Source organism: Ornithorhynchus anatinus, chromosome 2 (assembly GCF_004115215.2).
Source record: "Ornithorhynchus anatinus isolate Pmale09 chromosome 2, mOrnAna1.pri.v4, whole genome shotgun sequence".
Taxonomy (NCBI): Eukaryota; Metazoa; Chordata; class Mammalia; order Monotremata; family Ornithorhynchidae; genus Ornithorhynchus; species Ornithorhynchus anatinus.
In genome coordinates this window covers 171,381,322-171,524,875 of record NC_041729.1, presented here as the reverse complement: position 1 = coordinate 171,524,875, position 143,554 = coordinate 171,381,322, and the positions used below count along the sequence as shown (strand labels likewise).

Below are 143,554 nucleotides of genomic sequence, written 5' to 3'. Positions count from 1 at the left end.
AGCAGCGTGGCTCAGTGGAAAGAGCACGGGCTTTGGAGTCAGGGCTCATGAGTTCGAATCCCAGCTCTGCCACTTGTCGGCTGTGTGACTGTGGGCAAGTCACTTAACTTCTCTGTGCCTCAGTTCCCTCATCTGTAAAATGGGGATTAAGACTGTGAGCCCCACGTGGGACAACCTGATTCCCCTGTGTCTACCCCAGCGCTTAGAACAGTGCTCGGCACATAGTAATCGCTTAACAAATACCAACATTATTACATTATTAAAATATATACAGTTGGGCGGATGAGTACAGTGCAGAGGGGAGGGGAAGGGAGAGGGGGAGGAGCAGAGGGAAGGGGGGAAAAGAGGGCTTAGCTGAGGAGAGGTGGGGGGAGTAGAGGGGGAGCAGAGAGAGCAGAGGGAAAAGGGGATCTCAGTCTGGGAAGCCCTCTTGGAGGAGGTGAGCTTTAAGTAAGGTTTTGAAGAGGGAAAGAGAATTAGTTTGGCAAAGGAACTAAGTCAAAGTCTCTCTTGGAAATGGCCTAGGAATAAATGGACAAATAAGTAATACTAGAGAATAAAAAATGATACAGCAAGTAATAATGAATAATACAGTATAAATAATAAAATAAATGAATGACACAATAGCAATAATTACTAGAACAGGTCAAATGGTAATATGACAAAATAAAGAATGATAAAATAACAATGAAATAACCCTCCACCCCTCACCCTACACTCCAGCCATACTCAGCTCAGGCCCATCCAACCCCCAGCCCACCCCTGTGCCAACCCCTCCACCCAAACCTCCCCCATAGCATTAGCCAAGTGCAGCCTGTGGAAACCCCATGCCATCGTGGAAAATCTTCCTTTTATTCTTGACCTGCTCCTGACCCAATCTCTGTTCCTCCTTGCCATCACCAAAATTTGGCTCTCCCCAGATGACACTGTCCCCCCGCCGCTCTCTCTAGAGGATGCATCAACCTCTCCCACTCCCTAAGACTTACGGAAGAAGGGGGAGGTGTGGGCTTCCTTTGCTCTTCCCAAAGCCACTTTCACACCATTCCACTTCCTCCATCCTTCTTTCCCTTCCTTTGAAGCCTATATAATCCACCTCTACCATTCATTCACTCGTTCATTCATTCATTCATTCACTTGTATTTATTAAGTACTTGCTGTGCAGAGCATTGTATTAAAGGCTTGGGAGAGCACAGTACAACAATAAACAGACACATTCCCTGCCCACAACGAGCTTACGGTCTCATTCCAATTACTAGTCAGGGTCATCTACCACCCACCATGGCCCCTCCTCCAATTTTCTGATCCATTTTGAGCCCTTTCTCACATTACTTCTCTTTTTCTCCATCCTTACATTGATCTCTGGGGACGTCAATAGCCACGTGAGTCCATGGCAACCCTTCTGCTGTCTACTCCCTTTCACTCCTCAACTCCAATGATCTCCTGCTCCACCTTGCAAAATTGAGTACATGTTTGATCTCATCATTTCTGGTTACTACACAATCTCTACCTTACTCTGAAATTCATCTTCCAAACTTTCACAGCTGCTCTCTTTCCCCTACACCTACTCTCCACAAATCTGGCCTGTTCTCCCACAGAAACCTCCTTTCTTTTGACCATCCCCATCCAATATTGTAAACACATATTATAAACTAAGAAGCACTGTGGCTTAGTGAAAATAGCCCAGGCCTGGGTTCTAATCCCGGTTCTACCACTTTTCTACTGTGTGACCTTGGGCAAGTCATTTAACTTCTCTGTGCCTCAGTTTCATATTCTGTGAAATTGTGATTAGGACTCCAGAGTTTAGTACAGTGCCTGGCACAAAGTAAGTGCTTAATAAATATGATTAAAAAGTTCCTTCATGTCCCATTTGGTCTCCATACCCAATTTACCTTCCCTTGATGCACAAATTGACACTCTCTCTACCACCCTCTCCACTCAACTGCACTTCCTTGCTCCCCTGTTCCTGTACTGATCTCATACCACTAACTCACAATCCAGGATCACCTCCATGGGATTCTTCCTCTGCTCTTATGCACGAACTGCAGAGAGCTGCTGGTAGAAATCCAGACAACTGACCTATCTTGTCTACCTCAATTTCAATCTCACCTATTTTAATTCTGCCCTCTCCTCCACCTGATAACATTTTTTTCTCCACCCTTATTCACTCCCATATCCATTGTCTTCACTACCTATTCTAGGTGTTTAACCCCCTCATCAAACAGCCTGCCTTCCCACCGACCCCATCTCTTAACTCATCTCTCTCATTCAACCCACATATTCAATCTGTCACCAAATTCTGTTGTTTTGACCTTCACAATATCACTAAAATCCGCTCTTTCCTCTCCATCCAAACTGCTACTCCACTGATTGACTGCCTTAAAACTGATGGTCAGGAGTTTCTTTTTGAAGTGGAGAATAATAGACAACCCCTGGAAGTTTTTAAAGAGTGGGGAGATATATGAAAAATGATGTTTTAGAAAGAGTATGTGGGCAGTGGAGTGAAATATCAAGTGGAGAAAGGAGAGTTTGGAGGCTGGGAGGTCAGTAAGGAGGCTGCTGCAGTAATTCACTTGGGATATAAAAGGTGTCATGGAAGTCTTTTAGATGGGCAGGAAGGGCCAAGTTCAGGAAATGTTATGGAGAAAGAACTACAGAATTTGGTGAATGAATATGTGCATCAAGAGAGAAGAGTTAAAGATAATTCCAGTGTTGCAGGGTTGAGCGACAGGGAGGATGATGATGTACACTGTCTTGGGAAAACAAGGAGAGAAAACATGAACATTCGACACCCAAGTAAGCATGGTCCTCATATTCAGAAAATTGGGAATTATTTTATTATTTGTTAATCAATCAATCAATCATATTTATTGAGTGCTTACTGTGTGCAGAGCACTGTACTAAGTGCTTGGAAAGTACAATTCGGCAACAGATAGAAAAAATCCCTACCCAACAATGGGCTCACAATCTATCTAAAAGGGGGAGACAGACAACAAAACAAGAATTAATCAATCAATCAGTGGTATTTATTGACAGTTTAATGTGTGAGGAGTACTGCACTAAGCACTTAGGAAGGTACAGTCCAAGAGAGGTGGTAGACCCAATCCCTGCCCTCAAAGACCTGAAAGGCTAGTGGGGGAGGCAGACCATAAAATAAATTACAAATAATTAAAATACACTGCAGGAACACAATTACAAGACTTTGCCTGGGAAAACCAGCTATGGGAGCAGGGGAGGGCTCAGTCAATCAATCAATCAAAGGGCAGTTCCACTGCAGGACCCTCGCACACCACAGAGACGCAACTGCTATGAGGAGGGGGTGCTGGAGTGAGGGTCAGGAGCAAAAAGGCTCTAGTCTCAGCCTCCCTGTGCCCCCAGGATCGGGTCTGGATCTGCACCCCTTCCCCCGGTGTCCTATCGGACATGTCCATTGGGTCTGGTGTGATCACTTGATCAACTATCAGTTTCTCAGAACAAACAGAAAGTCACAAGGCGGCCAGCAGCTCAGCCCCCAACCACCCATGCAGGCTTCCCAACTTTTGCTCCGGAACCCCTGGGGCCGGCAGAGGGGAACAGCTTCTTATCGTAATCTACCAACAGATGTCTGGGAGACAGGGCCCCAGAAACCCTGAGGACGCTGAGCCCTGAAGCCGGAGGTCCTGAGATGCAAAATCGAAACGCCAAAGTCGAGGGGAAGTCATAAACCCTGCTAAAGGCCCCAGAAACCATAGTCTAGGACTCTGACCCTGGGACCCAGGGATCGATTGCTTTCATTTGAGCTTCTTGGTGAATAGTTCCAGGTATGGATTCATGAGAGGTGCAGGGGAACAGAGTTTCTGAGACCAACTTGGGTTCCAAGCACTTATCACATCCTGCCTTGACAACAGCATCCTCCTCCTCCTCCAACCACTGGTAAATTGTACTTATTGAGCTCTTACGGTGAGCTTCCTGTCTTCTGTCTCTCTCCAATCCAGGCCTTAATTCACTCTCTGCCTGCATAATTTCCCTGGAAAACAGATCTCTTTTTTTTCTCAGTGGTATTTGTTAAGTGCTTACTATGTGCCAGGCACTGTACTAAGTACTGGGGTGGATACAAGCAAATCGAGTTTGACATAGTCCCTGTCCCATGTGGGGCTCACGGTCTCAATCCCCATTATACAGATGAGGTAACTGAGGCACAGAGAAGTGATGTGCCCAAGGTCCCACAGCAGACAAGTGTCAGAGGTGGGATTAGAACCCAGGTCCTTCTGACTGCCAGGACCATGTTCTATCCATTAGGTGATACTGCTTCTCCACATATCTGAACATATCTCACCACTCTTCAAAACCTTCCAGTGGATGCATATCTGATGGGCATCAAACAGAAACTTATTACCCTCAGCTTTAAGGGTCTTCCCCTCGTATCTTATCTCACCGATTTCCTACTACCCCTGGGAACAGGGTGGCCCAGTGGAAAGAGCCCAGGTCTGGGAATCTGAGGACTCGGGTTATAATTCTAGTTCCACCACTTGCCTGTTGGGTGACATTGTGCAAATCATTTCATTTCTCTGTGCCTCAGTTTCCTTATCTATAAAATGGGGATTAAGTCCTACTCCCTCCTACCTTAGACTGTGACCCTCATGAGGAACAAGAACTTTGCCCAAACCTGATTATCTTGCATCTATCCAGAACATAGTACAGTGCTTGCCAGATAGTAAGCACTTAACCAGTACACTGAAAAGGAACTCATTCACTCCCACAACTTCAACTATCAACTCTATGAGGATGATGCTCAAATCTATATTCCAGCCCTGATCATCCTCCTCTGCAGTCTCGTATTTCCTCCTGCCTTCAGGATAATACTACTTGGACGTTCCACTGTCACCTCAAACTTAACAAGTCCAAAACAGAACTCTTCATCTTCCCAATGAAGCCCTCTCCCCCTGCTGACCTTCTCATCACTATTGACACCACCATTAGTCTCCCTGTCTCACAACCCCACATCCTTGGCATTATCCTCAACTCATTTCTTTCATTCAACTGACATATTCAATCTATTACCAAATCCTGACAGTTCTACTTTCACAACATGGCTAAAATCCATTCTTTTCTTCCCATGCAAATTGCTACTGCAATGATTCAAGTATTTATACTATCCCTCCTTGATTACTGCATCAGCCTCTTTCCTGACCTCCCAGCCTCTCGTCTCTCTCTACCCTAGTCCATACTTCACTGTGCTGCCCAGATAATTTTTCTACAAAACCATTCAGTCCATGTTTCCCCACTCCTTAAGAACCTCCAGTTGTTGCCCATCCACCTCCACATCAAACAGAAATCTTTACCATTGGCTTTAAAGCACTCAGTTATTTTGTTCCTTTCTATTTTACCTTATTGATTTCCTTCTACAGCCCAGCCTTCACACTTCACTCCAGCCTACTCACTGAACCTCAATTTCATCCATCTCACCACTGTCCCCTCACCCACATCCTGCCTCTGGCTTGGACCTCCCTCCTCTTTTAGACCCGACAGACGATCACTCTCCCCACCTTCAAAGCATTTTTGAGGTCACATCTCCTCCAAGAATCCTCCCCGAACAAAGCCCTCCTTTCTTCTTCTCCCACTCCCTTCTGCATCATTCTGGCATTTGGATTTGCACCCTTTACTGACTCCACTCTCAGCCACTCAGCACTTTTGTACATATTGATCATGTATTTTAATGTCTGTCTCCCCCCAAGACCTTTAGAGCTCCTCGTGGGCAGGGAAAGTGTTTACCAACTCTGTTATATTTCACTCTCCCAAGTACTTAGTAAAGAGCCCTGCACACAGTAAATGCTGAATAAATATGATCAGTCTAATGATTGATTATCAATGGACCCGATTGATCCTTGACCCCTAGGGCCTGACCATCTAGACCAAGAGGCAGCTTCTAATATAAACTGCAAACCGATTTTTATGTATGGGGAGTGTGTGCAACATGGCCAGCAGTGCTCTGGGCGGCTGTGAGATGACCAGTGCTCGGGGGCTCAGAAGTGCAGAGGGGCCGTTGGAGTGCACCCCCACAAGTCAATTCCCATCCACTTTCAGGACTCCAGAGTCCAGACAAAGGGCTCCCTTCAGGAGTCATTCCAGATTCTTGCTAGTTGTATTGGGGTGCATCCCGCCTGGGTCTGGGTGGCAAGTGACTCCGGGAACAATCAGCTGGATTTCCTGAACTTCAAGGGATTATCTCCTCTCTCTCTGAATCAGTGTCCATCTCATCTCAGAGTCAGGATGTGGGAAGACTGTGAGGGATGGTGAGGGGTAGGAAAGCTGTGGGAGCAGGGGGTGTGTGGGAAGGCTGCAAGGTGCAGGGGGTAAGAGGGAAGACTATGGGGAGCGAGAGGTGGACAGAAGGAAGGGGGGAGAGGAAAGGAGGGAGGGAGAAAAAGGAGAGAGGCGAAGGAAGGGAGGTAGGAGGGAAGGGAAGGGAATGAAAGGGAAGGGTATGGAACGGAAGGGAAGGAATCTGAACCAATACATCCCTTGTCTGTGAATGACACAGTCCCTGTCCCACATGAGGCTCACAGTATAAACCAGGGGGCATAGCATTTAATCCCCATTTTACAGATGGGGAAATTGAGGGACATAGAAGTTCCCCGAGGTCACACAGCAGACAAGTGGCAGAGCTGGAATTAGAACCCAGGTCCTCTGAGTCCCAAGTGTGGGCTCTATTCACTAGACCTCACTGCTTCCCTAATGGCAGGACAAGCGAGAGGTGAGAGGGACGGACTGATGGACTGACTGACAAGGACTGCCTGGGTGGCAACGGGCAGTCTCCACCCCAGACTCCCCACGGTAATGATGCTTGGGAGCTGCAGCCGTCGACGGCGCAAGCTGCCAAGTTTCAACCCTAAGCAGCCAGCTGCCTGGCAGAGCCCCATCACTCTGCTTCCAGCTCCGGGACCAAGAGTGGTGGGGATCTCATCCTATCCGTTCTCAAGACCTGCCAGTTTCACCTTTACAATATCGCCAAGATCCGCCCTTTCTTTTCCACCCAAACGGCTACCTTACTGCTACGGGCTCTCGTTATATCCCGGCTAGACTACTGTGTCAGCCTTCTCTCTGACCTCCCTTCCTCCTCTCTCGCCCCGCTCCAGTCTATTCTTCACTCCGCTGCCCAGCTCATCTTCCTGCAGAAACGATCTGAGCATGTCACTCCCCTTCTTAAACAACTCCAGTGGTTGCCTATCAACCTCCGCTCCAAACAAAAACTCCTCACTCTAGGCTTCGAGGCTCTACATCACCTTGCCCCTTCCAACCTCTCCTCCCTTCTCTCTTTCTACCGCCCACCCCGCACGCTCCACTCCTCTGCCGCCCACCTCCTCACCGTCCCTCAGTCTCGCCTATCCCACCGTCGACCCCTGGGCCATGTCCTCCCGCGGTCCTGGAATGCCCTCCCTCCTCACCTCTGCCAAACTGATTCTCTTCCCCTCTTCAAAACCCTACTTAAAACTCACCTCCTCCAAGAGGCGTTCCCAGACTGAGCTCCTCTTCTCCCTCTACTCCCTCTACCACCCCCCCTTCACCTCTCCGCAGCTTAACCCTCTTTTCCCCCCATTTCCCTCTGCTCCTCCCCCTCTCCCTTCCCATCCCCTCAGCACTGTACTCGTCCGCTCAACTGTATATATTTATTACCCTATTTATTTTGTTAATGAAATGTACATCGCCTCGCTTCTATTTAGTTCCCATTGTTTTTACGAGATGTTCTTCCCCTTGACTCTATTTATTGCCATTGTTCTTGTCTGTCCGTCTCCCCCGATTAGACTGTAAGCCCGTCAAACGGCAGGGACTGTCTCTATCTGTTGCCGACTTGTTCATTCCAAGTGCTTAGTACAGTGCTCTGCACATAGTAAGCGCTCAATAAATACTATTGAATGAATGCTCAGGCATATCTTGCTGTGAAGATGTTTTCTGGGATGGAGCCCAAAAACAGTCACTTTGGCCCCACTCCCACCCCTCAAGCATGAGACATCCTGGACTCAGTTGCTGTGGGAAAAGTCCTGGGCTCTTCAACCAGGTAATGTGGGAGTGGTCAGTTATTGCCACAGGCCTGGGGCCACTACAGAGATTGATCGATCAATCAATCTTTTATTTATTGAAAGCTAGCTGTTCCTTTTTGTGTTGTCATTTCCAATATAGCTAGTGCCTGGTGCTGCTTTCTCTTTTGCCTCCTCGTCTCTTGTTCCCTGCGAAGCTTTTGGTTGAAGAGAGCAGCTCCCTGTTTAGTGGGGGTTTGCCATGCTGGTCTGTCCTCACCTATTCATTCAATAGTATTTACTGAGTGCTTAGTATGTGCAGAGCACTGTACTAAGCGCTTGGAATGCTAAGTACAGAGAAGCAGCGTGGCTCAGTGGAAAAAGCCGGGCCTTGGGAGTCAGAGGTCATGGATTCGAATCCCTGCTCTGCCACTTGTCAGCTGTGTGACTGTGGGCAAGTCACTTAACTTCTCTGTGCCTCAGTTACCTCATCTGTCAAATGGGGATTAACTGTGAGCGTCACGTAGGACAACCTGATTACCCTGTATCTACCCTAGTGCTTAGAACAGTGCTCTGCACATAGTAAGCGCTTAACAAATACCAATATTATTATTATTATTAATGTACAATTCGGCAACAGATAGAGACAATCCCTGCCCCTTGACGGGCTTACACTCTAATCAGGGGGGACAGATGGACAAAGCAAGACAACTTAATCACGATAAATAGAATCAAGGGGATGTACACCTCATTAAATAGGGTAAGAAAAATATATACAAATGAGCACAGTGCTGAGGGGAGGGGAACGGAGGGGGGAGGAGCAGAGGGAAAGGGGGGAAAGGGGGCTTAGCTGAGGGGAGGTGAAGGGGGAAAGGGGAAGGGAGCAGAGGGCAGAGAGGGAGCAGAGAGGGAGCAGAGGGAAAAGGGGAAGCTCAGTCTGGGAAGGCCTCTTAGAGAAGGTGAGCTCTCAGTAGGGCTTTGAAGAGGGGAAGAGAGTTAGTTTGGCGGAGGTGAGGAGGGAGGGCAATCCAAGACAGCGGTAGGATGTGGGCCAGAGGTAGATGGCGGGATAGGTGTGAATGGAGGATGATGAGGAGGTGAGTGGCAGAGGACCGGAGCATGCGGGGTGGGCAGTAGAAAGAGAGAAGGGAAGAGAGGTAGGAGGGGGCAAGGTGATGGAGAGCCTTGAAGCCCAGAGTGAGAAGTTTTTGTTTCATGAGGAGTTTGATAGGCAACCACTGGAGGATTTTAAGGAGGGGAGTGACATGCCCAGAGCGTTTCTGCAGGAAGATGATCCGGGCAGCAGAATGAAGAATAGACTGGAGCGGGGAGAGACCGGAGGAAGGGAGATCAGAGAGAAGGCTGACACAATAATCCAGTGGGGATATTATGAGAGCATGTACCAGTAAGATAGCCATTTGGATGGAGAGGAAAGGGCAGACCTTGGCGATATTGTAAAGGTGAGACCGGCAGACATTGGTGATGGATTGGATGTGTGGGGTGAATGAGAGAGCTGAGTCAAGGATGACACCAAGGTTGCGGGCTTGAGAGATGGGAAAGATGGTCGTGCCGTCCACAGTGACAGGGAAGTCAGGGAGAGGACAGCGTTTGTGAGGGAAGATAAGGATCTCAGCCTTGGACATGTTGAGTTTTAGGTGGCGGGCAGACATCCAGGTGGAGGGGGAGAGAACAGGGGAGGAGATGTAGATCTGTTTGTCATCTGCACAGAGATGATAGCTGAAGCGGTGGGAGCAAATGAGTTCACTACAGGAGTGAGTGTAGATGGAGAACAGAAGAGGGCCGTTGTGTCACTCGTACCTCTCTGGAGGTGAACGGGCACTCGGTCACCTTCCTCCCTTTTCTGATCTATCCAACACTGTCTCTGAGTGTTACTTTCCTTACTTGCGTCAGGAAGTAACACCTTGGGTTCGAATCCTCACTGCCTTTTAGTTCCATTCCCTTTTCGAGTACAGTTTCTTGGCGACCACGAAGGGACCCTCGTGCCGTGACCAACTTCAACGCAGAATGGATCAGAGAGGGGACGGTGAATCCACCTAGCGCGCAATCGTAAGTCTAAGGGATCCGCTTTTAGGGCCCGGATCCTCCCTCCCTCCTTTGACCTGGTTCTGCTTAATTAGGAGCGCCCATCAGAGAGCGGGTAAGCGATGTTTCTTTCCCGGAAATAGGGAAAGGGTTCTTCTCCCGGTGTAGGGTTGGAGGGTTTCTAGTGAAAGACGTTTCACTAGGGTCTGGGAGACGTCCCAGGGTCTGGGAGACGTCCCAGGGTAGGGTCTGGGAGACATCCCAGGATCCTAATCATTTAGGCGGGACTGTTGATCAGTATGGGGTCAGGTCACAGTAAGCCTAATGAGTATTTAACTAAATTGCAGAAGTTGTGGGATGAGGGTGTCCTTCCGGTACAAAAAGGAATGACGAGAAAAAAAAAATTCTTGCAGTGTCATAAGGTATGGACCCAGTTTCAAGATCAAACTGGCCATTATATCTGGCCTGAAGGAGGTTCGTTTGATCCTCAAATTCTCAAAAGACTCCTCGGGAGATCCTATGCGTCTCTCGTGCCGGGGATATGTGTTATTGGTATTTATGGGCTGAGGTGGGAACAAGAGAAAATCCTGGCAGTGTTCCCGAAGCACTAGCCACCCCTAAAACATCTATTCTTGGGTGCAGTTCTCCCCAGCCACCTGGACTATATCCTCAGTTGCCCAATGCCCCCTCACTTAGCCCTTCCCCACCGTCCTACCTCCCACCGGTGCATCCACCTCCGGCAGTCATGGCCCCGGTACAGGTATCTCATCAACCTGGAGAAGCAGCGTGGCTCAGTGGAAAGAGCATGGGCTTTGGAGTCAGGGCTCATGAGTTCGAATCCCAGCTCTGCCACTTGTCGGATGTGTGACTGTGGGCAAGTCACTTAGCTTCTCTGTGCCTCAGTTACCTCATCTGTGGAATGGGGATTAAGACTGTGAGCCCCACGTGGGACGTCCTGATTCCCCTGTGTCTACCCCAGCGCTTAGAACAGTGCTCGCACATAGTAAGCGCTTAGCAAATACCAACATTATTATTATTATTGCAGTTGAATTTGGATAATGATCGGGGCGTCAGGGCTCTGGCTACCGCTACCGCCTTTGTTAAACAAGGGAAATTTTCTAATTATTGTGATAAATTTATTCCCGGATGGAGTTCTAAGCCCCTTACCGAACTCAGAGGGATTGCTCACCATGTAGAGACTATGAAACAGGACAATGCAGCTAAGGTCCTGGTAGTCCAGGCACCAAGAAACTCCCCGAGAACCAATGAACTTGGAGAATTGCCCGATTCTCTTTGGAGCACAGGACCCTCAGCAATTTAATTGAGAATCCTGGAATTTGTGCCTTAGGAGTTATTGTGCCAGGACTGTCTGTACATCAAAACCTCTCTTTTTATGGATGGCATGCCTTTGCTCTTGGCCTTTTTCCCCACTGTGGGCATGGAAAGTCTCTCTCGCTCCCTTTTCAATCTCTCTGCTGAGCTCCGTCTGTTAGCCAGCTACACAGGAGACGTCATCACCGCCCTTCAGTCGGAGGTGAGTTCCCTGTCCCGTGTGTCCCTAAGAACCAAATGGCCTTAGACCTATTCCTCGCCAATCAGGGAGGGGTCTGCGTGGTCCTAAACCAGTCCTGTTGTTTCTACCGGGATGAGTCGAGTCGCATAGAGACTGACGTTCAGAAAATCACAACTCAAATGGGTCGCCTGCCTTCCCAGCGCGACTACACTTCCGGGCCCTGGTGGGATTGGTTGGGACTCTCGAACATGCCTGCTTGGCTGGGAAATTTGACCAGTGGACTAATAGCCTTTGTCCTCCCTATTATCTGTGCCCTTTTCCTGGTTTGCTGTGTCATTCATCTTCTAAAGCTGTGTTTCCAAAAGGCAGCCCAATCGATAATGCTGTTGCGCCCGTCAGGAGCACCCCTGACATGGGAAGACCTTCTCGAGATCACCCAGCGCTTGGACAAGACCTACAGCTCCCCATAGGCGCCGTTTCTCGCGGAAGACCTTTGTACCTCGAGGAGGGACATGTGATCTCCGCAGGGTCTGGGCCCTGCTGGGATCAAAAGGGGGGATTGTTAAAAACAGCATTCTGAGCATAGCAGCTTTTGATCTAAATGACTCTGTTTTTGTCTCAGGAAGTCCATCATTTCAGGTGGGATGTATATCACATCTGCAAATTCCAAATTCCGGGGGACAGGAGATTGCTTCTTTCCCAAAACAGATAAGGCCTGCTTGGACAGGAGATTGCTTCTTACCCAAAACAGATAAGGCCTGCTTGAAGAGTCTCTTTTGTCATTGAAGAGAACACATTGTCCGAGTTCTTTTGTGATTGGCTACTTCTATACGTTGCAAATAAAGGCACAGCCAAACAGGAGAGGGGGGCCGTTGTGTCACTCGTACCTCTCTGGAGGTGAACGGGCACTCGGTCACCTTCCTCCCTTTTCTGATCTATCCAACACTGTCTCTGAGTGTTACTGAGTTACTCAGTGTTACTGAGTGTCTCTGAGTGTTACTGAGTGTAACAAAAACTCCTCACTCTAGGCTTCCAAGGCTCTCCATCACCTTGCCCCTTCCTACCTCTCCTCCCTTCTCTCTTTCTACTGCCCACCCCGCACGCTCCGCTCCTCCGCTGTCCACCTCCTCACCGTCCCTCGGTCTCGCCTATCCCGCCGTCGACCCCTGGGTCACGTCCTCCCGCGGTCCTGGAACGCCCTCCCTCCTCACCTCCACCAAACTGATTCTCTTTCCCTCTTCAAAACCCTACTTAAAAATCACCTCCTCCAAGAGGCATTTCCAGACTGAGCTCCTCTTCCCCCTCTACTCCCTCTGCCATCCCCCCTTTACCTCTCCGCAGCTAAAGCCTCATTTTCCCCTTTTCCCTCTGCTCCTCCACCTCTCCCTTCCCATCCCCACAGCACTGTACTCGTCCGCTCAACTGTATATATTTTCATTACCCTATTTATTTTGTTAATGAATTGTACATCGCCTTGATTCTATTTAGTTGCCATTGTTTTTACGAGATGTTCTTCCCCTTGACGCTGTTTATTGCCATTGTTCTTGTCTGTCCGTCTCCCCCGATTAGACTGTAAGCCCGTCAAACGGCAGGGACTGTCTCTATCTGTTGCCGACTTGTTCATCCCAAGCTCTTAGTACAGTGCTCTGCACATAGTAAGCGCTCAATAAATACTATTGAATGAATGAATGAACTGACCCTTGAGGAACCCCTGCAGTTAGAGGATGGGAGGGGGAGGAGGAGCCTGTGAAGGAGACGAGAATGAGCAGCCATAAAGATAAGAGGAGAACCAGGAGAGGACGGAGTCCATGAAGCCAAGGTGAGATAAGGTGTGGAGGAGAAGGGGATGGTCGACAGTGCCAAAGGCAGCTGAGAGGTCGAGGAGGATAAGGATAGAGTAGGAGCCATTGGGTTTGGCAAGAAGGAGGTCATGGGTGACCTTTGAGAGAGCAGTCTCGGTAGAGTGGAGGGGACGGAAGCCAGATTGGAGGGGGTCCAGGAGAGAGTTGACCCATGTTCGGGTGGGACACAGCATTGTGTCTGAGGTTTTTCCCCATTTCAACTCTCCACCCAGCAGCTGTTTGGGTCTCCTGCAGTCGCTCCTTCTCCTCGGGTGTCCCACTCAGAGGAGCTGCAATGTTAAGAGTGGCCTTCCCTTCCCTTCCTTTACCTTCTCTTCCCTCCCACCTCCCTTCCTTCTCTCTCTTCTTCCTCTCCCTCCCTCCCTTCCCTCCCTTTCTTCCATCCACCTCTTGCTCCCCACAGTCTTCCCTCTTAACCCCTGGGTACCCAGAGTTAGGTACCCAGAGTCGGGCATATAGAGCCAGGCACCCAGGGATAAAGAGCTGCAGGCTTGGAGGTTTGGTAGGAGTCTCTGGGGCAGTGGGAGGAAAGCTGACGTACACTACTTAGACTCAGGTTCTCCACCAAAAGACCTTCCCCAACTAAGTACTCATTTCCTCTTCTCCCACTCTCTTCTGTGCCACCTTTGCATTTTGATTTGCACCCTTTATTCATCCTTCCCTCAGCCCCACACCACTTATGTATATATGGTATTTCTTCACAAATAGCACAATTATCATTATTATTGTTAAGCACTTAACTATGTGCCAAGCACTGTTTGAAGTGCTGAGGTAGATATAAGCTAATCAGTTGAGACACAGTCCATGTCCTGCATGGGCCTCACAATTTTCATCACCATTTTATAGATGAGGTAACTAAGGCACAGAAAAGTTAAGTGACTTGCCCAAAGTTACACAGCAGATAAGTGGCAGGGCTAGAATTAGAAACCAAGTCCTCTGACTCCCAGGCGATGCTCTATGCACTAGGCAACACTGCTAATTTACTTATATTAATGTCTGTATCAACCTCTAGATTGTAAGCTTACTGTGAGCGGGGAACATGTCTACCAACTCCGTTATATTGTATTCATCCAAGTGCTAAGTACAGTGCTCTGCACATAGTAAACACTCAATAAATACCATTGATGATGATGATGATGATGATAAGCACATTACTCTCATCCCCTTCATCCACAGGGAATGCTGCTCAGGATAAGAGAGGAGCAAGTCTCCCTGTTGATTTTCAAAAGTTGTCACACCAAGCATTCCACAGTGCTCCACTGACCATCCTCCTCTCACATGCCTTCCCCAATCCTTGTCCCAGCCCCCATCAACCATTACTTCCATTTCCCAAAACATTCCCAGAACAACAGGACCTGAGAAGCAGTGTTGCTAAATGGATAGAGCACGATCACAAGGACCTATATTTTCATCCTGGCTCCACCATGTATCTGCTGTATGACCTTGGAGAAGTCACTTCATTTCTCTGGGCCTCAGTTACCTCAACTGTAAAATGGGGATTAAGAATGTGAGCCCCATGGGGGTCAGGGACTCTGTCCTACCTAACTTGCATCTACCCCAGCGCTTAGAGCAGTGCTTAGCACATAGTAAGCATCTAACAAGTACAATAATAATTGTAATAATAATGATAATAATGTCAACAAGGAGCAGGGGGCTGCTCCTGGACCCTGCATCGTCCGCCTGCCTCTCTGGGTGTGTCTGGGTGTGTGGACCTGTGGGTGTTGAAACATTTATTCGCTCTGCTCCAAATAGCTGGTGAGACTGAAAGTGATGGAGGCAGGAGCCTGTTGGTGCCTGTGTCCTACCAACGGTCCTGGGATGAGTTTTTTAAGGCATTTATTAGGTGCTTCTTATGTGCCAGGCACTGTACCAAGCACTGGGGTAGAAACAAGCTAGTCAGAATGAACACAGTCCATGCAAGCTAGTCAGGTTGAGCACAGTCCATGCCCCCCATGGGGCTCACAGTTTTCATACCCATTTTATAGATGGAAGTGGAGTGACTTGCCCAAGATCACATAGCAGACAAGTTGCAGAGTTGGGATTAGTACCCTGGTTCTTCTGACTCCCAGACTCCTGGAGGAAGGCCTCCAGGAGACCTTCCCAGACTGAGTCCCCCCTTTCCCTCTGCTCCTCCTCCCTTCCCCATTACCCCCCTCCCACCCTCTGCTCTTCCCCCTTCCCCTCCCTTCAGCACTGTGCATATTTGTATATATTTTTTATAACCGCATTTAGTTTGGTAATGATGTGTATATCTCTGTGATTCTATTTATCTTGATGATGCCTGTGCTAGACTGCTTGCTTTTTGTTCTGTTCTGTTTTGCTTTGCTTTGCTGTCTGTCTCCCCCCATTAGACTGTGAGCCCGATATTGGGCAGGGATTGCCTCTATCTGTTGCCGAATCATACACTCCAAGTGCTTAGTACAGTGCTCTGCACATAGTAAGTGCTCAATAAATACTATTGAATGAATGAATGAATGAATTTACTAGGCATGCTTCTTTTGATGAAAGCTGACAGCCACAATCTCAACCAGAGCCTCATTGACCTTCTGGGGACTATAGTACCCTCTCGGGAACATCATCTTGGGAGCACCCCCTCGGAGGACCCCCTCAGGAGTGCACCCTAGTGCAATGAGAAGAGCAGAGACATGGGAATTAGAGGGTCATGGGTTCTAATCTCCGCTCTGCCATTTGTCTGGTCTGTGACCTTGGGCAAGTCACTTCACTTCTCTGTGCCTTAGTTGTCTCATCTGTAAAATGGGGATTGACACTGTGAGCCCCAAGTGGACAGGGACTGTGTCCAACTAGATTTGCTTGTAATAATAATAATAATGTTGGTATTTGTTAAGCACTTACTATGTGCCGAGCACTGTTCTAAGCGCTGGGGTAGACACAGGGGAATCAGGTTGTCCCACGTGGGGCTCACAGTCTTAATCCCCATTTTACAGATGAGGTAACTGAGGCACCGAGAAGTTAAGTGACTTGCCCAAAGTCACACAGCTGACAAATGGCCGAGCGGGGATTCGAACCCATGACCTCTGACTCCAAAGCCCGTGCTCTTTTCACTGAGCCATCCACCCCAGTATCTGGCACATAGTAAGCACTTAACAAATGCCATCATTATTATTATTATTATAGTATCCACCCCAGTGATTAGTATGGTGCCTGGCACATAGTAAATGTTTATCAAATACCACAATTATTATTATTGTTATTAATTGAGAAATTCCACCCAGGAGACAGCGATCCTCCACACGATTTACCTTTTCCCATGCACTGGGGGGCTGCAGAGAGAGAGCAGGGACTGGTGCTGGGGCTCCTGGCATAGCGGCCAGGTGTCTATGCCACTGCCCCGGGCCTGTTTGCTCCTCTGGCAACCTTAGGCACAGTGGGAGCCTCAAGACACAGTGCTCAGAGTTGGGGTAGGGTGGGGTGGTGGGTGGGAGATCAGAGGAAACCAGCTGGGAAACCATCCCCAGGGGCTGACAGACACCTCCAAAGAGCTGGGTGGGCAGGGGATTGTTAGTAGGAATGGATGGTGGGGGCTACACAAAATCATCGGATTAGACATAGCCCAGGCTTGGGAGTCAGAGGTTGTGGGTTCTAACCCCAGCTCCACCACTTATCAGCTCTGTGACTTTGGGCAAGTCACTAAACTTCTCTGTGCCTCAGTTAACTCATATGTAAAATGGGGATTAAGACTGTGAGCCCCACATGGGACAACATAATTACCTAGTATCTGCCCCAGCGCTTAGAACGGTGCTTGGCACATCATAAATGCTTAATGAATACTGTCATCGTCATCATCATCACACAGGGCTCACAGCCTAATGGCCCAGAGGCAGAGCCCTGAGGTCCAGAACAGTTAAATGACTTGCCCAAGGTCACACAGCTGGCAAGCAGTGCTGCTGGGATTAGAAGCTGGATCTCTTGACTTTGGTCAGTTGCTCTTTCCACTTGGCTGTGCTATCCAGTGGAATGGTGAGGGGGAATGGTCAGTTTGTGAATCGAGTGGACTCAAACTCAGTGGTAGTCTGCAAAGGAGGCAGGGGGATGGCCATCACCCAGAGCCTCCATCCTTCCAGCAGCCAGGCTGTGGGACATCAAGAGGCCACATGGGATAGGGGAGCTCCAGCCTATGTGGACACTCCCCTGAGGCTTGCTGGCTGGAGGATGGGGGCACCTACAGTGGAGCACTCTGGAAAAGTGCTGCCGGAGATGTGGCAGTCCTCTCTCTCCCAGGGTTGGAGGGCTTGATCTGAGTTGGGCAGCTGAGGGGGCCTGGAAAGTCAGTGCAAGTTGTTACAGCCACGTGAGAGGTTGGGGGAGGGGGGTTGGGGAGAAGAGGAGGGAAGCAGAGGATGGGGGGCAGAGAGCAGGGGGCAGGAGCCAGGCTAAGAAGAGTCTAGCTCCAGAATTGTCCGTGGTCTGCCATGGCTGAGTCCAGGCCGGAGCTGGTCTGGTGGCCCAGTGGGCAGGATATTCATGGCCCAGGCCAACCACCCTATCCAACACGTTCTCAGAAGTGTTGGGATCTCGATTCTGCAACATTACTGCCGCTACCGGAATCTGCTTTAAGATGGTCCCTGTGCTCCAGAGGATGACTGAGACTCTAGGAGACAAAACCAAGAGAGCTTGAGGTCAAGATCGGCCCCGACCACACAATGGGCCCGGTTCCAAAACTTCACCCTGCCCCAGGGCTCACCCCTTCCCCGGGCCCTGCCCCAAGCTCCACCCTGCCTTAGACCCTGACCTCACCTCAGGCCCCGGCCCCCAGCACCTCAGCCCCGACTTCACCCCCGGGAAGGACCTTGTCCCTCTCCCTAATCCAGACTCATTTCCAGGAAAACCAGGCCCAGTCAGCCTCAGGGTTGCTGGGAATTTGGTGCCCCACTGGACCAGAACCACCAAGGCCTGGGGTTGGGCTCTGGATCATGGCCTGCAGTAACAGCTGCCAGGAGAGGTCGGTTTGGGCCTCCACTCTTTCCTAGCCCATGGTGGATTTGTCCCCCAGGAGGATCCTCAACACTGGGGGGAGGGTGGGTTGAGAACCCATCTGCTCTGGGAACATGTCTCTCCCTGGGGCCCTCCCCGGGCCCTCCCCATATCCCCCCATCCATGCCCCTCCCCAGGACCTTCCCCGTGCCCCCCCAACTTCCACATCCCTCCCCATGTCCTCCCCCCTCCCTTTACCTTCCCTCCCTCCTTCTCCATCTCCTTCCCCTGCAGCTTCCCTTCTTTTCCCAAAGAGTCTCAGTGTTCCTGGCCAGGGTCCAGCCCTGTCGGTCAGCAATTATCTGTCAGTTCCTGGGATCTGGGCCCAGTCCCCACTCTGGAATCATGGGGAGAGCCAAATGGGGGAATCGGCCAGATGTTGTGGCCGTTCTGGGAGACAGGAGGCCAGTCAGTCAGTCAGTCCATCTGCCTCCTCCTCCCTGTGCTCTCTGGTCCTACCTCTCCACTGACCCACAAGTTACCTGTGGCGGCAGAGCTGAGCCTGGCCATTAGCTTTGGTGCCAGGATGGAGACCAACACGATGCCTGTGATCACCACGATAGAGACGGTGACCAGCAGGCCGATCTCCAGCCCACTGAGCCGCCTAGCCATCTGGATTACCAACGACAGTGCCTCAGGGGGTGCCGACCGTAGCGTCCAGACTGGGGTTGTCAGGCATCAACGGGCAAAAAGGAGGTACCGGAATCAATCAGTCAGTCAGTGGTACTTCCTGGGGTCTGCTGTTGGAAGAGCACAGTACTGAGCTCCCACTGGGGCACTCTCCAGGATGCCTGCAGAGGACAGAACACCGTACAGGGTGGCTGCAGTGGGCAGAGTGCTATAATGGGCACCCAACTATGGGCAGAGCACCATACTGGGTGCTGGGGAGAATCAGCAGAGCCAAATGGAAGTAGTAGGGGAGGACGATTTTTTCACAGTGGCTCCAGAGGCTCCGCCGACCCTGAAGGCTCCAGGACAAAGACAGGAGCTGCTTGGTGGATGCCTCTTTCTGAAAGAAAACCCTAGCTTCCTGAGTGGATGGACAAAACAAATCACAATCAATTTTTTTTTCCTTTTTTTTCCTCATGACATCCTGCCCTGGGAAAATGCATGATAATCCCATGAACCCCAGGCCGTTTTCCCTTTAGGGGAAGCAGCAGGGTGTAGTGGATAGAGTAGGGGCCTGGGAGTCAGAAGGTCATAGGTTCTAATCCCTGCTCCGCCACTTACCTGCTGTGTGACTTTGGGCAAGTCACTTCACTTCTCTGGGCCTCAGATACCTCATCTGTAAGATGGAAATTTGAGACTGTGAGCCTCACCTTGGACAGGGACTGTGTCCAACCCAATTTACTTGTATCCACCCCAGTGCTTAGTACAATACATAGCACATAGTAAGCACTTAACAAATACCGTAATTATTAGTTTTATTACTCCCTGTTCCTCATGGAGATAATGATTTAAGGAGGAACAGGAATAGGAACTGAATTCCCATGTTACTGCTTCACCTGAGAAGCAGAGAAGTCTAGTGAGTTAAGCCAGGTGACTCAGTGGGTTAGGGGTTGAACTGGGATAAGTTCATTCATTCATTCATTCATTCAATCGTATTTATTGAGCGCTTACTGTGTGCAGATCACTGTACTAAGCACTTGGAAAGTACAATTCAGCAATAGATGGAGACAATCCCTACCCAACAATGGGCTCACAGTCTAGAACGGGGAGACAAACAACAAAACAAAACAAGTAGACAGGCATCACTACCATCAAAATAAATAGAACCATAGATAAATGCACAACTTTAATAAAATGAATACAGCAATAAATATGTACAAATATATACAAGTGCTATGGGGAGGGGAAGGGGGTAGAGCAGAGGGAGGGAGTAGGGGCAATGGGAAGGGGAGAAGGAGCAGAGGGAAAGGGAGGAGGTGAGCTCTCAATAGGGCTTTGAAGAGGGCAAGAGAGTTAGTTTGGCAGATGTGAAGAGGGAGGGCATTCCAGGTCAGAGGTAGGACGTGGGCCAGGGGTCGATGATGGGACAGGGAATGAGTCACAGTGAGGAGGTTGGCAGCAGAGGAGCAGGGTATGTGGGCTGGGCTGTAGGAGGAGAGAAGGGTGGTGAGGTAGGAGGGGCAAGGTGATAGAGGTTTCCTGCTTCCAGGGCCTGCATTCTTACTGTTCTTTACTGTTATCTGTTAAGCACTTGCTACAGTTGGTGCTGGAGAATATAATAATAATAATGTTGGTATTTGTTAAGCGCTTACTATGTGCCGAGCACTGTTCTAAGCACTAGGGTAGACATAGGAGAATCAGATTGTCCCACGTGGGGCTCACAGTCTTAATCCCCATTTTACAGATGAGGGAACTGAGGCACAGAGAAGTTAAGTGACTTGCCCACAGTCACACAGCCGACAAGTGGCAGAGCTGGGATTCAAACTCATGAGCCCTGACTCCAAAGCCCGTGCTCTTTCCACTGAGCCACGCTGCTTCTCTAATATCCACTCAACCAATCTTTCCAGCTGGATAGAATGGCTTTCCCCAATTCCTGAACCCTTCAGCCAAACCTGGCACTTCCCTCTTCCTTTCACTCATTTTTAAAAAAATGGTATTTTTTAAGCACTTTATGTGCCAGGCACTATACTAAGTGCTGGGGTAGGTACAAGTTAGTCAGGTTGGATATAACAATAATAATAATAATGATAACTATGGTACTTGTTAAGCACTTACTCAGTGCCAAACACTGTTCTAAGTACTGTGGTATATACAAGTTAATCAGGTTGGACAGAGTACCTGACCCATATGAAGCTCACAATCTGAGTAGCTTGAATCCACCCCAGTGCATTTAGAACAGTGCTTGGCACATAGAAAGCACTTAACAAATGCCATCATTATTTATTATTATTATTATTATTAATGTCCATGTCTTACTCTCCATTTTACAGATGAGGTAACTGAGGCACAGAGAAGTGAAGTGACTTGTCCAAGGTGAAACAACAGACAAGTGGTAGAGGCGGGATTAGAACCCACAACCTCTGATTCGCAGGCCCCGTGCTCTATACACTAGGCCACTCTGCTTCTAATAATAATAATAATAACTATAATAATTATGGCATTTGTTAAGTGCTTACTATGTGCCAGACACTGTACTAAGTGCTGAGGTAGATACAAGCAAATTGGGTTGGACACAGTCCCTGTCCCACATGAAGAGCAGAGTCTCAATCCTCATTTTTACAGACAAGGAAACTGAGGCCCTGAGAAGTGAAATGACTTGCCCAAGGTCACACAGCTGACAAGTGGCAGATCTGGGATTAGAACCCATGACCTTTTGACTCCCAGGCCCATGCTCTTTCCACTAGGCCATTCTGCTTCTCATCTGCTTCTTGTGCATGCGCATGTGTATGTGTGTGTGTTTGTGTGTGTGTGTGTGTGTTTGTTTGTGTCTGCTCAGTTTAGGTTTGACCTCTTGAGTTCTAAATATGTTCATGTTTGTCTTCCTCATAGGAGTAGAAGCTTCTCATGGGCAGGGAACCTGACACTTCATTATTCTCTATTTCCCTTGCTCCTAGTTCAGGGAGCACTCAATAAATACAACGTCTTCCAGTCCTCCTACTACTTGGTGGAATATTAAGGTTCCAAAGGAAAATTTGAATTATAGTATTTGTTCAGAAATGGCATGGAGAAGCTCACTGAAAGGCAAAGACTGGAATTGTTCTGATTTATATAAACAGTGGTGAACATTTACTGTTCCTGGACCTGTGTCTCCATGTGGATATAGTTTTAAAATCTAAAAAAAATCAAACACAATAAGCGAATTAATCAAAAGAGGGTAACCATGGTGGATAGAGCAAGAGACTGGGAGTCGGGAGTCCTGGGTTTTAGTCCTGATTCCTCTTAGGAACAGATGTGAGGCCTGGATTCATTCCGCTGGTCCGAGACCCCGACCCTGGGCCTGCCTCCCTGGCTCCCTCGGCCCCAGTGCTTTCAGGTGTTCTTTCTGACTGGCTAATCTTTCACCAGCTGGAGCTGGCTGAGATGCCCTGGAATTCACCCCACTGCCCTGGGCAGAAGGACCTACGGGGAGGTGGCTGGCCAACACCCCGTGGAGTTGGGGAGCAGTGCAGGGGACAGCACCCAGGTTGGCCCTGGACCAACCCAGGGATGCCCCCACCCTGTTGCCAACCTGTGCGTTGTGCCTGAGAGTGGCCCTTACCCTGTGGCCAGCCTGTATACCCTGCCCAGGGATGGCCCTCACCCTGTCAGGCTGTACACTGTGTCTGGGGATGGTCCTCTCCCTGCTGCTATCCTGTGCACTGTGCCCATGCTTAGTGCCCGCTACCAGCTCCCTCTCAGCTTCTCTGGTACCCTGGTTAATGGCTTAGCGAACCAGGCCCCTGGACTCCACAAAAGCTTAATGTCATTGTGTCCCCAGCCCTTATTTCCCTGCCGACCACCACATCCAATGAACCTTCCCCCTCTCTGCTGCCCTTGCCCTCTGCCCAACACCCTATCACCTGGTCCACTGACTTGTCTCCCTGTCCACTGCTTGTCTACAAGGAGAGATAGACATTGAAATAAATTACAGGTATGTACATAAGTAGTGTGGGGCTGAGGATGGGGTGAATAAAGGTATAAATCTAAGTGCAAGGGTGACACAGAAGGGAGAGGGAGTAGGGGAAATGGCTTAGTCAGGGAAGGCCTTTTGAAGGAGATAAGATTTTAATAAGGCTTCGAATATGGGGAGAGTAATAATAACGTTAGTATTTGTTAAGCGCCTACTATTTGCAGAGCACTGTTCTAAGCGCTGGGGTACAGAGTAATCAGGTTGTCCCACGTGAGTCTCCCAGTCTTCATCCTCATTTTACAGTTGAGGTAACTGAGGCACAGAGAAGTGAAGTGACTTGCCCACAGTCACACAGCTGACAAGTAGCAGACTCAGGATTCGAACCCATGCCCTCTGACTCCCAAGCCCGGGTTCTTTCCACTGAGCCACGCCGCTTCTAGTGGTCTGTCAGATAGTAAGTGGGAGGGAGTGATGTTCTGTTAAAAAAGAGGTCTTGCCCAACTAAGCCTTCATATAATAATAATAGTGCTTTTCTTTAAGCACTTACTATGTGCCAGGCACTGTACTGAGTGTTAGATTCAATATGAGCAAATCAGGTTGGACACAGTCCCTGTCCCACATGACGCTCACAGTCTTAATTCCTGTTTTACAGATGAAGAAACTGAGGCCCAGAGAAGTGAAGTGATTGACCAAGGTCACCCAGCAGACAAATGGTGGAGCTGGGATTAGAGTCAGGTACTTCTAACTTCCAGGCCTGTGCTCTATTCACTAGGCCGTGCTGTTTCATTTCTCCTACACCCCTTCTTTCTGTATCGCCTATGCATTAAAGCACTTGATATTTATTCCACCCTCAGCCTCACAGCACTTATGTACATATCCTTACATTATGCCATTTTCCCCTATCAGTAATTTATTTTAATGTCTGTCTCCCCATCTAGACCGTAAACTCCTTTTGAGCAGGAATCATGTTCATTCATTCATTCAATTGTATTTATTGAGTGCTTACTGTGTACTAAGTGCTTGGGAGAGTATGATACAACAATGAACAGACACATTCCCTGCCTACAACGAGCTGACAGTTATATCTCCCAAGTTTATGGCATTGTACTCTCCCAACTGCTTAGTACAGTGCTCTGTGCACACTAAGCACTCAGTAAATACCACTGAATGATTGATAAAAGGGGAGAGAGACCCGGAAATAATTTAGACGTAGGATGAAGGAGAGAAAGGGGATAAGGACAACAGTTAGAGTACACAGATGCCAGAGACCAAGAGGTAGAGGAGGAGCAGAAGCAGGAGCAGGAGCAGGAGGGAGAGCTGAGCCAAACTGAAATGACTGGAAACCTATCCTCCTCTTTCAGCAGTCTCTGAGGAGACATGCATGAAAATCAATCAATTAATCAATCATATTTATTGAGTGCTTACTGTGTACAGAGCAATGTACTAAGTACTTGGGAGAGTACAATGTAATAACAGAGTTGGCTTGCAGTCTTAAAGGGGAGACAAATATTACTATAAATAAACATATTACACAGACATAATGCTGTGGGACTGAGGAAGGGATGAAAAAAAGGGAGCAAATCCAAGTACAAGGGTGACAGAGGGGTGTGGGAGAAGAGAAACTGAGGGCTTAACCTGGGACAGCCTCTTGGAGGAGATGTGGTTTCACAGGGTCCAGTCCAGACAGAGACAGGACCCTCTACACCAGGACCATAGTCCAGGTCAGACAGAGACAGGACCCCACCCCCACCACATCAGGACCACAGGATAGGTCAGGCAGAAACAGAAATGCCACCCCCTTCACACCAAGACTATAGTCAGGCAGGAGAGAGACAGGACCCCTCCCCTTCCACAAGAGGACCATGATTCAAGCTGGGCGGAGAGAGAACACCATTCCTCCACACCAAGACCATAGTCCAGACTGGACTGCAACGGGATTCCTCCTCTCCACATCAGGACCATAGTCCAAGCCAGACAGAGACAGGACCCCTGTCCCCCCACACACAAGGACCATGATACAGGCTGGGCAGAGACAGAAACCCCTCCCCCTCCACACCAGGACCACACTTCAGACCAGGCGGAGACAGGAGCCCCTTGCCACTACATTCCTTAGGGCCCACTGGGAAGCCAAGCTCTGGCTATGGAGTGGACATGAGTAGGATCCCTCTCCTGAAAAAGAGGCAACTGAAGTGAATAATAGCACGGTGAGTCTCTCATCAAGGGAACAAGAGACAAAGAGAGCGAGACATAGAGAGTGAGACAGTGAGGGAGGCGGCGAGAGATCGGCCGAGAGAGAGAGAAGGGCACAGAACACTTACCGCAAAGCCAGTTGCACTGCCCCTTGGCCTCCACAGCTCCTGCTCCTCGTCTTCCCCCTCCTCTTTGGCCGTTTCCCTCTAGATTGGGCTTGGGCTCAGCAGGGAACAGTGGCAACAGTGAGGTGTAGGCTGAGTCCCAGCCCAGAAGACTCAAGTGGCCACTATCAGCTAATTGCTCTGGAGAGCCATGACCCTTCGCTCCCGCACCTGACGGGAAGGTCTTCAGTCCAGAACAGACCCACCTCATCTCCCTGCAGCCAACCCGAGAGAGATAGCACTTGGACTTGGCCTGGCCCTGGGATTGGCCAGGCCCCGGATCTGGATTTTTCCTGGAATCTGGCCAGAAGAAACACACCAAGGAACTGATAACAACTCATGGCCCCAACTGTGTCTACTCTCTTTAGCTACTATTCCCATTCACTACTGTACATGCCTTCTCCTTCCCATTTTTATCAGTGGTATTTACTGAGTGCTTACTGTGTGGGGAGCATTGTACTAAATGTTTGGGAGTATACAAAACAACAGAGTTGGGATACGTTACCCTGCCCACAAGAAGCCTATGTTCTAGAGAGGGAGACAGACATTAATATAAATATGTATTTTGAGGGACATATCCTTAGAGAAAAGTTCTGGGTCATAACTTTCAGGGGACATTTGCTGGGAGGAATGGGTGATGGGGGAGAGGGGTGACGATAGGGACGAAGGTGGATTTTCCCATCACAAAGACCAATGGCCATTCATTAAGACTTCAGGCCTGGGGACCTGCAAAAAGGAACAGCTGTGGGAGAAGGGTGTGTGTTGAGCTTGGGCCACGTGATCTTGCCCAGTGGCCCGGTGCCCAGGGGCTCACCCTGTGAGGTGGCGGGCTGGGGCTGGAGGGTGCCCATGGCCAGAGGACAGAATGTCTCAGCAAATTCTCAACCAACTTTCATGCCCGGGGTGGCTGCAGCCCTCAGCAGAAAGCTTTCTGGGGAGGGAGCATTGGAAAGAAGGCAGAGCCTGATCCAGGGGAGAGGAAGAGGAAGGGAGGGGGAATTGACTGTGGGCAGGGAACGTGTCTTCCAACTCTGTTGTATTGCCCTCTCCCAAGTACTTAGTCCAGTGCTCTGCACACAGTAAGCACTCCATAAATATCACTGATTGACTGATCGATTGTTCCCTAATTCTGCTCCCCCTGGGTGGGTAATTTCCAAAACTATCCTTTGATGTCATCTGTAAGCTCACTGTGGGCAGGGAATGTGACTGTTTATTGTTATATTTTACTCTCCCAAGTGCTTAGTACAGTGCTCTGCACCCAGTAAGTGCTCAATAAATATAATTAAATGAATGAATGAGTGAGAGCCCTTCCCAACCCTCCCAGACAGCAGAGGCACTTGGGGCAGAGTGGATGCGGGGAAAGGTGTACTGGGAAGAGAAGTGAAGCTGTGGGCTAGGCTTTCACCACGCTGGTGGTAGTGTCTGGGGATGCTGGGGGAGCTGTCCACAGCCCCAGTCACTTAACTTCTCTGTGCCACAGTTACCTCATCTGTAAAATGGGGATTAACTGTGAGCCTCACGTGGGACAACCTGATGACCCTGTATCTACCCCAGCGCTTAGAACAGTGCTCTGCACATAGTAAGCGCTTAACAAATACCAACATTATTAACCCACTTTCCTGGCCACCCCCAATCACCACCTTCTCTGTCCCATGGCCCCAGTGGAGCTCATTAAGGCCCTCAGGACGATAGAGACCTTTCTCCTGGGGGCCACAAGGTGGCGATGTAATAATAATAATAACAATAATAATAATAATAATGTTGGTGTTTGGTAAGTGCTTACTATGTGCCAAGCACTGTTCTAAGCCCTGGGGTGGGGGGGATACAAGGTCATTAGGTTGTCCCACGTGGGACTCACAGTCTTCATCCCCATTTTCCTGATGAGGGAACTGAGGCACAGAGAAGTTAAGTGACTTGCCCAAGGTCACACAGCTGACAAGTGGCAGAGCCGGGATAAGAACCCATGACCTCTGACCCCCAAGCCCGGGCTCTTTCCACTGAGTCATACTGCTTCTCTGATGTAGGGGAAGCATTTCCTCGGTTTCGGTCCCTGCCCCTGGCACTTGCCCCCAGCCCTGGTGGCATCTGGCCCTATCCCCAGCCTCGGGCACCTAGGCTCTGCTGAGTCTCCAGGAGTCTCCCTCTGCTCATCTCTGATATCGGTTCCTGATCCCAGCCCCAGTCCTTGTCCAGCCCCAGTCCTTGTCCAGCCCCGGCCCCCAGCCCTGAGGATTTAAGCCCACCCTCCCACCCTGGGGTGTGGCCCGGGCCTGGGGCCCTCCCAGGACCATGGGCACAGGGCAGAGTTCCCCTTTTCCCTGCTGAGGGGCTGAGGCATTGGTACCATGCCCTGCAAAGACTAAGTCCTCAATAAATACGATAGAATGAATGAATGCCTCGGCTGGCTGCTGCCTGGCCTGATTTGTGTCCACCCTGGGCCCAAGGGGGCAGAGTTCACCCACAGGCCCCCCTTCCACCAAATGCATGCATGCACATGTACGTACAACCCCCCACCCTCACCCACCCACCCACACACACTCTGCCTGTGATGGGGTCATACAAAACCTTGGCCAGGTGCAGAGCTCCAGAGGCCATTTTGGCAATCCCCTGCCTCCAGGACATGCTTTCCTATCCCAGTGCAGACTGGCAAGAGGGGTACACTTCCCAAAAGGAGATCTCTTAGCTCCCACTACAGTGATTAATAATGTTGGTATTTGTTAAGCGCTTACTATGTGCAGAGCACTGTTCTAAGCGCTGGGGTAGACATAGGGGAATCAGGTTGTCCCACGTGGGGCTTCACAGTTAATCCCCATTTTACAGATGAGGTAACTGAGGCACAGAGAAGTGAAGTGACTTGCCCACAGTCACACAGCTGACAAGTGGCAGAGCCGGGAGTCGAACTCATGACCTCTGACTCCGAAGCCCAGGCTCTTTTCCACTGAGCCACGCTGCTTCCCATTACACATCCTAGCACTTGGATCCTGGTGGCTTGCTTCAGGACCATCTCCATGGCCCACTGGGGCCAATGGCTAGTCTATTTGGGGTTCATCGCCCAGCCTTATCCTTGTCCCTCCTTCCCCTTAGGTCCCCTGGGTGCTCTGCCCCCATCTCCAGAACACAAGGGCCTAGGGTCACCATGCCCCTTTTGCAGATCAAGCTCCCACAGCCAATCACAGGGAATGGAGCCTTCCTTCAGGAAATCCAAATGGATGGCAGTAACAGGGTGGTGGCAGAGGTCCCAGCTTCAGGCAGCATTCATTGTTCAAAACACTGATCCAACACAGAGAATGTCCACGTTGGTGAACAATCAACTAAAGCTGAGATTTACACAGTAAACATGGCTTCATTAGTTTGCACTGTGCTGCCTGTGAATTGTTCATTCATTCATTCAATCATATTTATTGAGCACTTACTGTGTGCAGAGCACATGTACTAAGTGCTTGGAAAGTACAATTCAGCAATAGAGAGGCAATCCCTGCCCACAGTGGGTTACAGACTAGAACTGGGGAGACATTATCATTATTGTATATGTTAAAACCTGACTCTGTGTCAAGCACTCTTCTAATTGCTGGAGTAAATACAAGCTAATTAGGTCAGGCTCAGTTCCTGCCTCATATGAGCTCACAGTATAAGTTGTCTGTACATTGCCCTGTGCATTGTCTTGTACATTGCCTGCGCATTGTCCATGTGCTGTCTGGGGTTACTGCATGTGAAGCACTGAAAGTGAGTTCTAGAGTGTGTACAATAGAAGCAAGACCTGCAAAGCACTTGAAGTGAGTTCTAGAGCAAGTACAATAGAAGCAAGACCGGCTTCCTGCCCTCAGGGGGCTTAAGTCTCACGGTCTGAGCCACGGAGAAGAATGAAGCCCCACAGACCGTACACCCCAACGGAAATTCCAGCATCCCACCACCACTTGCCCAGAAAATGGGGCTGAGCTTGAGTCATCCCTTTTATTCTGGGATTTTCAAGTGCTCACTGTGTTCATTTTGAAAGCAGGATCAGGCAATTGCATGTTAAAGGACATTTTTCAGTAAATATACTCAGCGCACACATTCTGCTCATCCCATTTTCCACTGTTCAACCCTTGCCCGTCTGTCCCCCAACTCTCTGCATCCTTTCTTCCATCCTCCCCTGGCAGCCAATCAACCAGTCAGTCAGCACGTGCTAGCAAGTCCAACCATACCCTGCCTTGTGCGGGGCTCACAGGGAGACACCCCCTCCCCTTCCAAACCATTTACAGCTTTCACTTTTCCCCTTTTTCTAAGACTTTCTCTGACCTCTCTTTCTTTCCCTGCCTTTCTTCTCCCCCACACAGGTTCCCACCCCCAACCTGGCCCCACCCTGGCCCCACCCTGGCCCACTGTCGGCTCTTCTCTTGGCACCCATTTTTGCTCCCCTTTCTCCCAACCTCGTGCTCCCTTCTCCCACAGTCTTTCCCCCTTTCCAGAGGCGTTCCCTGGACCTCTCACATCAGCCACCAGCTCCCTCGGCTCAGGCGGAGATGGAACAGGGATTCTGTTGTATGCAGTCCATCCCATGGGGTTCTAGCAATGTGTCCAATCAAGCTAAAGCTTCCACTGCAGGACTGTCATGGACGAGGGGTGCGAGATCTGTCAGAGGTCACTGGGATGTCTGCCACGTGAGCCGAGAGTGGCTTCTCCAGGGGTCAAAGCTTGGCTTGTCAAATTCACGCTGAGCACCTGCCAGGAAACGGGGGACTGAGCATCAGTGGAGGGGCTCGCATCAGAGGTGAAGTTCCAAAGTCAGGAGCCAGAAACAGGGCTCAGACTGGCCCAGGTGAAGGGGCACCTGAACAGGCATGCAAAGCTTGGTCAGCCCTGGCCCAGATGAAGGGGCACCCACCGGGACACAACAAGCCTGGCCTGAACTGGCCCAGCTGGCTCAGGTCAGCAAGCCCTGGTCTAGCCTTGCCTAGTCAGGCCCCAGGGAGCTGAGCATCCTGGAAGCTCTGAGCCTGACATGTTCACCCCACCAACATTAGTCACCAGTGGGGTAATGGTTCCCCCCTCAGAGCAGACTTGCAGGAGGGAGAGCAGGCCATGAAGTGGATTGAGTGCCCAGGTCTTTCCCAGTGCTGACTGCCCTACTTTGGCTCATCTCCCCTCCCACCATCCACACCCTGGTCCAAAGGCCTCAGAAAAGGGTGGTCTCCTCTCACAGGTTAAAAAGAACTGGGGCAGAACACTGGCCTGCCCTGCCCTGTGGGGTCAGAGGGGACACTAATGACAATGTGGTCCCATAGGGATGGAGACTTGTTATGGTTATTTCTATGGTCTCCGCACAGAATAATGCAGGGCCCAGTGAGACTCTTCAGACAACACACCTGAAAGCCAATCTGAATTCACTCTGGCATCCTTCCCCACCCCGTTTCCATCCTTCCCCATCTTGTTTCTGGCCGGTAACAGGACTCCACAGGCTTTCCCTCCTCCTCCCACTTCCTATCAGGATCCATGGACCTGTCCTCCTGGACTGTGGGAGAACAATTTCTTCCCCGGAACACTGTCTCCCCAGAGAGAGCTTCTGGGTAGATTGGGGTACTGAGGCGATAGTATCAGCCACTGGGCCAGAGACCACACTCTGACCCTGGAGACGTGGGCTTGGGGGCTGAGGATTGGAAAGAAGACCCCCACCCCCCACCCCACAAGGGGGCACAATTAAATGAGCTCAGACAGTGGGGTCCAAAGCTCAAGTGTCCTTGGCCGCCCACCTGCTTGGCTGGATCATGCTGGAAGAGATTGAGCGGCCGTGTGACCCCCATCGACCTCGACGGAAACACTGATGACTGAAGGCTCCGCCAGCCCCCAGATGTGGATGAAACCCAGCGCCAGCTGGTTTCTTGCAGTGATGAACTGGTTGTGCACAATGTGAGTCTCCAAGTGATTCTGCTCATTGTGGAGAAGCAGAAAAATGGATGGGAGGCAATAATAATAATAATAATGATAAACTGTAGTATTTGTTAAGCACTTACTATGTGTTGGGCACTGTACTAAGTGTTGGGGTAGATGCAAGGTAATTGGCCCATGGTACCTGGACCAGTCAGGATTGACCCTGCCAGTTCTCACTCTGTTCTCAGGGAGGCAGCAGATAGAATCAGCCCCAAATGCCAATGGGGAACTTGGGTCAGGGCTGATCCATCTAATGTCCCAGCAGGAGCCACAGTCAGGGCAGTATGCCTAATCTGGGCTCTGTGGCCCTGCTCTGGCCACCCATCCCTGCTGGGCTGTGGTGCTGTTTATGGGATCTGCAAAGTGCTTGCTGGCCCTCTGGCCCAGAGAAAGGGTGGAATTGTGGGTGGCTTGGACCTGTCCCCCGTTCACACCTATCCCGCCATTGACCCTGGCCCATGTCCTAGCTGCTGTCCTGGAATGCCCTCCTTCCTCACATATTCCAAACTAACTCTCTTCCCTTTTTCAAAGCCCTACTGAGAGCTCACCTCCTCCAAGAGGCCTTCCCAGACTGAGCCCCCCTTTTCTCTCTGGCTCCCCCTCCCCTTCTGCTCCTCCCCCTTCCCCTCCCTCAGCTGAGTCCCCCTTCCCTTGCTCCCCCTCCCCTCCCCACCCGCCCTCTACTCCTCCACCTTCCCTCCCCTCAGCACTGGACCCATTTGTATATATTATTTATTACCCATATTTATGTTGTTAATAATGTATACATCCCTTGATTCTATTTATGGTGATAATGTTGTCTTGTTTTTGTTTTGTTCTGTTTTGCTCTACTGTCCATCTCCCTCAATTAGCCTGTTGAGCCCGTCATTGGGCAGGGATCATCTCTATCTGTTGCGGAATTGTAATAATAATAATAATGTTGGTTATTTGTTAAGCGCTTGACTAGTGCAGAGCACTGTTCTAAGTGCTGGGGGAGACACGGGGGAATCAGGTTGTCCCACATGGGGCTCACAGTCTTAATCCCCATTTTACAGATGGGGGTAACTGAGGCCCAGAGAAGTTAAGTGACTTGCCCACAGTCCCACAGCTGACAAGTGGCAGAGCTGGGATTCGAACTCATGACCTCTGACTCCAAAGCCCCATGCTCTTTCCACTGAGCCACGCTGCTTCTCCATTCCACGCTGCTTGTACATTCCAAGCGCTCAGATACAGTGCTCTGCACATAGTAAGCACTCAATAAATACGAATGAATGAGATGAATGAATGAAATAATGAATGAATGAATGACCTAGTGGTTTAGACCTAGCCCTGGTGGGATCATTGTCTGGCTGACCTTGAGAAAGGATGGCTTTGTGAAAATAATAATAATAATGATGGTATTTGTTAAGCACTTACTATGTTCTAGCACTCTTCTAAAGCACTGGGGTAGATGTAAGGTAGTCAGGTTGCCCCATGTGGTACTTAAAGTCTTAATCCCCATTTTACAGATGAGGTAACTGAGGCCCAGAGAAATTAAGTGACTTGCCCAAAGTGGCAGAGCCGGAATTAGAACCCACCACCTCTGATTCCCAAAGCCCGTGCTTTTTCCAGTAAGCCATGCTGCTTCTCTGATAGGTTCTAAGCTTCGATGCCCTAGCCTTAGCCCTGAAGGGGTTGCTATCTTACCATCTGTGAGAAGCGTTGGCATTGGGGTAGTTCTAGCCCTGATGGCCTAACCCAAGTGGGCACACTGTCCTGCCTGTCTTGAGAAGGGGTGGCACTGTGGCAAGTTCTAGCCCTGGTGCCCTTGGCTTAGCCCTGGTGGGCTTGCTGTCTGGCCAGCCCTGAGAAGGGGTGGTTCTGGGGTAAATTAAGCTCCTGGTGGCCTAACCCTGATAGGCATGCTGTCCTGCCTGCCTTGAGAGGGGTGGCCTATGGCAAGTTCTACCTCAGGAGTGGAATGGAAACAGGCAAGAAGCCAGGTTCAGCTGGCTCCTGCCTCCAGCACTCACCTGGCGGGCGGAAAAGGAGGCCTGGTAGTAATTCCCGGCTTCGTAGGTATCTGCAAGCACACCAGAGGAGGGACATGACCCCCTGCCCCTCCCAGAACCCCACCAATGTGATTCAACCCACTGAATGGGTCAGGATGTGACTCAGTCCTATATGCAGATGCCTTGGGCAGAGTCCAGTGCTGGGCCCAACAGGAGACCCCTGCCCACCCTCATGGACCCCACCACCAGGAGACCAGAATGATGCCCCCATTTCCCTTCCCAGGGCTCTGACTCTGGGTGCTGGAAGTCAAGTGACCCCTCCCAGCTATCTGGAGGAAGAGTGAGGAATGCGACGAAGATGGGACTGGCATGCCTGGCCATAACAGGCCACCACCCCAACAATAATAATGTTGGGATTTGGTTAAGTGCTTACTATGTGCAGAGCACTGTTTCTAAGAGCTGGGGTAGATACAGGATAATCAGGTTGCCCCACCGTGAGGCTCACAGTTTATCCCCATTTTACAGATGAGGGAGCTGAAGGCACAGAGAAGTTAAGTGACTTGCCCACAGTCATACAGCTGACAAGTGGCAGATCTGGGATTCAAACTCATGACCTCTGACTCCAAAGCCCATTGGTCTGTCCACTGAGCCACGCCAATCCACCCCAACACCCAGGCACTGACCGATGCTCTGGCCGTCGTCCCAGAACAGCCGACCTTGCCGCCTCACCACCTCTCGTCCAGGGGCCACGATCAGCAGGATGAAGTTCTGGCGGCTGGGGATGAGTCAGAAAGGTCAAGTCATTTCCCCTGAGAGGGAGTGCTTCAGTCTGAGCGGCCAGATCCCATGGGGACACTGTTGACCTTGGCCCGGTCAGACTCATGGGGACAATGGGCATGTGTATCTGCTAGTGGCCAGACCCGTGGGCTGCCCACTGCAAGCCCATCCATGGCCCGACCGTGGCCAGACTTCTGGAGACAAGACCAGACCCTGCATGTGGCCAGACCCCACAGGACACAAAGGGAAGCAGCGTGGCTTAGTGGATAGAGCACGGGCCTGGGAGTCAGAACTGGGTTCTAATCCTGGCTCCACCACTTGTCAGCTGTGTGACCTTGGGCAAGTTACTTCATTTCTCTGTGCTTCAGTTACCTAATGTGTTAAAGTGGGATTAAGACTGTGAGTCTTTCGTGGGACAGGGACTGTGTCCAACCCAATTACCTTGTATCTACCCCATGTTTAGTACAGTGCCTGGCACATAGTAAGCATTTAACAAACACCACAGTTGTTATTCACTGAACCCGCAACCTCTCAGGAGCGACTGAACCAGTCCTGGTGGGGCAGGGATGCATGACCCCAAGAGGAAGAACTGGTCCCAGGTTTGAGAATTGACATCCCAAAGAGGTGGTAGCAAATAGCTGGCTGAACACTTTTTCTTCCTCTCCTTCCAAAGAGAACACTTGTTTTGGACCCACTGCCCAAAAATAATAATAAGAACAACTGTTGTATCTCTTAAGTGTTTACTATGTGCCAGGTACTGCATTAAATGCTGTAGATAAATGAATAATTGGATCAGACACAGTCCCTGTCTCACATGTGGCTGACAGTTTTAGTGGGAGTGAAAAGAGGTCTTTTCCATTTCAAAGATGAGGAAACCGAGGCACAGAGAAGTGAAGGGACTTACCCAAGGCCACACAACAGACAAGTGGCAGAGCTGGGGTTAGAACCCAAGTTCTCTGACTCCCAGGCCTGGGCTCTTTCCCCTACATTATGCTGCTTCTTTGAATTCAGGTTTCCCTAGCCAACTCACATGATCTAGTTATAGTTCTGATTTCCTCAACCGGTGTCCTGACTCTGTCCTACTGGCTGTGGTGTGACACTCCCAGGGATCTCAGTCATGATGGCCAGGGGCCAGTTCCTGTCCTTTCTAGCCCTCTGCCTTTCTTCATGCTGCCTTGTCCATGGGGTGGCATTGGCATCTCGGGTTGTGGAATCGTGGTCATCAGAAAGACTCAGGGGACTTCCTGGTGACTGTTGGAGGTTCCCCAGCCCAAGCCCGAAGGTGTACAGAGAACCGGGCACCACCCTGCTGCCTCCCCAAAGGACCCCTACTACAAACTACAGCAGAGACTGAAGTCACAGATGCCAGTGGGAGGCAGCAGGGGCTGAGTAACAACTAGACACAGGCTTGGTAGTTCTGGGGGTTTCCCACCGCCCCGATCAGATTCCCACTGTGGGCAGGAGGGGATGGTGTCAGGAGCCACCCACCTTGTTCCACAAAGCCAATGGTCTTCCCAAGTGGGATCCTGACCTTGGGGCACCCAGCCCAGGCCTCTGCTGGTGGTGTGAGGGCCCTGTGGACTTCAACATGGAGTCTGTGTGGTAAGTCAGGGGCTAACCAGTCCAGGCCTTTCAATACCGGCCCTAGCCACTGCCTCACAGACTTCACATCTCCCTGGCCACTGGGTGGGTTCAGTCCTGGGCCAAAAGAACTTATTCACTGCTGATAGCCCTTAGCAGGGGAAGGAGGGTAGGCCCAGCCATTCCTGCCCCTCACCTGAAGTGGGTGTTGTTGGCTGGCTCCTGGCATGGCAGGATGTGGCCCCCGCGGATGTGCAGGTTGATGTGGTCGAGGGGAGCTGACAGGTTCTTCCATTGTCCCCTTGCTTCCACCTCAGACCCCTGAGGGGTGATGGAGTACAGGATGTCACAAATGAGGATATCACCAGGCAAATAGACAGCACTTCAGCCCTTTAATCCTACCACAGAATGTGGTGGCAAAGATGCCAAGGTTACCAAGCCCGGTACGCTGGAAATCGCTGACTAGGGGTGAGCCCTGTGCCACAGTCACTTTGTCCATCATCAGGTCTCATACATCAAACTCCTCCACTGGCACTTCTCCATGTGCTGTGACCTTCCCCACCTGTTCACTCATTGTGCTCCAGCCTTGGAAGGGATACGACTGGCAAGGACCAGAGAACATAAGGATGCTGAGCAAGGCTCTGTGCTAGAATAGACTTCTCCGGTTTCAGGCTGAAGTTCATCATTGTACCCAATAGGCAAGTCTATCACTGCCCAACCCTGGGCAGTCCCTTGCCTGGGGGTGACCCCCGCCTCAGAGGCTTTGTGTTCTTGGGCCCTGAGGAAGGCTGCTCTGCCCAGACTTTTGCACATCTCTTCATCTGCTCCTGCACAGTGGAGAGGAAACCCCTGCCCCTCGGGCCTTGCCAGGCTAGGCTTTGGCTTTGCTGCAGCTGGAAGAAACTCACAGATTTTCAATTGGCACTGTTGTGTTTCCTATATTTCCCAGGACCTGACCTCTTTCTGGAGTTGTTATGAGAGCTACAGACCCAGGAATGTCCTCTAGCATCTTCTCTGTCTGCATTTCCCTGCCCTCAACTCCTCCATGTCTCCTCCTCCCTACCCAAATCCTTCCTGATCATGTCCACCTACCCAGTCGACACCCTCGCCACCTGTGTCTGTCCACACATGTGTGCCCATACTTATCTTTGCCATCCACACCAGTCTGTGCACATTCATATCTTCAATGTCCACACAGATCTCTATGTTTGTCCACATCTTCACCATCCACTCTCATCTTCACTGTCTACACCTATATGTGCCCATCCACATCCTCCTGGTCCACACTCTTCTGTGTCTGTCCATATCCTTCCCACTCACTCCCATGTGTTTTCATCTGTGTCCTTATCTGCATCCCTCAGCACCCCTCCTGACTGTCGTGCTGATGTTACTCCCAAACTATCATTTCCCTTGTGGTCTAGTGGTTAGGATTTGGCACTCTCATCTCCACAGCCCAGGTTTGATTCCCGATCAGGGAAAGGATTCTTTGAAGCAGAATGCTTAGTGGCAAGAGAACGGGCTTGGGAATCAGAGGACATTTTTTTCTAATCCTGGCTCTGACACTTATCTGCTGTGTGACTTTGGGCAAGTCACTTCACTTCTCTGTGTCTCAGTTACCTCATCTGTAAAATGGGGATTAAGACTGTGAGCCCAACGTGGAACAACCCAATTACCTTGTATCTGACCAGTGCTTAGAACAGTGCTTGACACGTAGTAAGCGCTTAACAAATACCATACTTATTATTTTTACTACTGGCACTGGGGAGCTGGGCCTCTTCGTGACTCAGCCCGCTGAGCTCATCTTGTCCTAGTAACCTCTGCCTCTCAGCTGGGACCAACGCCCAGCTCCAGAAAGTCCCTCTGTCCTACCTGGGCCCATGGCATCATGCCCTGTGCCTGCACTCTGGGCCTGTGCTTTTCTCCAGTGCCCACACCCTATTTCTTGTGCCTAAGACCTGTTGCTTGTGACTTTGTCCTGTACTGCACCTTATGCCTATGCCTTGTGCCTAGACCCGGGGTCCAACCCTGTCCCACAATGCTCCGGCTGCTTGCCCTGTCCATGATGAGTTTGCAAGGAGTGAATTCTCCAGTCCTGTTGCAGCAGGACAGCGGCCACCTGGTGCCAGGCCCTAGTGGCCACACTTGCTGTTGGCCTAGGCTACAGGGAACTGCCCAAGTAGGGGAGCGGTGCAACCTTTGCTGACCCCCTCTGCAGGGCCTGAGATTCCCAGCTTGCACCCCCTCACTGTCCCATCGCCCACCCAGGGTCAGTGTTCCCGGCTTCCCAGGCTATGAGGGACAGATTCCAGACCCGTCTCTCAGGAATCGGGGCAATGAGAGATTGGCTCTGCACATAGTCAATTCTCAGTAAATACCATTGAATGATTGACTGGCCTGGCCTCCACTCCCAACTCCCAGCTAAAGGGACAGGCCCCAGGGCAGACCCTGACAGCTGCCTAGGCTGTGGGCACTAGGGGCAGAAGATCCAGAGGCTGTCTATGGCCCCCTAGGTGCCTGCAGAAGTAGGCAGGGACCGCTGGCCTCACTGGTCAAGGAGGGGCACAAGGCTGCAGAGGATCCTGGGGGGGGGCAAGGGCTGCTTCCTGTCCCTTCCCTATCCTACCACCCTTCCTGACCCCTCCTCTGCTACTCTCTGTCCCACCCCTTCCCATCCCACCACCCTTTCCCATGCCCACCCCTCCCCTGACTGACCCGACTCCATCACCCCTTCCCATCCCAACAACAGCCACAGAGAGAAAGCAAGGAGGGGCAGCCACAGTGCTCACCGAGTAATAGTCATACCAGCGGGCTCTTGGGAAGTAGGCAGCCACCTTGACTTGCGCCTGGAAGGGGAAATTTCATGTCAGCAGGTCCAAACCACACCAGAGTCGGGAACCACAGAGTCCTGGGTCCCACCACCCACATCCACTGGAAAGCCTGGTGCCTCGGCCCTTACCGGCTCCAGAACAGGGCTGACCAGGAAGGCGGGGCCCAGCAGAAACTGCTTGAAGACATCCCAGGTCACCTTGTCATCCACAAACCTGGAACAGACAGAAGTGTGATCATAAGCAGATGTGCAATCACAAGCAGGTATATGACCACAAACAGCAGTAGGATCCAGCGTAGCTCAGTGGAAAGAGCCCGGGCTTGGGAGTCAGAGGTCATGGGTTCGAATCCCAGCTTTGCCACTTGTCAGCTGTGTGACCATGGGCAAGTCACTTCACTTCTCTGTGCCTCAGTTCCCTCATCTGTAAAATGGGGATGAAGACTGTGAGCCCCACGTGGGACAACCTGATTACTTTGTATCCCCCCAGTGCTTAGAACAGTGCTTGGCACATAGTAAGCGCTTCATAAATACCATTATTATTATTATTATATGCCCAAGGTCATGCAGTGAACAAGTGGCAGAGAAGGGATTAGAACCCATGTCTTCTGACTCCCAAACCCGTGCTCTTGCCTCTCTTATGATCTCATCCACAGCCTGGTTAAAGAAGAAGGAAAATCCAACAATTTGTGTTCTCCCTCCTCCAGCTGCAAGGCAGCCTCGGGCAGGAAGGGTGCCAGGGAACTGGAAGGACAGGTCAGGGAGAACTCAGTGTGGTAGACTGAGGGGACCAAGCTAGTTGGGGAGACAGAATTCACTGGTTGGGGTGGGGCCAACTTGACATGATAGATTGGAGGGGACCAAGACTGGGTTGAGGGCAGCAGGGGGAGGCGGGAGGCAGTAGAGAGAGTAGAATTGGAGCCTGAGGCACTCAGGGACTACGGCTTGGAATTCTTTTTAAGGCCAAGGGAAACCCTCAGAGCATCCATGGGTCCAATTCCTGGGTCATGTTCTGATTGGTCTGTGGCTGGGACAAGCTCCTGGGAGAGGCTGACACCATGTGCAAGGAATTGAACAGGGAATGTGTGGTCTGCCTCCTGACAGGCCTCATGGTCTACATCTGGACACTTCAATCATCACAGGGAACATGGGTACACACATTTGTTGCTTCTTAAAGCTCCCTGTAGATGGGGAAAGAGCTTTGGGCTATTGTTATATTGTCCCCAAGAGCTCAGGTACGATGTACTGTCTGCCTTAGCTCAACAAATACCTAAACAATTACTTGGATTTGGAAGTATTTGAACCAAAGACACCATTAGTCAATGGTATGTAATGTGCTCTTACTTTGCACAGAGCATTTTCTTAAGCTCCTGAGAGGGTACATTCCCCTGCCTTCAAGGAGCTCACATTCTAGTGAGCTTACAATCTAGTATCACTGGGGACTCAGGAATTAATGGATTTTGAACCAGTCTATACAGGGGGCTATGTGGATCCCTGGTACCCATGCATTGGGAAGCTCTGTGGCGGCAATAGAGGCATGGCAGCATGATACCCACTGTGGGGCAGCCGTGGGGATGATGGTGGGGGCACAGGAGTATGGTACCTACCTGGGGAGAAGGTGGTTGGGTGAAAACGTGTGGGGGGTACGTGCTTAATAAATACGATAGAATGAATCAGAAGTACGGTTTTCCCTCAATGAGAAGGTGCATGATTATGGGAGCAGCAGTTGTGAGCCTGTCATTGGGCATGGAGTGTCTCTATCTGTTGCCGAATTGTACATTCCAAGCGCTTAGTACAGTGCTCTGCGCATAGTAAGCGCTCAATAAATACTATTGAATGAATGAATGACAGAGGGGCAATACAAACTGGGGAGATGGTGTGGGATCCTGGAAGCAAGGACATGGTATCCACTTGTGGGGAACCATGGGACTATGAGCAGGGGCATAGGAAAGGAGAAAGGGGCATCAGGAGAGCATAGTACGCACTCGTGGAGGAGAGGACGGACGACGGTGTTGCCAGTCACGTGGGCATCATGCATGAGCGTGTACAGGTAGGGTAGCAGAGTGTATCTAGCGTTGAGCACATTCCTGGAGAGATCCTCGAAAGTCTTGTTCCAGGCCACCGGGTCTTGTCTCTAAAGGCGCGAGGAGAGCATGGGGCTCAGACCACCGGACTACTGCACTGCCCCCCCAGCGAAGCAGAGACTGGCTGGGGGAGATGAGGCAGGATGACCAGTCAGGCCCAGGAGATAAGAAAATTGGGCCTGGTCTGGATTCATGCCTGTCAGTCAATCGTAGATGAGAACCCAGATCTGACCCTCTGACGCTACGGCTCTGGTCCTGGGTTGGCGTGAGGAGCAGCATCTGACTCTGAGGTGGGTCCTTGGGGGAGGGCAGAAGAGGGGAGGCGAAGCCAGGCTGCGGGCCCAGAGGGGCAGCAAGGGAGAGGGTCAGAGGGCAGGTGGGCCCCACCTTGGTGCCAATGGTGTTATGGTTGCGGGAGAAGGGGTAGAAGGCCCCCAGCTGCATCCAGCGGGCACACATCTCGTAGTCTGCATCATTGAAGAACCCACAGATGTCTGCTCCCGTCTGCAGTGATACAGACAATGGGAATTAGATCCAAGTGGATATTATCAGACCCTGCACTGGGGGCAGGGGGCACAAAACTCTTATATGAGGAGAGGGTGGGGCTTACATAGGGGATCCCGAAGAGGCTGAACTCCATCATACCTGAAACGAGAGTACACACCTGACTCAGGCCTTACTCTTTGGGGGATTTCATCAGTCTGGACATCTCGTCCGTATCTGATGAATGGAGACCATTTCCCAGTGGCAGCCCAGATCCAGCCAAGCCCTGTCCCAGATCAGTCCCAGTCCAGCCCCACCCAGCCCCTACCAGGCCCAGCTCCATCCATGGCCAGCCCTAGCCAATACACTCGGGAATAAGAGGTACATCAATAGGACCTGACACAGCCACCCTCCTGAGCACGATTTCCTTGTGTGCACAGACAATGTCGAGACGGGGCTGTCTGGCCTGGAGCACAGACACAGCTGCTGCCCTCCCCTTGGACAGGGCCCACGCACCAATGATGGACTTCCCCAGCTGGTCCCACGCCGCCGTGTTGTCCCCAAGCCAGTGTCCACCCCAGCGCCCGGCCGAGGGGAACGTCGAGCGGCTGATGACCAGGCCCCGCTGCCCCGTGGCCTCCTGGATGGCACTGATCCAGGTGGGGAAACAGGAAGGAACATGTCACTGTCATTTGAAATGGAGAGTCAGGATGGGAATCCCACTGGGGCAGGTAGGGGAAGGTCCCAGCCAGTGGATGTAGAGGCCTACAGGGTGCAGGGATTGATGGATGGAGAGGTTCCCCCTGTGGAGTCCAGAGCTCCAGGAGAAGGGGTTCCCATTGGGCTTTGGAGACCCTGTTGGGCAGCCGGATTCCACTTACTCATAGGTGGGTTTCATCTGGGACCACCCGTACAGGTTGTGCACGTCGTAGTGCCGCACCGGGGAGCCGTCGGCCAGGAATTGCTGACTCTCCATGCACAGGGTCTTGCTGCTCAGGCCCCGCTCCCTAGAAGCCAAATCTGGGGAACAGACAGGAAACTGAGTAACCCAACAAACCCCAGTCTGTCCCAGCTAATGTCAGTCCATCCATCCACCGAACATCAGGATTTACTGAGCACTTTCTGGGTACAGAATATCATGCTGATGCTTGGGTCTGGATAAGATAAATATGGCTTGGAGCAGGATTCTTCAGGAATCAGGAGTGGGAAGCTGGGGTGTATGTGATCTGAAAGCTGATCAAATCCACTGCCTCTGACAGAGACTGCTCAGGACTGGGCAGTGTCCTCCCCCAACTACCCCTTGACCAGTGTCCATTCATTCAATCGTATTTACTGAGCGCTTATTGTGTGCAGACCACTGTACTAAGAACTTGGAAAGTACAATTCAACAATAAAGAGACTATCCCTGCTCACAACGGGCTTACAGTCTAGAAGGGGAGAGACAGACTTCAAAATGTCCAGATCCAGTGGCCATCCTGATATGGTGCATGCCCGCCAAAGCCCGCAAGAATTCCTTAATCACTATGACCATGGGGTCCCGTGGCTTCGTCCTAGGCAGTGCATGATAGAAACCAACTGGTAGAACCCTGTCACTCTCATGCCCTGAGTTTCTGCATGACCCTGCTGCCCCTGGAACCTCCAGCCATATGATAGCACCACCAGATAAAGGGCTTAAGTAATCACCCCCATAAAACTAGACATCCATAATCCAGGCCCATAAGGCTAGACATGGGCTGGCTGACCTGCACCACAGTGGGTGTGTAGGACCACAGGGGGTTGAGTAGCAACTTCATCCTCAAAATTGAGGCACAGATGGAACTGTTTGGGTCACTTCCTCACCGGGGAGCGAGACCAGGACCCCCAGCCCAATCCAGCACTGGGCATGGGGGGCCCTTTCATGGGTCCCCAGGAGGATGAGCCAAATCCTTACGCGGCATATATGGTGGGTGGTTCAGGGAGTCGTTTCGGCAGCCACCGACAGCACCATTGACAAAGCTGGCTGGCTCGTTCATGTCCTGGGGAGAAAAGGAGGTACCCAGTGAGCTCTGGGAGAAGCTGAGAATGATGTAGGCACAAAGAGCTCTGGGGGGACCTCTGAGGTTCAGGGAGACCAGAGGTACTTCCAAAGTGAGTCTGGGGCCACTTGGGGCCCAGCATTCATTTTCTACCTAGGGAGCATTCAAAATGGAGGGGGACAGAGGAATCGCTCCCAAGCACGTTCTGCGGCCATGGACAATTCCCCACCCCAGGATGGACAGTTCCTCAAGCTGTTCTTTCCAGCTACCAACCCATCCACCAATGGCATCGGCTGAGCACCTGCTGGGTCAGAGCACTCTTCTAAGCCCTTAGAAGAAATGGAGTTAGAAGACACAGTCCCTGCCCTCTAGCAGCTTCCCCCGGGAAGAGTGCGGAGACAGAAAACGAAATAATTTAAGGGTAGAAATGAAAGGAAAAATGGATGAGGAGATAAGAGCAGGTGTGAGTGTTGATGTGGACTTTATTTTTATATTTTACTCTCCCAAGCATTTAATACAGTGCCTTGCACACAGTATGTGCTCAATAAATATGACTGAATGGATGAATGGATGACAGAGGTGCCACAGAGGCCTAAGGCTGTCACTGGTGGAGAAGGTTTGAGGGATGATCGAGGGGGGATGGGATTCAGGCAAGGGAAAGGTTCACTGAGGAAGGTCTCCTGGAGGAGGAGGGATTTCAGAAGGGCTTGGAGGATGAGAAGAGACAAGACTAGTTCTGGCAGATGAGAAGGGAGAGGGCGTTCCAGGGAGAGAGGGAGGAAGGAGCCAGGGGTCAGAGATAGGAGAGTTGGGAATGATGCCAGTTTTATTTTGCAGGATTCAAACCAATCCCATAACAACAGTCAGACCGATCCACATCCCCGAGCACAAGGATACACCTACATGCACACACATCCCCAAAAGAAAAACACCTATGTAATAATAATAATAATAATAATAATAATGTTGGTATTTGTTAAGCGCTTACTATGTGCAGAGCACTGTTCTAAGCACTGGGGTAGACACAGGGGAATCAGGTTGTCCCACGTGGGGCTCACAGTCTTAATCCCCATTTTACAGATGAGGGAACTGAGGCACAGAGAAGTTAAGTGACTTGCCCACAGTCACACAGACACACACCAATAAGCACACACACATAGGCAAATGAAAAAGCATACTTACAATCCACAAGCCATCAAACTTGAGGCTCTTGTGGGGTTCCAGTGAGTTGGTGTGCAGTTCCAAGATTTCTCTTTTCCACCAGGCAGCTGTCGAGTTGCGGAAAAAGTCTGGGAAGGCCACATGAGCCCGATACAGCTGCCGAGAGACATCATAAACATCAGAACTGAAGACCATTTGGCTCACGTGAAGTTAGGATTCTGCCCCTAGTACTAGTTCGGAACCACTGGTCCCCCGAATGTCACTCCATTTGACATCTTCAGAGCAGGAGGCAGTGACAAGGGCATATCTGCTGAGGGGGCAGACCTGCTCATGCCCAGTGTTGACTGGCTGGACATGGCAAAGGAAGAGACCTAGAGCCCTTAACTGTCCCGCAGCACCATAACCCACTGAATGCTGCCCTGTGCCCACTGCCCACCAAACTCAAACCACCACCCATGACCCAACACAGGGTCTCAAAATCCCAGTTACCTCAACTTGGGTCTCCCAGTCAAGAGATCCATTCACCATGACGTTGGGATAATCTGGCCACACCTGCAGTGAAGCGGGGGTGAGAGAGAGAGAGAGAGAGACCGAGAGAGACAGAAAGAGAACTTCCATGATAGCCTGAAAAATGAAGTGATCTACTTCCAGATCTGAAGCAAGAAAGGACACCGGATCATGCTGTATCCCCTGCACTCTTTCCATCCAGCTCTCAATACCTCCTTCCCCACTCCATATATCGCTCTCCGCATTCACGTAGATTCCACTTTCCATTGTCACAACCGGCCTGGGTTTGGTTTCTGGTTTCCCTGCATAGCTGAGCCAGATCACCCCCAGTCCTCTGGCTGGACAGCCCCTCCCGGTCTGGTGGGGTTCCCACCCTGGTCTCTGGCCATACCTTTCCCCAAGCGATGTCACTGCCATCCGGCCACCGGATGAAGACGTCGTCCTGCTGTCCCCGGGTGAATGCGGGATACGGTTTTGTCTCATTGCCCGAGATGGCGGGATCCTGGGGTTGGAGGAGAGCATCTGAGGTCGGGGCCGCCCCGAGCTGGGCCCTGGCGAGGCTGGGCCTCAGTTTCCCCTGTCACAGTCACTCACCAGGATGAGAATGACTCTCATACCCGCAGTCTTCATGCGGTCAATCAAGGCGGGGAAGCCGGCAAAATGAGGGCTGAGTGTGAAGTCCAGCTGCCGCTCCATGTAATCGATGTCTGAGTACTGCACATCCTGCGCAGATGGAGCGAGGGAGACTCTCACGCTCAAGGCCTGACAGCCCAGCCCAGCAGACCAGCCCCACTTACCGGTCAGGCCATCCTGTCTCCACCCTGTTCCCCTGAAGGGGCAGAACTGACCATATTGTGGTCAGGACCCACATGGAAGAAAAGCTCGGCTTCACGGGACGCGGCTAAGCGCAATTGAGAATGAGGTCCCCTGCGTGTGCATATGTGTGTCTGGAGGCATGTCCCACTGTCCTGCTTCAGGGCTCACAATCAGGACATGGAGAGAAAAAAAACAGCCAGAGAGAGAAAGTTCCCACAGGTCCAGGTCACGTACATAGGGGATCTTTGCTGCCACCATCTGGTCGTACAGCTCTGCTATCTCCGAGTCATTCTGGTATCCATAGCGACATAACTGGAAGCCCAGAGCCCAGTACGGTGGCATCGCTGGCCGTCCGATCAGCTAGGAGAGAAAATGGGAAGTATGTTACCCACAAGACCCTCGGGAGGGATGGTTGTGGGGAGCAGTGCCATCAAAATGGTGGCAGCAACAGGAAACATACCTCGGTATACTGCTGGGTCACCAGCTCTGGAGTTGGGCCCAAGACCACAAAAAAGTCCAGAATCCCTCCAGTTGTGCGGTAGGTCAGTGCTGGTGTAGGCTGGAGTGTAACATCTGGGACAAAGGGCAAAGGGTCAGCAACATCACGGGGCCACAATATAAGTGTGAGAAGCCCCCTAACAGTTTGCTATGGCACACACAAGGGGTCATGTGAAAGCCCACTCTGACACAGAAACAGGAATCTTGAGGGATCATACAGTGACAAAACCACAAGAAGCCCCATGGCATGCGGCCTAAGGCGAGTACTTGAGAAGCCATGAACCAGCGAGCTACAGAACAAACACATATTATGTCATGCAACGTGCAGGTGAATTCATATACCACAGCAAACAAATGTGAAGCCATGTGTCCTGTGGCCACAGCATCCATTTAAGAAACGATGAGTGATTGTACCAAGGCATGCATATACAAGAAGCTAATAATGATCACGCCAATGCAAATGAACACACTGATACATGTTTACATGGATGCCACTGCACCCACAGAGAAACCACAAGCGATGATATCAAGGCACACAGACACGAGAAGCCACGAGCCTCAGTCCCTCCCAACTCCTGCGCCTTCTTCAACTCTCCCATAACTCCCAGCAGTATCTCATGAGATCTCCTGCCTACTTTCAAAACCCACTCACTCTACCTGCACCTCCAATTGTATCATACTATATTATAATTAGCCTGATCATCATTATTATTATACTATAATTATTATATATTATAAATGTTAAAATTATATTCTTTCTATATTTCTAGACTGTAAGCCGGTTGTGAGCAGGGATTGTCTCTCTTTATTGGTGTATTGTACTTTCCGAGTGCTTAGTAAAGTGCTCGCATACAATAAGTGATTAATAAATGATTGAATGAATGAAGAATTATTTATATTAATGCCCGTCTCCCCCTCTAGAGTGTAAGCCTGCTGTGGGTAAGTACTATGTCTGTTTACTGTTGTAGTGTATTCTCTCAAGCACGGAGTAATGTGCTCTGCACACAGTAAATGCTCAATAAATGTGATTGACCGACTGATTCCCATCACTTTGCACTATATCAAAAATATGATTGACTAAGTGATTGACTAACCCCTATCATCTAGCACTTTATCAAAACACTTGCCCCCTTCCTTACCTCCCTAACCTCCATGTTCAACTGTTCCTTCTCCAAAGCTTCTTCCCACTGCTTTCAAACATATCCCTGTCTCCCGATCCTAAAAAACCCTTTCCTTGACCCCATAGCTCCCTCAAATTATTGCCCCATCTCCCTCCTACCATTCCTCTCCAAACTCCTTGAGTGAGTTTGTCTACATCAGGTGTCTCAAGTTCATATCCTACAATTCTCTCCTTGACGCCCTCCAATCTAGCTTCTATTCCCCTTACTCCACAGAAATGTCTTCTCAAAGGTGACAAATGATCTCCTCCTTGCCAAATCCAACAGCCTATATTTCATCCTAATCCTCCTCAATATTTCAGCTGCATTAGACATTGCCGACCATCCCCTTTTCCTGGAAACTTATCCAACTTCGGCTTCAAAGACACAGTCCTCTCCTGGTTCTTCTCCTCTCTGGCTACTCATTCTCAGTCTCTTTTCATGGGCTCCTCCTCTACCTCCCACTTCTTAACTGTGGGTGTCCCTTAAGATACAGTTCTGGGTCTGCTTCTATTCTCCATCTATACCCACTCTCTTGGAGAACTCATTCACTCATGTGGCTTAAATTACCACCTCTATGAGGATGATTTTCAAATCTACATATCCAGCTTTGATCTCTCTCCCTCTCTGCAGTCTCACATTTCCCCTGCCTTTAAGACATCTCTAATTAAAGATGTCCCACCATCACCTCAAACTTTACATATCTAAAACAGAACTCCTTAACTTCCCACCCAAATCCTGTCTTTCCTGACATTTCCATCACTGAAGACAGCACCACCATTCTTCTTCTCTCACCAGCCCATAACCTTGCTTTTACCCATGATTCCTCTCTCTCAACCCATATGCTCAGTCCATTACTTAATCCTGTCAGTTCAACCTTCACAACATTGCCAAAATCTGCCCTTTCATCTCCATCCAAACTGCTACCACATTAGTCTAAGCACTCATCTTATCCCAACTTGATTACTGTATTAGCCTCCTCACTGACCTCCCTGTCTCCTGCCTCTCCCCACTCCAGTCCATATTTCACTCTGCTGCCCAGATCGTTTTTCTATTAAAATGTTCAGGCCATGTTCCCCACTCCTCAAGAACCCTCGTGGTTGCCCATCCACTTCCGCATCAAAAAGAAACTCCTTACCACTAGCTTTACAGTTCTCAATCACCTTGACCCTCCTACCTCACCTCACTACTCTCCTACAACCCAGCCTGCACACTTTGCTCCTCTACTGCTGACCTTCTCACTGTACTTCAATCACATCTATTTTGCCGGCGACCTCTCATCCAAGTCCTGCCTCTGTCCTGGAACATCCTATCTCTTCATATATGACAATTACTCTCCCCATCTTCAAAGCCTTATTGAAGGCATATCTCCTCCAAGAGGCCTTCCAGACCAAACCCTCTTTTCCTCTTCCACTCCCTTCTGTGTCACCCTGACTTGCTCCGTTTATTCATCTCCCCTCCCAGCCCCACAACACTTATATACATATCTGTAATTTTATTTATGCATATTAATATCTGTCTCCTCTAACTGAAAGTTCATTGTGGGTGGGATTATGCCTGATATATTGTTATTTATACCCTTCCAAGCACTTAGTGCAGTGCTCGTCACATAGCAAGTGCTCAATAAACACAACTGATTGACAGGCTGACTGAAGAGCCAGGGCTCCCGGGTGCCCGAGGCCAAGTGTCTCACCCATAGCATTGCTGTTGAGCAGGAGCACACCGTGGGCATGGCCATCCTCCTCCAGCGCCATGTAGTAGGGGTGAACGCCGTACGAGTTCTGCTTGTACTGGGGACAGACGGAGAGTGGCATGCTGGATGATGGCTGCTCCAACACCTTGCAGCCCTCAGTGAAACCTCACCCAAAAGGATGCCTCCCACATCTTGCTCATGTCTGACTCCTGGTCACAAGAACATGGCTCCCCGGGAGACCTCACCCCCAGCGCACCGGCATCGTCACCCACATCTACTGATGCGCTGGGTGTGGAGGGAGCACAGACAGAATCCCCCATCCAACCCTGGAGCTCCCCGGGGCCAGGGGAGCCTTGGTCCTTCCCTCTGTAAGATGATGGGCTTTAGCTCATCACCGTTGGTCCTGCCAGGGAATCCAGGGCCCAGGGAACCCAAGAGAGGCAATGGAGAGGGTGACCAGTGTGGGAGACCCGCACTGAGAAGTCCGGGCTGGAGGGCCGGGCCCATGTCCCTCCGTCCTCACCCCCGGGGGCTGATCCCGTGAGAACATCCCCCAGGTGTGCCAGTCCAGGTCCTGGCGGAAGGTCCGGTGCTCCGTCTCCCCGAAGCCATAGATGTAGCGGGAGGGCAGGCGGGTGGAGATGCGCAGGAACAGGTCATTGAACGTGAAACCGGGGAGTTGCGAGTCCCAGCTGCCACACAAAACCAGCAGCAGCCTCAGCCCCAGCCTCTGTTTAGGCCTTAGGTCTGCCTCAACCCCAACATCAGTTGATTCCTCATCCTCCTTCTCAGCCTTGACATCAGTCACCCTACAGCCCTCACCTCAGCCCCAACATCAGCCCCCACCTCAACACTCTTCCAGCTCCTGCATAGCCCTCAGAGCCCACCAAGGGCTGAGGGGCTGTAGAGGGAAGTCCCCAGAGGATTCTCTTTATCCCACCAAGGCCTACAGAACCATCTCTCATCACAACAGGGAACATTCAGATCCCAAATCAGCCTCTGCCACCCCCTTCTCTGTCCTCCCCTTGGAGACTCTCACATCACCGTGCCGGTGCTCCTGCGTCTGATTTCGATCCCAAAGGGGTCATCCTTAATGAAGACATCATACAGTTGGGCCTCGGCAGTCCTGGCTGGAGGGTGGGGAATGTTCAGGGGCACCGGAACTTCGTACCTCCGGCTGCTGGGGTCAGAGATCTAGGCCAGAGATAAAACCGTCAGTGCCAGCACGCAGCTCATGGAAGGGGCTCAGATGCTACTGCTCGTGCTGATAAGTCTTTGCCCACAGTCCCTCCCATATGACCATAGTGCAGACGGGATCTCCCAACGCTTCCTGCAGCACTGGACATGCCAGGCTGCTGGTCCGTCTTTTAGGGCTGGGGTTAGGGTTACAGGAGGAAGAAAATGGCAGCCCAGGGCCACAGGCTACCTTAAACTGCAGCAGGTGGTCATGATGGAAGGTCACGTCCAGGCGGAGGGGGCTTATGGGAGTGGAGGGCAGGTGATTGGGCTCGGCACTTCGGGTGAGGTCAGCGGTGATGCCAGTTGCGCTATACTGGATGTTCTGGGCGGTGTAGTAGTTCTTGGTGATGTAGCAGAAAGGGACCCCTGGAGTGCTGGTTGGCTGAAAGACAGAGCCACTGCTATCCTCTGATGCCAGACCTTGGGACTCAGGGGTCTCCAGTCACTTATCCTATCTGACCTTGGGACTCTGGGGTCTCCAGTCACTTATCCTACCCTACCTTGATTACTGTAACAGTCTCCTTGCTGACCTCCCAGCCTCCTGTCTCCCCTTACTTCAGTCCATACTTCACTCTGCTGCCCAGATCATTCTTCTACAAAAACGTTCATGACACATTTCCCCATTTGTCAAAAAACTCCAGTCGTTGCCCATCCACCTCCACATCAAACAAAAACTCCTCACCATTGGCTTCAAAGCAGTCAATCACCTTCGCCCTTCCTACCTCACCTTACCACTCTCCTACTACAACCCTGCCTGCACATTTTGCTCTTCTAGTGCTAACCTTCTCAATGTGCCTTGATTTCATCCAAAACAGAGCTCCTTACCTTCACTCTCAAACCCTGCCCTCTCCCAGACTTTCCCATCACCGTAGATGGCACCACAATCTCACAAACCCATAACCTTGGCATTATCCTTGACTCAGCTCTCTCTTTCAACCCACATATCCAATCCTTCACCAAATCCTGTCGGTCTCACTTTTACAACATCGCTAAAATCCCTTTCCTCTTCAACCAAACCGCTACCATGTCAACTCCGTCACTCATCCTATCCTATGTAGATTACTGCGTCAACCTCCTTTCTGACCTCCCAACCTCCTGCCACTCCCCACTCCAGTCCATACTTCACTCCGCTGCCTGGATATCTTTCTATAGAAACGTTCAGGGGATGACACCCCACTCCTAAAAAAATCTCCAGTGGTTGCTTATCCACCTCTGTATCAAACAAAAGCTCCTCACTAATGGTTTTAAACTCTCCATCACTTTGCCTCCTCCTACCTCACCTCGCTTCTCCTTCTACAATGTAGTCCTCTCACTTCACTTCTCTGGTGCTAAACTTCTCACTGTGCCTTGATCTCGCCTGTCTTGCCACTGACCCCGGCCCAGGTCCTACCCCTGGCCTGGAACGCCCTCCCTCCTCAAATCCTCCAGACAAGCACTCTCCCCAACTTCAGAGCCTTACTGAAGGCACAACTCCTCCAAGAGGCTTTCCCAGACTAAGGTCCACTTTTCCTCATCTCTCATTCTCTTCTGCGTCACCCTGATTTGCTTCCTTTGCTCTGCCCCCTCTCCCCGCCTCACAACATTTATGTATACATCTGTAATTTTATTTATTTATATTGATGTCTGTTTACTTCTATTGATGTCTGTATCCCCTCCCCTCCCTGCCCCCAAGACTGTGTGTTCGTTGTGAGCAGGGATTTTCTCTCCTTATTGCTGTACTGTATTTTCCCAAGCGCTTAGTACAATGCTCTGCACACAGTAAGCCCTTAATAAATACAATTGAATGAATGAATGAATGCTGTCAACCCCTCTCCCAAGTTCTGCCTTTGGACAGGAAAGCCCTCCCTCTTCAAATCAGACAATTACTCTTCCCCTCTTAAAATCTTATTGAAGGCACATCTCCTCCAAGAGGCTTTCCCTGACTAAGTCTCCCTTTCCTCTTACCCCACTCTCTTCTTCGTCACTTTGACTTGCTCCCTTTGTTCTTCCTCCCCTTCCAGCCCACAGCACTTATGTACAAATCTGTAATTTATTTATTTATATTAATGTCTGTCTCCCTTCCTCTAGGCTGTAAGTTCATTGAGGGCAGGGAATATGGCTGTTTATTGTTGTATTTTACTCTCCCAAGTGCTTAGTACAGTGCTCTGCACACAGAAAGTGCTCAATAAATATGACTGAATGAATTACCTCCCAGAGGCAGCCCCGCTGTTGGCAGTTTTTCTCAGAGGCACTGTGTTCTTCGGGGTAGCAGTCGATCTTTGTCAGATCACTGACCTTCAAGCTCCATTCCACCCTGTAGGCCTCTCCCAGTTCCAGACGCAGCCCCGTGATGCGGGCGACCTGGGGGCAGACAGATGGGAGGACGGAGATGAGTGCACACGGATGTCTGCTCTCCTTGAGGCCCCAGCATGGCTGGTCTTCCCAGGGATGTGGTCTGGCCACAAGGCAATTTGCTGCCCAGAGGAAATGTGAAGCATTGGCAATGGCAGGATCCCAAGGAAGGATCATTCTTGGTCAATGCAGCCCAGCCTCCTGGCTCCCTGGGGAGGAAGACTGTCACCTTATTCACAGGATCATAGCTTGTGATGGGCACTGTCGAGAGTGGGACCCCGTTCTGCTTCACTGTGATGTTGACCGGTTCCAAGTCCAGCCCGAAGATCTTAATCTCCTGAAAGGCAAGCCTGTTCGGATCCGAGAATCCCCGGTGGAGAACGTGCACTTCCATGTGACCCTGAAAGATGGAAGTGGGGACTGGGCTTCAGTCAAGGCTGTATTGCCCTCCTGCAAGTCATGAGCCAGCCCGCTTCCTGTCAGTTCTCACTGACCCCGTGGTTGGCCTGCCCTCCTACTTCCCCCCAGGCTCCTTGGCCTCCTTCCCCTACTCACAACACCCTCCACCACTGAACGTTCCCACTCATCGATGTCCTCCCTCTTTGATCCTCCCCTAACTCCATCCCCCATTGACCTTCTCCTCCCTGATCCTCGCCCAGTATCCAGCCCCACACCCACTCCCAGTGTTTCAGATTTCCTCGACGTTAAACCAAATTTTCTCTGCCTCTGTCAATGGGCTGTCTGTGCCTTCCTGCAGCCAATTCTCCCCATGGCAGTAGAGAAGCTGCCCCAAGAAAAGGGTAGTTAACTTCCCAAGGACACCAGCCAAGACCAGCCCAGACCAGCCTAGAGAAGTCCAGCCCAGTCCAGCCCAGCACAGTCCAGTGCAGCCTTGTCCAGCACAGCCTAGAGAAAACCAGTCAGATCCAGTCCACCCCAGCCTAGCATGAAGAAGCCCATGTTAGGCCAACCTGCAGCCAAAGGACTTTCCCAAAAATTCAGGTAACACCTGAGGGCCCGGCTTCCCCAGCTGAGCCCCACATGAAGCACGTGGGCATATACTGGACCAGATACAGTTCTCCATTCAGGCTGGAAGGAGATGGAAAACCACCCCAGGGCCAAATCTATGCTGCAGTGAACTGGGCAGCTAAATAGTCTGGATCCTCCGGAGGCTATGTTCCCACAGTTCAGAATGTGGCATGGTAAATGGAGAAAGAGGGAGGGAGTGGGGTGAGAGGTGAAGGAGGGGGGTGGTTGAGGAGGTCTATGCCACAACCGGATGGGGATGGCTGGTTGCTAATCTCTGACACTTCCAGAGAGAGATGGCTGGTTGCTAATTTCTGGTACTTCTAGAGAGCAATGGCGGTTGCTAATCTCTCGCACTTCTGGAGAGAGATGGTTGGTTGCTATTTGGGGAATTGGGCTGCCCTTTATCAGTTCCTGCAGAGTTTCTCTGTGGGAAGCCTGACAGAAACACAGAATATCTTTTCCTGCTACCAGAGATGGGGGTGACCAACTTGGCAATCCCCTCTCTCCTCACTGGCCACCAGCTCCTCAGTTTTTCTCCCATGTCTGTGGGAGTATTCCTGGCCTGGGAATGGATTTCTTTAAAATACCCACCTTTCCCTCCCCTAGCCATTCCCCCCACCCACCTCTTGGGTGGAGGAAGGCCCCAGGTTGAAGACTTGCAGTTACTTGGCCCAGGGCCGAGGCCCAGTCTCCCATTCTCCCTCTGGGCAGTCTGCTTGGCCCTGAGCTGGTGAGAAAGCTCTTCCTACTCATGAACCCATAAGTAGGAATCTTCGGACATTGGAATTGGCTGCAGTAATCAGCAGGAATAAAGAACTCAGCAGAACCCTCCCTCCTGGCCAGGAGGATCTGGGTGAAACCTCAGGGCTTTGAAACATTACAAGGATAGGTCTCTGTGGAGATGGGGAGGATACTGGGAAACTACAGATGCCTTGTGATGCCCCTGGGTACTCAGTATCCCTACAAACTGGAGGGGCAAAACCAATATCCCATGTGGCCACAGAAATCCCATGTGGCCATAGAACCCACTTACCCGGCTGGCAGAGAAGGCTGATAAATGGTAATTCCCACTTTCATACGTGTCTGAAAAAGATCAGGAAGAGAAGTGGATTCCTTCCCCACACCACAGAGTGGAACCACTTCAGACCCAGAGGAAAGGTTCTATTCTGTGTGGGGGTAGGCTGGGAGAATGGTGCAGGTGCTGGTGGGAATGGGATGGGTTGGAGTGCAAGAGAGGGCTGGGGGCTTTTGGTATAGGTGGAAGAGGGGTGGAATGCAACATGGTTGACTCTGTGGGTGACGGTGTAGATGGCAGAGAAGGAGGAGAGCAGGCGATTGGCCGCCTGTCTTCAAAGGCTGGTTAGACTCCAGAGCCATCTGGTCTTGGAGGGCAAGGATGGGTGATTGACCCTTCCGAAGCTGGGACAGTTAGCCACTGATTGGCTTTAAGATTTCCAGAGTCTGGGGAAGCCCTGGGCAGCCTGGTGCCGGGGGAAGAGATGTTGCTGCAGCAGGTTCTGAGTGAATACACAGATGGGAAGGGTGTGGGGTGTGTTCTGGGAGCAGCCGGAGGGGAGAGTGACCATCAGCCTGGACAAACAAATCCACTAGACCGACCTGGGGGCCCACTCCAGACTGAGCCTCCGGGTGTTGCTTACCGATGCTTTGCCCATCGTCCCAGAACAGCCGCCCTGTGGCCTGTCCATTCTCATCCAATGCAACGAGGAGTCCCAGGGCATTGCGCCGACTGCATGGACCAGAAAACACAGTCATTCACTCATTCAATCATATTTATTAAGTACTTACTGTGTGCAGAGCACTGTACTAAGCGCTTGGAATGTACAATTAGGTAACAGACAGAGACAATCCCTGCCCATTGAGGGCTTACAGTCTAATCGGGGGAGACAGACAGAAAAAAACAATAGCAATAAATACAATCAAGGGGATGTACAACTCATTAACAAAATAAATAGGGTAAAAAAATATATACAAATGAGCACAGTGCTGAGGGGAGTGGAAGGGAGGGGGGAGGAGCAGAGGGAAAGTGAGGAAAGGGGGCTTAGCTAAAGGGAGGTGAAGGGGGCGCAGAGGGAAAAGGGGAAGCTCAGTCTGGGAAGGCCTCTTGGAGGAGGTGAGCTCTCAGTAGGGCTTTGAAGAGGGGAAGAGAGTTAGTTTGGTGGAGGTGAGGAGGGAGGGAATTCCAGGACAGCGGGAGGACATGGACCAGCGGTCGACGGCGGGATAGGCGTTAATGGGGGATGGTGAGGAGGTGAGCAGCAGAGAAGCGAAGCATGCGGGGTGGGCAGTAGAAAGAGAGAAGGGAGGAGAGGTAGGAGGGGGCAAGGTGTTGGAGAGCCTTGAAGCCCAGAGGGAAAAGTTTTTGTTTCGTGTGGAGGTTGATAGGCAACCACTGCAGGATTTTATGGAGGGGAGTGACATGCCCAGAGCGTTACTGCAGGATCTGGGCAGCGGAATGAAGAATAGAGTGGGAGAGACAGGAGGAAGGGAAATCAGAGAGAAGGCTGACACAATAATCCAGCCTGGATATTATGAGAGCCTGTACCAGTAAGATAGCCATTTGGATGGAGAGGAAAGGGCGGATCTTGGCGATATTGTAAAGGGTGAGACCGGCAGGCTTTGGTGACGGACTGGATGTTGGGGGTGAATGAGAGAGCTGAGTCAAGGATGACACCAAGGTTGCGGGCTTGAGAGATGGGAAGGATGGTCGTACCATCCACAGTGACAGGGAAATCAGGAAGAGGACAGGGCTTGGGAGGGAAGATAAGGAGCTCAGTTTAAACAGGGAAAATCCCTTCCCACAATGAGCTCACAGCCTGTGGGGGTAGGGGAGACAGACATCAATACAAATCAATAAAATTACAGATGTATATATATATATAACTGCTTTGGGGCTGGGTTGGGAGGAGAGCAAAGCGAAAAAGTCAAGGTGACACAGAAGGGAGTGGGAGAAGAGGGAAATTGGGGCTTAATCTGGGAAGGCCTCTTTGAGGAGATGTGCCTTCAATAAGACTTTGAGGGGAGTGGGGGAGTAATTGTCTGGTGGATTTCAGGAAATCCCAGCCCATTCCCACCTGGCTACCACAGCATGCACTGACCCACCAGCCTGCTGGACTCTCCCTGGGCAAAAGACAGCAAGAGCCAACTGCAAAGGGGCCGGGAAACCTGCCACCATCCTGGAGCGGGAGGGCCTGCCACTTAGTCTAGCAGAACACACACCTGTAGCGGGTGTTGTTGCCTGGACCCTGGCATGGCAGGATGTGGCCCCCACGGACATGCAGGTTGATGTGGTCCAGGGGCGCTGACAGGTTCCTCCACTGCCCTCTTGATCCCATCTCGGTTCCCTGTAGGGGGAGTCTGGTTCAGGGGGGTGCGCAGAACTCGACTCACCCCACTCCCCCTATACCAGGAGGTTTGGCTGTGTCGTCTCTGCTCTCTCCCAAGCCCAGTGGGCTAGCTTAGTAGAGAAGGTATTGGCAGGTAATGACAGAACCAGAATGCCAACTGCATGGCACCCCGGCTCGTGCACGTGGCATAAGGCCCATCCTACCCTGGGCCCGGAATGAATCACCTGTGCCTCCTGAGCCTTTACTGGATCCCTACTGTGAAACGAGTTTACTACCAAAGTTAATCGACACCAGCTGCTGCACTCCTCAGGCACTCACCGTGTGATAGCTGTACCAGCGAGCTTTGGGGAAATAAGCCAAGACGTGGACTGCATTCTGAAACCCAGAGAAGAGTGTGTGTCATGCACTATACTTTGCAACGACAACATGTTTGTTTAGCATCAAGAAACCAAAGGTCTTTTGGACATGTGAATGGATCCCCTGTACTTACAGCCTTGAGAACGGGGCTGACCAGGAAGGCGGGGCCCAACAGAAACTGCTCGAAGACATCCCAGGACACTGGGTCCTCCACAAACCTGCAGGAGGAAGAGGCACACAAAGCTGAGGCCCCAACATGCCAGGCCTCCTCTCCAAAGAAGTCGGTCCAGCTGACACAGGGACAAACCCTGACTCCCCGTTTTTGTCAAGCCCCTACCAGGCCAGCAAACCCATGAGACAGAGAGGGTTTTGAAGCTAGGAATAACATCCCCTAACTTTACTGGACTCTGCTCAGTCCACTACTCTGCACACAGTAGACTCGAACTCCTTAAGGGCAGGGATTGTGGCGCTTATTTCTATTGGAGTCTGCCAAGTGCACAGCACAGTGCTCTTCATCTAGCGAACATCTTTGAGAGAGAGATTTGAGTAGATACGGATGCAGTTAAGGTTCCTGATTCTCAATCCTGTATCCATTCAGATGTGTCAATGCCCAGAGGACCCTTCAACAAAAATCTGGTTCTGGAGGGTACTTGGGGACTGGGGCGGGAGATCACAGGAAGGGCTCACCAGAGAACAAAATAAATTGGGAACTTTTGGCCAGAGGGTGTGGTAACCAATCACGGAACTTTGCAACAGAGTAGCTATTGATGGGGAGGGTTGAGGGCTGAAATGGGGACATGGTGTGTGTGGTGTTGTGAAGGTAGCAATGGGGATGGAGCATAGTAGACCTTAGTGAAGGAGGTGCGGGGAATTGGATGGGAATATGGGATGCTTTGCTGGAGGAAACTGAGGGTACAGGACTTTGGTATCCACACATGGGGAAGACCTGGGGCTGGACTGGGGACACAGAGAGCATGGTAGAGACAGCAGGGTGTTGGGACAGCAGGGTGTTGTGGTACATACTCGTGAAGCAGTGGACGGACGACGGTGCTGCCGTTCACATGGGCATCGTGCATTAGCGTGTAGAGGTAGGGCAGCAGGGTGTATCTGGTGATGAGTACGTTCCTGGAGAGATCCTCAAAGGTCTTGTTCCAGGCCACTGGGTCTGTCTCTGAAGGTGTGAGGGGAGCACGGGGCTCAGACCACGGCACTGCCACACCGCCCCCGGGGATGCAGAGACTGGCCAGGGAAGATGAGGTGGGAGGATCAGTCCTGCCCAGGAACGAAGAGAACTGCATCTGACTGAACCCGTGCCCGGCAGTATTAGCAGGAAAGAACTCGTCTCCGACCCTCTGACCCAGGTTGGCATGAGGAGCAGCATCTGACTCTGGGGTGGGTCCTCGAGAGAGGGAAGGGAGGCAGAGCTGGGCCACGGGCCTAGGAGGGCAGATGTGGGGAGGGTTGGAGGGCAGGTGGGCCCTACCTTGGTGCCAATGGTGTTGTGGTTGCGGGAGAAGGGGTAAAAGGCCCCCAACTGCATCCAGCGGGCACACATCTCGTAGTCTGCGTCTTTGAAGAACCCGCAGATATCCGCTCCCGTCTGCATGTGACACAGACAGCGGGATTTAGAGGGTAGTGGGCATTACCAGACACTACACTGAGTGCAGGATACATAAAAATCTCAAATGAGGAGAGGACGGGGCTTACATAGGAGATCCCGAAGAGGCTGAACTCCATCATGCCTGAAACGAAAGCATACAGCTGACTTAGACCCTGCTTCTGGGGGCTTCATTCATTCAATAGTATTTATTGAGAGCTTACTATGTGCAGAGCACTGTACTAAGTGCTTGGAATATACAATTCGGCAACAGATAGAGACAATCCCTGCCCAATGATGGGCTTAAAGTCTAATCGATGGGGTTACGGTCTAATCTGGCTTCATCAGCCAGGACATCTCACCCATGTTTGCTGGATGGAGTCCACTTCCCAGCTCTTGCACAAGCCCATTCCAACCCTGGCCCTGACTCAGCCTCCTCACAGCCCTAGCTCAACCCCAACCTAGCCCCTGCCAGGCCCAGCTGTTACATTTGGGAACCAGAGATACATAGAGAAGACCCAGTGTGGCCGCCATCCCGAGCACGTTGAGATGGGGCTGCCCTCCCCATGGACAGGGCCCACGTACCGATGATAGACTTCCCCAGCTGGTCCCATGCCGCAGTGTTGTCCCCGAGCCAGTGTCCTCCCCAGCGCCCCGCTGAGGGGAATGTTGAGCGGCTGATGACCAGGGCCCGCTGCCCTGTGGCCTCTTGGACAGCACTGATTCAGGCAGGAAAACCAGAGGGAACAAGTTAATTCTGTTGGATCCAAGTGACCAGGTGGGGATTCTGCCTGGAGACAGTGATTCTGCCTGATGGGGATCTGCCTGTCTCTGAGGCAAGTAGGGGAGGGTCTGAGCTAGTCCATGGAGAAGGGGCCCCGAATGAACAGATAGAGGGCCTCTCCTTGAGGGGTCCAGGGCTACAGGAGGAGGAGGTTCCAATGGGAGTGGAGACCGTGACAGGCAGCCTAGTTCCACTTACTCAAAGGTGGGTTTCATCTGGGACCACCCGTACAGGTTGTGTACGTCATAGTGCCGCACTGGGGAGCCGTCGGCCAGGAACTGCTGACTCTCCATGCACAGGGTCTTACTGCTCAGACCCCGGTCCCGGGAAGTTAGGTCTAAGGAACAGACAGGGATAGTCAGTGACCCCACAATCCCCAGTCCCTCCCCAAATTGTGGTCAGTCCATTCATCAATGGACTATCAGGAATTACTGAGGACTTCGGTGGCCCAGAGCACTAAGCTGAGCACTTGGGTATGGATGGGATAAATATGGCTTGGAGTAGAATTCTTAAGAAGCTGGTGTGGAGGGCTGCAGACTGTGTGATCTGAATGCTGATCAAATCTGATGACTCTGACAAAGCTAACAACACTGCAGTGTTCTGCCTCAATTACGCCTGGACCAGGATCCAGCGCCACCCTGGAACCTCCAGCCATGTGATGGCACTCCCAGATTCAGGTCCTCTGTCCCCAGCAACTGTCCCCAGTTCAGGCCCATGGGGCTGGATGTGGGCCAGATGACCTGCACCAAGTGGGTGTGTGGGACCCCAGAGGGATGACGGGAGATTTCATTCCCAACACTGAGGCACAGATGGAACTTGCTAGGACTCTTCCTCCCTGTGGACCGGACCAGGAGCCCCTTCCTGATCCAGCATCGGTCAAAGGGGGCCCTAGGTAGAGCCCCTGGCACCTCCCACCCCTCCACGGGTCCCCAGTTAGACGAGCCGGATCCTTACGCGGCATATATGGCGGGTGGTTCAGGGAGTTGTTTCGGCAGCCGCCGACGGGCACCGTTGACAAAGCTGGCTGGCTCGTCATGTCCTGGAGAAGAAGTCAGTGCTCAATAAGCTCTTGGGAAGCTCAAATAATGTTGGCACAGAGAGCTCTGGGGGGACTTTTGGGGTGTATGGAGATCGGGAGTCCCTTCAAGCTAAGGCAGGGGCCAAGAATCATGGTCTACCAGGGAGCGTTCTAAAAAGAGGGGAACAGAGAAATTGCTCTCACAAGCGCATTCTGCAAAAGCAGACAATTCCCCCAGCCCAGGAGGGACAGTTCCTCATGCCATTCTACCCCAAACACCAATCCACCCACCAGTGTCATCGGCTGAGGACCTACTGGGTCAAAGCACTGTTCTAAGCCTTTGGAAGGAGAACAATGGAGTTAGAAGACACAATCCCTGCCCTCTAGCAGCTTCCTGTGGAAAGACTGGGGAGACAAACACTGAAAATAATTTATGGGTGAAAGGAAGAATGGATGAGGGGATGAGAGCAGGTCTGAGTGTTGATGTGGACAGAGGAGCCACAGAAGCCTAAGGACATCACTGGTGCAGAGGGCTGAAGGGTTTTTTGGGTGGGGTGGGACCTGGGCAAGGGAAAGGTTCACTGGGGAAGGGCTTCTGGAGGAGGGGGGATTTCAGAAGGGTTTGGATGATAAGAGAGAAGACTTCTTCTGGCAGATGAAAAGGAAGAGGGAATCCAGGCTGGGAGGATGGCAGGATGTGGGGGTCAAAGATGGGAGAGTTTGGGGATGTTGCATGGGGAGGTCAACTGGAGAGGAATCAAGATTGAGAGTTTTATGTGACGATGAATCTCATCCCTTCTATTTTACAGGATTCAAATCAACCCAATAAGAACAGTCAGACTGATCCATATCTCTGAACACGCTTACACCTAGACGTACACCCACCACCAACAGATGAACTACCCATGTATGTGGCTTAGTGGCAAGAGCAACGGTCTTGGAGTCAGAGTACTTAGGTTCTAATCCCAGCTCTGCCACTTGTCTGCTGTGTGACCTTGGTCAAGCCTCTATTTATCTATGCTGAGTTACCTCATCTGTAAATGGGGAATAAGACTATGAGCCCCACATGGGACAACTCGACCATCTTGTAGCTACCCTAGTTTTCAGAACAGAGCTTGGCACATAGTAAGCGCTTAACAATATCATAATAATAATAATATCCTCTAGACTGTGAGCTCGCTGTGGACAGGAATGTGTCTTTCATTGTTATATTGTATTCTCCTAAGCACTTAAATAAGCGCTCAATAAATATGATTCCCACACGCTCACACACAGACAAGTGAACAAGCACACTTACAATCCACAAGCCGTCGAACTTGAGGCTCTTGTGGGGCTCCTGCGGGTTGGTGTGCAGTTCCAAGATTTCTCTTTTCCACCAGGTAGCTGTCGAGTTGCGGAAAAAGTCTGGGAAGGCCACGTGAGCCCGGTACAGCTGCCAAGGGACATCGGAGACATCAGAACCAGAGTCTGACTGGCTCACGTGAAGCTGGTTTCGGGTCCCCTAATGTGACTCCATTCAGCATCACCAGCATATCCAGTGATGAGGGGGTATCTGCTGAAGGTGCATTCCTGCCCGTGCCCAGTCCCAACCATCTGGGCTCAGCACGGGAAGCTACCCAGGCCACTCAGCTGTCCCCCAGCACCAGAGCACACTGTCTACCACACCCAGACCCCAGAACTGGATGTCAAACCCACAGTTACCTCCACTTGGGTCTCCCAGTCAAGAGACCCATTTACCACGACATTGGGATAATCCGGCCACACCTGCAGTGAGGGGGGAGAGAGAGAAAGAAAACTTCTGTGATATCCTGAGAAATGGACCAAACTGCTTCTGGGTCCAGAGAAGGAAAGGTTATTGGACTATCCTGCATCCCTTGTCCTCCGTCCATCTGACCCTCACCATCCTCTCCCCCATTCTATATATCTCTCTCCACATTCTCGGGGAATCCACTTTCCATCATCGCAATCAGCCTAGGTTTGATTTTTTGTTGTTTGCTCAAAGGCGAGCCGGATTACCACCTGTTTTCTGGCTGGATGTCCCCTTCTGGTCCAGTGGGGTTCCCACCCTTGCCTCTAATCATACCTTTCCCCAAGCGATGTCACTGCCATCTGGCCACTGGATGAAGACGTCGTCCTGCTGCCCCCGGGTGAATGCGGGATATGGCTTCGTCTCGTTGCCCGAGATGGCGGGATCCTGGGATCAGAGAGGGGAGTTTGAGGTCGGGGCTGCTCTATGCCAGGCCCAGTGAGGCTGAGCCTTGGTTTCCCCAGTCACCATCACTCACCAGGATGAGGACGACTCTCATTCCCGCGGCCTTCATGCGATCGATCAAGGCGGGGAATCCGGCAAAGTGAGGGCTGAGCGTGAAGTCCATTTGCCGCTCCATGTAATCAATATCTGAGTACTGCACATCCTGTGCCGGTGGAGCAAGGGAGACTCTCACACTCAAGGCCTGACAACTGAGCCCACTGGACCACATACACACTGGTCAGCTCCCCTGACCCTTGCATTCTATCTCCACCCTGGTCCCTTGAAGGTGTAGAACTGACCATGTTGTGGTCAGCACCAGCCTGGAAGAAAAGCTCAGGCTTACTAGACATGGCTAAGAGCAGTTGAGGATGAGGCCCCCTGAGTGTGCATGTGTATGCCTAGGTGCATGGCCCACTGTCCCGTTGCAGGGCTCATAACCAGGACATGGAGGGATGGAATATCATCCAGAGAGAAGAAAGCACCCACAGCCTCAGGTCACGTACATAAGGAATATTTGCCGCCACCATCGCGTCATACAGATCTGCGATCTCCGAGTCGTTCTGGTATCCATAACGACACAGCTGGAAGCCCAGAGCCCAGTATGGTGGCATCGCTGGTCGTCCGATTAGCTAGGAGCAGGAACGGAGAGCACATTACCCACAAGCCTCTTGACAACAGAGGGTTTCAGGGACTGGACAGGAGCAAGAGGAAATGTACCTCGGTGTACTGCTGGGTCACCAGCTCTGGGGTTGGGCCCAAGACCACAAAAAAGTCCAGAATCCCCCCAGTCGTGCGGTAGGTCAGTGCTGGCATCGGCTGGAGTGTGACATCTGGGATACAGGGCAAAATGTCAGCAACATCAAGGGAACACAGTACACATGTGAGAAGCCATGTGCAGATGTTCTATGGCACACACAAGGCGTCAAGAGAAAGCACACCGTGACAAGACATGGGAATCTCAAGGGATCACACCACGACAGAAGCATAAGAAAACTCGTGCCATGTGACCATGGCACATACTTGAGAAGGCATGAACCAGCAAGCTACAGAACACACACATATCATGCATCGTACTCGTAGGAGAATTCACATTCCTCAGCAAACAAATACGAAGCCATGTTTCCTGTGGCTGCTGCATCAATTTGTGAAGCCACAGTGTCGTGCCAAGGCATGTACACACAAGAAGCTACTGCCATGCTCCATGAACACACAGACACACATGTACAAGGATGCTACTGCACGCACAGAGAGAAGCCTCGAGCAGTGGCGCCAAGGCACACTTGTGAAGCCATGAGCTTGCTGTCCCGGGTACCCAAGGCCAGCTGTCTCACCCATGGCATTGCTGTTAAGCAAGAGCACGCCGTGGGCATGGCCATCCTCCTCCAGTGCCATGTAGTAGGGGTGAACGCCGTAAGAGTTCAGCTTGTACTGGGGAGAAATAATAATAATAATAATAATGCCGCTATGGGTTAAGTTTTTACTATATGTCAAGTATTATTCTAAGCACTAGGGTAGATACAAGATCATCGGGTTGGACACGGTCTCTGTCCCACATGGAGCTTACAGTCCAATCCCCGTTTTACAGATGAGGCAACTGAGACACAGAGAAATTAAGTGACTTGACCAAGGTCACAAAGTACACAAGTGGCAGAGCCAGGATTAGAATCCAGGTCCTTCTGACCCCCAAGCCCATGATCTATCCAGCGGCTCTAACACCTTACAGGCCTGAAGGAAACCACACCGGAAGAGCTGCTGGACGCCTCTGGCCCAACACGCAACTCCAGTGTCTCACTCAAGTCCTAACCCCAGCCACAAGAACCCAGCTCCCCGGAGATGTCACTGCCAGCCCAGTGGCATCATCATTGCATCAGGCACAGGGAACATGGGCAGAACCCCATTGCCCCACCCTGTAGGATCCCACAGGCTGGAAGAGCCAAGGCCCCTCCCTCTGTAAACTGGTGGCTTAGCTCGTCACTCTCGATCCTGTTGGGGAAACAGGGGCCCAGGGAACCCACGAGAGAGAGGGGAGAGGGCACCCGGGGTGGGAGACCCGCGCTGAGAGATCTGGTCCAAGGAGCCAGGTCCATCAATCTCCATCCTCACCCCCGGGGGCTGGTCCCGCGAGAACATCCCCCAAGTGTGCCAATTCAGGTCCTGGCGGAAGGTCCGGTGCTCCGTCTCCCCAAAGCCATAGATGTGGCGGGAAGGCAGGCGGGTGGAGATGCGCAGGAACAGGTCGTTGAATGTGAAGCCAGGGAGCTGTGAGTTCCAGCTGCCACAGAAGACCAGGAGCAGCCTCAGGCCCTGCCTTGTTCTCCCTGTCAACTCTGACTTCAGCCCCCACCTCAGCCCAGACCTCAGCTCTGTCTCAGCCCCAACATCAGTTCATTCCTCATCCTCCACCTCAGTCATGACATCAGCCACCTCCTCAGCCCTCACCTTGGTCCTGCCAGCCACCACCTCACCTCAGCAACCTCCCAGCCTCTGCATCAGCCCTCAGAGCCCACCATGGGTGGGCGGGAGGCTGTAGAGAGTGGTTCCCGAGGATTCTCTTGACCCCACATGGCCCACAGAATCATCTCTCTTCACAACATGGAGCATTCGGATGCCTAAACAGCCCCCACCACTCCCTGCTCTGTCTTCCCCTTGGAGATGCTCACATCACTGTGCCGGTGCTCCTGCGTCTAATTTCGATCCCGAAGGGGTCTTCTTTAACTTTGACATCATACAGCTGGGCCTCAGCGGTCCCAGCAGGAGAGTGGGGGATGTTCACAGGCACCGGCACTTCATACCTCCGGCTGTTGGGGTCGAAGATCTAGGCAGGAGGCAAAACCGTAGAGCGCCCAGCGTGCAGCTCAAGGGAGGGGCTCAGATACTCCTGTTCATGCTAACAAGTCTTTGCCCGCAACCCTTGCCATATGGCCATGGTGTGGATGGGATCTCCCAGCACTTCCTGTGGCACCAGACATGCCAGGCTGTAGGTCTGTCTTTTACAGAAGGAGCATTAAGCCTGGGGTTAGCATTACAGGGGGAGCATTAAGACTGGAGTTAGTGCTACAGGAGGAGGAAAACTTAGCATTTGGCACCCCGGGGCCACAGGCTACCTTAAACTGCAGCAGGTGGTCCTGATGGAAGGTCACGACTAGGCGGAGGGCGCTTATGGGAGTAGAGGGCAGGTGATTGGGCTCGGAGCTCCGGGAGAGGTCAGCGGTGATGCCGGTCGTGCTGTACTGGATGTTCTGGGCGGTGTAGTAGTTCTTAGTGATGTAGCAGAAAGGCACCCCCGGGGTGCTGGTTGGCTGAAACACAGAGGCACTGTTATCCTTTTTCACCGGACGTTGGATTCCAGGAATCTCTCGGTGGGACCGAGCCAGAAGAGATCTTCTAGGCCATCCCTCTGCAGCCATCCTCTTCCCAAGCCAAATGACAGCGTGGCTTTCAGAGCACTTCAACAGACATCTGAAGCAGGTTAAAAGCCCAGCAGAGTCAGGCTTGACCCTAGGCCTTGGCTTAAATTCCCTATCCAGGTCCAGGACCCTGCGACTGGGCCAGATTCATTCATTCAATAGTATTTGTTGAGCGCTTACTATGTGCAGAGCACTGTACTAAGTGCTTGGAATGAACAAGTCGGCAACAGATAGAGACAGTCCCTGCCGTTTGACGGGCTTACAGTCTAATCGGGGGAGAACAGTCTAATCGGGGGAGAACTGTTATAGCAGGCTCATCCCTAGCCAAGGGTGCTGGCCCCAGAAATCAATGAGGCCACTACCCCCTCAGGGGTCACTGGGGAGCCAGAATACAGGACAAAAGGACTGGTGGTCTGGGGACTGCCACTGCTGTGATGAGATTCAGGGAAGGGATGTGTGTGTGTATGTGTGTGTGTGTGTGTGTGTGTGTGTGTGCATGCTCACGTGTGTGCGTACCCATGTGCATGCTCAAGCATCTGTTAGATTTGGGGAGGATGGGTGTCATGAGTATTCTGAGGGCAAATACCCCTCCCCTAGGAAGAAGCAATGATCTCTGGGAAAGGAGAAATTAGAAAAGTAAATTTCTAGTTTCCAAAAGGGCCTAGGGCTCTGAAGGAAAACAACAACAATAATAATAATAATATTTGTTAAGTGCTTACTATGTGCCAAGCACTGTTCTAAGCACTTGGGTAAATACAAGCTAATCAGGTTGTTCCACATGGGGCTCACAATCTTAATTCCCATTTTACAGATGAGGTAACTGAGGCACAGAAAAGTTAAGTGGTTTGCCCAAAGTCACACAGCAGACAAGTGCAGAGCCGGGATTAGAACCCATGTCCTTTGGCTCCCAAGCCCATGCTTTATCCACTAAGCCACGCTGCTTCACTATGTGTCAGTGACTTCTGTACTGAGTTTAGGGAGAAGCCTTGAAGCCCAAGGACTAGGGAGGGTTTGGGGAAGCAGGGGTTGGAGGGCTGGGAGCCAGGGATCAGGGGGCCTGGGAGCTGGAGACTAGAGGGATAGGGATCCAGGTGCCGGGGAGCTGAGGTCCTGGGTTTGTGAGTGCCATAGAGCATTACCTCCCAGACGCAGCCCCTCTGCTGGCAGGTGCTCTCAGAGGCACCGTGCTGGTCGGGGTAGCAGTCGAACTTTTCCAGGTCACTGATCTTCAAGCTCCATTCCACCCTGTAAGCCTTTCCTAGCTCCAGACGCAGCCCTGTAATACGGGTGACCTGGAAACAGATGGACAGGAGAATGGATAGGGATAAGCACACACAAACAGCTGCTCTCCCTGGGCCCCTGGTAGGGATGGTGTCCCCAAGGATGTGGCCCAGCCACAGGGCAGTTTGTTGCCCAGAGGAACTATGACGCGTTGGCGAGGTGGGAACGATCTGGGTTGGGTCACCTCAGATTCCTGGCTCCCAGGGGAAGGGGACCCCGTCACCTGGTTAACAGGATCGTAGCTGATGGCAGGCACCATCGGCAGCAAAACCCCATTCTGCTTCACTGTGACGCTGACCGGTTCCAAATCCAGTCCAAAGATCTTAATCTCCTGAAAGGTGAGCCTGTTCAGGTCCAAGAATCCTTGGTGGAGAACGTGAACCTCCACATGACCCTGAAAGAGATGGAAGCAGGAACCAGACATCTGTCAGAGTTGCCTTGCCCAACCACAGGTGGTGACCCAGCTGGCCTCCTGTTGGTTCTCACTGATCCTGTGGCCAGCCTGTCCTTCTGCCTCCCCTTCAGACCCCACATCCTTCCTCCCTGAACCTCCCCTGCCTCCTGACACCCTCCACCACTGAACCCCTCCAACGCACCGATGTCCTCCCTCCTTGACTCTCCCCCAAAATCCTCCCCCACTGACCTCCCTCTCCTTGACTCACCCTGCCCCCATCCCCATCCCCATTCCCAGCCTCTCTCAGATTTTCCTCAACATTAAACCTAATTCTCTGCTTGTGCTTTCCTGCTGCCAATTCTCCCCATGGCAGTGGGAAAGCTGCCCAAGAGCAGGGAAGAAAAGTTTCAAGGACATCAGCCCTAGGCCATCCCCGACCAGCCTAGAGAAAGAAGTCCAGCTCAGTCCAGTCCAGCCCGCCCCAGTCCAGTGCAGTCCACTCCAGACTCAGCCTAGAGAAAACCAGCTTGATCAAGTCCATCCCAGCTTTGGCCAGCCCATCCCAGTACAGTCCTGCCTCAGCCTAGAGAATACCAGCTCGATCCAGTCCAGCCCAGCCTAGGCCAGCCCAGCCCAGTCCAGTCCAGCATATAGAAGCCCACATTAGGCCAAACCACACCTAGGGACTTTCCCAAAGTTTCAGATGATGCCTGAGGGCCTGGCTTTTTCAGCTGAGCCCCTTCCCCCGTGAGGCAAGTGGGTGTATAGTGGGCCAGATCCAGGTCTCTAGTTGGACTGAAGGAGATGGCAACCCTCCCCAGAGCCAAGTTCATGCTGCAGTGACCTGGGCAGCTGAATGGTTTGGACCCATCTGGGAGGCTATTGTGTTTCCACAATTCAGACTGGGGCATGGCAGAAGGAGAGGGAAGGAGGGAACGGAAAGAGAAGGAGCTGGAGGAGGGGGATGGTTGTGGAAGTCTGCCCATTTGGAGAGAGGTGGTCAGTTGCTAATCTGGAAATTGCCTGCCTTCATAAGCCCCTGCAGAGTTTCTCCATGGGGAGCCTAATGGAGACACAAAGCATCTTCTCCTGCTATTAGAGCTGGGGGTGGCCAGCTCGGCAGTTCCTTCTGCTCTTCATGGACCTCTGGTTCCTCAGCTGTTATCCCATGTCTTTGGGAGTATTCCTTGCTGGGGACTGGATTTCTTCAGAATAACCCCTTTTCCTGCCCTAGCCATTCCTCCCACCCACCCCTGCTGAAGAGATTAAATGACTTGGGCTGGGGGCCAGCCACAAGCTCAGCCTGGAGTCCTGAGTCTCCCATTCCCCCTCTGGGCTCTCTGCTTGGCCCTGAACTAGTGGGAAAGCTCTTCCCACTCTTGATCTCACAAGTGGGAATCTTCATAGAAAGGGACTGGCTGCCCAGTCAGCAGGGAGACAGAGTTCAGCCAGAACCCTCCTTCCTGGCTTGGGGGATCCAGGTGAAACATCAGGGCTCTGAGACTTTACCAGGATTGGCTAGGGTCTCTGTAGAGACAGGGAGGATAGTGGGAAAACTACGGACCTCCCATGATGCCCCTGGGCACCAAACACACTGACAAACTGGAGGGGCAAAACAAATATTCCATGTGGCCATAGAACCCACTCACCCGGCTGGCGGAGAAGGCCGATAAATGGTAATTCCCGCTTTCATAAGTGTCTGAAAAAGATCAGGAAGGTAAATGGATCCCTACCCTACACCACAGACCGGAACAACTTCTGACCCAGAGAAAGGGATCCATTCTGTGTGGGGTTAAGCCAGGGGAGTGGCGTTGGTGGGAATGGCATGGGGATGGGGTGGGGTGCAGGGGAGGTTTGAGGGGTGCCAGTGGAGGTGGAAGAGTGGTGGAATGCAAGCACGGTTGACTGTGTGGGTGGCCAGTGTAGATGGAAGGGAGGGGGAAGGGCAGGCCACTGGCTGCCTGGCTTGGCAATCTGGGCAGACTCCAGGGAGGACCAGTCGCAGAGGGCAGTGATGGGTGGTTGGCCCTTCCAAAGCCCCATAGCCTGGACAGTAAGGCACTGATTGGCTCTAAGCAGGTTTCTCAGCAGCTAGGGTGGCCCTGGGAGGCCCAGGGAGGGTTGCTGCTGAAGTTTCCTAGTGAACACATAGAGGGGAAGGGTGTGAGGCTGGAGGCTGTGACTGGAGGGGAGAGGAGTGGTGGTCAAGCAATAGCCAGCATGACGAAAAATACTAGATCATCCTAGGGGTCTGTCTCCTGGCTGAGCCTCTAGATGTCACTTACCGATGCTTTGCCCATCATCCAGAAAAGCTGCCCTGTGGCCAGTCCGTCCTCATCCAAAGCCACGAGGAGTGCCAGGGCGTTGCGTCGACTGCATGCACCAGAAAACACAGTTGTTATGACGCCCATTCACAACACCACTTGGACTCAAGCTCAGCACTGCCCGGTCTCAGTGCCATCAGGGCCCAGTCCTAACCAGCTGCCACAGTACAGACTGACCTCCAGCCTGCTGGGCTTCCCCCCAGGCCACAGGCAGTGTGAGCAAATTAAAAAGGGACCAGGAAACCTGCCACCATCCTGGAGCGGGCGGGGCTGCCGCTTGATCTGGCAGAACATGTACCTGTAGTGGGTGTTGTTGGCCGGCTTCTGGCACGGCAGGATGTGGACTCCTCGGACATGCAGGTTGATGTGGTCCAGGGGCGCTGATAGGTTCCTCCACTGCCCCCTCGCTCCCACCTCCATTCCCTGCAGGGGAACTCTGGTTCAAGGGGTGCTCACAACTTGACTCACCCCACCGTCCCGAAACCAGAAGGTTCAGCTGTGCTTCCTCTGCTCCCTCCCAAGCCCAGTGGGCCAGGTGAGTACAGAAGGCATTAGCGGAGAGTGGCGGAATCAGAATGCCCACTGCATGGAACCTAGGCTTGTGCCTGCGACATAAGGCCCAGCCTACTCTGGGCCCGGAATGAATCACCCGTGCCTCCTGAGCCGTTATTGGATCCCTGCTGGAAAATGAGTTTACTACCAAAGTTAATGGACACCAGCCGCTGCACTCCTCAGGCACTCACCGTGTGATAGCTGTACCAGCGAGCTTTGGGGAAATAAGCCGAGACGTGGACTGCATTCTGAAACCCAGAGAAGGGCGCATGTCATGGACTGCACTGTGCAATGGCAACTTGTGTGTTTAGCACTGAGAAAACACAGGTCTTCTGGACATGTGGATGGATCCCCTGTACTTACGGCCTTGAGAACAGGGCTGACCAGGAAGGCAGGGCCCAGCAGAAACTGCTCGAAGACGTCCCAGGACACCGTGTCCTCCACAAACCTGTAGGAGGAAGAGGCACTCAAAGCTGGGGCCTCAACGTGCCAGGTCTCCTCCCCGGGGAAGCCGGTCCATCTGACACAAGGACAGGTACTGCCTACCCCTGCTAGTCAAGCATCTACCAGGACCAGCAAACCCATGAGACCAGGAAGGTTTTGAAGTCAGGAATAGCAACCCCTCACTCTACTGGACTCTACCAAATGCTCAGTCCAGTCCTCGGCACACAGTAGACTCAAAGCTCATTAAGTGCAGGGATTGTATCTCCTACCTAATGGATTCTACTAAGTGCACAGTACAGTACTCTGTACCCAGCAGGCACCTTTGAGGGAGAGATTGAAGCAGATGTGGCTCAGCTTGGATTGTTATGGCCTTAACCTTCAGGCCCATTGGCACTTCACCCCGCTGGGGGCTCCGTCTGTTCCCTTCCTTGAGAAGAAGCCCTTTGATCCAGTCACTCTGTAGCTTTACTCAGTGCTGGCCTGGGTCTGTTCTGCTCTAGGGCTTGGGGGAAGTGGTTCCTTCACCTTCCTTCCCGGACGCTACCCTGGCTGCCTGCAGGGGCAGGTCAGAGGGCGGCTGAAATGGGTGCGGGATGGGCCCACACTGATCACAGGAAGGGACTTTCTGGCTCTGAGGACCCAGACAGACCCAGGTCAAGGTTCCCGATCCCCTATTCTATACCCATTCGGATGTGCCAATACCCAGAGGACACTTCAACAATGAAGTTTTTGAGGGCACTTTGAGACTGGGACTGGGGCCACAGGCAGAGGGTGCAGTAAGCTTTCGTGGAGCCAGCGGCAGAAGACCTATTGGTGGGGAGGGTTGAAGGCTGGCGTGGGTACATGGTGTGTGGGATGTTGGATCGTGAATGGGGATGGAGCATGGTAGACCTTCATGAAGAAGGTGGGAAGAATTGGGTGGGAACATGGGATGGCCTGTTGGAAGAAACTGATGGCACAAGAGTTTGCTACAAATGTGTACGGAGGATATGGGGGCTGGGCTGGAGACATAGAGAGAATGGTAGAGTCAGCAGGGGGTTGCGGTACACACTCGTGGAACAGCGGACGGATGACAGTGCTGCCGTTCACGTGGGCATCGTGCATGAGCGTGTATAGGTAGGGCAGCAGGGTGTATCTGGTGTTGAGCACACTCCTGGAGAGATCCTCAAAGGTCTTGTTCCAGGCCACTGGGTCTTGTCTCTGCAGGGATGAGGGGAGCATGGGGCTCAGACCACTGAGCCATCGCAACGCCCCCCAGGGAAGCAGAGACCAGCCAGGGGACATGAGCCGGGAGGACTGATCCCGCCCAGAAGAAAACTAAACTGTGTCCATTCTTAAACTGCACCCGCCAGCCAGTCATAGGCCAGAACTTAGCTCCAACCCTCTGTCTCCAGGGCTCCAGTCCTGGGTTGGTGTGAGGTGCGGCATCCAACTCGGAGGAGGGTGCTCAGGGAAGGGTGGAAGAGGGGAAGCAGAGCCGGGCCAGGGCCCGGGAGAGGCAGCCAGGAAGAGAGTGGGAGGATGGTAGACCCTACCTTGGTGCCGATGGTGTTGTGGTTGCGGGAGAAGGGGTAGAAGGCCCCCAGCTGCATCCAGCGGGCACACATCTCGTAGTCCGCGTCATTGAAGAACCCACAGATGTCCGCTCCCGTCTGCATAGGACATGGATAGTGGGATTTAAGGCTAAGTGGGTGTTACCAGACCCTTCGCTGGGTGCAGGAGGCATAAAACTGTTACGTAAGGAGAGGACGGGGCTTACATAGGAAATCCCGAAGAGGCTGAACTCCATCATGCCTGAACGAGAGCACACACCTGGCTCAGACCTTGCTCCCAAGGGATTTTAACAGCCAGGACACCTCATCCAAGTTTGATGGACAGTGCCCAATTCCCAGCTCTGACTCGGCCTCATCCCGACCCTGGCCCTGGCCCAGCCCCCCACAGCCAAAGCCCAGTCCACCTGACCCCTGCCCAGCCCAGCCATTATACTTGGGACTCGGAATTCCATCGACAGGACCCAGCCCGGTCGCCTTCCCCACACACAATTCCTTGCTGTGCACGCCCAATGTTGACACAGGGCTGCCTGGCCCAAGGCACAGACACAGTCGCCGCCCTTTCCATGGACAGGGCCCACGCACCGATGATGGACTTCCCCAGCTGGTCCCATGCTGCTGTGTTGTCCCCGAGCCAGTGTCCACCCCAGCGCCCTGCTGAGGGGAACGTCGAGCGACTGATGACCAGGGCCCGCTGCCCTGTAGCTTCTTGGACGGCGCTGGTCCAGGTGGGGAAAACCGGAAGGAACGAATTAGTCTTGCTCGGGGTGGAGAATCCAGATGGGCATTCCACCCTGAGATAGTAAGTCTTGCTGGGGCAGGTGGGGGAGGATCTGAGCTGGTGCAAGGAGAGGGGGCCCAGGGAGAACAGGGACAGGGATGGAGGGGTTCTTCCTGTGGGGTCCAGGGCTCCAGAATGAGGGACTTCTATCAGGCCGTGGAGGCTCTGATTGGCTGATGGGTCCGACTTACTCATAGGTGGGTTTCATCTGGACCAACCGTACAGGTTGTGTACATCATAGTGCCGCACTGGGAGCCGTCAGTCAGGAACTGCTGACTCTCCATGCACAGGGTCTTGCTGCTCAGACCCCGCTCCCTGGAAGCCAAGTCTGGGGGATGGATGAGAACAGTCAGTGACCCCACAGTCCCCAGTCCATTCCCAGCTTGTGGTCTGTCCATCTGTCAAGGGACTATCAGGATTTACTGAGGACTTCCTGGGCCCAGAACACTGTACTGAGCATATGAGTCTGGATGGGATAAGTGTGCCTTGGAGTAGAATTCTTCATAAGCCGTGTGAAGAATGAAGAAGCCGTGTGAAGAAGGTGGCTGGGAGGTGTGCAATCTGAATGCTGAGCAAATCCACTAACTCTGACAGAGAAAGCTCAGGATGGGACAATGTTCTCTCCCAACTACCCCCGGACCAACGTCCAGTGACCAGATCCAGTGGTCATCTAACAGCCATCCTGATACGGTGCATATATACCAGACTCCAAGAGAGTTTCACCGTCGTGGAGGCTATGGAATCCCATGGCTTGGTCCCACAAGCACAGTCTGCATGGACGGGCAGCACCATATTGCTCATATGTTGGGGTCTCTGCACGTCCCCACCACCCCTGGAACTTCCAACCACATGACGGTACTCCCGGATTCAGAGCCTAGGTAACTATCCCTAGTCCAGGCCACAAGGCTGGACATGGCTGGATGACCTGCACCACAGTGGATGTGTAGGACCCCAGAGAGATGACTGGAGATTTCATTCCCAACAGTGAGGCACAGATGAAACTGGTTAGGACTCTTCCTCCCTTTGGACCAGGACCAGGAGCCCCATCTCAATCCAGCATCAGCCACAGGGGGCCCCGGGCATAGCACCAGGCACCTCCCACCCCTCCATGTCCCCAAGTGGGCGAGCCGGATCCTTACGCGGCATATATGGAGGGTGGTTCAGGACGTCATTTCGGCAGCCACCGACGGCACCATTGACAAAGCTGCTGGCTCGTTCATGTCCTGGAAAGAGAAGTATGGTGCCCAATAAGCTCTTGGGTAAGCTCAGAATGATGTTGGCACAGAGAACACTGGTGGGACCCCTCAACACTTACATAGATATCTAGAATTTATTTATTTATACCAATATCTGTCCCCCATCTAGATTCTACTCTCACTGTGGGCAGGGAATGTGTATGTTACATTGTTTATTGTAGTCTCCCAAGCACTTAGTACAATGCTCTGTACACTGTAAGTGCTCAATAAATACAATTTACTAACTGACTGGTGTGCAGGGAGATTGGGGGGCCTCCCAAGGTGAGGCTGAGGCTGCTCGGGGCCAGTGTTCATGTTCTGTCTAGGAAGCATTCAAAATGGAGGGGAACAAAGGAAAAGCACTTAGTATGGTGCTCTGCATACAGTAAGTGTTCAATAAATATGAATGAATGAATGAATGAATGAATGAATGAATAAATGGGTCCCAAGCACATTCTGCACCACAGACAATTCCCCAGCCCAGGACAGACAATTCGTCATGTCATTCTATCCAGCTACACCACCCAACAATGGCATCGGCTGAGTGCCTGCTGGGTCTGAGGACTGATCCAAGCCCTTGGGAGAGAACAGTGGAGTTAGAAAGACAGAGTCCCTGCCCTCTAGCAGCTTCCCAGCAGCTATGGAAGAGTGGGACAATAGACACTGAAATAATTTATGGGTAGAAATGAAAGAAAGAATTGATGAGGGGGTGAGAGCAGAACTGAGAGTTAATGTGGACAAAGGTCATGGATTCTAATCCCGGATCCACCACTTGTATGCTGTATGACTTTGAGCAAGTCACTTCACTTCTCTGGGCCTCACTTCCCTCATCTGTAAAATGGGGATTAAGACTGTGAGCTCTGTGTGAGGCAGGGACTGTATACAATCCAATTACCTTGTATCTACCCCAGTGCTTAAAACAGTGCCTGAAACATAGTAAGCACTCAGCAAGTACCATAATCATTATTTTCATTATTATCATTACTGGATTCAAACCAAACCCATAACAACAGTCAGACCGATCAACACCCCTGAGCATGTGCATACACCTACATGCTCACACACCCCCAACAGACTCATACCTAGGCACACACACCCACACACTCACACAATAGACAAATGAACAAACACTCTTACAATCCACAGCCATCGAACTTGAGGCTCTTGTGGGGCTCCCGCGGGTTGGTGTGCAGTTCCAGGATTTCTCTTTTCCACCAGGCAGCTGTTGAGTTGCGGAAAAAGTCTGGGAAGGCCACGTGAGCCCGGTACAGCTGCCAAGAGACATCAAAACCGTCAGAACTTGAGTCCATCTGGGGCTCATGGACAGCTGAGATTTTGCCCCTTGAGCTGGTTTGGAGCTACTGGTCCCTTAACATTGCTCCCTTCAGCATCAGCAGGGCAGGGGGCAGTGATGAAGATGAATCTACTGCAGGTGTAGTCCTGCCCAGGCCCAGTGCCGATGGCTGGAGATGGCAAGGGAAGCAAACCAGAGCCCTCAGCCATCCCCTGACAAACAGAGCCCACTGAATAACTGCCCTTTGTTCCGCCAACCACCACTCCCAAACCACCACCCTCAGCCCAACACAAGATCCACTACTCCACAGTTACCTCCACTTGGGTCTCCCAGTCAAGGGACCCGTTTACCAACAACGTTGGGGATAATCTGGCCACACCTGCATTGATGGAGAGGAGAGAGAGAGAAAAACTTCCATGACATCCTGAGAAATGGAACGTTCTGCTTCTGGGTCTGGAACAGGAAGGGTCATCAGACCCCACTATATCCCCTGTTCCGTCCCATGTTGTCTACTCCCCCTCCATATATCTCTCTCCATATTCATGTGGCTTCCACTTTCCATCGTTCCAATTGGTCTGGGTTTGGTTTTGGGTCACCCCTAGGTAGCAGAGCCAAATTACCACCTGTCCTCCAGCTGGATGGCCTCTCCCAGTCCAGTGGGGTTCTCGCCCTCACACTCATTCAATTGTATTTATGGAGCCCCTACTGTGTGCAGAGCACTGTACTAAGCGCTTGGGAGAATATAACACAATAATAAACAGACACGTTCCCTGCCTACAATAATAATGATGGCATTTGTTAAGCACTTACTATGTGCCACGGACTGTTTTAAGCGTTTAGAGTCTAGAGGGGGAGATAGACATTAGTATAAATAAATACAGATATGTACCTTTCCCCAGGCAATGTCGCTGCCATCCGGCCACCGGATGAAGACATCGTCCTGCTTCCCCCGGGTGAACGCCGGATATGGCTTCGTCTCATTGCCGAGATGGCGGGATCCTGGGGTTTGGAGGGGAGGGTCTGAGGTTGGGGCTGCCCCTGGGCAGATCCCCAGCAAGGTTGGGCCTTGGTTTCCTCCGATCACCATCACTCACCAGGATGAGGATGACTCTCATCCCTGCTGTCTTCATGCGGTCATCAAGGCAGGAAGCCAGAAAAGTTGGGGCTGAGCGTGAAATCCAACTGCCGCTCCCATGTAATCGATGTCCGAGTACTGCACGTCCTGCGCCGGTGGAGAGAGGGAGACTCTCATGCTTTGAGGGTCTGACAACCCAGCTGACAGACCAGCTTCACTGACCCTTTGCCATTCCCGTCTCTACCCTGGACTCCCGCAGAGGCAGAAACCGACCACACTGTGGTCAGCGCCCACCTGAAAGGAAAGCTCGGGCTCACTGGACATGGCTAAGAGCAGTTGAGGATGAGGCCCCCTGAGTGTGCATATGTGTGCCTGGGTGCATGGCCTTACTGTCCGTTGCAGAGCTCATAACCAGGACATGGAGGGACGGAAATATCAGCCAGAGAGTAGAAAGCAGCCGCAGCCTCAGGTCACGTACATAGGGAATCTTTGCTGCCACCATTTCGTCGTACAGTTCGGCGATCTCTGAGTCATTCTGGTATCCATAGCGACACAGCTGGAAGCCCAGAGCCCAGTACGGTGGCATCACTGGCCGTCCAATCAACTAGGAGAGGGAAAGGGGAGTACGTTACCCACAAGCCCCGTCAGGGAGGAATGGTTAAGGGGACGCGGAATAGCAGCACCATCAAAATGGAAGCAGCGACAGGAAACGTACCTCAGTGTACTGCTGAGTCACCAGCTTCTGGAGTTGGGCCCAAGACCACAAAAAAGTCCAGAATCCCCCCAGTCGTGGCGTAGGTCAGTGCTGGCGTCGGCTGGAACGTGGACATCTGCGGACAAAGGGCAAATTGTTAGCAACATCACGAGCCACAGTTATATTTGTGAAAAGCTATGTGCTAATGTGCTATGGCACACACAAGGGGTCATGTGAAAACACACCATAACCCAGACGCAGGAACCTCGAGGGATTACACCATGACATAACCACAAAAAGCCATGTGCCCTGGGGAGCATACTTGAGAAACCATGAACCAGCAGGCTACAGAATACAACACATATGATGTCATGCAACACGCAGGAGAATTCACGTTCCACAGGAAACAAATGTGAAGCCATGTGTCCTGTGGCCACAGCACCCATTTGAGAAGCCATGAGTTGTCATGCCAAGGGCATGCACACATGAGAAGGTAGTAATGATCATGTCATAGCCCACGAACACAGAAACATGTGCAAAGATGCCTTTGCACCCACAGAGAGAAGCCACGAGCGATGGTTGCAAGGGATATGTGCCCGAGGCCAGGCGTCTCACCCATGGCATTTGCTGTTGAGCAGGAGCACACCGTGGGCATGGCCGTCCTCCTCCAGAGCCATGTAGTAGGGGGTGAACGCCGTATGAGTTCAGCTTGTACTGGGGATTGATGGAGAGCGGCACGCTGAATGATGGCCACTCCAACACCTTGCGGCTCTCAGCAGAACTACAACCGAATGGGCACCTCCCACATCTCACTCGTATCTGACCCCCGGCCACTGGAACATGGCTCCCCAGGAGACCTGATATGCCCAGTACAGCGGCATCATCATGTGCATCTACTGATGTGTTGGGAGCAAAGGGAGCATGGACAGAACCCCCTACCCAACCCTAGAGGGCCCTGTGGCCTGCGGGAGCCATGGTCCCTCCCTCTGTAAGCTGGCGGGCTTAGCTCATCACCCTCTGTCCTGCCCGGGAACTTGGGCCCAAGGATCCTAAGAGAGGAGGGAGAGGGCACCCAGGGTGGGAACCCATGCTGAGAGATCTAGTCCAGGGAGCCGGCCCCATGTCCCTCCGTCCTTACCCCCGGGGGCTGGTCCCTTGAGAACATCCCCCAGGTGGTGCCAGTCCAGGTCCTGGCGGAAGGTCCGGTGCTCCGTCTCCCCAAAGCCGATAGATGTGGGCGGAGGGCAGGCGGGTGGAGATGCGCAGGAACAGGTCATTGAATGTGAAGCCGGGGAGTTGCGAAGTCCCAGCTGCAGCACAAGACCAGCAACTGCCTCATAAACCCACGTCAGTCTTCCCATCAGCTCCCCTCTCAGCCCCTACTTCAGTCCTGACCTTAGCCCCTGCCTCAAGCCCTGTTCACAGCCTTTTTTTTCATGGTATTTGTTAAACTCTACTGTGTGCCAGGAACTGTTCTAAGTGCTGGGATAGAAACAAGCTAATCACTTTGTACACAGTCTGTGTCCTAACAAGGGTCTCACAGATCTTAATCCCCATTTTATAGATGTGGTAACTGAGGCTCAGAGAAGTGAAGTGACTTGCCCAAGATCACACAGCAGACAAGTGGCAGAGTCGGGATTAGAACCCAGGTTGTCTGACTCCCAGGCCCATGCTCTATCCACTAGGTAACACTGCTTCCTGCTGAGCCTTGGCCCAAAACCCTGCCTCAGGCCTGACTTTACCCAAGCCTCAGCTCCATCTCAACCCTGCCTTCAGCTCTGACCTCAGCCTCTTCCTCTTCTGTCGCCTCAGCGCTTCAATTAACCAATTTATTTATATTTTATAGCCCTTACTATGTGCAGAACACTGTACTAAGTGCTGGGGAGAGCACAATACAAACAGAAATTAGCAGACAGTCCTAATGTCAGTTCCCTGCTCGAACCACCTCAGTCCCAAACTGGATTCACCAAGGGGCTGGGGGTGGATTATTATTACATGTTTAATCAGAGTTTTGCCATTCTTCAAATGATTCAGAGTTCCATTTGCATTCTGGCCCAAATTCCACATCTCCTTTATTTCCTACTGAATGGCTGGCTCGTAAAGGGCCCCCACTGACTTCTCATTCCAAGTTCTTTAGCAAGTCTTTGAGGCTCCTATCTCATAAAGCATGTGTGTCTAATAAACTCTACGGGAATCAAATCCCAGGAGTCACACAACAGCTATTGCAGAGAGATTACTGAGGTCTCAGTGTGAACGATATGGAAAATCTGCAATAATCTGATCCAGTCTCTGCCCTTCCGTCTGCCTTGGGACCACTCAACCCCCTGCCTCTGCCCTTTCCCCACTACTGTGATTCGGTAATGACCTCAGTTTCTGGCTCCATCCCTCCAGGCACAGACATCACCTTCAGTGAGTACCTTGCCCCAGGCCCACCCCTGCATCCTGGGTCCCTCTCCACTCTGTTTTCTTAACCCTGCTCGGTACCTGGGCAGCCCTGTCCCTCCAGGCTCATCCCAACCTCCCGCAGTTACTCACATCACCGTGCTGGTGCTTCTGCGTCTGATCTCGATGCCAAAAGGGTTCCGCTTAACAATGACGTCATACAGTCGGGCTTCAGCAGTGCTGGCTGGAGGGTGGGGGGTGTTCAGTGCACTGGCACTTCATACCTCTGGCTGTTGGGATCAAAATCTAGCAGAGAAAATGGTGTTTTAGCAGTGCATCATAGTCACAACACACCTACACTGCCTGTCACCAGCTCTTTTATCCCTACCTGGGCTTCCAACCCCATTCCCCTCACCTCCTTCATTCATTCATCCTTCATTCACTGAATCATAATAATAACGGAGTGCTTGCTGTGTGCAGAGCACTGTACTACGCAGTTGGAAAGTACAATACAGCAGTAAAGAGAGGACGAGCCCTGCCCATAACAAGCTCACAGCCTAGAGCCGGGGAGACAGGCAACTAAACAGGCATCATTGTAAATTTTAAAAATTATAGCTACTATACATTATAAGTGCTGTGGGGTGGGGAGAGAGGGCATGAGCAAAGGCAGTGAGTCCGGGGTGATGCGTAGGGAGTGGGAGATGAGGAAAAGTGGTGGTTTAATCTGGAAAGCTTTCTTGGAGGAGGTGTGCCTTTTCAGTAGGGGTTTGAAGGAGGGGAGAGTGATTGGCAGATTTGAGAAGGGAGGGTGAGACCTCCTAAAAACTGCTTACTCCTCTCCTTCCCACCTCTGACATCAGCAATCCAATCATTCAATCAATCAATTGTATTTATTGAGCGCTTACTGTGTGCCAAGCACTGTACTAAGCAGTTGGAAGAATACAACACAATACAGCAGTAAGCCAACACGTTCCCTGCCACGAAGGATGAGAGACAGCTTTGTGATCAGCGATGCCCGTCTCCCCTCTCTGACAGCTCCATCTCTTCTACCTTCAAATACGTCCATCCCTACTCCACTCTACAAAAGCCCTCCCTCCATACTATGGGTCTCACCTGATATCACCCCATCTCCCTGCTCCCATTTCTAGCCAAACTGCTAGAAGGAGATGTATTCACCCTCTACCTCAATTTCCTCTCCATTAACTGTCTTCCTGACTTCCTACAGTCTTGCTTCCAAACTATTCACTCTACTGAAACTGCTCTTTACGATCACCATACTGGTCCTCCCCAGTCTTTCCGCAGCTTTGGACACTAGTGACACTCCCTCCTTCTCCAGACACTCTGGTCTCAGTTTGGCTGTTCCCTCTCAGAGCTGTTCTTCTCAGCCTCATTCACTGGCTCCTCCTCTGCCTCTCATACTCTCCCACTGGGCCTTCACCAAAGACCCGCTCTTGGGTTCCTCTTTTTTTCTCTCTGCACTCACTGTTCAGGTAAACCATCTGCTCACATGGCTTCGCGGCTTCTACCTGGATACAGATGATGTCTCCATCCCCGCTCTCCAGCCTTGAACTCTCCTCTGCTCTGCCAATCTTGACCTCCTCACTCCTCCTACCATCAGGCCATCTCCACTCGACTGTCCTGCAACCACCTTCCTGGCAGTCACACATAGTAGCTTCATGCTCCGAAGGAGTGGCAGGAGAATCTCCTTAGGACATCACCCTGAGGGCTCTCTGAGCACCTATCAAATTGTTGCCACCAGGAACACAGCAAATTCCAGGGGAAGACTGGGAAAGGAGCAGCAGGAGGTAAGGGAGTGGAGGAAAAGCCCTTTGACATTTTGAGGAGAGAAAGAGCAAAAAAACTCCTCACTATTGGCTTCAAAGCTCTGCATCAACTTGACCATTCTTACCTCACCTCGCTTCTCTCCTTCTACATCCCAGTGCTAACCTTCTCAATGTGTCTCATTCTCGCCTGTCCCAGCGTCGACCCCTGGCCCCACCACCTACCTCTGGCCTGGAATGCCCTCCCTCCTCAAATCCACCAAATAATTACTCTTCCCCCTTTCAAAGCCCTACTGAAGGCTCACCTTCTCCAAGAGGGCCTTCCCAGATTAAGCTCCCTTTTCCTCAGCCCCATCTCCCCTCCATATTGCCTCAACTCTCTCCCTTTGCTCTATCCCTCTCTCCCCACCCCATGGCACTTATGTATATATGTATAAAGCCCGTCAAAGGGCAGGGACTGTCTCTATTTGTTACCAATTTGTATATTCAAATTGCCTTAGTTACAGTGCTCTGCACATAGTAAGCGCTCAACAAATACTATTGAATGAATGAATATATCCATAATTCTATTTATATTGATGTCTGTTTACTTGTTTGAAGTGTATATATTTATAATTCTATTCACTTATGTTGATGCTGTTTACTTGTTTGGATGTCTGTATCTCCCCTTCTAGACTGAAAGCCCGGTGTGGGCAGGGCTTGTCTCTCTTTATTGCTGAATTGCACTTTCCAAGCGGTTAGTACAGTGCTCAGCACACAGTAAGCGCTCAATCAGTACAATTTAATGAATGAAAGATGCTGCTGGGGTGTCTGGGTTTATTGGTCTGACTCTCTGGGTATACTGGTGTCTGGTTTTCTGGGTGTACTGTTGTCTGGTTATACTGTTGCTTTGAAGACTGATTATCCTGGAGTCTGGTTTACCTTAAACTGCAACAAGTTATTCTTGTGATAGGTCACAACCAGGCGCAGAGTGTGTACAGGGGTTGAAGGCAGACCGGAGCGAGGCAGGGTCAGCGTGAGGTCAGCTGACAGTCCCATAGGCTCGTGCTGGACGTTGCTGATGGAATATGCATCACTGACGGTGTAGCAAGACGGGATGGATGAGTTCGTAGGCTGGAAGACAGGCCAAGGTCACTGATTTGCGTTAAGGCCAGTCTGGTCGATGGAGAGCTCTAACTGGTCCTGAGGGAGCTGGGTGGCCCTCACTGATTGCCAGTCTCCCAGGGAGGCAGCACTGCCCAGTGGACAGAGCACACAGCCGGAAGGCAAGGGACACAGGTTCCAGTCCCAGACCTACCCGTGGGCCTGCTGTATGACTTTGGATAAGTCACTTCACCTTGCAGGGACTCCATGTCCTCAACAGTAAACTGGGGATAATGCTACCAGGGAACCCCAAGTCTCAAGGGTCAGAAGAGGAGAAAATGAGATGGTTATGTTCAGAGTATTCCAAACCATATCTCCCCAAACCCCAGCCCACAGAGGGCTGCTTTTGAGTAAGGGGCGAGACCCAGCCTGCCTTAGTAACTTCCCTGCTGAAGTCCAGTGTGTGTGCTGAGATCTGAATGTTGGGTCTTTACCAACAGGTGCTTGTAGTTCCTTCATTCATTCTGGAGAGAAACACCACAGACACGTGTTTGTGGTCACCTTGGCTCTCTTTGTTGAGGTTCTCTTTGTTGAGGAAGAATCCTTGGTGTTCATAGGGTCTCTACCCCCAATCTCTCTCCCAGATCCAGCTCCTGCCCCAGCCCCTGCCCCAGCCCCTGTTTCAGCCCCTGTGGCTGGGTGTCCAGTCCCTACCCCACACCCTGCTCCGGTCCCTGTCCAGCCCCTTCCCAGCCTCTGCCCTAGCCCCCATAGGCTGGCAGTTGCCCACTCTGCAACTCCAGGTCCCAGCCCCAGGAAACCAGGAAGGCCAGGGAGAGCAGGACGGAGCCAATCTAAGAGCAGGTTTGAGCGAAATTCTGGTTCTCACTGTAATGTGGCCTCTCCCCATGGGATCTCATAGGGGATCCTGCCTTAACTTCCCCCATTAACCGGGGCAGGAGTGACCATTGCGAGCAGCAGCTGGGGGTAAGAATGGCCACCGTGTCCAGAAGCCAACGACCAGGGTGAGAGAGGCCAGCGGCTAGGAGTGGGAAATGTCACTGAATCTGGTTGTGGGGTGATACCAGTGGCCAAAGGTGGTTGTGGACATTCTCACCTCCCACACACAACCACGGACTGTACAGTTCTCCTCAGAGGGGTGCTCGAGGTCAGGTAAGCAGTCGATCCTTTCCAAGTCACTGAACTCCAGGTTCCAGTGCAGAGAATAGGCTTTTCCCAGGTCCAGCTGGAGGCCAGTGATAAGGGCCACCTGGAAGACAATCAAATAATCAATCCATCAATCAGTGGTATTTATTGAGCAATCACTGTGTGCAGAATGCTCTACTAAGGACTTGGGAGAGTGCAATACAGTAGAGTTGATAGGCATGATCCCCGCCCACTAGGAGAAAGAGGAAGCAGTGTGGTCTTATGGAAAGAGCACTGGTCTGGAGTCAGAACACATGGATTTGAATCCCAAATCTGCCACTTTCTGCTGTATGACCTTGGGCAAGTCACTTCACTGCTCTGTGCCTCAGTTACCTCATCTGTAAAATTGGGACTAAGACTGTGAGTCTCACACTGAACAGGGACTGTGTCCAACCTGATTAACTGGTATCTACCCCAGTGCTTAGAAGAGTACCTGGCACATAGTAAGTGCTTAACAAGAGCTAGACTGTGAGCTAGTTATGGGCAGGGAATGTATCTTTTTTGTTATATTGTACACTCCCAAGCACTTAGTATAGTGCCTTGCACAGAGTAAGTGCTCAATAAATACGATTGGTTGAATGAATGAATGAATGTGGGACATAGACATAGACAGATATAAGATATCTGTTGCCAAATTGTACATCCCAAGCACTTAGTACAGTGCTCTGCAGATAGTAAGCGCTCAATAAAATATGATTGAATTGGATAGCCTGTATCTTGCATCTACCTCAGCGCTTAAACTACAGTTCCTTAACAAATACCAAAAAAAAAAACGTTTTTTTAATCTGTTAAAATTGGGATTCAATATCCGTTCTCCTATTAGACAGTCAGCCTCATTTGGCACAAGGACTATGTCCAATCTGATTATCTTGAATCTAATTCAGTACTTAATATAGTGGCTGGAACTGAGTAAGCAATTAATCACATTATCCAAGCACTTATCATATCCCTCCTTGATTACTTTGTCAGGCCATATTTGCTGACTTCCCTGCCTCTTATCTCTCCCCACTCCAGTCCATACTTCACTCTGCTGCCTGGATCATTTTCCTACAAAAATGTTCAGGCCATGTTACCCCACTCCTCAAGAAATTCCAATGGTTGCCCATCCACCTCTGCATCAAACAAAAACTACTCACTACTGGTTTTAAATCACTCAATCACCGTGCCCCCTCCTACCTCACCTCGCTACTCTCCTAATATAACCCAAACCCACACATCTCTCTCCTTTAATGCTAACCTGCTCACTGTACCTTGATCTCATCTATCTTACCACCTATTCTCTTGCCCATGTTCCACCTCTGGCCTGGAATGCCCTCCCTCCTCATATACGTTAGACCAATTACTCTTCCTACCTTCAAAGCCTTTTTTGAAGACATATCTCCTCAAGAAGCCTTCCCTGACTAAGCTGCCCTTTCCTTTTCTCCCACTCCCTTTTGCGACATCCTGACTTGCTCCCTTTATTCATTCCACACCCCACCTCGCCCCCAACCCCCACAGCACTTATGTACATGTCTGTAATTTATTTATATTAATGTCTGACTCCCCCTCCTAGACTGGAAGCTGTTGCACGCAGGGAATGTGTCTGTTCATTGTTATATTGTACTCTCCAAATTGCTTAGTACAGTTACTTTGCACACAGTAAGTGCCTCAATAAATATGATTGAATGAATGAAGGAAGGAATGAAGCACTTAATCATTACCATTATTAAAGAGCTTACAGTCTAGAAGGGCATGAGAAGGATAAGACTAAAGTTAAGGCTCCCAGTAATTTTCCTGGGGTCCTGGGCCAAAACCCCTGGAGGCTCTCCAGCCTGGCCTGGACAGTAGCTGCATGGCTGCCAGTAAACTCTTCAAACTGAAACTCCAGCCTTCCAGCTACACTCATTCAGATTCCTCTCCCATATGTCCAGGCTCCCCTCTGTCCCAGGTCATCCCTCCACTCATGCTTCCCCAAAATCTAGGGGTCTTCCCCATCCTCCCTCCCCAGTCCCCAGGTCCCCCAGTGATCAGGTTCTTCCCCATCAACATCAGGCTTTCCCTGATGTCCAGGCTGCTTCCCGTCCCCAGGCTCTCCAGCCCCCAGTTCCTCCCATGTTTTAGATGTCTCCTCCAATCTCCCTCCACAGTCTCCAGGCTCCCTCATCAACCCAAATTCTGCCCCATGTCCAGGTTGCTCTCATGCCCAAGTGCTTCCCCAACCCTGGACTGCCCCTATGTCCAGACACCCTAACCCCGTAGCTCTCAAATTACCTTTCATGAAATGGAAACTTATGGAAGGTGGAACAGACAGGAAACCGAGGCAAAATCGGGTGCAGAGGAAGTGGGAAGAGGGGGAGGAAGATGGTGGAGAGGGAGGAAGTGGGCAGAGGAGGAGAAAGTCAGCAGAGGGGGAGGACACAACTCAGTTTGACACTGCTATCTCCCCTGCCGTCAACCTCTGTCTGGCAGCAGCCTCCCCCATCTGTGAGCCTTGGCCAGAGCAGAGGCCAAACCAGCCAACTTCTAGTTAGGTCTTCAGAGGGGCCACCAGCCGATCACTCAGGGAACCATGTCGGAGAGGAGAGAGAATTCTGGGCCAAAAGCTGCCCTCGCTCCTCTCGCTAAGAATCACCTACCTTGGCTGCCGCGTCGTAGTGGACTGTGGGGGAGGATGGAATTTTGGTGCCATTGTGTTTGACCACGATGTTGCTGATCTTTTGAGTACCAAGGATTTTAATCTCCTCAAACGCCAAGCCGTTAGGGTCTGTGTAGCCACTGTGTGATACCTTCACGTCTAAGTGATCCTGGAAGATAGTGATACAACCAAATAAAATAAATGTTGGTATTTGTCAAGTGCTTACTACATGCAGAGCACTGTTCTAATGGCCTGCATCACCATGATTTATGGCTTTTTTCAACCCTTACTTTGTATCTACCTTGACAGCAGGAATCATGTCTACCACCTCTGTCATATAGTACTCTCCCAAGTACAGTGCTCTGCACACAGTCAATACTCAATAAATATCACTGATTGATTGATTGATGGGGAGGGAGTCAGGACCAGGTAATGTCTTCCTTATTTTCCCCTGCCCACCCTGCTGGCTAATCAGAGTGCAGAGAGCCTGTGTGCACACACCCTGGGCCTAAAGTCCCAGGGTCCATGGACCTTGTTCCCACGGTCCGAAGGTCCACGGCCCTGGTGCCTTCACAACAGATATTTGCTCTTCCCCACTTTAAAGCCTTATTGAAGGAACATCTCCTCCAAGAAGCCTTCCCTGATTAAGCTCTCCTCTCCTCCCATTCCTTTCTGTGTCACCCTGACTTGCTCCCTTCATTCACCCTCCCTCCCATCCCCACAGCACATATGTACATCTCTGCATATATCTGTAATTTATCTATTATTTATTTGTTCATTTATTTATATTCATGTTTGTCTCCCCCTCTAGGACTGTGAGCTTGTTATGGGCAGGGAATGTGTCTATGTGTTATTATATTGTATCCTCCCAAGCACTTAGTATAGTGCACTGCATGTAGTAAGCACTCAATAAATATGATTGAATGAATGAAGTGTGCAGAATCCTGGGGTCCATGGCCCCAGTGCCCACAGCCTGGGTTCCACAGCCCTGGGAGCCCACATTACCAAGGTCCAAGGCCACAGTGGCCACAGTCCGGGGTCCATGACTCTTATTCCCACAGTTCCAAAGTCAAAGCCCATCAGTGTCCACAGCCCCTTTGTGGCAGGTTTAGAAGTGGAGAGAAAGGGAGGAAGGGAGCCTCAGGGAGCCCAGAATTATGAACCTTTCTCAACTCCATCTCTGTAAAGTAGATAGGTGGTGGGGAGGAAGAGATGGGAGACAGAAGGAGAGAATGTGTAGATGAGGGTTGAGGAGAAAAGGTGGGGGGATCAGGAGTAAGAACAGAAGCATTAATAGGGAAGGGGAAGCAGAGAACAAGGAGAAGGAGAGAGCTTAAGGTGAAAATTGAAAAAGGATAACCATGGGGGATACAAAGAGATTGTAGAGATTGGATAGAGAGTTGCAGAAGGCAGGAGAGATGAAGAAGGAAAGCGCTAGAGGGAAGAAGAGATGTGGAAGACAGACGGACAGAGAGAGAGAGAGAGAGAGAGAGAATGCAGTAGGGAACAGGGAAATTGGGTGGAAAAGGGGACAGAAGGAGGGAGAATAATAATCATCATCATTATGGTATTTGTTAAGCACTTATTATGTGTCAAACATTGTTCTAAGCACTAGGACAGGTACAAGTGAATCAGGTCAGACACACAGTCCCTGACCTAAACAGGGCTCACAGTCTAAATAGGAGGGAGAACGGTGTTTGACACATAGTAATCGCTTAACAAGTACCATAAAACTAAAACTAAATGGGCATTGGATTCCTATTTTTGAAGTGGAGGAAACTGAGGCACAGAGAAGTGAACTGATTTGCCCAAAGCCACATAGCAAGTAAGTGGTAGACTTGGGATTAAAACCCAGATCCCCTGACTCCCAGGCCCGGGGTCTTTCCACCAGAAGAAGGGAAACATCCTCCATGTGGCCCAGGGGAGGAGGGCCGTTGTCCTAGTGAAAATGAAATACTCTCACCTTGATGAATGAAAACTCATGCAACAGATAGGCTTGGGATGCCACGGTGTCTGAAAAAGTGAGATAAAACGGTCAACTTGGCTCCAGAACATGGGAGGAATCAAAACATTCCCCAAAAGGGAGTGACTCGGTGTTCTGTGGGCAAGGAATGTGTCTTGAATGTGTCATGATAATACTAATAATAGTACTTGCTAAGCAATTACTGTGTGCCAAGCACTGTACTAAGTGCTGGAGTAGATACCAGATAATCAGGTAGGACATAATCCATGTCCCACATGGGGCTCACAGTGTTATTCCCATTTTACAGATGAGGTAACCGAGGCCCAGGCAAGTAAAGTGACTTGCCCAAGGTCACGCAGCTGACAAGTGGCAGAGCCAGGATTAGAGTCCATGCATATGCTCTATCCACTAGGCCAGGCTGAGTCCTTCTTCCCCAGCACGCCACCATGCAACTGCCTGGCCCGCCGAATCCAAAAGCTCCCAGGATAGAACTGGGGAATATGGCTGCCCGCTGGGTCTGGAAGCGTTAAATATCCAACCCTGGCTATGGGCTCTATCCAACCATCCATTTCTCAGTTTCTTTCCCAGTAGACTCTGAGTGTCTAGGCAGTGGCCAGGCCTCATCCATCAGCAGCATGCCCTGCTTTGTGCTTGGCACCGGTGGGGATGGGGGGTGGGCGGAGGCATTGCAATGAACAGGAGCACGGGGGGTTTCCGCATCCACTCATGGAGATGGAATGCACCGTTAGTTGTGCCGTCATCCCAGAAAAGCTCTCCTCTGGCTTCGTTGTTCTCGTCCAGTGAGATGATGAGCCCAGGGGCTTTGTGCGGCTGCAGGAAGCAAAAGTGGTCTTAGGTCTCAGAGGGGCCCTCCCTGGGACAAGGTCTGGTCCCCAAGGGCAGATGCCTCTGGGACCAATGGCCAATCCCCTAGCAGAGGGCTGTTTCCAGCCTCTGGGTGTAACAAGATCCCTCACCCACATGCAAACCAACAGGAGAAACAGGAAATTTAGAGAAGCCCAGAAAAGAGGGCTTATCTGCCAGCAGATCTGCCCATCTGGGGACCCTCTCACTGTGAGAAAAGGAAGTAGAAAAGTAGATGGGAGGGGAAGCCGGGACAGAGGAGAAGCAGGTGGGAAGTGGAAGAGGAAGCAGGCAGAAGAAGAAGCAGGGCAGAAGGAGAAGCAGGAGGGAGGGGAAGCAGGTGGGAGTGAAGTAGGTACAAGAGAAAGCAGGGCAAGAGGGGAAGTGAGCAAGAGGAGAAGCTGTCGGGAAGGGAAGCAGGCAGGAGGGGGAAGTGGGTGGAAGAGGAAATGTGCAGGAGGTGAATAGACTAGGAGGGACAGTTTGGAGACTTGCTACCTTCCTGGCAGGAGGCCCCACTCAAACCCCCACCCAAAGCATGGGGAGGTGAGTGGGTTGAGCCTGCCTGAACCCAGAAGGGGAGGTTCGGAGCAGTGAGGTGAAGGCAGTGGATCTGGGCCTGCCCCCATACCTGGTGGTCGTGGTTGTGGCTGGCTTTCTGGGTGGGGAGGATGTGACCCCTCGCAGGTGAAGCCCCAGCCTGTCTACTGGAAGATGCATCACCACCTCCTGCTTTCGCCACCGGCTCCGTACACCCTAAGGATCCAGAGAAATCAAGAAGTTTGCCCAGGTGATTTTCAACAACCACCTCTTTCCATCCCTGCCAGTCTGCCTGCCCTGTGCCCACCTGTCTGCCCACCTGTCTACCGACCCATCTGCCTGCAGGCTCCCATCTGAGTCTTCCATGGCCACCATCCTTCTCCCCAAAAGTCTTCCCAGAGCCTGTCCTCCTCAACTGCCTCGGACAACCTCCCTACCTACAGCCACCCCTGCCCCTCTAGAAAACAGCTTCTGTCTCAGCTCCCAAGGCACCCAGAAGCCAACCAGAAAACCCTCCTACATCTCTTCCAAGAGGTCTTCCCTGACTTAAGCTCTCATTTCTCATACTCCCCTCACTTCTGTGTCACCCATGCAGTTGGATCTGTACCCCTTAAGCACATGATTCTTTCATTCATTCAATGAATGAATTATCGAGCACTGACTTTGTGCAGCAGCACTGTACTAAGTGCCTGGGAGAATACAATTCAATAATAAACAGACACATTCCCTACCCACAATGAGCTTACTTGATATTCACCTCACCTCAGCCCCACAACACATGTACTCATAGATTTATTATTATTTATTTATGTTAATGCCTGTCTCTTTCTCTAGACTGTAAGCTCCATAAAGGCATGGATAGTGCCTATCAACTTTATTGTTTTGTACTCTCCCAAGCGCTTAGTACAGTCAGCAGTCAATAAATACCACTGATTGATGGATTGATTAAGGCAACAACCACATTCTGTGGCCACTGACAAGGCACTCTATGTCCCAGGGTGCCCAGTGAGGGTTAAACAAGCCCTTATCATTAAAGAGTCTCAGCCAGCACCAAAACATGTTTTTTCCCTCTTACCTGCCCTCCCCCAACCCCCTCAACTGGGTCCTACACAGTGCAAGTTGAGGAGACAAAGAGGGTAGAAGGTGGGGCATATGGTGACCCAAGCCTAGCAGCTGGCCTGTCCCTGATCCTCCACCATAGCCATGGGGTCCTCTGGCCCAAGGTTGGCACCCTGGGCAGGGTGTATTCATTCATTTATTCAATCGTATTTATTTATAGAGCACTTACTGTGTGCAGAACACTGTACTAAGTGCTTGGGAGAGTACAATACAACAATAAACAGTCACATTTCCTGAGGACATCATGCTTATAGTCTAGAGTGGAGGAGAAAGACGCCAATACAGATAAATAAAATTACAAATATGTACATAAGTGCTTTGGGGCTGGGAGAGGGGGAAATGCAAAGGGAACAAGTCAGGGAGACACAAAAGGGAGTGGGAGATGAGGAAAAGTGGGGCTTCGTCTGGGAAGGCCTCTTGGAGGAGATGTGCCCTTGATAAGGCTTTGAAGGCCATGTACCAGAAGCAGGGTGAGGGAGCGAGTCCCAGGGTGGGGAAAGGGTCCCTGTGACCACATAAACCTGAGGGAGGCCAGCCTCTCTGGACATGCCCACCACTTATATCCATTTATTTACCTGTAATTTTTCTTAGTGGCTGAATCTCTGCTACCGTCCCTTGCTGATTTCCTACTACATTCCAGTTGGCACAATCTGCTCCTCTAAAGCCAACCTACTCACTGTACCTCAATCTTTTCTATTTTACTGCCAAAATCCTTGCCCATGTCTTGCTTCTGGTCTGGAATTCCCTCAAAGCGTTATTAAAATTGCATTTCCTTCAGGAGGCCTCCCCCAAATAAGTCTTCTTTTCCCTCTCCCTTCTGCATCATCTAGGCATTTAATTTTAATATTATAATATGCATTTAATATTCACTCCATCCTTAGCCCAACAGCGTATACGTACATATCCATAAATCATTTTAATGTCTGTTTCTCCCTCTAGACTGTAAGTTCCTTGTGGGAAGGGAATGGGTCAACCAACTCTGTTATATTGTACTCTCCCAAGTGCTTAGTATGGTGCTTTCCAAACAGTAAGCACTCAATAAATACTAGAATTGATAGATGGCAGGGATCATGTCCACTAAATTTATTGCATTCTTCTTAATGCCTGGTTCAGTGCTCTGCACAAAGTAAACAGAAAATGCTGTTAATTGATTGATTACCTCACCCTGGTCTCTGGCTACATTCAAGAAAATTAGGGCTCAGAGGAGAAACCAGCAGAATGCACTTACAGTTTCATAGTCATACCAGACGGCGTCGGGCATGTAAGCGGTGATGTTCGCTGCCCCCTGAGACAAGAGAAAAGTATCGGCGTTCAGGAACAGAGCCCTAGGCAATAGTGGACAGCCAGGCCCACTGCCACGGGGAGTGTAGCCACCATGGACACTTTCTAGGACAGTCAGTGTAGCCTTTCCTTCCTCCAGCTGCTTATGAAGCAGCCTGAAGGGGTTCTGGGGGGATTTTCAGCACTGCTTTTCTTCCCTCTAGCCACCGATGGCCCTAAGGGTTTCTAGGAGACTTCAAAGGAGAATGAGGAAAGTCTCTCTGTCACTGAAATCCGGTTAGAGCGATGGCCCCTCCCTGACCCAAGCATCTCTACCATTAGACAGGAGATTCCATCCCCATCTATCACCCCCCGAACAGAGTTCTGGGTGGGCATGGGGCCTGGACCCATCTGCCACCAGGGAAGGAGGATGAGAAGGAGGAGGGAGAGGGAGAGGAGAAGGAGAAAGAGAGGGAATAAGGGGAGGAGAAAAGAGAAGGATGAGAGGGAGGAGAAGGGAGGAATTGGAGAGTGGTGGTGGGGAATGGAGCCTGCGAAGAGAGAAAGCACCAATGAGGAGTGGGCAGACATGTCAGTCCACAGAGATAGGCAGGCAAGCAGGCAGCCAGAAGGCTCCCACAGCCTTGGGTGGATCCTTGGACAACAGAAGCTTAGCCAATCAGAGGATGGTTATGGAGAAGAGTGTCCATCACCCAGGGGTGCCCTGCAAGGGACAGGACCTTAGGCTGGATGGACCACTGGCTACCCATGGGGACACTGACCAGTTGTCACAGTCACAAAACTGTACACTTGGAAGTTGGGAAGGTGGCCACATCCCAAGGGAGGAGCAGGGGAGGCGTGTGTGTGTGTGTGTGTGTGTGTGCGTGTGTGTGTGCACGCACACCTGCAAATGGCAGGGCACATGTGCAAACTTACTTGCTCCAGGACTGGTGTGATAAGGAGTCCTGAACCCCACAGGAACTGCTGAGAGATGCCCCAGGTTTCTGAATCACTGTAGAACCTAAAGTCGAGAAAATCAGACTGACCACTGTCCCGGTCCCTGCTCCAGGCCATTCTATACTGGTTTGGAGGCCAACCCAGGACCCCGCAGAGAGGCTGGGGTCAAAGGGACAGGACTGGGACTCCCTCCTCCAGGAGACTAGAGGCACAAAGTGGGGATCTCTGTAGGAAAAAGGGCTTCCTGGGAAGAGGCAAAGGGTCAACTGCAAATGCCCTGGGGAAAAGGCCCGGCTAACAAGGCTGGAGCCCATGACCTGTGCAGAGAAGCAGGGCAGCAGCATCACACTGGCTGCATTCCAGGGCCGGGGAGAGGTTCTGGATGGGGAAATGGACTTGTGGTGCCAGAGGCCTGTGCCCAGTGTCCCACTTCAGTTTGTTGGAATCTGAATTCCCCAAAACTTCAGTCTCAGACTTCGAAATCTTTGCTCCCCTAAAAGTGTAACCTCGGCCTGGGGACTCTGATCTCCCCAAGAACTGTAGCTTCAGGCCAGGAATTCCAATCTCTCCTAGAACTGTCGCCTCGGCTGTGGGAGTCTTTGGCCCCCTGAAGGTGGGCCCCCCGAACTCACTCGTGCATCAGGGGCCTGGCCACGGTGCCCCCCTCAGTGTGTGCTCGGTAAAACAGGGTGTAGAGGTACGGCAGCAGACTGTAGCGGATGTTCAGGTAGTGCCTTGAGGAGTTGGCCAGGAGAGAGTCGCGTCCAAAGGCGGCTGGATCCTGGTCCTGGAAGGGAAGGTGACAAGGTCCCAGGGGCTACACTCCACCAACAGGCCAGGCTGGAGGAGAACCGGTCGCAGAACTCCACTCATGGGCCTAGCAGACAAAGACTCCTCCCCTCCCTCACTGCCTGACATCTTCAGCCTCTCACTCTCTAATGGCTCCTCACCCTCTGCCTTCAAACCTGCACACAACTCTCCCATTTAAAAATATCCTTTCTCGACACCACCGTTCCCTCCTATCTTTTTATTCATTATTTATTAAGCACTTACTATGTGCCAAGCACTGTACTAAGTGCTGGGATAGCTACAAGATACAAGTGGCTCCTCCACTGCCTCTCAGCCTCAGCGGCACCCCCCCTCTGCTCTACACTCACTGTCTGGGGGAACTCACCCGCTCTCCCAGCTTCAGTTCCCACCTCAATCCTGATGGCTCTAATGAATTAATCATGACTCTTGACTGCAGGTGCCTTGTGGGCGGGGAATTTGACTACCAACTCTGCTGTACTGTGTTCTCCCAAGTAGTACAGTATAGTGCTATGCACATAGTAAGTGCTCAATAAATACCACTGATAGACTGATGACTCCCAAATCCACCTCTCCCAAAGCTATCGCCAATTTCCCTGCCTCCAGCCTCTCGCCTCTCCAATCTGTATTTCACTTGACTGTCCAAGTCATTTTTCTGCAGTACTGTTCTACATAATAATAATAATAATAATGTATTTAAGTGCTTACTATGTGCCAAGCACTGTTCTAAGCACTGGAGTAGATACAAAGTAATCGGGTTGTCCCACATGGGGCTCAGAGTCTTAATCTCCATTTTTACAGATGAGGTAACTGAGGCACAGAGAAGTTAAGTGGCTTGCCCAAGGTCTCACAGCAAATAAACAAGTGGCGAAGTCGGCATTAGAACCCATGTCCTCTGTCTCCCAAGCCGTGCTCTTTCCACCAAGCCAAGCTGCTTCTTCTCTGCTGCTACACGCTATGTATGTCTCCCCACTCATCAGAAACCTTCAGTGGTTGCCCATCTCTCTCCAAGATTCAAGCAGAAACTCCTGACCATCAAATTTAAAGCAATCAACCCCAACTCTTCATAAATAATGTCTGTCTGTCATCCCCAGTAGATTGAAAGCAGTTTGAGGGTAGGGACCTCATCTTTGGCTTCTGGGTTCCTGGCCCAAGAGCTTGGGGCAGTGCTCTGCATACAGTAGGCAAGCAGTCAGTACCCTTAATTCATTGTTTCCTTCAGTCCTTCATTTACTCTTCATTAGTCTCGACTGAGACTAACAGTGAAGTTGCAGGTGAAACCAATCTTCCCACAGAGGAATCAAAATGAAAATGTTCCCACAGGAGACAGGTTGCACCTTCATATTCCAGGAATCAGCTGTCCTTGGGGGCTGCCACAGGAGCCCCTCGGTCAGCAGAATGAGTCCGGGTGTCTGGACTCCACAGAGGTTTCTCCAGACCCTGACTTGGTTTGGGAGCCCTGGACAAGTTTCCCCCAGCATAAATTCACTTAGGACCCCAAGCAGAAGTCGCAGAGCGGGGAAGGGCTCCCCTTCTGGACTGTGAGCTCATTCATTCACTCATTCACTCATTCATTCAATAGTATTTATTGAGTGCTTACTATGTGCAGAGCACTGTACTAAGCGCTTGGTATGGACAATACGGCAACAGATAGAGACAATACCTGCCCAGTGACGGGCTCACAGCCTAATGGGGGAGACAGACAGCAGAGCAAAACAGAACAAAACAAAAACAAGACAACATTATCGCGATAAATAGAATCAAGGGGATGTACACCTCATTAACAAAATAAATAGGGTAATAAATAATATATACAATGAGCACAGTGCTGAGGGGAGGGGAAGGGGGAGGAGCAGAGGGTGGGATGGGAGGGGGAGCAGAGGGAAAGGGGGCTCAGCTGAGGGGAGGTGAAGGGGGAAAGGGGAGGAACAGAGGGTGGAGGAGGAGCAGAGGTAAAGGGGGGGTTCAGGCTGGGAAGGCCACTTGGAGGAGGTGAGCTCTCAGTCGGGCTTAGAAGAGGGGAAGAGAGTTAATTTGGCAGCTGTGAGGAGGGAGGGCATTCCAGGACAGCGGTAGGACGTGGGCCAGGGGTCAAAGGCAGGATAGGCGTGAACGGGGGACAGTGAGGAGGTGAGCGGCAGAGGAGCGGAGTGTACGGGGTGGCCAGTAGAAAGAGAGAAGGTGAGGTGAGATGAAGAGATGAGATTAGCTCGTGTGGGCAGGGAATGTGTCTGGCTGGTTATTGTTAAACTGGACTCTCCCAAGTGCTAAGTACAGTGCTCTGCACACAGTAAGTGCTCTATAAATGTGATTGAATGATTGATGGCAGAGGCACAATGGGTGTGAGGAGTCTCAAGGGATCACCCGGCTTACCCGAAAACCTCGACCCATTGTGATTCCGAGAAAAGGGATAAAAGGCTCGAGCTGCATCCACCGTGCACACAGTTTCTTCAGTGACGTTCCCCGAAAATCCACAGATGTCCGGGCCCACCTGTAGAAGGCACAGGTGTAATGGCACGGGTCACTCTCGCTTCTGCCAGATTCAGGCAGACCCCAATCCTTCTTGCGTCCCAGCATTCTACATTCCAGCTCTCACCCTCACAGACCAGGCATAAACAGCCCCAAATGTGTCCTCTGCTTCCCAAATTTTGCCCACACAGGCCTCACTTTCCTCTGGGCATGGTTGGGCTGGCAGCATTTGCAGACCAATCCAGTGACCTGGGGTTGGAGTGAGGGCTGCCCATGGAGGTGTGGGGAAGATCTCTGGGCACCAGCACTGGGAATGGGGTGAGGGATGTCCATGAGGGTCTCTGAGCCCCTTTATCAGAGCTGGGGTGAGGGCTGCCGAAGCAGAGGTGGAGAAAAGTCTCAAGGCCCCTGCCCCAGAGCTGGGGTGAGGCCCACCCATGCATGAGTTGGGAGTGTCTCTGAGCCCCTGTGCTAGGGCTAGGCTTAAGGCAGTCCAAATGAGGGTGGTAGAGGGTCTCTGGACACCTGTGCCAGGACTGGGGTGAGTGCTGCCCATGTCGGGGTGGGGAGGGGCCCATGTGGGACCTGGATGAGGCCAGTGCACACGGACGTGGTGGAGGATCTCAGAGCCACTGTATCGGGGCTGTGGCAAGGGCTCCCCGTGTTGGGGTGGAAGAGGGTTTCTGGGGCCCCAAACCAGGGCTGGGTTGAGGGCCACTCATACAGGGGTTGGGGAGGATCTCTGGGCCTCTATGCCAGGTTGGGGAGTGTCTCTGGGCCCCTACACCAGGCTCTGCTGGTCCCAGAGGGACAGAGTCACGGCACTCACCATGGGGATCCCAAACAGATTGAACTCGAGCATCCCGGGGATGGACCAGCGCAGGTCATCCCAGGTGGCCGCATTGTCTCCCAGCCAGTGGGCCGCAAACTTCCCCGAGCCGGCAAAGGTGGATCGTGTCAGGATGAAGCTTCTGTTAGTGGAGTAGATGCCTTGGGCAGCCCTAGCGGGAAAGACGGCTGGGATGAGGGGGCGGCTTGAGAGGGGTGCATGGGATCTGTGGGGGAATACTTGCTGACCCACTACCTGGCCTGCAGTGAGCAGAGCCCCGCCCACTGACCCCATTGTCCTGAGTAGTGGCATCTACAGCATGGCTCAGTGGAAAGAGCACAGGCTTGGGAATCAGAGGTCATGGGTTCTAATCCCGGCTCTGCCGCTTGTCAGCTGTGTGACTTTGGGCAAGTCACTTAACTTCTCGGTGCCTCAGTTACCTGATCTGTAAAATGGGGATTAAGACTGTGAGCCCCATGTGGGACAACCTGATTATCTTGTATCCCCCCAGCGCTTAGAACAGTGCTTGGCACATAGTAAGCGCTTAACAAATGCCATCATTATTATCATTATTATTATTATTACCTGCTCTATTTATCTCCCAGAGGCATTGGCATGATGGAGAGAAGACACCCCTTCTCTGGTTGCTGTTTGGGATGGGGGTGAACCTGGGTTTCTCTGTGGATACGCTGTCATTCCCCTAGCCCCCAGGGAGAATGATGGGTCACCAACTGTCCTCTGACAGTCTCCCAGCTGGCTGGAGCTGGACATCCAGTGAGGGCAACTGACCACCTGCAGCAGGACACTCAGTGAAGGGCCACTGGCCAACCAAAGCAGGCCATCTGGTGAGGGGTCACTGGCCACCTGGAGCTGGCCACCCAGAGAGAGGGAAGCAGCATGGCTTAGAGTGGATAGAGCACGGGCCTGGGAATCAGAAGGACCTGGGTTCTAATGCTGACTCCACTACTTGTCCGCTGTATGGCCTTGGGCAGATAACTTCACTCCTCTGTACCTCAGTTACCTCATCTGTAAAATGGGATTAAGAATGAGAGCCCCATGTGGGACAGGGACTGGGTCCAACATCATTAACTTGTATCCACCCCAGCACTTAGTACAGTGCCTGACACATAGTAAGCACTTGGCAAATATAATTATTATCATTATTATTATTATTATTATTATTATATCTACCCCAGCACTTAGAAAAGTGTTTGGCATATAGTAAATGCTTAACAAATACCATACCTGTTGTTATTATTATTATTGTTATTATAATCATTATTAGAGAGGCCACTGGATCAGGATACCCAGCAAAGGACCAGTGACCACCTGGAGCAGGACACTCAGCGAAGGGCCACCCAGAGTAGGATACTCATTGAGGGGCTTCTGGTAGCCTGGAGCAGGGAACCCAGGGGAACCACCTGGTCCCTCTGAGTTACCGATGTCATCAAGGATTGTTTGGCCCACCATTGCAGTGGAGCTCAAAGGAGCAGGAAGTGATGTAAAAAGAACCAGGCCTCCTGGCGGCTCTGGCTTTTCTGAACTACACCAGAGTGAGAGCACCCCCAGCCACTTTTCAGAGGAATCACAGTCTTGCTCATGGTCGATGAGAATGGAATCCCAGAGGCCATTTAGGGTAAATCTACAACCTTATCCACAACCCATAGGGAGAAATTAATACAATATGAGCTACAATTTGCCCCTGCCAGCCTGGAAGATCCTCGAAGACAAGGCTCATGTCTACTAACTCTATTGGACTCTCCCAAGCACTCAGCACAATACTCTACACACAGAAGACTGTAAGTTTCTTGAGGGTAGGGATCGTGCCTCCTAACTCTTGTACTCTCCCAACCACTTAGTATAGTGCTCTGTACACAGGAGACTGTAATTTCCTTGAGGGGAGGGATTCTGTCTACTAAACCTATTGTCACCTCCCAAACACTCAGTACAGACTATACACAGAGTTGAGAAGAGCGTGACAGTGATAGAACAAGGTCCTGGGAGTCAGAAGGACCTGGGTTCTAATCCTGGCTCTGCCACATGTCTGCTGTATGACCTTGGGCAAGTCACATCTCTGGGCCTCATTACCTCATCTGTAAAATAGAGATTAAGATTATGAGCCCCATATGGGACAGGGACTGAGTCCAACCCGATAATCTTGTATCTACCCCAGTGCTTAGAACAGTGTTTGGCACATAGTATGTGTTTAACAAGTTTCATAATTATTATTATTCTTCATAAATCCCATGGCGGGATGTTAGTGGCCCTCGCAGCCTCCATCCAGCTCCAGGCCAGGGGCCGTGAGTGAGGCAGGGCAGACAACAGAGGCCCCTGCTCCGGGGAGCGGCACCAGACTGACTTACTCCTGAGTGGCGGCTGCCATGGTGTGGCCGTACAGCCCGTGGAGGTCGTAGTGGAGGCCGCCGTGCTGCACCGCGTCCATGCACAGTGTCCTGGAGAACAGCAGCTGGTCCACGATGCCTGCCAGAGAGATGTGGCCCGTGTCCTCCCAGGCACAAAAAGGTGAGGGATGGTGGGGGAGGGGCGTGATGGAGCATTTCTGCATCTAGGCCTGGGGCTGGGGTGGCTGTGGACAAAACAGTCTGGGCCCACCTCGCTCTTCTCTCACCAATATCTGCAGCAGAGGCAACAACAGGCTCAAGGGCCTAATGCCACCCCCATGTCGGGTCGGGCCCACCGGGAAGATGCCCGGCTTCTGCACCTTGGGATCCCAGAGAGGGAGCAGAGGATGAATCGTCGAATCAGAGCCTTGACATCACCAAGCAGCCCCATATGGGACTGTCCCAAGGAACAACAACAAAATCAAAGCCCAGCATAGCTCCACCAATGTCCAATAGGGGAGAAAGAAGAAATAATGGGTTAGTGTGGCTATTCCTTGTCCAGATTTTAATCTCAGGACATTTAGAGGGCCAATGGGGTGGCTTTTCTGCGACCAAACTTCTGCTCTCCTGGTGCTCATCCTGCCCAACCTTTGACCATCACCATTGGTTACATTGGGATGCTGGTCTGGTCCACAGAACCAGTGCCCAAGCCAGTGCTCTGTCAGCTGGGAGAACAGCTGAGAGGAAATTGGCATTTGGGGATTTTTTTTCAATGGGACACATGGCTGGGAAAGGCGCAATTTATTTTTCCTCTTTATGTAACTATGCAACAAAAATTGTCTTTCTAGTGAGCCTGTGAGTGTCTGTGTGTGTGTGTGTTTGTGTTTGTGCATGAACACGCACTCCCCTAATACTAGTGTTCATATATATCCTGGGAGAATTGAAGCAACAACATACTAACGAGTAAACAAATGGTGCAACTGGAACAAACACGACCACCACTGTAATAGAAAGAATCAAAGACACAGTGGGTAAAGACTGACCTGGAGTAAAAGGTGGGTAGTTCAGGGCGTTTGGGGCACATCCTTTATTGGAACCGTTAGCAAAGTTTGAGACTTCATTCATATCCTGAGATGATGAAAGATAGGGAAAAAAATAATGTTAAAGGATCCCCTTTGTTTATATATTTTTAATTTTCTACTCCTATATTCTTTTAAAAGGGATAAACTATACCACATAGCACCATAGATTCAGGGGTGTGTACACTGAATTTGGATGAAATGTTATTTCACACTCTCTCTGGTGGTTTTGCATTTCATGTCAACTAGTTAAGCTGTAGAAAGCAATTTTCTTTCAATTTTTATTAATGTTTTGATTGCATATTGAGATGGTTTCACCAAAACATTTAATAGAGCATTGAGTCCGAGACTACCTGAGATAAAACTTAAAATGCATGGAAAGTGAACTTCCATGACTCACGAAATATTCACATAGCTCTCTTATGAGATAAAATTGTTTAGGTTCATTGATTGTAAATCTCTGAGATTGATAACAGCAGCCCTGTTCATACTCATTTGACAGACTAAGAATGGACTGTGTCAAATTCCCAACTGTGCATTCTGTCCTAATGCTTAATACAGTGCTCTGCACAAAATAAGTGCTTAGTAAATACTGTATTTATGATGATGCCCTCAATTAAGCTGCCCAAACCAGGCTATTCCCTGAGGCTCTGCTCTGGGGTCTGTAGTGTATCTCTGCTGGTCCTCTCCCTTTCCCTCTTTCTCTCTCTCTCCTACTCCCTCTCCCCCTCCTCCACTTTCCCTGTCTCTGCTGACTCTAGGCAAGGTCTTCTGATGTTGTATCAATATGCTTCCCAAACTGTACATCCATCCATCAGACCTGCCCTGCATGAAAGCGGAAACATAGGCCTCGTTTCTGGAGGCCTCTCCCAGGTGCCCAGTGCAGCATCCCACACTCAGAGGTGTCAGCCGGGGTCACTGATTGGTTGACTGACCAATGACATCTAGCCAGCAGCTGCCTGGGCCGAAGAGGAGGAATCTGCTTCTAAACTCCAGAAGTGACTAGTTCCCTTCACTGTCCCAGAATGACATTTTTCCCACATCTTGCCCCCCACCACCCTCAGCATTATGTCCACATCTTTATATTCAATGGCCTCCCTTACCTGAAATTTATGTTAGTGTGTGGAGCCCCAACTGCACTGTAATCTCCTAGAGGACAGGGATATGTCTACTTGACTCTACTGTACTCTCCCAACTGCTCAGTGCAAAGGTGGAAGGAATCGCAGCTATTAACCCTAGGATACTCTCCCAAGTGCTGAGTACAAAGCTCTGCATGCAGTAGGTACTCGCTCAACACCACTGACCAATTGGCTGATTGACTCACAATCCAGATCCCGTCGAAGGTCAGCTGTTGATGGAAGAGGTGAAACTCTTGGGCCCACCACTGCATACACGCTGGGTTGCTGTAGTCGGGGAACACAGTGGGTCCTGGCCACACCTGGGGGGTGGGACGAAATCCCTCTCAGCGAGACCAGCCATGAACACGATGGAGAATGAGCCCGTTCCAGGAGGGTAAAAACCTAATGAGGCTGCTGAGGGAAACTGAGCAACATGGCTCCCAGCCCAACCACCCATGCCTGCTGAACCAGAACCCGAGGTTCGATGGTTTGAGCCACGGCAAATCCTTGGAGAACCCGAGTTCTGATCCTTGGGGTCAGAGGGCCAGTGATGGTCCCAAGGTCTTGGGAAGTGTGGGGTGTGCTGGAAGACGGCCGGCCAGCTGCTGGGATGTGGCTTGGATGAGTGGCTATGTGGAGACTTTCTGCACGGTAGTGGGACTACGGGAGCAAAAACAGCTCACCTAACCCAACGTCCAGGCCTGTCCCCATCCCCATCACCACAGATACTTGCCTCTCCGATGAGGGGGGTTACCCCATCCGATGAGTTGACCCAAACATTCATGCCAGATCCCCGTTCATAGGGGCCGTAGGAATGCATGGGGATGGCCGGGTCCTGTGAGAACGGAGACAGTCACTGGGGAGAAGGGAGGCCACCACACACCTCCCTCTGATGGCACGGTGGGCCAGGGGCTGTTTCAGTGGACATTAAGTGGATGCCGGCACCAGCCAGGCAGCTGACAGAGCACCGAGTGGGCAATGGCACCCAGTGGGCCCCCATACCATTAGGGAAGCAGTGTGGCTCATTGGAAAGAGCCCGGGCTTCGGAGTCAGAGATCATGAGTTCGACTCCCGGCTTTGCTACTTGTCAGCTGTGTGACTGTGGGCAAGTCACTTCACTTCTCTGTGCCTCAGTTCCCTCATCTGTAAAATGGGCATTAACTGTGAGCCTCACGTGGGACAACCTGATAACCCTGTATCTCCCCCAGTGCTTAGAACAGTGCTCTGCACACAGTGAGCACTTTACAAATACCAACATTATTATACCATTATGACGACATATTTCAGGTTGAGGTTATGCAGCTCTCTGGCAAACTCAGGCAGGCCTTTGTACGCCACAGGGTCAAAAGTGAAGTCCTTCTTCTGGTCCATGTAGTCGATGTCAGAATGTTGCACATCCTGCAAGGAGGCCAGGGATGCCACAAGTGGAGAAAAGAACCCACATGATCACAACCACGCCCAGGGCCGTACTTGATATCGTGACCCTGGACTTGCCTTAGCGCTTGCTTAGCGCTGATGGCATAATAAGGTCATCAGTTTTTAATTAATGTTTCTAACAACAGTCACCATTATTTAGCCTGTGTGTTTCCACTCATTCTTGCCTGTTTGTAACTCTCCAATTTTCCCATCCAGTTCATTCTTACCCCCTCCGGCTACTTTCTGTAGTATCCTGGTTTTTCTGCCAGCTTCTGCTGATTTTAAGTCTTTTTTTACGGTATTTGTTAAGCCCTTTCTATGTGTCGAGCACTGTTTTGAGCACTGGGGTAGATACAAGTTTAACAGGCCAGAGACAGTCCCTCTCCCATTTGGGGCTAACAGTCTAAGTAGGAGGGATGAAAGGTATTGAATCTCCATTTTGCAGTTGAGAAAACTGAGGCACAGGAATGAAGTGATTTGCCCTACGTCACACAGCAGACAAGTGGAAGTGCAGGGATTAGAATCCAGGTCCTATGGCTTCAAGGCCGTGCTCTTCTGTGTCTGACTCCCCGGTTAGATTGTAAATTCTGGAAAGTAGAGATTGTGCCTGTTGCACTTTCTTATTCATTCATTTATTGAGCATTTACTTTGTGCAGAGCACTGTACTAAACACTTGGGAAAGTACAATACAGCAATAAAGAGAGACAATCCCTGCCCACAATGAGCTACAATTCTCTGCCTTAGAAGGCAGCCAGTTAGCACCCAGGAGGCCACCGGTACAGTGATCTGCAGAGAAGAGAGGGCCAGAATAGTGCTCTGCATTCAAAAGATAGCTGATACAGTACTCTGCATTCTGGAGATAACTGATACAGTGCTCTACACTCCAGGAGCCAACTGGCACAGTACTCTGAACTCCAGGGGGCAACTGGTAAAGTGCTCTGCCCTCAGGAGGTGGTTGGTACAGTGCTCTGCACTAGAGGTGCTCAGTCAATATCACTGACTTTTCTACCATGTAGTAAATCTAGAAGTGAATCATGTAAGTTACTAACAGGAGACTGAGATGCAAGGAGGGATAAATTGGAGATCTTTAGCTGGAGCTCCCTGAAGCTTCTTAGATTGTGAGCCCCCCAAGGGACAGGGACTGTGCCTAATTTCCACCTGTGTATTCTCTACCAATGCTTAGTTCAGTGTTCTGTACACAGAAAGCACTCTGTAAATACCACTGACTGACTGAGGGCTTGCTGTGTGCAGAGCACTGTACTTGGGAAAGTACAGTACAACAGAGTTGGTAGACATGTTCCTGGCCCACAAGGAGCTTATAGCCTAAAGGGAGAGATAGACATTAAAATAGATTATGGATATGCACATAAGTGCTGTGAGGCTGAGGATAGGGGTGAATATCAAGGTGCTTTAAGGGTACAAATGTGTGTAGCACTGCAGAAGGGAGAGGGAGTATGGGAGATGAGGGCTTAGTCGGGGAAGGCTTCTTGGAAGAGATAAGATTTGAATAAGGCTTTGTGGGTGGGCAAAGTGGTGGCCTGTCATATATGGATGGGGAGGGAGTTCCAGGCCAGAGTGAGAATGTGGGCAGCGTATCAGCAGCAAGATAGACAAGACTGACGTACTATGAATAGGGTGGCATTAGAGGAGCAAAATAGGCAGTCCGGATTGTAGCAGGAAATCAGTGAGGCAGGATTGGGAAGGGGAGAGTTGATTGAGTGTTTTAAAGCCACTAGTAAGGAATTTCTGTTTGGGGAGGAAGAGGATGTGCAACCACTGGAGATTCCTAAGAAGTGGGGAAACATAGACTAAATAGTATTGTAGAAAAATAATCTGGGCAGCAGAGTGATGTATGGACAGAAGTGGGGAGAGACGAGAGGCAGAGAGGTCAGTAAGGAGGCTGATGCAGTAGTCAAAGTGGAAAATGATGAGTGCTTGGGACAGCACAGTAGCAGTTTGGCTGGAGAGAAAGGGATGGATTCTAGAGAAGGTAGAATCAACAGGATTTGATGACAGAATCAGGTTGGACACTGTTAGGGTTCCCACTGTCACATTGCAAAATGACCCAAGTATCACGATTCTGTTTTTAATTCCGGATACACTCTGTCAGGGCTTGTCTTCTCACGAGCAGGTTGTTTCCTCGAAAATAATTTGTTGTCTGTCATTAGCCACTTCCCCGAGGCAGAGGCGGTGTCTCAAGGTGGACGCTCCTCAGTGACACTGCTGCTGGCTTGCCTTGAATTTCTTCAAGGGCTTTTCCCAATAACCGTTTGTAAGAAGTGTGGCCTTGGGCCTGTCCGTGGTCCCATGAGGGCAGCTCAGCGGCAACTGTGAACCCCCTTTCCCTGTCCCCAGCTGGTCAATCTGGGCCAACCTGATCTCATCCCTACCCCCATGTCCAGGAGGACACACTCACGTAGTAGATGCCAGCCTCCCAGGTCCTGGCCACCACTGCTCTCATCCCCTCTGTCTGGTAAACCTGGGTCAACCCATCCTCATACCCATCCCCACCTTGCCAGGAGGACACACTCACATAGGGGATACCAGCATCCCGGGTCCTGTCTACGACTGCTTTCATCCTCTCCAGGCCACCATACTCCCAGCGGCTCAGGTGGAATCCCAGGCTCCAGTAGGCAGGCAGGAACGGTCTCCCTATCAGCTGCAATGGGGAAGGGGAAGGTTAAGGCGTCAGGTGGCAGCTCACCACGGCTAAACCACGTCCAAATGACTGCCTGCTCTCCAGCGACCGCCAGTTGGGTGGCGGGGGCAGCCCCCTGGGGCCAAGGAACAGACAGCAAAGACACGAGCTGGGAGAAAGACAAATTAACAGTCTGTAACAGGGGCATGATTTGCTTAGGAGGTGTTAGTTTGAATTACAAATATGTCTGGGCCTCCTAACAAATCTACCAGTCCCTAGTAGAAAGAACTCAATATTCATTCATGGAGAAGCAGCGTGGCTCAGTGGAAAGAGCATGGGCTTTGGAGTCAGGGCTCATGAGTTTGAATCCCAGCTCTGCCACTTGTCGGCTGTGTGACTGTGGGCAAGTCACTTAACTTCTCTGTGCCTCAGTTCCCTCATCTGTAAAATGGGGATTAAGACTGTGAGCCCCACGTGGGACAACCTGATTCCCCTATGTCTACCCCAGCGCTTAGAACAGTGCTCGGCACATAGTAAGCGCTTAACAAATACCAACATTATTATTATTATTACTATTTATTGAGTGCTTACTGTGTGCAGGGCACTGTACTAAGCGCTTGACATGGGACCAGTCATAGGAAGCAATCTGACACCGGCCTGGCCCCCACAGCCTGCATATATCCCCGGCAGACAGTCCACCCTCTAGCCGCTTCAAAGATTCCGGCCCCTGACAGAGAACCCAGGCTGTCCGCTTTCACCACAAAACCCCTCCCAGATGAGTGCTCCTCGGTCCACTCTGGGGGGAACTGCATGCATCCCCAGAGAACAGCACCTCCCAGATCTGAAGCATTCCCTAGTCTGCATGCCCATGGTCAGCCTAACTGTTTTCCTCTGGAAGGTCACCGGAAATCCCATCTCCCTCTTTATTGTGCCGCCCCCTGCTCAGAAGACTGGAGGACCTCATGATCTAAACTATGAAGGCAGCCCAAGGGGGGCTGCTATGAATCACTCTTTTATCAGATCATCTTGAAGGACTGCCCCTGGTTTAATGTGCCGAAGTGCAAAATGCACCAATCCATTGTGGAACCTAATTTACTTGTAGGCACCCTAAAGCAGCCCCAACCTTTAATCTGAACGATCACCACCAACTCAGGGAGGCCTCCATCTGATCCTGCTGCTCAGTGTTGCCACTGCTAAATACCAACACAGGGCTGGGGGATGCTCCAGATCCAGGAGGGACTGTTCTCCCAAGATGTGCGCAGTTTCCCCCAGAGCGGACCAGAGGGCACTCATCAGGGAGGGGTTGTGCGGGTCGAGGCGGACAGACCGGCGTCTCTGGTGGGAGGACGCTGTCTCTGGAGTGAACCATCCACCAGGGACGGCTGCTGGGGAAGGAACTCAGGATGGTGCCAGATTGCGTCATACGACTGATAAGCGACTCCTTTCGCAGGTCGATAGGACATCCATGCTGCATGTACAGCCAAGCATACACATACACAAGTGCACACATGGAAACACCCACAGGAACCCAGGCACTCAGTGACTACACACCCTAGAACGAGCTAAGCGGAGAATTTCTGTGGGGAGGGGTCGGGTTGTAGGAAAGAGGAGCTAGGGACTGTCTGTCAGGGAAATCATTTTGTGAAAATGCAATTAACTAAAAACAGATGGAGCCCCTTATGTCATGGGAGAGTGTGGCTAGCTCCTTGACCACCAGAGCCACCAAGAGGGCTAATCGAGCAATAGAAGGCCACGTGGCTAACGATGAGGCTACCTGCCAGGTCATAGCAGCAGGGCCAGTGTCAATACTGCCCTGCAGTCACTGAGGTCATCTATAGCTCCTGCACATGAAACTCCTCCGTGGGCCTTTAACATGTCCGCACACTTGCTAATCCACTCCCATGGACCCCATGTGAGCAATGAGGGAATGGACTTTTCACATGGTGACACCTCTGGCTACTGTGGGAAGAGAAAGGTATAAAAATGTTGGCTGTAGCTCCAAGAGATTGAACCTTGTCTCAAGGGGAGGGGGTCCCTCCTAACAGGGTGGTAACCTCCAGGAGCGACACTGACGACCACTCACCTCCAGATACTCTCGGACCACTTCCTCTGGCGAGCCACCCAGGAACACGTAGAAGTCGAGGATGCCGCCGACCGTCCGGTAGGTGACCGCGGGGGCAGGCTGGAGGGCCACCTCTGCAGGAAGAAAACGTGAAATGAATAGTAAAACGGGCAGAGCATTCAGGGGCATGTGGGGGTTGGAAGCGGGGCAGAAGGGGCTGTTCATTTCAGAGTATGGAGGGCCCATTTCTCCAATTGTCTCTGCACTCTGGCTGTACTCCACCCCAAGGGGAGGATCTCCACCACCTCAAATATAGCAGAATCTGAAGCACTATTTAACTTTTCTGAGAGGTAGCATGCCCAACAGAACAGGGAATCAGGAGACCTGAGTTCGAATCCCAGATCGATCAATCCATCAGTGGTAATGATAAGTAATAATTGTGGTATTTGTTAATAATAATGACGATGGCTTTTGTTAGGCGCTTACTATGTGCCAAGCACTGTTCTAAACACTAGGGGGATACAAGGTAATAAGGTTGTCCCATGTGGGGCTCACAGTTTTAATCCTCATTTTACAGATGAGGTAACTGAGGCACCGAGAAGTTAAGTGACTTGCCCAAAGTGGCACAGCTCAGCTGTGGCGGAGCGGGATTAGAACCCATGATCTCTGACTCCCAAGCCCATGCTCTTTCCACTCAGCCACCCTGCTGAGTGCTTACTATGTTCCAGGCACTGTACTAAGTGCTGGATAGCTCTGCCACTTGTCTACTGTGTGACCTTGGGAAAGTTACTTCACTTCTCTGTACCTCAGTTACTTTACCTATCAAATGGGGATTGAGAATAGGAGCCCCATGTGGGACAGGGACTGTGTCTAACCTGATTTGCCTGTATCCACCCCAGCGCTAGTTCAGTGCCTGGCACAAAATAAGTGCTTAAGAAATACTACAATGATTACTATTATTATTTTTGAGTGCTCTGCTCAGCACTTAGGAGAATACAGTAAAAGAATTGGTAGATACACTCCCTTGCCCACAAGCTTACAGTCTGGCGTGGGAGACAAACATTAATGGAGAAGCAGCGTGGCTTAGTGGATAGAACACGGGTCTGGAGTCAGAAGGTCATGGGTTTTAATCCCCGCTTTGCCACTTGTCCGCTGTGTGACCTTGGGTAAGTCACTTCACTTCTCTGAGCCTCAACTACCTCATCTGTAAAATACGGATTAAGAGTGTGAGCCCAATGTGGGACAAGGACTGTGTCCAATATAACTTGTATGTTAATAATAATAATAATAATAACAATAGTAATAATTGTGGCACTTGTTAAGCACTTACTATGTGTCAGGCACTGTTCTAAGCACTGCAGAGATAAAAGGTAATCAGGTTGTCCCACGTGGGGCTCACAGTCTTAATCCCCATTTTACAGATGAGGTAACTGAGGCACAGAGTTGCTTGCCCAAGGTCACACAGCAGACAAGTGGTGGAACCGGAATTAGAACCCATGTCTTCTGACTTCCAAGCCTGTGCTCTTGCCACTAAGCCACAATGTCTCTACCTGAGTGATTAGAACAGTGCTTTGTACATAGTGAGTGCTAAATAAGTACCATTATCATATAAATAATAATAAATCTTATATAATAATACAGGATATAATAAAAAATAACAATATAAATAATGCTGTGTGACCTTGAGCAAGTTACTTAACTTCTCTGTGCCTCACTCTCCTCATCTGTAAAATGGAGACGCAATACCGATTCTTCGTCCTGCTAAGACTGTGAGCCCCATGTGGGACAGGGACTGTGTTCACCCTGTTTGAATTGTTAACTATGCCAGCATTCAGCCCAGTGCTCGGCATATAATGCACATTTGACAGATACCACACTGATCATTATTATGAAGGGGCTAACATGTATGTGTGTTGACGGCTGGTCCCCAAGTAGGAGTGGAGTCCCCAGTCTGCCAGAGGAGCTTCCTTCCTGGCAACCTCTCTGATGAGCAGGAAGAAAGAGGAGGATGGAAGCATGAGCGAGAGAGAGAGAGAAAGAGAGAGAGCAAAGAAAGGAGGAAGGTTGTGGCAGCTGAGGAGGAAGAGAGGAGGAAGGAGGTAGGAAGAACAGAAGGAAGACGGGCCACTCCTCACATTGCCATTGAGCAGAACTACTTGACTACTGCATCAGCCTCCTTGCCGGCCTCCCTGGCTCCCGTCTCTCTCCACTTCAGTCCATATTTCACTCTGCTGCCCGCACCATTTTTCTTCAGAAGTGTTCAGTCCAAGTTTTCTCACTCAAGAACCTCCAGTGGTTGCCCATCACCCTTCACTCATTTACCTTGCCCAGCTCCTACCATACCTTACTGATTTCCTACTACATCCCAACTAGCACACTCCAATTCCTGAAACACCATCTACTTTCTATATCTTGATCTCATCTATCCACCGATCCCTTGACCATATTCTCCCCTGGACCTGGAACCTCCTCCCCCTTCATAATCAACAGTCAATCACTCTCACCATCTTCAAAATCTTCCTAAAATCTCATCTCCTCCAAGAGACCTTCCCTGACTAAGCCCTCACTTCCCTTCCCACCCTCCCTTCTGCATCACCAATGTACTTGGCTGTGAACCCCTTAAGCATTTTGATAACCAGCCCCGCAACAATTATGTCCATATCCTTATACTCTACTATTTCCCCTATCTGTAATTTTTTTTGATGTCTGTCACCCCCTGAAGACTGAAAGTTCCTTGTGAGCAGGAATGACATCTACCAACTCTGTTGCATTGTACTTTCCTAAGCCCTTAGGACAGTAAGCGCTCAGTAAAAACTATTGACCAATTGATTGATTGACTGAGGAGGCATAGGATGCATAAAAGGCAGAGAGGAGGTGGAAGAAGCAAAGAGGAAGAGGGAAGCATTGTGGCCTACTGCAAAAACCAGAGGCCTGAGAGTCTTCCTCTTACCATTCCTCTCCAAACTCCTTGAGCAAGGTGTTTACACTGGCTGCTTTCACATCCTCTCCTCCAATTGTATCCAGACTCCTCCAATCTGGATTCCACCCACTTCACTCCACCGAAACGGCCTCTCAAAAGTCACCAATGATCTTACCGAATTCAATGGCCTCCATTCCATCCTAATCCTCCATGACTTCCTCAGTTGCCTTTGACAGTGTCAACCACCCCTTTCTCCAACCTTGGCTTCACTGACACTGTCCTCTCCAGGTTCTCTGCCTATCTTTTTGTTCATTCCAAGTTGATTTTTTCCTCAGTCTCTTTCATGGGCTTCTCCTCTGCCTCCCATCCCCTAAATGTAGGAGTCCCTCAAGATTCAGTTCTGGGTCACCATCTATTTTCCATCTACACTAACTCCCTTGGAGAACTTATTTGCTCCCATGCTCCCAAGACTTCAAATCTATATCATCAGTTCTGATCTATCTCCTTCCCTGCAGTCTCAACTAACTCTCTTCCCCTCTTCAAAGCCCTACTGAGAGATCACCTCCTCCAAGAGGCCTTCCCAGGCTGAACCCCCCTTTTCCCTCTGCTCCCCCTCCACCCTCTGCTCCACCTCCTTCCCCCTTCACCTCCCCTCAGCTGAGCCCCCTTTCCCTCTGCTCCCCCTCGCCTCCCCTTCCCACCCCACCTTCTGCTCCTCCCCCTCTCCCCTTCCCCTCCCCTCAGCACTGTGCTCATTTGTATATATTATTTATTACCTTATTCATTTTGTTAATGAGGTGTACATCCCCTTGATTCTATTTATCGTGATAATGTTGTCTTGTTTTTGTCTCGTTCTGTTTTGCTCTGCCGTCTGTCTCCTCCGATTAGACTGTGAGCCCATCATTGGGCAGGGATTGTCTCTATCTGTTGTCAAATTGTACATTCCAAGTGCTTAGTACAGTGCTCTGCACATAGTAAGTGCTCAATAAATACTATTGAATGAATATTTCCTCCTTCCTTCAGAATATCTCTACTTGGATGTTCTACTGACACCTCAAACTTACCATGTCCAAAGTAGAACTCATATCCACACCCAAACCCTGCCTTCCCCATGACTTTTCTGTCACTGTACACAGTACCAGCATCCTCCCTGTCTGACAAGCCCACAACCTCGGCACTTTTCTTGACTCATTTCTTTCATTTGAACTACATATTCAATCTGTCACCAACTCCTGGCGATTCAGCATTCACAACATCCACTCCATTCAAACTGCTACCATGTAAATCCAAGCACTTATCCTATCCTACCTTTACTACTGCATCAGCCTCCTTGCTGACCTCTCAGCTTCCTGTCTCTCCCCACTCCAGTCCATACTTCACTTCTGCCCACATCATTCTTCTGCAAAAATGATCAGGCCATGTTTCCCACTCCTCAAGAACCTCCACATCCATATCTAACAGAAATTCCTTACCATCGGCTTTAAGGCATTCAATCACCTTCTCCCCTCCTACTGTACCTGGCTACTCTCCTGCTACGACCCAGCCGACACACTTCACTCTAATGCCAACCTACTCACTGTACCTCGATCTCGCCTATCTGGCCGCCAACCCCTTGTCCATGCCCTGCCTCTGGAACGCCTTCCCTCTTCATATCCAACAGTGATGACTCTCTCCACTTTCAAAGACTTATTAAAAGCCTATCTCTGCCAATAGGCCTTCGCCTACTATGCACTCATTTTTCTCTTACCCACTCCCTTCTATGTCACCCTTGCACTTGGATCTGCACTCTTTATTCAGCCCTTCTGCAGTCCTGCAGCACTTAAGTACTTAGCCATAATTTATTTATTTGCATTAACTTCTATCTCCCCAACTAGACTGTAAGGTTGTCTATCTCACCATGGACCTCTTGCCCACATCCTGCCTCTGGCCTGGAATGTCCTCCCTCCTCATATCTGACAATTACTCTCCCCCACTTCAAAGCCTTACTGAAGGCACATCTCCTCTAAGAGGCCTTCCCTAACTAAGCCCTCCTTTCCTCTTCTCTCACTCCCTTCTGAATCACCCTTACTTGCTCCCTTTATTCATCCCCCCTCACATCCCCACAGCACTGATGTACATATTTATAATTTACTTATTTATATTAATCTCAGTCTCCCCTTCTAGCCTGTAAGCTCATTTGGGCAGGAAATGTGTCTGTTTACTGTTATATTCAACTCTTCCAAGTGCTTAGTACAGTGCTCTACATACAGTAAGTGCTCAATAAATATGATTGATTGACTGACTAAGCTTGCTGTGGACAGCGAATGTGTCTACCAACTTTGTTATATTGTACTCTCCCAAGTGCTTAGTCCAGTGTTCTGACACTGTAAGGGCTCAATAAAAACATTTTATTGACTGACTGATCAGAGGACCTGGTTTCTAATCTCAGTTCTGCCACTTGACCGGTGTGTGAATTTAGGCTAACCACTTAACATCTCTGTGCCTCAATTACCTCATATATGAAAGTCCTCCTCTCTCCCCACCTATAAACCCTCCCCAAATCACACCTCCTTCAAGACGCCTTCCCAGATTATGCCCTGTATTTCCCCTATCTTCCCTCCCCTCTGTGTCAACTATGCAAATGGCTGCATAACATTTAGGCACTTTTTTATTCACCCCAACCCCACAGTACTTACGTAAATATCCTTCTACTCTTCTATTTCCCCATCCCTAATCTATTTTAATGACTGTTTCCCTCTTTAACTCTAAGTATCTCATGGGCAGAAATTGCATCTACTAACTATGTTGTATTACTTTCTCAATCACTTACTCTGCCCACAGTACGTGCTTAATAAAAAATCATATAATAATTTAAAAAAATGAATACCATTGATTGATAAAATGGAGATAAAATATCTGTTCTCCTTTCAACCTAGACTATGAGCCCCATGTGGGTACAGGACTGTTTCAGACCCAATAACCTTGTATCTACCCCAGTGCTTAGTACAACTCTTGGCTCATCATTAGTGCTTAACAAATGCTGCAATTAGTATTGTTAGAAAGAAGGAGGAGGAGAAGAAGGAGGAACCTCCCTATTCACTCTACCCACTCTTGATGACCAGATTGCTGTTCTCAATTCCACCCTTTCTACTCAATTCAACTCACTTGTTCCCCTTTCCCTTCGTTGCTCTCACACCACTAAACCACAGCCCTGGATCACTGCCACTGTCTGCCTCCTTCGTTCTTATGCTCAAACTGCTGAATGCTGCTGGCGAAAGTCTAAACACCAAGCCAACCTTATTCACTTTAAGTTTATCCTTTCCTGCCTTACCTCTGCCCTCTCCTCTGCCACCAGGCAAAACTAATTTTCTTCCCTCATTGACACCCATGTCCATCACCCCTGTCCACTGTTCCGGAAATTTAACTCCCTCCTCAGGCTCCCGGTTCCTCCCACTCCTCCCTCCATCACCCCCAACGATCTGGCCACCTACTTCATTATGAAAATTAACATCATCAGGTCTGAGCTCCCCAAAATCACCCCTCCCCCTTCACCATCCTTCCCCCTGCCACTCTCAACCCCCTCCTCTACTTTCCCATCCTTCCCAGCAGTGTCTTCAGAGGAGATCTCCTCTCTCCTCTCAAGTGCCACCCCTTCCACCTGTGCTTCGGATCCCATTCCCTCTTATCTGATAAAAATTCTCATCCCTTCCCTCCTCCCCTCTTTAATTGCATCTTCAACTGCTCACCCTCCAATGGCTTCTTCCCTTCTGCCTTCAAACATGCCCATGTCTCCCACATCTTAAATAAAAAACCTCTCTTGACCCCACTGCCCCTTCCAGTTATCACCCATCTCTCTCCTACCCTTCCTTTCCAAACTCCTAGAGCGAATCATCTACACTCACTGCCTCGAATTCCTCAACTCCAACTCTCTCCTGGCCCCTCTACAATCTGGCTTCTGTCCCCTCCACTCCACCAAAACTACCCTCTCAAAGGTCATCAATGACCTCCTTCTTGCCAAATCCAATAGCTCCTACTCTATCCTTATCCTAATCTCCTCTTCCACCGCTCAGCTTCCTTTGACACTGACAACCATCCCCATCCCCTGCTCCTCCTCTCTTCCCCATAGGCTCTACTCCCTCCCTCTGCTCTACCCCCTTCCCTGCCCCAATGCACTTGTATATATTTGTACATATTTATTACTCTATTTTATTAATGATGTTTACATATCTATAATTTTATTTATCTATTTTGATGCTGTTGATGCCTATAGACTTGTTTTGTTTTGATGTCTGCCTCCCCTTCTAGACTGTGAACCCGATATTGGGTAGGGATTGTCTTTATCTGTTGCTGAATTGTACTTGCAGCACCCCTCTCCTCCTAACCCTCTGCACACAGTAAGCCCTCAATAAATGACTGAATGAATGAAAATGGGAGAATGAGAAGGATGTGGAGGAGAAGAAGGATGATTCATTCATTCATTCAATAGTATTTATTGAGCGCTTACTATGTGCAGAGCACTGTACTAAGCGCTTGGGATGAACAAGTCGGCAACAGATAGAGACAGTCCCTGCCGTTTGACTGGCTTACAGTCTAATCGGGGGAGACAGACAAGAACAATGACAATAAACAGCGTCAAGGGGAAGAACATCTCGTAAAAACAATGGCAACTAAATAGAATCAAGGCGATGTACAATTCATTAACAAAATTAATAGGGTAACGAAAATATATACAGTTGAGCAGACGAGTACAGTGCTGTGGGGATGGGAAGGGAGAGGTGGAGGAGCAGAGGGAAAAGGATGAGGAAAGGGGAGAGGGGAAGGAGGAGAAGGAAATGGGGAAGGAGAAGGAGGATAAGATGGGGGAGGAGGAGAATAAGGGGGAGAATAAAGGGGGAGGAGGAGAGTGTGGGGGAGGAAGAAGGGGAGGAGCATGAGGGCGAGAAGGGAGAGCAGGAGAAGAGGGGAATGGGAGGGATGGAGGAGTGCATGGGGAGGAGGAAGGAGGATGGAGGGAGGAGCATCTCACCCATGGCATTGCTGTTGAGGAGGAACACCCCGAAGGAATTGCCGGTGTTGTCTTCCAGGCACAGGAAGAATGTGTGAGCCCCATATAGGTTCTTCACATCCTGGCATCGGGAAAGAAAACTAGTGAGTTTCCAGTTCCCACCTTCTTGAGAGTCCTGGAGTTCTGGGCCCGGGCAAGACTGGTGAAAGAGCTACTACCTGGCAACCACTGTCCTGGAAGGAGTGTCACCTAGTGGATAGAACATGGGCTGTGGTCTAATGGATAGAGCACCAGCCTGGACCTGGGTTCTAATCACAGCTTCACCACTTGTCTGCTGTGTGACCCTGGACAAGTCACTTCACTATACTTCAGTTCTATCACCTGTAAAATGAGGATTAAGACTATGAGCCCATTGTAGGACAAGGACAGTGTCCATCCTATTATCTTGAATCTATCCCAGAGCTTAGTCCAGTGCCTGGCACATAATAAGTGCTTAATGAATTCCATAAAAAAAAACAAACCAACACTGCCTAGGAACCACTGCCCAAGAGCCACTGCCTGGGAGCCAAAACTTGGGAGCCAGTGCCCGGGAACCACTGCCTGGGAACCACTGCCCAGGAGCCACTGCTCGAGAGTCAGTGCCCAGGAGCCACTGCCTGAGAACCAGGCAATTATCCTGTATCTATCCTGTATCTAACCCATTATCCTGTATCTACTGATTATCCTGTATTTACCCCAGCACTTAGAACAGTGCTCTGCATATAGTAAGTGCTTAACAAATACCATAATAATAATAATAACCACTGCCCAGGAATCACTGTCAAGGAGACACTGTCTGGCAGAGAAGGGATGTATGAGCCCCATACAAGTTGGCCCTGTGCTGGGACCAGGAAAGGAAGAGAGAAATGAGCACTGGGCCAGCTCCACATGGGCAGAGATCATTGGAGAAGCTCAGTGATGTGAGGGTACTCCATTTGCAGGGTGGCTGGGCACATTCAAATCACCTCTGCCTAAGATCCAGAACTCACACTCCAGATCCCAGCTTCCTCCCCAAGTCTACTCCTTCACTCTGAAGATTCTGAAAAACTGACCTTCAGGCCTCTAAACCAGGCTGCTCCTTCTGCTATAATACCAGTCACTTGCAGCACCCCCCTCCTCCCAACCCTCCAGGAAGCCCCCTCTCCAGCCCTAGAAAGGCCCACATGAGGCAGCCCCTCCCAGGACTGGAAAGCCCCAGACAATCCACTTGGGATCCCAAGACGCCTAATTTCCCTACAGTGGCCCAAATTTGCCCAAGTGTTTTCTCAAGGTTCTGAAGGACCCCAAACATCAGACCACTTGGATGGAGGCTATTAAAGGGGTTTCCTCCTTCCCACTGGCTAAGCCTGGGGACATGCAGTCAGCGTGGCCCAGGGGAAAGAGCACCAGCCTAGGAGGCAAAAGAGCTGCGCTCTAATCCCGGCTCTACCACTTGCCTGCTGTGTGACTTCAACTTCTCTGTGGCTCAGTTTCCTCATCTGTAAAATGGGGATTACATACTTGTTCTCCCTGTTACATAGACTGTGAGTCCCATGATGGGCAGGGAAGGTGTTCAACCTATCTCGTAACTACTCCAATGCTTAGTAAGCACTTAAATACCAGTATTATTATTACTATTATTATCATTATTATCAATAAACTCAACTGCTCATGGAGCATCATGGTAGATAGTAAGCATGCAAGTACAATACTATATCATTATTACAATCATCAACCTCAGCTGCTTGTGAAGTCTGAGAGCAGAGAGGAGCATACATGCAGAGCTTTGCTGTGGAACCAAGATAAAGTTTCCCAGGCTCCCCCTGACCCTGAGGCTCGGGGAAGTCAGGGGAACCAGAGCAGCAACTTGACCTGCTTCTGGACAGGGAGATGTGAGGGAGGGGGTGGGGAGAAGAGAGAGAGCGCAAGAGAGAGGCAGAGAGAGAAAGTGTGTATGCAGAGGTGGTGGCCGGGGTAGGTGAGCTAGGCTCACGGCTACTTTCCAGGCCGAACTAGACTTAGGGCCACTGTCCACGCCAAGCTAAGTTTGGGGTCGCTGCCCACACTGAGCTAGATACATACCCCAGTGGGAAAAGTGTCACGAGGAAAGATGGGCCACGTCTTCCAGTCCAGGTCATGCCGGTACTGCTGGTGCACATGCTCTCCAAAGCCATATACGTTGGGGCTGGGCAGGCGGGTGGACAGCTGCAGGAACTGGTCGGCGTACTGCAGAGGCCCAATGCTCGTGTCCAGCCTGTGCACACACAAACACACACGGAACAATGTCTCAGAACCGCAGAAGAGCTATGGGGAACAGCCTCTGAAAGCTGCAGGAGAGGTTTCTCAGTTCAAGAAAGCTGCTCAACAGGGGCTCTGCTTTGCCACCCCCATTGAACTATTCTGTTTTCTTTTTGCCCCCCTGGGTGAGTGAGCTTGCAGTGTGGCCAGATAGGGGGCCAGTTACAGGGCCAGATAGGAGGCCAGATATAGGGTCAGGTCTGGGGCCAGGTCCAGGGCCACATCTCCCCCTGCACCCCTCCCCACCCTGGCAGGGTACAGATGGCAGAGGAAAGCAGGCTTACAATACACGGTCGTTGCTCCTCCTCTTCAGTCGGAGGCTGAACGGCCTCTCCGTGACCTCGACGACGTAGTTCACGGGGGAAATGGCATTTCCATCGAACGGTCTGATGTGTTCATGGGGGACTTCAAACCTCATCGCACTGGGGTCTGTGATCTGCCCCAGGGAAGGAGAAGAGGGTGGTGGACTTTACCAGGGCCACCACCGATGAGACTCTTGAGGCTGAGGACACCGGGCCTGTGGGCTGCGACAGGACCTGCGGGCTGCAGCGGGGGGCTGTAGACTGCAGTGGGGCCTGTAGTTCTGTCAGGGGCTGAGGTGGGGGCTGCAGCAGGGAGTGTGGCTAAGGAAGCTTGGGCGGGGAAGCATGGCCAAAAAGCTGGGAGTGGGAGTACAAGGTGGGAAGTGGAGAAGTCAATCAGAGAAAGCCTCCAGGCTTTCAGAAGGCACTTGAAGATGGTGAGAGTAGTGGTTGCCCATTGTGCAGAGAGAGGGAAGTCCAGGTGGGGGGCCGGGGAGGAGCATGCACAGACACCCACTACCTCCAGGAGGCAGCAGCCGGAAAGGCAGGTGGCCACAGTGGAGGCCTGGGGAAGGACAGTGCCTGACCCAGGTCCATAGCTTCGTCAGGCACGTGGTGGGAGATTGCTGGGGGTGTGTCTAGGGGTCAGCTACTCGGTGCTCACACTGCAAAAGCACACTGCAAAAGCACACTGAGAAGCAGCGTGGCTCAGTGGAAAGAGCATGGGCTTTGGAGTCAGGGCTCATGAGTTCGAATCCCAGCTCTGCCACTTGTTGGCTGTGTGACTGTGGGCAAGTCACTTAACTTCTCTGTGCCTCAGTTCCCTCATCTGTAAAATGGGGATTAAGACTGTGAGCCCCACGTGGGACAACCTGATTCCCCTATGTCTACCCCAGCGCTTAGAACAGTGCTCGGCACATAGTAAGCGCTTAACAAATACCAACATTATTATTATTATTATTATTAAAAGGGAGTTCCCCCCACTTCAGATCCGCCTATGGCAGAGAATGGAGCAGTCACTCGGGTTCCCTCTCGCTTTAGCCAGTGCCTCCCCGACAGGCTCCTCTCTGCTGCTTGTTGCTGGGGGCAGGGATGGATGGGGTAGAAGTGGGGGAGGGAGGAGCACATCTGAGCTCCTGAAGCGGCAAACAAGAGGCAGCCTAGAACCAGGGCCACAGGGGAAACTCTGAGGGACAGCCATGCCAGCCAAGCCTTGGGAGGCAGGTGGAGGTGGGCAGACATTGGCCTGGATTGGTTATTGATTGATTGATTGATTGATTGATTGATTGATTGATTGAATGACTGGAGAGAAAGATGGAGAAGCCAGTGCCAAGCAGCCCGAAAGTGTTCATCTGGCTAGAGAGACTGTTGACCCTCCCTCAAGAACACTGCCATTGGATCATAGGGTCACAGGGCCATGGGAAAGGCCACTGAGGAGGCAGCTGAGGAGGCAGCGAGGATGATCAAAGCCAGATGGCAAACCTTGTCTGGAGTTGGTTGTTCTGTGTGTCCTGGGACCTCAGGGCTAAGGTCCTGTACACCCCAGGTCTCCAAGGAACAGATCCCAGGCAGAGACCCAGATGGGGACCCTCATGGCTCAGGACCCAAGCAGGGACAGGACACAGGGCACAGTCAGAAAAGGTCATCCTGGTCCCCGCTTTGTGCCCACACTCTCTCGAACTCTCCAGCCTCAGGTGTAACTGTACATGATCTGTCTCAGGGTTCATGGGAAGTGCAGGGAGTGGGCCCGGATGCCCAAACAAACCTTGAAGTGGAATCGATTGGCTGTCTGCTTCTCGGCTGTGAGGAGGACAATGCTGACATCATTTCCGAACAGGGATGGCGACGGCAGACGCCTGAGCCTCGCAGAAAACCCTGGGCGGGAGAAACAACCATCCATGTCCCTTGTGCTGCTTTCTGCTAGCCACTCCCCGCAGGGAATAGACCCTGGATTTTCCATTGCCATCCCCCACTGCTTCCCGCTAGCCGCTCACATTGGGAAACAGGCCCTAGACCTTTAATTTCCAAGATCTCTTCCTTCACTATTGATTGAGGTGTAAAAAATTCTCAAGGGGAACCAAAACATAAAAGCAAACAATAAACCTTGCACTTTCAGGAAAAAACAGCCTCCATTTTGATTGTGGAGATAAGGGTGGGGTACATCATTCCCGCACATGGATCCATGATGAACACTGTGGACGAGTCCCCAAGAGCACTGTGGATGAGGACCAGTGAGCACCTGCCTCCAAAAGGATTCAGAGGAGTAGCCACGTGCAAGTTCGTGAACGCAGGTTGGGGTGAACAAAATCATGCTGAGGCTGAGCTAGCACCATATCCAAGTCATCCCAGCATCAGGACCAAGTCATCACAGCATATCACACTCTGGGCCACTGGGGGCTAAAGCTCCATGGTGCAGAGCCTCGATCCACGATGGGACTGGTCATCCCCTGCCATCAATGCCCAAGGACTGGTCAGTGCCTCCAGCAATGCCCTAGGCCTGGACCGTACTTTCCTGGGATTGATCAGCACTGCCACCCACCCTGAGAAGTCAATGTCCTCCAGAACTGGCCGGGAAGCAGGTAGTCACCTCCAGACATGTCCCGGGACTGGCCAGTGCTCCCCAGAACTTCCCCAGGACCAATCAGTGCCCTTCAGTGTTCCCCAGAACCCCATCCAGGGAATGGTCATTGGCCCACAGACTCAGCCCAGGAAAAGGCAGTGTGCCTTAAACCCACCCCAGGTCCAGTCAGTGCCCTCCAGACCTTTCCTGGGACCAATCAGTGCCCCCACTCGCACTGAGAATAGTCGGGGCCTTCCAGACACCCCCCAGGAAAAGGCATTGGCTCCCAGACCTGGCCTAAGGCTGGTCTCTCTTGACTCCTCTCTTGACTCTCTTGACTCCTCTCTTTAACCCACATCCCCTTCCAATTATCATTCTATCTCCCTCCTGCCCTTCCTTTTCAAACTCCTAGAACGTGTCATCTACACTCGCTGCCTTGAATTCCTTAACTCCAACTCTCTCCTGGACCCCCTCCAATCTGGCTTCCTTCCCCTCCACTCCACCAAAACTGCCCTCTCAAAGGTCACCAATGACCTCCTTCTTGCCAAATCCAATGGCTCCTACTCTAACCTAATCCTCCTCGACCTCTCAGCTGCCTTTGACACTGTTGACCATCCCCTTCTCCTCCACACTTTATCTCACCTTGGTTTCACAGAATCCATCCTCTCCTGGTTCTCCTCTTATATCTCTGGCTATTCATTCTTGGTCTCCTTTGAGGGCTCCTCCTCCCCCTCCCATCCACTAACTGTAGGAGTTCCTCAGGCGTCAGTTCTTGGCCCTCTTCTGTTCTCCATCTATATGCATTCCCTTGGTAAACTCATTCATTCCCACGGCTTCAACTATCATCTCTACACAGATGAAAACCAAATCTACATCTCCTCCCCTGTTCTCTCACCCTCCCTCCAGGCTCATATCTCCTCCTCTCTCCAGGACGTCTCCACCTGGATGTCTGCCCGCCACCTAAAACTCAACATGTCTATGACGGAGCTCCTAATCTTCCCTCCCAAACCCTGTTCTCTCCCTGACTTCCCTGTCACTGTGGACGGCACTACCATCCTTCCCGTGTACAAGCCTGCAACCTTGGTGTCATCCTTGACTCTGCTCTCATTCACCCCACACATCCAATCCGTCACCAACACCTGCTAGTCTCACCTTCACAATATCGCCAAGATCCGCCATTTCCTCTCCATCCAAACAGCTACCCTACTGGTACAAGCTCTCATAATATCCCAGCTGGATTACTGTGTCAGCCTTCTCTCTGATCTCCCTTCCTCCTGTCTCTCACCTCTTCAGTCTATTCTTCATTCTGCTGCCCGGATCATCTTCCTACAGAAACGCTCTGGGCATGTCACTCCCCTCCTCAAAAACCTCCAATGGTTGCCTATCAACCTTCGTATGAAACAAAAGCTCCTCAATCTTGTCTTCAAAGCTCTCCTTCACCTTGCCCCTCCTACCTCACCTCCCTTCTCTCTTTCTACTGCCCACCCCATACACTCCACTCCTCGCCGCTCACCTCCTCACGGCCCCCCATTCGCGCCTGTCCCACTGTCAACCCCTGGCCCATGTCCTACCACTGTCCTGGAATGCCCTCCCTCCTCACATCCATCAAACTAACCTTCTTCCCCTCTTCCAAACCCTACTGAGAGCTCACCTCCTCCAGGAGGCCTTCCCAGACTGAGCCCCCCTTTCTCTCTGCTCCTCCTCCCCTCCCCATTCCCGCTTCTCCCACCTTCAGCTCTTCCCTCTTCCCCTCACCTCAGCACTGTGCATATTTGTATATATCATTTATTACTCTATTTATTTCATTAATGATGTATATATATCTATGATTCTATTTATCTTGATGATATCTACACCAGACTACTTGTTCTGTTCTGTTTTGCTTTGCTGTCTGTCTCCACAGTTTAGACTATGAGCCTGTTATTGGGCAGGGATTGTCTCTATCTGTTGCCAAACTGTACATTCCAAGTTCTTAGTAATAATGTCGGTATTTGTTAAGCGCTTACTATGTGCCGAGCACTGTTCTAAGCACTGGGGTAGACACAGGGGAATCAGGTTGTCCCACGTGGGGCTCACAGTCTTAATCCCCATTTTACAGATGAGGTAACTGAGGTACCGAGAAGTGAAGTGACTTGCCCAAAGTCACACAGCTGACAAGTGGCCAAGCCGGAATTCAAACCCATGACCTCTGACTCCAAAGCCCGTGCTCTTTCCACTGAGCCAAGCTGCTTCTCTAGTACAGTGCTCTGCACATAGTAAGTGCTCAATAAATACTATTGAATGAATGAATGAAAGGTCAGTGCCCCTTGGACCTTCCCTGGGACTAATCAGCTCCCCCATCTGCCCTGAGAACAGTAAGTGCCCCTCAGACCCATCCCGCGAACAGGCAATGCCCCTAAGCCTGCCCCAGCACTGGTCAATTCCTCCCAGACTCACTAAGGGAATGATCAGCGCCCTGTATATTTTCCTGGGACCAGTCAGTGCTCCCCTAGGCCCTCCCCAGGACTGGTCAGTGCCCCCAAGATCTTCCCTGGAACTGGTCAGTGCCCCATCTGCCTCAGGAACAGCCAATGCCCACTCATACCCACCCTGGGATCAGTCAGTGCCCACCCAGATCCACTCAGGGATGATCAGCACCCATCCAGACCACTCTGGATTTGGTCAGTGCCCACCCAGTCTGACCCAGGACCAAACATGGCCCTCAGGCCCATTCTGGGAATCGGTTAGTACCCACCCAGACCCCTTCTAGAAATGGTCAGCACTCACCCAGACCTATTCTGGAATCGATCACACCCCAAGACACACTCCAGGATCCTTCAGTGCCCACCCGCACAATCCACCAGCTAATGTCCATACCTGCAGTGTTGTTAGTCAGGCCTCCGTCCACCCTGTAGCCATGATTTCTGGAGAAGAAACATGGGGGCACATTGGAGCCCCCCTGGAGACTCCAGCAACAGCCTCGCTGATTACACTTCACCTAGAACATCAGTAGAGAAGCTGCATTAGATGGATAAACAGCTGGATAGATAGACCAGAGAGGAGCCCACCCATTCCACTAGCCTCCACCACTCTGGGCTCCCTCTGGGTGTCATCACTACTGGAAAAGGCTAAGAATTAGCAGGGCGCTGTATGGGGGAGGGTTGGGCGGGGGTCACAGCTGCCATTGACGATGCCAAGTGATGGTGGGCCGGAGACCCAGCCAGACTCTCCTGACGCCAGGAAGTGGTACCTCTGCGACTAAGGCTGAGGGCATTGCAGGCAGCTCACGGCAGAAGGGCCAGGGCATCACAAGGAACTCGTGGAAGAGAGGATGGGGGCATAGCTGGTAGCCTGCCGCAGAGGGGACAGGTCATCACGGGTATTTCACAGCAGAGAGGCACTGGCATCATAGGCAGCTCATGGCAGAGTGGACTGGGGAGTCACGGACAGCTCCTGATAGAGGGGACAGGTTCAGTGGGCATTGCCCACATTCATGGGAGTCTCTATACTGTAAGTCTCCTGAGGACTGAAAGCATGCCTGTGCCTCAATCACACTCTCCCAGAGTCTCTTGCTCCCAATCCCTCTCCACCACACTGCCCTGTGCTCAGCCCTGTCCCTCTGCAGATTATGCCAAGTCAGGACCCAAGCCTCCCAGACTCCAGCACTCAAGGAGTGTGAGGAAAATGGGAACATCCAGAGACTCCAGGAATATCAAGGTTGTAACCCAATTAATTTGCAGCAGGAAGATAAGGACTCTAACGTCTATCTCCAGGGTCACCACCCGATTGGAGACTATTATTAAGGGTTCACAGAACTGTGATAAAACACCCTGTTATCAGAGAGATTCGGTTTATGTCTGAAGTTCACCCGCTCAAATATCAGGCTGTTGGGTTGGGCAGCACAAGGGCAGCGTACGGCCAAGCCCAGTGGGCTGATCCCTGATCACCTAGACTTCTGAGGCCTGGCAGCAGGATGGTATAGACTCAAACTAAAGGTCTCCAGAGCAGCAGGGTTGACCAACCATCTCTATGGCTAAGAGAACTGGACCCCACAAAGGCCAACTATATAAATTACATATTCATAACTATAGTATTATTGATTAAGCATTTCCTATGTACCAAAGCGCTGTGCTACACCCTGGGGAGGTAATGATAACGGTGATGGTATTCACTGAGTGCTTGGTATGTGCCAAGCACTGCTCTAAGCACTAGGGTGGCTGCAGAGCATCAGATGGGACCTAGTCCCTGCCATTCCAGAGTGGTTTAGTGGATAGAACACAGGCCTGGGAGTCAGAAGGACCTGGGTTCTAGTTTAGGTTCTGCCACATGTCTGCTCTGTGACCTTGGGCAAGTCACTTCACTTCTCTATGACTCAGTTACTTCATCTGTAAAATGGGGATTGAGACTGTGAGCCTCATGTGGGACAGGGACTCTGCCCAACTTGATTAATTTGTACCTACCCCAGCGCTTAGAATAGGGCTTGGCACACTGTAACTGCTTAACAAATACCATTATTTATATTGTACTTTCCAAGCACTTAGTACAGTGCTCTGCACATAGTAAGTGCTCAATAAATATGACTGAATGAGTGAATAAAATGATTGATTGAATGAATTAATTAATGAATCCCATGTTGGCTCATTGTCTATCAGGTGCTTCAGTCACGACGAGGGGTCAACTCGATCCCAGAATCTGCTCAACCTGGAAATACCCTGATAAGGAGATATTCTGGGACAAGTTTTATGGCAAATCAAGATACTACTCTCATGCAGCTTCAGGCCTCAGGGTGGCCAAGTCAGGGAAGAAGGGAAGCCAAGACTTGAGATTCCCCAACCAGTTCTCTCCACCACGAGGGAAGGCTGATGCTCCCTCTCACTCTTCCCCAGCTGCCTTCCGCTCTGGGAATTCCGGCGAGACAACAGCAACTGTCCAGCCCAAAGACACACGACTCAGAAATAGCACGACCTAGAGGAGAGAGCCCAGGCCTGGGAGTCAAAGGACCTTGATTCTAATCCCGGCTCTGCTATTTGCCTGCAGTGTGACCTTGGGAAATCACTTCTCTTTTCTGCACCTCAGTTTCCTCATCTCCCCCGACTCAGACTGTGAGCCCCATGTGGGACGGAGCTGTGTCTGATCTGATGACCTTGTATCTGCCCCAGTGGTCAGAACAGTTGTTGACACATAGTAAGTGCTTAAGAAATATCACCATTATGATTTTGATGATTATGACTATTACTTTACCCTGGCCAGTGGGTGGGGGGCGGAGGAGAGGGCAGTTCTTCCTCATATAGAGCCAACAGTCCTAGCAGGGTGGATGGTTCTTCTTCCAGAAAGCCTGGGGTCATTTCACCACTGTACTTGGGTACTCACTCCCCAACCTCACCCGTTCTAACACTTCTATCCGAGCTTATGTACTCCAATCCTTCCTCCAATCTATAACGGACTTTAGTGCCTGTCTCTTCCCCATGTCCCATCCCTAAAGCCATAAGCTTCTTGATGGCAAGGATCAATCAAGTCTACTACTTCTCCTGCTCTCTCCCAAGCACTCAGTACAGTGCTCTGTATGCAGTAGACTGTGAGCTCCTTGAGGACAAGGATCACATCTACTAATGCTAGTGGACTCACCCAAGCACTTAATCCAGTGCTCTGCACACACAGACTGTTAGCTCTCCTAAGCACTTAATAGGTGTTCAATCAATAGCCCTGACTGATTGATTGATTGATCACTCTCTCAGACCTGAGTGGCCTCTTGGTCAGGGATGCAGTCTATTCGTTCCAGCGGGCTTCCGGTGGGGCAGTCTGGGGGCAGCGCAGGGGTGGTACTGGTGAGGCCAGGGTACGTAGGAGGCGCTGTGGAGCTGGGGTTGTCTGTAGAAAAAGGCAATGGAGGAAGAGGGGGAGGAGGAAGAAGAGGACGAGAAGGAGGAGCAAGAGCAGAAGGAGGAGGTTACTTTATTTAACTGTATTAATTGAGTGCTTACTTATGTGCAAAGCATTACCTTTCTGAGCCCCAGGGCTTGACCCTCCCCCAGCCATGAGGTCTCTGGTTTACTGCAAGGACTGCCCAATAGCTGACACCAAGCTCAGCCCACCTTGGTGCCAGGCTCAACAGAAAGTCCACAAACCCATGGCTCCCTGGCCCTCGTGGGATGTTCTGGGTGGGTGCAGCAGGTGGGGATCTCCTGCCCCCAGTAACAATGGGCCAGAGGACTCCATGCAAGTGACAGGGGAGGGGGAACGGGAATGATGGGCTGGAGCGGGGGAGGCAGCAGGGAGGGGGAGCAGGGTGGTGGGCAGCCCTGGCCCCCCCCATCCCCAGAGGGGCCTCGAAGGAACGGGTGGAGAGGTGGTACAAGGAGGTCGTTCCATGATTGATTGGTTGACTGGTTCCAGGCCAGGCAATGCAGATGCAAAAGCAGCATGGCTTAGTGGATAGAGGGCAATCAGAAGGACCTGGGTTCTAATCCCAGCTCTGCCACATGTCTGCTGTGTGGCTTTGGGAAAGTCACTTCACTTCTCTGGGCCTCAGGTAAATGATCTGCAAAATGGGGATTATGAGTGTTAGCCCCAAGTGGGACAGGGACTGTGTCCAATCTGATTAACTTGTATCTACCCCAGTGCTTAGAACAGTGCTTGCCGCATAGTAAGCAGTTAACAAGTACGCTTATTATTATTATTGTGTATTAAGTTAGGCTGGAGAATGGGTGCCTTGGTCAGAGAGCCGCAGGGCAATCTCTCTGCCTGGAGTATACAGTAAGTATGAGAAGTAGCATGGCGTAGTGGATAGAACACAAGCCTGGGAGTCAGAAGGACATGGTTTCTAATTCTGACTCCGCCACTTGTCTGCTGTGTGACCTTGGGCAAGTCACTTCACTTCTCTAGGTCTCAATTCCCTCATCTGTAAAATGGGGATTGAGACTATGAGTCTCATGTGGGTCAGGGATTGTGTCCAACCCAATCTGCTTGTATCCACCCCAGCGCTTAGTACAGTGTCTAAGCGCTTAACAATCACCATATTTTTTTTAAGCCTTGCTAGTCTGCAAGCTCCTCCAGGACAGGGATCAGGCCTCCAAATCTATTGCACGCTCCCAGGTGCTAGTCTAGTGCTCTGCCATAGTAGACTGCCAGCTTCACGAGGGCAGGGATCATGTGTACTCTCTCATGCATACAGTACAGAGCTCTGCGCACACAGTAGGTGCTCAGTTGATGAGCCAATTAATTGATTAGCCAACCATGGATTTGTGAAGCAGCCTCGACCTGAGAAGGAAAGAGTCTGATGCCACAAGGAAGCTTGAGTCATGAAAGATGGCGGAGGGGCCATGGGGACACATTTCCTGCCATCATTAACTCCTGCCAGCCCTCCCCCTCCACCCATCTGAGCCACGGCCCCAGGGCTTCCTCTCCATCACCTTGACCCACCGGTACTGGTTCCCTATGCCTTCTCATGAGCCTCCCCGGGGAGGGGACCACTTGCGGCCAGCCATCTGTACTTCCCCACCCTCGGCTCCTGGGGGGAGCAGGATAGGGGCTGGCCACCAGACTATCAGGTCGACCAGCATGGCCAGGGGACGGTCAGCAAGGCCCCTCCAGACTGTTACCTTGAACGCCCGGCGTCTTGGTGGACAGAAGGACGATCAGGGCCACAGAGATGGCAAACAGGATAACCAAGAGGACGCTGAGGGTGATTTCCAAGTTGGTGAATTTCTTCCTCGCCATCTACACAAACAACAGAGACACGGAGGCCTCAGGGACACAGCCGGCCACCTGCCACCCGCACACCGCGGGGTCGAGCCCAGGAGCCCAGCTGAGGCTGTGGGGTCCATGGGTGGTCACACTGATCCAGAACGGCTGAGCACAAACATGGAGAAAAATGACAGAGATCCGGGCTCTGCCCAGGGGCAGAGCCAGGCCACCACATCCCCCAGACCCAGTGGGGAGACCAAGACCCTGAAACAGAGACAAGTGGACATAGGAAAATTGGAGGAAATGAGGAAGGAGGGTCCGTGTCCCCAGTGCCCACCCTCTCCCCAGGCTTTCCCCTGCTCACACACACCACCAACTAAACCGAAGCCCAGTCCCCACCCCCTAGGACCCATTCCCTTCCCAAAATGATCCCTGACCATACACACCATCACTTCCCCCCAAACCTGGTCCCCACCCCGGGGCCAATCTTTTCCCCAGACTGACCCCTGCCCCCAAGCCCTGTTTCCACCCCAGGGGTCCATCCTCTTCCTGGACCATCCCCAGCCCACCCACACCAATCCTGTCACAGATCATCCCATGACCACACGCCCAGTCCCCATTCCCAGAGCACACCACCTCCCCAGATCATCCCCTGACTCCACACCCCATCCCAACTCCCAGGGATGCCCCCGCCCCTCAAAGCCTTATTGAAGGCACGTCTCCTCTAAGAAGACTTTCCTGACTAAGCCCCTTTTAATCTTCTCCCTCTCCCTTCTGCATCGCCTTTCTTTTGTTCTCCACCCATCCCAGCCCCAGAGCACCTATGTATGTATCTGCAATTTATTTACTTATATTAATGCCTGTTTTGCCCCCTCTAAACTGTAAGCTCATTGTGGGCAGGGAATGTGTCTCCTTATAGTTGTATTTTACTCTCCCAAGAGCTTAGTAATAATGATGATGGTATTTGTTGAGCACTTCCTATGTGCCAAGCACTGTTCTAAGTGCTGAGGTAGATACAAGGTAATCAGGTTGTCCCACGTGGAAGTTCACAATCTTAATCCCCATTTTACAGATGAAGTAACTGAGGCACAGAGAAGTTAAGTGACTTGCCCAAAGTCACACAGCTGTAAAATGGGAATTAAATCTGTGAGCCCCACGTGAGACAATCTGACTACCTTGTATCTACTCTAGCGCTTAGATCAGTGCTTCGCATATAATAAGCGCTTAACAAAGCGCTCAATAAATATGATTGAATGAATTGAATGAATGAATGTCTTCATCTCCTCCCCAGATCATCCCCTGCCCCCATGCTCCACCCCCACCCCTGGGGTCCATCCCCCCTGGGGTCCATCCCCTCCCAGACCAGCCTTCGACACCACACATCATCCCCAAGCCCACCCTCAAGAGACCGCTTTTGCAAAGTCTCTGGCCACTCAGCTAAGCACCCGATTTGAAGGGGTAAACTCTCTCTCTGGTCCCCTACCACTATCTGCTCAGCAGAAAACTCCCTGGCTTCCCTTCCCTCTAAACTGTAAACTCATTATGGGCAGGGAACACTGTCTGCTAATTCTGTTATACTCTACTCTCCCAAATGCTCAGTACAGTGCTCTGCACATAGAAAGCGCTCAATAAATACCATTGACCGATTGATTTCCAGACAGGCAATCCCTCTGGATGCCTCAGCCCAGTCTGCTGAACTGCAACATTTAATTCTACTTATCAATCATTCATTGGTATTTATAGAGTGCTTACTGGGTCCAGAGCACTGTACTAAGCACTTGGGAGATCAGATCTATCCCAGCTCTGCCACTGGCCTACTGGGGGTTCTCATTCTCAGTTTACTCATTTGCAGAGCCCTGCTCTCTGTCCCTCTCTCTTAAGACTGTGAGCCTGGGGTAGGATGGAGACTGAATCCAATCTCTGGGCCGCAGTCCCCTAGTCTGTAAAATGGGGTGAGATTCCTGCTGTCTCTTCCTTCCTCTTACACTATGAGCCCAGTAAATGACCGGAACTGTGGTTATTCTCTCTGGGCCTTAGTTTTCTCATCTGTACAATGAGAAGCAGCATGGCACAGTGGATAGAGCGTGGGCCCGGGTTCTAATCCTGACTCTACCACTTTGCTGTGTGACCTTAGGCAAGCCACTTCACTTCTCTGTGTCTCAGTTACCTCATCTGTAAAATGAGGATTGAAACTGTGAGCCCCACATGGGACAGGGATAGGGACTGTGTCCAACCCGAATTGCTTGTATCCACCCCGGCGCTTAGTACAGTGTCTGCCACATAGTAAGCATTTAACCAATACCATAATTATTATTATTATTATTATTATTATTTGACTCTGAGCCTGTAGGACAGGGAATGTATTACTCTCTCTGGGCCTCAGTCTCCTCATCTGTACAACAGCACCATGGCTTAGAGGAAAAAGCACAGGCTTGCAAGTCAGAGGACATGGTTTCTAACCCTGGCTGCAACCCTTGTCAGCTGTGTGACTTTGGGCAAGCCACTTAATTTCTCTGTGCCTCAGTTATCTCATCTGTAAAATGGGGATTAAGATTAAGAACCCCACAAGGGGCAACCTGATTACCTTGTATCTACCCTAGGGCTTAGAACGGTGCTTAGCACATAGTAAGCACTTAACAAATACCTTAATTATTATTATTATCCCTGCTCTCCCTCCCTTCTTCTGAGATTTTTGATCTTGGGGTGAGATGGGAACCCAGTGTGACTCCAGCAACGAGAGCCCTTTGGCTTTATTAGGTGCTTACTCTGTGCCAATCACTGTGTTAAACTGGGAAGGATACAGACAAACAGATCAGTCATCGCCCCTACCCCACACAGAGATCGCTGTGTGATAAGCACTGTGCTCAGTGCTGGGGGAGTGATTTGCCCATGGTCACCCAGCAGGCAAGTGGCAGCACCAGGATTAGAAGTGGAACTTATAGCTCCCAGGCCCAGTATCATTCCCCTGGGCCTTGCTGACGGGAGCTGCTTGATTCCCAGGTTAGCATAGAGCTGCAGCAGCTGAGGTGGAGTTATTTCAAACTCAGGGCCCCCTGACCCTGCTAGAGGAAGTGTGATCACCACCACAGTCTCCCAGCAAAATTTCTGTTAACCTATGGTCTTCCATGGGCAAAAGTGTCGTGATTGCAGGGCTGCACGGAACTAGTGCAATACCTCCTTGGTCACTTCACCTCTTGGGGCTTCCGTTTCATCAGTTGTACAATGGGGAAAAGGTCCCCACAATCTTAACTTTTCAAGTCAACCAAACAATCAATCATATTTTTTGAGCACTTACTGTGTGCAGACCACTGTACTAAGAGCTTGGGAGAGTAATAATAATTATAATGTTGGTATTTGTTAAGCGCTTACTATGTGCAGAGCACTGTTCTAAGCGCTGGGGTAGATACGGGGTCATCAGGTTGTCCCACGTGAGGCTCACAGTCTTAATCCCCATTTTACAGATGAGGTAACTGAAGCACAGAGAAATTAAGTTAAGTGACTTGACCACAGTCACACAGCTGACAAGTGGCACAATATAATAGAGTTGGTAACATGTTCCCTACCCACAAGGAACTTACAGTCCAGAGGGAGAGACAGGCTTTGATGCAAATAAATTACTTTATAATAAATAATTTAAAGACATTTACCTAAGTGCTATGGGATTGAGGGAGAGGTGAATACCAAATGCTCAAAGGTCACAGACCCAAGTGCAAGGACAATGCAGAGGGAGAGGGAGCATGGCCTAGTGGATATAGCCTGGGCCTGGGAGTCAAAAGGACCTCGGTTCTAGCCTGGCTCCACCATTTGTCTTCTGTGTGACCTTGGGCAAGTCACCTAACTTTTCTGTGCCTCAAATACCTCATCTGTAAAATGGGGTTGATTACCTTTTATCTACCCCAGCACTTAGAAGAGTGCCTGGCACATAGTAACCACTTAACAAATACCATTAAAAAAAAAGAGATGGGAAAAAGAGGGCTTAATTGGGGAAGAGCTTCACAGAGCACAAGCAGGGCATCCTCAAAAAAATCTCATAATTCCCCATTTTCCAGCCTTTGATGCACTTCTCCGAGGTCCATCACTGCCTTCTCTTCCCTCTAGAACCGTTGTAGAGCTGATGGCCATTGCTCAATTTTGGGTCAATCTTCTTGCAGAAATAGGGTGGCCAGACAGGCCACCACACCTACGGTGTGGCCACATCCGGTCTGTCTTCACAGGGTCCCTTGCCCAAGGCCACTAGGGCATCTCTGTGCCTGTGGCCCCAGCAGCTGGGCTGGACTGATGCCTGTGTCCACCTCTCAGAGAGGAGGCCACCACTAAAGCTCCCCGACCAGGTCGGCCCTGGTCTACCCAACACTGAAACCCTTGGCTACCAAGATGGCCAGGCATCTATCTCTAATATATTTTAATGTACAGTGCTTGTCACATAGTAAACACTTTACAAATATCACAATTATTATTATTATTGTCTGCTGTCCAGATGACTTTTATAAAACTTTTTGCAGTCTTCTCCAGACTTCGCAAAAACCTCCAGGGGTTGCCCATTCACAACTATATCAGAGAGAAACACTTCAACACCAACAACTTTTAAGGCACTGTGAGCTCAGCCCTTTCTACCCAACCTTGCTTCCCTCCCACTACAATGTTCACACTTCGCTCCTCTAACTCCAACCTGCTCACCGTGAGTCACTCCGGTCCCTCCCGGCTCTGGCTTCTTGCCCCCACCAACCCCATCATCCCTCCATCTCCAGAGCTCTGCTTTCGCCCAGAACGTCCTTAACAGCTCTCCAGGCTTTAGGGAAAGGAGCAGAGAAATGGTTCTGATTCCCAGGCCTGGGCTCTCTTCCTTGGGCGGCCCAGAAGATTTATTTGGCCTCCGACTCCATCCTTCTGCCTGCTCCTTATCAAACAAAACTCCTCACTACTGACTTTAAAGCTCTCTATCACCTCGTCCCCTTACCTCACCTCCCTTCTCTCCTTCTGCATCCCAGGCCGCACACTCCGCTCCTCTGGTGTTAACCTTCTCACTGGGCCTCCATCTCGCCTGGACAGGCCCACATCCCTACCTCTGGCCTGGAACGCTGTCTCTCCTCATATCTGCCAGACTCTCCCCACCTTCAAAGTCTTATTGAAGGCACACCTCCTCCAGGAGGCCTTCCCAGATTAAGCCTCACTTTTCCTCATCTCCCAACCCCTTCCGCGTCACCCTGACTTGCTCCCTTTGCTCTTCCCCCTCTCCCCGCCCCACGGCACTTATGTATATATCTATAATTGTATATTTTTGTATTGATGTCTTTGCTTGTACTGATGTCTGTCTCCCCCCCACCCCAGAGTGTGAGCTCACTGTGGGGCAGGGATCTTAATAATAATAATAATAATAATAATAACAATAATGTTGGTATTTGTTAAGTGCTTACTATGTGCCGAGCACTGTTCTAAGGCACTGGGGTAGACACAGGGGAATCAGGTTGTCCCACGTGGGGCTCACAGTCTTAATCCCCATTTTACAGATGAGGGAACTGAGGCACCGAAGAGTTAAGTGACTTGACCAAAGTCACACAGCTGACCGGTGGCCGAGCCGGGATTCGAACCCATGACCTCTGACTCCAAAACCCGTGCTCTTTCTTTCCACTGAGCCACGCTGCTTTAATAACGTTGGTATTTGTTAAGCACTTACTAAGTGCAGAGCACTGTTCTAAGCGCTGGGGTAGATCCAGGGTCATCAGGTTGTCCCACGTGAGGCTCACAGTTAATCCCCATTTTACAGATGAGGTCACTGAGGCACAGAGAAGTGAAGTGACTTGCCCACAATCCCACAGCTGACAAGTGGCAGAGCTGGGATTCGAACCCATGACCTCTGACTCCCAAGCCCGCGCTCTTTCCACCGAGCCACGCTGCATTGTACTCTCCCAAGCGCTTAGTACAGTGCTCTGCACCCTGTAAGAGCTCAGTAGCTACGACTGGATTGAATAAATGCTGCCCCGAGCCGGGGTCCCCAGAATGGCTTCGCAATCCCCCCTCTCTGCGCTGCTTTGCGCTCAGCGGGCCCCCTAGCCCCTTCCCAGCCCCCCTTCCCCGCACCACCTTCCTGTGGCGAGGCCGGGTGGTGTTGGGGGAGGTGTCCCCCGCCGTCCGGCCTGCGGACCCCTGACCTTTGCCCCCTGCCCCACCCCTGCGGCCGGTCCCTACCTCCTGGACCCCAGGCTTCCCGCACTCCCGGTGTCCGTCCAAGCCGCCGTCGCCGCTTCGGTGGAGAACGCGGGGACGCGGCCACCTATAAACCCGCCCCACCAAGAAGATGCAAATGTGTCCACCATGCAAATGAGGGGACCTTAGCGGCCTGGGTGGACCTGGAGCTGGACACCGGCAGGTTAATGAATAACTCCCCTGCACCTCCAGTCTTTCCTCTCTCGGTCCCTGGAAAATCCAGGGCGCTGGAATCCTGGCCTGCTGGTGCAGGGCACTGGGAGACCAGCCCAGCCCCCGCCGTGGGCAACATCGTCCTCGCCCAGAGGAGGGCCAGTGGCCATTCGGGCTCACACACTGCCTGCGGAGGCCCCTGTGAGAAGCAGCGTGGCCTCGTGGCAAGAGCAAGGGCTTGGGAGGCAGAGGACGTGGGTTCTAATCCCGGTTCCACAACCTGTCTGCTGAGTGACCTTGGGCAAATCGCAGCACTTCTCTGTGCCTTAGTTACCCCCTCTGTAAAATGGAGATAAAGACTGTGAGTCCCACGTGGGACTCCCCACGCTCAGAACAGTGCTCGACACATAGTAAGTGCTTAATAAAGACCCTTATTATTATTAGCAGAAGCAGCATGGTGTAGTGGGTAGAGCACGGGCCTGGAACTAATTAATTAATGGTGGTATTTGTTAAGTGCTTACTATGTGCAAAGCACTGTTCTAAGTGCTGGGGGAGATATAAGGCAATCAGGTTGTCCCACATGGGACTCACAGTCTTCATCCCCATTTTACAGATGAGGTAACTGAGGCCCAGAGAAGTGAAGTGACTTGCCCAAAGTCACACAGCTGACAAGTGGTGGATCCAGGGTTAACACCCATGACCTCTGACTCCCAAGCCCGGGGTCTTTCCACTGAGCCACGCTGCTTCTCCAAGAAAGTCATGGGTTCTAATCCTGGCTCTGCCACATGTCTGCTGTGTGACCTTGGGCAAATCACTTCACTTCTCTAGGCTTTAGTTTCCTCATCTGTAAAATGGGGATTGAGACTGTGAGCCCCATGTGGGACATGGACTGTGTCCAGCCTGATTAGCTTGTATCTGCTTAGTACAGTACCTGGCACATAGTAATCTCTTAAATGCTATTATTATTTTAATTTTTTAATGATATCTGTTCAGTGCTTACTATGTGCAAGGCACTTCACTAATTGCTGGGGTAGATAAAAGCTAATCAAGGTAGATGCAGTCCACCCCCACAAGGGGCTCACAGTCTTAATCTCCATTTTATAGATGAGATAACTGAGGTGCAGAGAAATTAAGTGACTTGCCTACACAGCAGACAAGTGCAGATTAGAACCCAGGTCTTTCTGACTCCCAGGCTCAGGCTTGTGTCAACAAGGTCAAATTATTTCCCATTTGTCAGTCAATCAATCATATTTATTGCACACTTACTATGTGCAGAGCACTGTACTAAGCACTTGGGAGAGTACAATATAACACATTCCCTGCCCACAGTGAGCCTGGAATAGATTAAGTGGAAGCCTGCTGGGAAGCAGGGGATGGATTAAACAAATTGCCAGTATCCCTTCCAATGCTCTGATTTGATTAATCCACCTTGGAGACGGAATCTGGAAATTTCCACCAAATCAGGTATCAAATTGTAACTTCCAGGTCTATCTGAAGAGTTAATCCTGAAAGCCCCCCAGCCCCACATTAATACAATTACAACCACCAGTCAGCAGGGTTGGATGGGATTACCAGTGTGGCAGGCAGGCAGACAGATGGACAGGCAGAGAGACAGAACATTAGTCACATAGGCAGGCAGACCAATAGTAGAGCAGGTGGGCAGTCACAAAGTTAGGTAGACGGCCAGAGAGAACTTCAGTGAGACAGGCAGTCAAGCAGGCAGGCAGACAGATGGTTGTGGAAATGCAACGTACGAACCCTGAACTCCTCAGTGCCTCATAGCCTCCAGGAGAGCTGTTCAGACAGGGCAGACACGTTCCTCCTGCAGGCTGGCAGAGTTTGCACTATGGGGATGCCACATTTCACAATCTCCATATCAGCCAAATGTGAGTTCTTCCTCTTCCTTTTTACCTTCCTGAGTCTTTCCCTATGGCCCAACTCCCACACTAACCCTAAGGCCCAGTCCCTCCCCCAGGTGGTGGCAGAATTGACCGCCCTATTGAATCAATCACTCTCAGTTAATCAATAGTACCCATTAATCCCTGTCCCCAGGCAGCAGAGTTCTTGGGCAAGCTACAGGGTGGTGGAAGCTTGAGTCCAGGATACTGTGTTGGCAGCAGAAGGAAGGGCAGAGGCTGGACATAATAATAATAATTATGGTATTTGTTAATTGCTATGTGCCAGGCACTGTTCTAAGTACTGGTGTAGATACACAATAACCGGATTGGACATAGTCCCTGTCCCACATGATGCTCACAGTCTTAATCCCCATTTTACAGATGAGGTAACTGAGGCTCGGAGAAGTGAGTGACTTGCCCAAGGTCACACAGCAGGCAAGTGGCGGAGCCGAGATTAGAACCCATGACCTTCTGACTCCCAGGCCCGTTCTCTATCTACTAGGCCATGCTGATCTGAAGAGAGATCCCAGCCCCGATGCACAGATCTGCCCCAAAGTCTGGAAGAAAGCACTTACATCTGCTCCTCCACTTCTTCTCCAATCCACACCTCGATCTCTAGTAATAATAATGTTGGTATTTGTTAAGTGCTTACTATGTACAGAGCACTGTTCTAAGCGCTGGGGTGGATACAGGGTCATTGGGTTGTCCCACGTGAGGCTCACAGTCTTCATCCCCATTTGACAGATGAGGGGACTGAGGCACAGAGAAGTGAAGTGACTTGCCCACAGTCACACAGCTGACAAGTGGCAGAGCTGGGATTCGAACCCATGATCTCTGACTCCCAAGCCCGGGCTCTTTCCACTGAGCCACGCTGCTTCTCCACAGTCCAGCTTCCATCCCTTCCATTCCACTGAAACTTCTCTCTAAAAATGACCTCCTTCTTGCCAAATCCGATGGACTCTACTCCATCCTAATCCTCCTCAATCTCTCAACTGCCTTCGACATTGTGAATCATCCCCTTCTCCTGGAAGCATTATCAAATCTTGGCTTCACTGTCACTAACCTGGTTCTCCTCTTTTCTCTCTGGCTACTCTTAAGGGTCTTTTGGGGGCTCTATCAGTCAATCAGTAGTGTTTCCTGAGTACTTACTGAACTATTTGGGACAGTATAATAAAATAGGGTATAAATAATCTCTGCCCACAAGGAGCTTACAAACTAGAGGGGGAGAGACAGATATTAAAACACATTACAGGTGGATATGTAAATCAATCAATGGTATTGAGCACTTATTCTGTGCAGAGTAATAAATGATTGAGAAAGTACAGTACAATTGTTGTGGTTTTTTTAAAATGGTAATTTTTAGGTGCCTACTATTGCCAAGCACAGTAATGAGTGCTGGGGTAGATACTAATCAGGTTTGAGTCAGTCCATGTCCCAAATGGGGTTCACAGTCTTAATTCCCATTTTACAGATAAGGTAAAGGCACAGAGAAGTGAAGTTTGAAGTGACTTGCCCAAAATCACACAGCAGATAAGCAGTGGTGCAAGGATTAGAACTCAGGTCCTTCTGACTCCCAGGCATGAGCTGTAGCCTCTAGGACATGATGCTTCTCCACAGTTGGTAGACATATTCCCTACCCAAAAGGAGCTTACAGTCTAGAGGGGAAAACAGACAAAATAATTACAAATAGGGGAAATGGTAGGGTATAAGATATGTATATAAATGTTGTGGAACTGGGCTGAGTATGAAAGTGCTCAATGAGTATCCAACTAAATATATAAGAGGTGCAGAGGGAATGGTGGGTAATTAATCAATAAAACAATCATATTTATCAAGGACTTTCTGGGTGCAAAGCACTATACTGAGGCCTTGGAAGAGTACAATATAACAGAGTTGGTAAATATGTTTCCTGCCCAGAAGGATCTTACAGTCTAAAAGGGGAGACAGATGTTAATACAAATTAATTAATTATGGATATATACATATACAAGTGCTGTGGGGCTGATGGTGGAGTGAATAAAGGGTGTAAATTCAAGTGCAAGGGTGACACAGAAGGGAGAGGAAGTAGGGGAAATGGGGGATTAATTTAGGAAAGCCTCTGGGAGGATATGTGCCTTCAGTAAGACTTTGAATGTGGGGAGAGTAATTGTCTGTCGTATATGAATGGAGAGGGAGTTCCAGGACAGGGGCAGAATATGGGTGAGGGATCAGTGGCAAGATAGACGAGATCGAAATACACTGAGTAGGCTGGCATTAGAGGTGTACGTGGGCTGTGTTGTAGTAGGAATCAGTGAGGTAAGATAGGAGGAGGCAAGGTGATTGAGTGCTTAGAATAATAATAATGTTGGTATTTGTTAAGCGCTTACTATATGCCGAGCACTGTTCTAAGCGCTGGGGTAGACATAGGGGAATCAGGTTGTCCCACGTGGGGCTCACAGTCTTAATCCCCATTTTACAGATGAGGGAACTGAGGCACAGAGAAGTTAAGTGACTTGCCCACAGTCACACAGCCGACAAGTGGCAGAGCTGGGATTCGAACTCATGAGCCCTGACTCCAAAGCCCATGCTCTTTCCACTGAGCCATGCTGCTTCTCATGTAAAAGAGATTCTGCTTCATGTGGAGGTGGATGGGGAACCCTGGAGGTTCTTGAGGAATGGATATATACAGACTGAACATTTTTGTAGAAAAATGTTCCAGGCAGTAAAGTGAAGTATGAACTGGAGTGAACTCTGTTGCCTTCCCTTCGGGGTCACCACTGCACTTGGATTTCTTCCCTTTATTCACCTCCCCACACCACAAGAGCATTTATATCCTTATCTGTCATTTATTTTAATGTCTGTCTCCCCCTCTACACTGTAAACTCCTTGTATGGAACGTGTCTACCAACTCTATTATATATTGTACTCTCCCACGAGCTTAATATAGCGCTCTGCACACAGTAAGTCCTCAATAAATATGATTGATTAATTGACTGAGACAAGGAAGGCAGGGAGGTTAGCAAGAAGGCTGATGCAGTAGTCAAAGCAGGATAGGATAAGTGCTTGGATCAACACTGTAGCAGTATGGATGAGGAGGTTGGCAGATTTTAGCAGTGTCGTGAAGGTTGAACTGACATGATTTGGTGACAGACTGTGGGTAGGGGAAATGAGGACTTAGGGAAGGCCTCTTGGAGGATATGCACAGAAGTGCTAGGTGCTGGGGGAGGGGTGAATATCAAAATGCTCAAGGAGAACAGACCAAAGTGCAAAAGTGACACGGAAAGAAGAGCTAAGACAGGGAAGTGAGGGCTTAGCTAGGAAAGGCCTCTTGAAGGAGATATGATTTTAGGAGGGTTTTGAAAGCAGCGAGAGTGGTGGACTGTTGGATATAAAGGGGGAAGGAGATCCAGGCCAGAGGGAGAGCATAAACAAGAGTTCAGTGGCAAAATAGACAAGTTCAAGGTACAGTGAGAAGTTTTGTTAGAGAAGTGAACTGTGCTGGTTGGGTTGAGGAGGATTAGGATGGAGTGGAGGCCTTTGGATTTGTCCAGAAAGAGATCATTAATGATCTTAGAGAATGCTTTCCTGTGGAGTGGATGGGGTAGAAGCCAGATTGGAAGAGTCAAGGAGAAAACTGGAGAAACATGGAGGCATCAGGTGTGGAGAACTTGCTAAGCAAGTTTGAAGATGAATCATAGGTGGGAGATGAGTTGATAACTGGAGGAACCCATGGGATCAAGGGTGGGGTTTTTTTTAGGATAGGGGAGAGAAGAGCATGTTTGAAAGCAGTGGGGAAGAAGCCATTGGATAGTAAACAGTTGAAGATGGCAGTCATGGTGGGAAAAGGGAGGGGGCAAGAGTTTTAATAAGGTGTGAAGGGATGGTGAAGGGATGGAATTGGAGATGCAGGTGAAGGGAGATTTTAAGAGGAGGCAGGAGAACTCTTCCTGTGATACTGCTGGGAAGAATGGGAGTGTCCTCCTCTGCCTCCCCCCGACCTGTGGGGGTGCCTTAAGGCTCAGTTCTAGGTCTCCCTCTACTCTTCACTTATACCCACTCTTTTGGGAGACTTATATGTTTTCACAGCTTCAACTACCACCTCTACCCAGATGACTCCCATATCCCTCTCCAGCCCTGACTTGTCTCCTTTGCAAGCTCACAACTCCTCTTGTCTCCTAGAGTACCAAATGGATGCCCTACCAGCACCTCAACCACCATATGTCCAAAACTAAACACCTCATCTTCTTCCCTCCCAACCCCTCTCCTCCCCATGACTTGCCCATTACTGCTGACAACCCCTCCATTCTTTCTGCCTCTCAAGTTTACAACCTTGTCATCACCTTTGACTTTTCTCTCGCTCTCTCTCTCCCTCTTTCAACCCCAGATTGAGTCCTGCCCTATCAATTCTTCCTTCACAATTCCCCAGAATCTGCCTCTTCCTTTCTATCCAACTTCCACTATGCTGGTCCAAGCACTTGCAATATCCTGTCATGACTACTGCATGAGCTTCTTTGATGATTTCCTTGCCTCCTGTCTCTCCACTCTCCACTAGTACTTCACTCTGCTGATCAAATTGTTTTCCTAAATCACTTTTCTGTGCATATATCTCATTCCTGAGAAACTGAGGTTGAGAAGCAGGATGCCTAATGGATTGAGCACAGGCTTGGGAGTCAGAAAAATCTGGGTTCTAATCTCTGCTCCACCAAATGTCTTCTGTGTGACCTTGGGCCAGTCACTTAACTTCTCTGGGCCTCAGTTTCCTCATCTGTAAAATAGGGATTAAGAGTGTGAGCGAATGTGGGACAGGGACTGTGTCCAACCTGGATAACTTGTATCTACCTCAGCGCTTAGAGCTGTGCTTGGCACATAGTAAGTGCTTAACAAGTACCATAATAATAATAATAATTAGAGGATCAAAGTGTGAGGCTGGGATGTAGTAGTAGAGAAGCAGCATTGCTCAGTGGAAAGAGCATGGGCTTGGGAGTCAGAGGTCATGGGTTCGAATTCCGGCTCTGCCACTTGTCAGCTGTGTGACTGTGGGCAAGTCACTTAACCTCTCTGTGCTTCAGTTACCTCATCTGTAAAATGGGGATTAACTGTGAGCCTCACATGGGACAACCTGATTACCCTGTTTCTACCCCAGCGCTTAGAACAGTGCTCTGCACATAGTAAGCACTTAATAAATACCAACATTATTATTATTCTCTGTGCCTCAGTTACCTCATCTGTAAAATGCGGATTAAGACTGTGACCCCACGTGGGACAACCTGATTACCTTGTATCTACCTCAGCGCTTAGAACAGTGCTTGGCACATAGTAAGTGCTTGACAAATGCCACTGTTATTATTATTAGAGTAACGAGGAGAGGTAGGAGGGGGCTAGGTGACTGAGTGCTTTACAGCCAGTGGTGAGGCATTTTTGTTGGGCAACTACTGGAGTTTTTTGAGGAGTGGGGAAACTACCTTAATGTTTTTGTAGAAAAATGATCCTGGAAGCAGAGTGAAGTGTGGACTGGAGTGGGAAGAGACAGGAGGCAGGGAGGTCAACAAGGAGGCTGATACAGTAATCAAGGCAGGATAAGATAAACAAGTGGATTAAAGTGGTAGCAGTCCAAGGTCATGCATGGCAGTTAAGTGGCCAAGACAGGATTAGAAGCCAAATCCTCTGACTCACAGGCCTGGTCTCTTTCCACTATGCCACGCTGCTTCCCCAGGAAGTCAGTGGAGTGTTTGAGGAGAGGAGGGATGTGGGCAGGGAAACATTTCAAGAAGATGATCTGTGCAGCAGCCCCGTGGAGTGCAGGTTAGAGTCTGGGAGACCAGCAAGGAAGCTGATGCAGTAGACTAGCCAAGGCAAACAACAAGGCTTGTACTAGTTTGGTTGGAGAGGAAGAGGTGATTTAGAAAAAACTGACAGGATTTGGTAGTGGATTGAGTGTGGGAGTCAAGGGACCTAGTTCTGATTCTGGCTCTGGCACTTGCTTGCTGTGTGACTCAGGGCAAGCCACTTAACTTCCCTGCCTGTTTCCTTATCTATAAAATGGGGATTAAATTCCTGTTCTCCCTTTCAATCAATCAATGGTATTTACTTATACTTGGACCTTTGACCTTTGGGCATTTGATATTTGCCCCTCCAGCAGTTCTGTACATATCCATAATTTATATATTATAAATGACTTATCTATATTAATGTTTATCTCCACTTTCTCAGGCTGTAAACTCCTTGGGGGCAGTGTCTACCAACTCTGTTGTGCTGTACA

At 50.9% G+C, this 143,554-nt stretch overlaps 1 protein-coding gene across 1 annotated transcript; it reads right to left on the bottom strand.

Annotated features, from left to right (window-relative positions):
* Positions 1–29,672: 29,672 nt before the first annotated feature.
* Positions 29,673–135,307, bottom strand: LOC100093611 (maltase-glucoamylase, intestinal). The gene is given in 107 exon segments (XM_029047544.2): positions 29,673–30,014; positions 31,043–31,217; positions 33,212–33,261; positions 33,874–33,965; positions 35,745–35,869; positions 38,335–38,391; positions 38,505–38,589; positions 40,358–40,506; positions 40,844–40,960; positions 41,067–41,101; positions 41,456–41,589; positions 41,821–41,959; positions 42,870–42,954; positions 44,137–44,271; positions 44,605–44,667; positions 45,014–45,124; positions 45,217–45,345; positions 45,673–45,798; positions 45,899–46,011; positions 48,787–48,883; positions 49,310–49,478; positions 49,826–49,980; positions 50,213–50,407; positions 52,213–52,365; positions 52,586–52,756; positions 54,419–54,468; positions 55,044–55,132; positions 56,623–56,747; positions 57,069–57,125; positions 57,241–57,325; positions 58,131–58,276; positions 58,457–58,459; positions 58,591–58,707; positions 58,815–58,849; positions 59,290–59,423; positions 59,687–59,825; positions 60,443–60,527; positions 61,804–61,938; positions 62,208–62,270; positions 62,590–62,700; positions 62,792–62,920; positions 63,261–63,386; positions 63,475–63,587; positions 64,089–64,185; positions 64,861–65,029; positions 65,418–65,572; positions 65,862–66,056; positions 67,304–67,456; positions 67,669–67,839; positions 69,489–69,538; positions 70,125–70,142; positions 70,145–70,212; positions 70,462–70,586; positions 70,907–70,963; positions 71,079–71,163; positions 72,211–72,359; positions 72,695–72,811; positions 72,919–72,953; positions 73,295–73,428; positions 73,682–73,697; positions 73,700–73,741; positions 73,744–73,818; positions 74,630–74,701; positions 75,855–75,996; positions 76,334–76,375; positions 76,378–76,398; positions 76,909–77,006; positions 77,009–77,018; positions 77,114–77,165; positions 77,167–77,210; positions 77,212–77,241; positions 77,573–77,698; positions 77,810–77,833; positions 77,835–77,931; positions 78,413–78,474; positions 78,476–78,502; positions 78,927–78,962; positions 78,964–79,014; positions 79,016–79,098; positions 80,455–80,476; positions 82,873–83,064; positions 84,152–84,304; positions 86,856–87,023; positions 88,818–88,867; positions 89,561–89,638; positions 90,305–90,437; positions 92,569–92,625; positions 93,537–93,621; positions 94,190–94,344; positions 96,738–96,809; positions 96,811–96,855; positions 97,663–97,834; positions 100,026–100,143; positions 101,048–101,132; positions 102,408–102,521; positions 102,935–103,036; positions 103,468–103,599; positions 106,151–106,276; positions 108,339–108,451; positions 116,243–116,342; positions 118,322–118,493; positions 118,822–118,973; positions 120,605–120,714; positions 124,256–124,376; positions 127,116–127,246; positions 128,977–129,094; positions 135,248–135,307. Coding segments are annotated over 105 exon segments (10,593 nt in total). The 5' UTR covers positions 135,248–135,307; the 3' UTR covers positions 29,673–30,014; positions 31,043–31,055.
* Positions 135,308–143,554: the final 8,247 nt, after the last annotated feature.